Source organism: Hydra vulgaris, chromosome 06 (genome assembly GCF_038396675.1).
Source record: "Hydra vulgaris chromosome 06, alternate assembly HydraT2T_AEP".
Lineage (NCBI taxonomy): Eukaryota > Metazoa > Cnidaria > Hydrozoa > Anthoathecata > Hydridae > Hydra > Hydra vulgaris.
The window spans coordinates 1,246,430-1,390,608 of record NC_088925.1 but is presented as its reverse complement, the minus strand read 5'-3'; the positions used below and the strand labels follow the sequence as shown (position 1 = coordinate 1,390,608).

The 144,179-nt window shown below is 29.3% G+C and overlaps 6 protein-coding genes and 1 pseudogene across 7 annotated transcripts; 5 read left to right on the top strand and 2 right to left on the bottom strand.

Moving 5' to 3' along the window:
- Positions 1 to 6,213: 6,213 nt before the first annotated feature.
- LOC136082093 (uncharacterized) lies at positions 6,214 to 7,383 on the bottom strand. The gene has a single exon (XM_065800671.1). It carries the CDS (start codon positions 7,381 to 7,383, stop codon positions 6,214 to 6,216), a length of 1,170 nt encoding a protein of 389 aa, XP_065656743.1.
- Positions 7,384 to 27,700: 20,317 nt separating this feature from the next.
- On the top strand, positions 27,701 to 29,164 carry LOC136082092 (52 kDa repressor of the inhibitor of the protein kinase-like). The gene has a single exon (XM_065800670.1). The coding sequence runs from the start codon at positions 27,701 to 27,703 to the stop codon at positions 29,162 to 29,164; it is 1,464 nt and encodes a 487-aa protein (XP_065656742.1).
- A 33,170-nt stretch (positions 29,165 to 62,334) lies between these two features.
- On the top strand, positions 62,335 to 116,271 carry LOC100197067 (mucin-2). 2 transcript variants are annotated; one of them, XM_065798933.1, is made up of 25 exons: positions 62,335 to 62,630; positions 68,314 to 68,366; positions 71,614 to 71,790; positions 71,977 to 72,126; positions 72,459 to 72,497; positions 72,821 to 72,919; positions 73,089 to 73,193; positions 75,635 to 75,949; positions 76,115 to 76,282; positions 76,439 to 76,779; positions 88,371 to 88,890; positions 89,095 to 89,335; positions 89,470 to 90,374; positions 90,506 to 90,626; positions 91,821 to 91,967; positions 92,079 to 92,125; positions 92,522 to 92,744; positions 92,839 to 93,265; positions 93,511 to 93,808; positions 96,279 to 96,482; positions 97,802 to 103,260; positions 109,040 to 109,159; positions 109,766 to 113,201; positions 115,373 to 115,588; positions 115,749 to 116,271. In XM_065798933.1, exons 1-25 carry the CDS (start codon positions 62,560 to 62,562, stop codon positions 116,201 to 116,203), a joined length of 14,337 nt encoding a protein of 4,778 aa, XP_065655005.1. In that variant the 5' UTR covers positions 62,335 to 62,559; the 3' UTR covers positions 116,204 to 116,271. The 2 variants fall into 2 exon arrangements, with proteins under 2 accessions (XP_065655005.1, XP_065655006.1); XM_065798934.1 differs by lacking the exon at positions 62,335 to 62,630 and adding an exon at positions 68,103 to 68,154.
- LOC136082097 (U2 spliceosomal RNA) lies at positions 63,404 to 63,470 on the bottom strand (annotated as a pseudogene).
- Positions 116,272 to 125,903: 9,632 nt separating the features above from the next.
- On the top strand, positions 125,904 to 126,323 carry LOC136082091 (uncharacterized). Its single transcript, XM_065800669.1, has one exon. It carries the CDS (start codon positions 125,904 to 125,906, stop codon positions 126,321 to 126,323), a length of 420 nt encoding a protein of 139 aa, XP_065656741.1.
- A 92-nt stretch (positions 126,324 to 126,415) lies between these two features.
- On the top strand, positions 126,416 to 129,229 carry LOC136082090 (uncharacterized). Its single transcript, XM_065800668.1, has one exon. The coding sequence runs from the start codon at positions 126,416 to 126,418 to the stop codon at positions 129,227 to 129,229; it is 2,814 nt and encodes a 937-aa protein (XP_065656740.1).
- A 7,090-nt stretch (positions 129,230 to 136,319) lies between these two features.
- LOC136082089 (uncharacterized) lies at positions 136,320 to 141,930 on the top strand. Its single transcript, XM_065800667.1, has 3 exons — positions 136,320 to 136,586; positions 141,179 to 141,416; positions 141,515 to 141,930. Exons 1-3 carry the CDS (start codon positions 136,320 to 136,322, stop codon positions 141,928 to 141,930), a joined length of 921 nt encoding a protein of 306 aa, XP_065656739.1.
- The last annotated feature ends 2,249 nt before the right edge of the window (positions 141,931 to 144,179 follow it).

The following is a 144,179-nucleotide window of genomic DNA, read 5'->3' as shown; positions in this document are numbered from 1 at the left end:
TTTAAGTCAACAGGTTTTAAAATTCAAAGGTTATGATTCATGCTCAAAACTCTGAAGTGATTGGGGACGTGTTTTTTCTTTTCTTTGCGTGGATAAATTTTAGAAATTATAAATCTGCAAATTTATTTATTACTTATATATTTAAATATTAACATAAATAAAATGAGCAAATCAACTAAATATGTCTCCGTTGTAATGATGAGGGACTACTTAATAATCAAAAAGAAACCATAATGTCGTTTTTCAAAGAAATAGTCAAAGACTTTAATTTAAAAATTGAAACTCTGCAACATAATATTAACAGTTTAAGTAAGAAACTTCAAGAAATAAAAACTGGTATTAATTTTATTGGTGATTTGTGCGTTGAAAAAATAAAGACTCATGAAGAAAAGGTTAAACAAGTAAGCGATGAATTATCTAATATTAAAAAAATACAAGGAAAAATTTCCTCGGATAATAGTGAGTTAAAGCTAAAAAGTGTGGACATAGAGAACAGGAATAGAGGGTGTAATTTACGAACTGACGGTCTTAAAGAGAGTAGTGACGAAAAAGAGTGGGAGTTTACGAAAGAAAAAGTCAAAAAACTTTTTAATGAAAAATTTGGGATTGAACAGAATATTAAAATTGAACGTGCGCATAATAAATAAGAGTTGATCTTGCTAATAACGATCGTGCGCGAACAATTGTACTCAAACTACACGACTTTGAAGACAAAAAAATAATCTTGGATAAAGCTTCCTATCTTAAAGGTACCAACATTTATATTAATGAAGTCTTCAGCGAAACCACAAGGAAAATTCGAAAAGGACTTTTTGCTAAAGCAAAAATCCGTAGGCAAAAAGGATACTTCGCGAAAGTTATATACAGCAAGCTCGTAGTACACGAGTTTAATAAAAAGAACTCCTACGATGCTCAAAATTTAAAATCTGGATTGATTTGATCTAAATTTATATTTATATATATAAAGTAAAATTATTGAAGCTATTTGTTTAATCTAAATTCTTTATTTTCATAAATGGAAATAAAAACTCTAGAAATAGAGATTTTGAAAATATAAACTTTGACCCATTTCGGAAGGTTATTGTTAATAACTTATCTAATGAAAACATAAATATTTTTCAAGAAACTTAAAAAAACTTAATTGACGCACCGTATTTTAGTCCTTTCGACTTCAAAGTATTAAAATGGAAAAGAGAGGAATCCATTCCTCAAATGGAAATCAGCTGCTGAAGCCATTCAGTCGCTCTCAACATCTCACTAGTTCAACATTCTTTAACAAGGCCAGCTCTTCCATCAAATTATCTCATCTTTCGTGCTTCTACACCAATGCAACCTCCCTCAATCCAATCTAACTCATCGAACTGTCATTACTTGCAGAAAACAACTCTTTTGACATTATTTTTATCACCGAGACATGGTTCAATGACCAATCAACTCCCTCTCTTCAGAACGACAACCTCTATCGTTCAGACCGTCGCAACCAAATAGGAGGAGGTGTAGCTATATACATAAACAGTAAAATCATCTCAAACAAAATAGAGGAATCTCTACCACACAAAGATTTTATTCCTTACTATTCAGAACAATTATGGGTTGAACTAAAGCTTTTGAATGAAACTCTGCTCCTAGGCTGCATTTTTAGACCTCCATTATCCGGTATCGAACTCTTCTCAGAGATTTCAAGTGCTATTTTCCATGCCAAAACTTTAATATCGACTAAAAAATAGAACGGTATCATCAATGCTGGTGACTTCAATTTCCCAGAGATTACTTAAATTTCCAACTCAGTCTTTTCCTCTAGTAAAATTGGTCTCAGTTCTTCATTTGTCTCACTTTTTCAAGATTTTCATCTTCGCCAAATCGTCACTGTTCCTACTTTCAAACCTGCTAATCGCCCTATGACAAAGACTCTTGATCTCATCACATGTGACTCTTCATATCGTGCTAGCAAAATCAACATCGTTCCTCCACTCGGTTTGTCTGATCAATATCAATCTACTATCACCTGGCATTACAAACTGGCTTCCAGCATAAAATTATCACGTTTCAACAGCTCTAAATTTATATACAAGCATGGTAACTACGAAAAAATCAACAAAGAATTCAATAATGTTGACTGGTCGTCTATTTTTAAAGACTTAAATGTAGAACAATGTTACCAACTTTGGCTCAACAAATACAATGAATGTTGTCTTCAATTCATCCCTCGTATGCCAAACAAACCATCCCCAAAAAACAACCATGAATGACAAAAGAACTATTATCTCTTATTCGTCTTAAAAAATTGCTATGGGCTCGTAACGTCAGTTCAAAATGGAAAATCACATCACTGGTTGGGGAGTATAGGGAAACTAGAAAGTTTGTTAAAAAATTAAGTCATTCTTCTCTGAAATCTTTCGAAATTACCCTTACCAATGATAAGCGTAATCCTAAAAGACTGTTTTCATACATAAATAGTAAACGCTCTGTAATAAATCAGATCTCATCTATGCGAATCACCAGTTCCAGCGAGATCATTAGCTCTGACAAAACTACAATAGCCAGCTCACTTAACAATCAATTTCAATCAGTTTTCAGCAAAGAGCCATCCAATAACAATCTTTCCCGTTTTGATCGTAGAACTAACACAATCCTCAATAGCATATCTTTCGATACTCTGGCCACTCTAATAGAACTCTCAGCACTAGATATATCTAAATTACTTGGTGTAGATAATGTCAGTCCTCATGTTTTACGCTTTTATTCTACCTCAATGTCTTCTCCACTTACTCTCATCTTTCAAAAATCATTTGACAGTGGTGAAATTTCAAGCTCATGGTCCAAAGCAAATGTAACACCTTTATTTAAGAATGGCTCCAGAATTGATCCATCAAACTATAGACCAATATCCCTCACCTCGATTCCGTGTAAAATAATGGAAAAATTAGTTAAAAAGGCAATCATGCAGCATCTAAAATCAAACAATCTTTTATCAAACAGTCAACACGGATTTTTAGAGAAAAAAGCATGCATTACAATTCTCCTTGAAACAATGGACTTCTTAACTGGAAATATAGCCAGAAAGCTACCAGTTGACGTCGTATTTCTGGATTTTGCTAAAGCTTTTGACAAAGTCCCATATTAACGAATGCTTTACAAATTAAAAATGTACGGAATCGAAGGCAATCTTCTCAATTGGATAAAAGCTTTTCTACTCAATAGGTCTCAACGAGTCATCCTTAGCGACACTCAATCGAATTGGTTACCTGTGACAAGTGAAGTTCCGCAATGATCAATCTTAGGTCCAATTTTATTTGTCATTTTCATCAATGATCTGCCGGATGTAATAAGCAAAGAAAACAGTTGTAAGATCTACGCTGATGCCACTAAAATCCTAAGCATTGTCAACTCATTTGCTGCTCAACTTCAACTCCAATCAGATATTGACCAAATTGTCCTGTGGACTAAATCTTGGCTCATGGAGCTAAATGCAAAGAAATGCAAGGTCATGCACTTTGGCCAAAAAAAAATAACTCCTTTCAAGTACTCAATGGAGGAATTAGGTCCTTGTTCAATATCGACTCGAACTACATTTGAAGCAACCACCTCTGAGCGTGACTTGGCAATTCAAATTACCAATGATCTAAAAGTAGAAACCCAATGCATCATTGCCTCATGTAAAGCAAATCAAATGCTATGCATCCTAAAACACACTTTCCAACCTCGTGATGCTTCTTAATGGAAACAGCTCTACTCCACGTACATCCGTCCTTTACTTGAGTTTGCAATTACAGCTTGGAACCCTCATTTGGTGAAGGATGAACAAACTATTGAATCAATACAGCGCAGAGCCACAAAAATACCAGACAAACTGAAAAAGTTAGACTACAAGTCCAAACGTTTACAACTTGGCCTATCTTCTCTTGTTGAACGTCATAAACGAGGTGACCTCATCCAAAAATATAAAACTATTAATAACATCGACATAGTCAACTGGCACTTTCCTCTCATCACAATGCCACCAAGAGCAAATCACAGAGAAAGAATTCACCGTGAAAAGTACAGCAATAATTTAGCTCGTTTCCACTTTTTTAACAATCGCATTGCCAATGCATGGAACATGTTACCAGATAAAGTAATCGGTTCCCCAACTGTCAACAGTTTTAAAGCGAGCCTCGATAAGCTCTAATGTTACTACACCTCGCAGCTATCCTTAGTGAAAGTTGCAATATGAGCTTCACAAAAACTAACTATAATCTGACAATCTATGATTTGTATTTTGTCAATTATTTTTATTTTTGTCGTAACAAATATATACTACTACTAAAAAAAAAAGATCTTAATTCATTTTCTATATTACACGTAAACATTAAAAGCATGCAACAATATATTGAGAAGTTGAAAGAATTTTTAAGTATCTTATATTACGCGTTCGATGGTGCGTATTCAAGTATTTTAAATTACGCGTTAGTATTTAAGTATTTAAGTATTTTAAATTACGCGTTAGATCTTATAGAGACTTGGCATGATACAGAAAGTTCTGTTGAATTGAATTCTATCTATAGTTTGCAATCTTATAAATTAGTTAGCCGACCAAGCTCTTAAAATAGCTAAAATAATCCCAATTATTAAGTAGACATCATTATATTATTGATTACCATAAAGACAGGGTTGAAAAATGAGTTTAATATGGTTTTTAACAACACATTTAAAAACCTCATTTGTGCGTAATTATTAATAATACTATTAGTTAAAGATGCTGTTGATTGGGGATCATCCATAAAGGACGTCAAGCTAAGTTTAACTAATGTCATGAAGTATGAAAACGATGGCTCTCATGCGTAGAGGTTTTTAGAGGATTATAGCGCATTATGTGCAATAAAAATCTCCGCGGAAGAGAGCTAATGAACTTCTACTTCTGGTTAGTATTTAAATTCTGAATGACGTCCTTTATGGACGACCCCTTAAGTAATTATAATCGGTTTGGTGATAAAAGTAGTCGCCACTTTTTCAAATTTGGAAACCTTTTTACAACGCTTTTGTATAACATCACGTGGTATAATACCACGTAATACTTGTATTTAAATCAATTTAAAGTTATATTTTGTATTTTGTTTAATTTATACTTTCATGGATAACATTTTTTTAAACCGTTCTATTCATATGTTATAAAAATATAATTATTTAAAATTTCTGCTATTTATGCTATATTTCTTCTATATATGTTATTTTAGAAAAAAATTTATCTTTTTCTAAAATAACATACTAAAACAGGAGAATTTGGTATTTCAGCTACATAAATATTAATTTTTTAGATATACTCCCAAAAAATACAAAACTATAATTGTCAACTAAAATAAACTTAATAAATTCAAACTTCAGAAAAACAATGATCATCAATTTTTAATGACAAGTTTTTAATGACTTTATTATGTACGGATATTTAGGGCCTTGGCAATAAGACTATTTTATTTAGTATATCTTACAAAAGAAAAGTACTGAATTGTAGGGTAGGGTGGGGCAAGATGCCCCCCTAAACAAACTTTAGCGTATATAACAAATACTTTTGCATTTTCTAGTAGTTTTTCTTTTTAATATCAAAGTTTAATTATAAGAGAAGACATTGGTAAGATAAAATAACTACTTTATTACTGGTAATAAACTTTAAAGTTGAAAAAACTAATAATTGTGCAAGGAAACATCTTGCCCCAGCCGTGGGGTAAGATGCTCCAAGGAGTACATCTTGCCCCAGACTTTTAAAACAGTTGTTAAAAATAACTATCAGTTAAAATAAAAGATATTAACAGTTCTTTATAAAAACTCTTTACATTTTATTTAAATGACTGAAATATAAACACTGCAATTATACTATGCAATTGTTTTGAAGATAAATAACTTTTTTTAAATTTATATTACTAACATAAATGTTCAAATAACATATACATGATTATGATTCACTGTAGTAGCATAAGTCTGAATCATCTAGACCACATGAAAAGTGGTACTAAGATGTACATTTAGTTCATTGTGCCCAATCATCAAATGGTGGCACGTTGTATGGACAAGAGCATATGGTGCATAGAGTTGTATCAGTGATAAAACTTTCAGAGGCAGAAACCATATCTTTCTACCTTTTCATTTGTTTCTTTATTCCATTAGGTCTTTCTGTTTTCTGCTTTTTAAACTTCTTCACCTTTTTTGTATTCAAATTTATTGATTTCATTTTTTGCTTGATCACCTTATTAAGTGCAGCTTTTTCTTTACGCAATATGACTGCTTGTTGCTTTTTTCTAGTCGCTTCTTGAAAGGTGAAGAAGTAAGGTTTTCAGATGACTCAGTCTTTCTCTTTCGTTGTCTTAAAACAGGAATTTTGGGACGCGGAGAAATCTTTTCTGAAAGTTTTAAGGGAGAAATAAGGCCAAGATACTCATCAACAATTGGCAAAACTGCATCATCAACAGCCTTCAATTTTGCAGCAGTAGTTGTTGTGCTCACGACATTTGCCAACTGTATAGGTGCAACAAGAGCCAAATTAGGCAATTTACTAGTTTGTTGACAGATTTCCAAGGGCTCAGCTTCATTAGTCAGCAAAGCTGCGTCAAACGCTTCATCATTAAAAGTAAGGTCATTTATTGGGTATAAACCAGAGCATCTAAAATTATTGATTGCTTTGTTAATGTTTGCAGTAAAGTTGAAGGCAGTTGCAAAAATACCTGCCATGTTAAAAAATGAAATTCTACACCCCTGATGTGATAACATCCAGTTGCTTGCTGTATTGTAGCCAACTTTCAATGGTTTAAAAAACGTACAATCTAAAGGTTGCATCTTGTGTGTACAATGAGGTGGAAGAGTTATGAGATGGATCCCATTGTCACGACAAAAGTTAATGGCCTCAAGTGTTTTGTGACTGTGATGACCATCAAGAACAATTAATTGTTCATTAGTTTTAGATGCTTGAATCACAGCAACAAAATGTGTTAACCATTCAATGAATAAAGATGAATTAGTCCATCCACTGGAGCTAACTCTAATAATTGAGCCTGAAGGTACACCAACAGCCAGCCAATCACTCATTCGCTTACGGGGAAATATAAATGAGGGTGGGACATAAGCGGCACTTGTACTCATTGCACAAACAACTGTCACAGTAGCACCTCTTTCTCCACTAGTTATTTTTGAAACTTGTTGTTTGCCTTTCGTTGCAATTATTTTTCCTGGCTTATGGACATTTGTGATTCCAGTTTCATCCATATTCCAAAGCTGTTTGGCTGAAAACTTATGTTCCTCAAATAATGACTTGTATACTGAAAAAAACTGATTTACTTTTGGTTTATTAATAACAATGGCTCTGCTTATACTGGTGGCTTGTGGAGTTCGAATAGAAAGTTGTGGATAGCGAGACATGAATCCTCACAGCCAATCCACTCCTGCCATTTTTGACTCTTTATTAAAAGGATTATCAATTCCCATTTGTTTAGCAAAATCATATGCTAGGCGACGCACATCTATTGTTGTCAAGCCAAATAATGCTCTTTCCATAATCTGAATTTGTGTAACAATCTTTAATTCAAATTCTTTACTAAAAACAGGAAATACTCCACTCAGAGACAAACCACCATCTTTTTGTATCTAATGCTGACTTTATTCTATCATTTGTTGCACCTCTCTGTGTTTTTTGCACATAATTTCTCACCATTATTTGTAATATTTAAATATGTATCTAAAAAGAAATATTAAAACTAATTTCAACTATATGAACATACAAACACACACACAGCATTATATAATTATTCAATACATTTTAAAGTGTATTAAATAATTATTTAATACATCATTACTTTATAAATTACATAACATCTATAAATTAACTCTCTTTGAGTTAAATAAGAACTTACTAAAGTTACATGTACATACAAGATTAATAATAACAATACGATGTTGCAATTATTAATATGATGTTACATGCTAAACACAGCTCCTGTGTTTAGCATGTAATATGATGTTACATGCTAAACCAGCTCCTGTTAGTAAAAATTGTATTACGCGCATGTAATAATATATGAAGTTGTATTAATACAACTTCATTCTGCTGAATGCAATGCATATTTGTAAAAGTTTTACAAATATCCACTGAATTGCATCAATTGTATGTGATACAGCTTCATTTTACTTAGCATACACATTATAACATTTACTTAATATATAAAATTATTTTAAAAAGCTGCTTATAAATATGTATAATAGTTATCAACATATAAGCCAATATATAAACATTGTCAATAACCAAATAAGTAAACGTTTATATGTTCTAAACACACTTTAAAAATGGTAGAAATTTCGTAAAACCACGACGCAAGAAGCCCATTGAGGGCATCTTACCCCACGCAACCGAGGACATCTTGCCTCATCTGTAGTGAGTACAAGTTTAATACAAATAAAATTAATTTTATTGCTCAGTTATAAACTTTCTTTACTATATATTATTGTGGGATAAGTTCTCTATAAAACAACACATTTTTTACCTTAATCGCATAAGTATTGCCAATCCAATAAACATTCAAAATTAGAAGCAACTTACTAACAAAATACTTCAAAAAGTTATAAACCGATTTAAACCTCACCTAACAGCAATATTAAAAACAATTTTTATTCCACAATTTTGTTTTAACTTTATCAATAGTATAATAGAGGAATAAAGCATTACTATTCTATGATACTCTCACAAAAGCAAAAAGACTTCTTGCCCCACGGGTCATCTTGCCCCACCCTACCCTAACGGTAAATTTGAAAAAATTAAAACTTATAAAAATTAAAAATCAATCACTGCTTTAACGAATGTCTTTATGTAATAACGTCATAATAATATGCGTCATTTGATTTCGTATTCAAGAAAAAAGAGTTACGTTAACTTTCGCTCCGAACTTTTTTTGAATTTGATTGTCAGACGAACCCAGCAACATTTCCTGTAGATAAACACGGTTGTCAATTCCCTACCTATTTATTAAGCTTTCGTTTAAAAAATAAAGAAATAGTTCCTCGTGATTGGTTAGTTTGGAGCAAATCTAAAAATGCTTTGTTTTGTTTTCCTTGTCGTTTATTTTATAAATTTCATGAGCAAAGATCAATTTTTGCTACAGAAAATGGTCGGCAGGTTAATAGAGGGTACAAAAAATTATATGACAGAATACCTGACCATAAAAAATCAAGCAATCATAAATCTTGTTATATCCAGTGGCGAAATTTAGAAAAAAATATTAATAAACATACCACAATTGATTGCTATATAGTAAAACAAATACGAAATGAGACACAGAAATAAAAAGATTTATTAAAACGATTATTAGATGTAATTTTGTTTCTTGCTGAGCGCGGATTGGCCTTTAGAGGTGTTACTCATTTGATTGGAGATTTGAACAATGGAAATTTTCTAGAATTATTAGAACTTTTAAGTCATTACGATCCGCTTTTAGAAGAACATTTAAAAAACGTAAAACAGACACAAATCGAAAAGAAGAGATTGCAAGTACATTACTTATTGCCAGACATTCAAAATGAATTCATATTATGCTGTGCAGATTACTTGAGAACTTTTATTTTAAAGGAAAGAGAAACTATGAAGTATTATTGAAGTATTGTTGACGCAACACCCGATTCTGCGCATATAGAACAAACTACATTTATTTTACGGTACGTTACTATTAAGTCCAACGAATTCGAAATTATGGAAAGACTTCTTGCATTGTTGACTGCAATAAGAAGACTGGAGAAGATATTGCTAGTTTAATTTTTGAAACGCTACAAAGTTATAATATTCCTATAAGTGACTGTCGCGCACAAGGATATGATAACGGTTCTAACATGAGTGGATCATATAAAGGTGCACAAGCTTGTATTTTACAAATTAATCCATTGGCAATTTTTTCTCCTTGTGCATGTCATAGTTTAAATTTATGTGGTGTTCATGCAGCAGAATCTTGTATTCATGTTGTAAGATTTTTCGGCACTATACAAAAATTATACAATGTATATTTACTATTAGCCCACAAAGATGGGAAATATTAAAAAATAATACTGGATGTTCTTTGCACACTATGTCAAATGCACGGTGGTCTGCAAGAATTTAAAGTGTTAAGCCATTTGCTGAAAAAAAATAGCAATAAACGCTGAAATTAAAATAGCAATAAACGCTGTTTCGGAATTAAACTTTATGTCATAAACTCGATCAGATCTTATTAGAATAAAAAAATTTATGATCTTTTGAATGCTTAGTACTGGCAAAAATATGGCACAAAGTTCTTGCAGCTATAAACTACAGAAGTACTGTTTTACAAGCTCGCAATGCAACAATTGATGTAGAAATAACCAGTTTGTCGAGTCTTCTTGTTGAATTAAATACGATAAGAAATAGTTGTGATACTATTTCTAAATGAATGTAGATTGTTAGGCACATCTTTACAGATAAACATGTTCGGGGAAAAAATATATTAATAGAAAAAAAACAACACACGAGTTAATAAGGACACCGGCAGAAGAATTTAAAATTAATGTTTTCAATGTTTTCATGGATAGCATTATTGGAAATATGACAAGAAGATTTAATGCAGAAAAAGAAATAGATTCTTTATTCAATGTATTATGGTTGTTCCGTGACTTAAATGATCAAGAAATACAAAGTAGGGGAGACCGGGGCTAGTTGGCTCGGTTTTTACTCTATGAGCTCTGTACCCCTAACAGTACATTTTTTTTAAAATATTAAAGTGTAGTCTTAAAGATTATGGATTAGGGTATCTTATGAAATTTGCATTAATTTAAAAAAAAAATTCTTGGGGCCTTTCCGGACCCCCAAAAAAAAAAAAAAAATTTGCGCTAACTTACCCCACCACGGGGTAAGTTGGAGCAAACTATAAAAATGATTATTAATGCACTATTAAGTACAAAATTAATAGAAATTTTTTTAAAATTAATTTTTGCAACAATTTTATCCCAAAATTTAATATTACTTTTAGCTGGTACCAAATATTAGTCCGTATAAAAGCCAAACAGTAATCCACGTTTTATCTGTGGAAAAAAAAACTAAACAAAATTTTTTTTTTTGTAAGAATAAATATTTTCAATATTGTTAAAAATAAAAAAAATAAAAAAAAATAATTTTATAAAAATAAATATTTTTTTCCATAGTAAATGCTATGAGCCAACTTACCCCGTAAAAAATTTGTCAACTTACCCCGAAAGCTTTTTTTTTAATAAACAGCCTATAGATCCTGAAAAACGGCAGCTTTGAAAAAAAGTCTGACTGGATATAGTAAACCAATTGTGACTGGAACTTTTACAATAATTTTTTTTCATACGACTAAATATTTTCTTTGTAAAGTAAAAAGGAAGCGATGTTCTAAAAGTTACGTTTTTGTCCAAAAAACGCATAAATCTCAATATCTCCCATGCGCATGCGCGAATCCTGACAATACTACAGTGAATGATGAAATGGTCAATGAGGAAGTTTCTGAGTAATTTTTGTCACTTTCTGATGAAAGGCTCTAAAGATAAACGCAGTTCGTCAACTTACCCCTGCGGCCAACTAGCCCCGGTCTCCCCTAAGTGTGAAAAGTTGCAAAAAATGTATATATATATATATATATATATATATATATATATATATATATATATATATATATATATATATATATATATATATATATATACATATATACAGTATTGTGGAAAAGTTAAGAATCACTAAATAAAATAAAAAATTTTTCCAAATAATTTTCCAAAAAATTTTTATTATAAAGATAATAAAATAGTCTTTTTTTTCAAGCAAATTAAATAAAACTTGAGAAAAAGAAGATTTTTTTTTGAAAATTAACTAATAGAACCTATAAAAATAAGGATTAAATATTATGTGTTAATTTTTTTTTAATATTTTTTGTGTGAAAAAGTTAAGAACCACAAAGAATTTTTTGTGTTAATTGCAGCGGAAACCGGCGGAAATCTTTTTTTAATTTATTTTTACTTTTTTTGTTTAAATATTCTATTAATGACTTGAGTCATTACCAAAAAACCAATAAAAATATTTTAAAAGTACTTAATTTCAAACAAAGAAAATTTATTTGTTTTGAAAAAATGAGCAGAAACGTAAGACCGGAAGATAAATCCAGGAAGGTAAAACTGCTCGTGAAATTGGAAAAATAATAAAGCGATCACATAGTTCGGTGCTAACAATCATCAAAAGATTCAAAGGGACGAAATCTTACGTTGATCGCCATTGTTCTGGAAGACCGCGTTTGACAACACTCAATGATGATCGCCTTTAAATCAGCTTTTAAATGGACGTCAAGCATCGGCATCACTTGTGCGTTGGAAACTAATAGCTAACAATATGTTATAGAAAAAAGCTGTTCTCAAATGGCGACTTATTACCAAACAACATATAAAAAAGCGAAAAGAATTTTGCCAAAGTGTTAAAGAACGGTCAAAAGAAAAATGGATGGCAGTAATGTTCAGTGATGAGATGAATATCGAGGTTGATAACTGAAAAAACCGAATTATGATTCGTGGCAGCCTTCAGAAATTATAACCTCGATTGTATCGTTCAAAGAACAAACCAAGGTAGCGGGTCGGTTGGAATATGGTGCTGCATGACATATTATGGTCTCGGTATGTTTAAATTATTTGATGGTCGACTCAACTCTATTTAGTACGTCGATATTTTAAATAATAACTTGTTACCATCAATTGATGCTCTTGAGCAAAGCGTTCCGTTCATTTTTCAGCAAGACAATGCACCATATCTTTGAATGGTTTATTGTATCTGAATGGTTTGAAAGCAAAAATATTGAGCGTCTAACTTGGCCACCAAATAGCCCAGATCTAAATTGCATTGAAAATCTTTGGAGTTGACTTGATAAAGAGATTGCAAAGAAAGCACAAAGGAGCCTTGAGGAGTAACGCAATATTTTACCAACAATACTTGGAAATGTTCCCAAACATATTTTATTTAATAGACTCAATGCCAATAATATAATAGGCTCAATGCCAATAATATAATAGACTCAATGCCAATATAGAATTTAATAGACTCAATACCAAATCGTATAAATGAGTGCTTAAAAATGCATGGTAGAATTTCGCGGTATTAGGTAAAAATTACTATTTTTTGTTCTGTGGCTCTTAACTTTTTCGTAATTTTTTTTTAAATAAAAATTGCCTATAAAACTTTAAATACATTTTTTTTATTTTGTTTTAAAAGTTTTGTCGTTATTTTTTATTTTTTATTTTGCTTGTCTATTTTCTGAAATTTATTGTTATTATTTTTTTACCAGAAAAATATATTCGATAAAATAAAAATTTAAAAATAAAAATAAATTATGATTTGTTTTTTGGTGGTTCTTCAATTTTTTACAATACTGTATATATATATATATATATATATATATATATATATATATATATATATATATATATATATATATATATATATATATATATATATATATATATATATATATATATATATATATATAAAATTGATTTTTTGACAAGATTAAAAAAATAACTACATGATTTTTACTACTAAAAGTTTCATGCGTTTAGCAATCATCAGGTAAAAAATACATTGTTTTTTTCGTTAAAAAATATACTCAATAAACATCGTGGCGTTCAAAAACAATTATAAAACTATAACTATTTGCGAGCGTGGTTTGGTTTTTTAATCTTTGGGCTCGTGGTTGTCAAGCAAGAACTTGTTTTCGTGACGGCACTTAGAAATAATTTCTGTTTTTTTATTTAATAATTTTTGCGTACCTTTGTATGATATTATACAAAGTTTTTCATGAAGGCAAAGCAAGCATTTTTTTGTTACGTTGCTGTAGGCGGGGACTTGTTTAATTATTGACCAAGTTAATTTTGGCTTGTTGTGGCTTTTTATTATACTTTAGATATTTTTGGTGCAGCTGTAACTCAATTTGATGGTGTTTCGATTGAATAGTTTACTTGGGGGGTGGGATGTTGGAAAGTGTTTGTCGATTAAGTTTAGGAAGATATGTCCGACATTGGTAGAGACGCTTTTACTGTAAGGGGGGTTAAACCATATTATAGTTCCTTTTCTTGTCTTTTTTTCTCTTTTTTGAGGGTTTTACTTTAAATTAAAATTAGTGAAGCCATTTCTTCTTAGTTCATCTTCGTATTCTGGTATAGATAAATTAAATGTTTTTTCATTCGAGGAATTTTGTGATAATTTGTTGTTGATAGAGATGGGGATTTGCTTTATTATTTGCGGAGGGTGGTTGGATTCAGAGTGGATATAACGTAGATAATCATTTGGTTTTTTGAAAGGTTAATAAGAGCTTTTTTCTAAGTTAAAGGATACATCTAAGAAGTTGACTGCGGGTAGGTTTGTTTGGATCTCTATTTTAAAACCGATCGTTTTTATAACTTTAATTATGTTTTTTCGTATTCTATCAATTTGTGATCCAGTTTTTTTACGAAGTATCATCAGACCATCGTCACGATATAGTCCAACGTCTTCTTTATTTATTATTTTAGATAGTGACGGCACTTAGAAATAATTTCTGTTTTTTTATTTAATAATTTTTGCGTACCTTTGTATGATATTATACAAAGTTTTTCATGAAGGCAAAGCAAGCATTTTTTTGTTACGTTGCTGTAGGCGGGGACTTGTTTAATTATTGACCAAGTTAATTTTGGCTTGTTGTGGCTTTTTATTATACTTTAGATATTTTTGGTGCAGCTGTAACTCAATTTGATGGTGTTTCGATTGAATAGTTTACTTGGGGGGTGGGATGTTGGAAAGTGTTTGTCGATTAAGTTTAGGAAGATATGTCCGACATTGGTAGAGACGCTTTTACTGTAAGGGGGGTTAAACCATATTATAGTTCCTTTTCTTGTCTTTTTTTCTCTTTTTTGAGGGTTTTACTTTAAATTAAAATTAGTGAAGCCATTTCTTCTTAGTTCATCTTCGTATTCTGGTATAGATAAATTAAATGTTTTTTCATTCGAGGAATTTTGTGATAATTTGTTGTTGATAGAGATGGGGATTTGCTTTATTATTTGCGGAGGGTGGTTGGATTCAGAGTGGATATAACGTAGATAATCATTTGGTTTTTTGTTTTTCTTCCATGTTTCGTTTTTAAAAAATAGCAACGACTTTCTGCAATGTTTAATGACTCTGGTGTTCTCTTCGCTAATACTTGTGTGTTTTTTTGCAAACAGTATTGCGTTACTTAGTATTTCTGATGTAACAGTGGGGTAAAAATCGACAATATATATATATATATATATATATATATATATATATATATATATATATATATATATATATATATATATATATATATATATATATATATACATATTCATTATATTATACAAATATATGAATGCATAATTTTTTATTTCAGAGGTAACCAGTGGGTTATCAATTGCCAACGCAAAGATCTTGACAAAAAAAACTTCATTAGAACTAAATAAATTATATGCTATGCAGTGATCGATTTGAGCAAGCACAACATTACCCAACAAATATTGGAGGTAAAAAAGTATTTTCAACAGCAACTCCGACCCTTTTTAATGTAACGAATCCTTACCAATTTTCTTTTTAAAAAAAATTCCTTTACAAAAAATAAACCAATTACAAGTGAGCAGCCTGTAAAGTTGACAGTTTTTCTATTGCAGACACTGCCAACTAAGCCACTGTCCAAATTTTTTTTTCTGAACACATTGGCTCACTTTGGGATTTACGTGATACATATATATAATCACGGTTCCGAAAAATTTAGCTAATTTAGACTTGAGGTAATTTTGGGAAATCACTTCAAAGTTTTTGACTATTTGACTTTTTTCTCAAAAAAATTATAACCCTTTCTTTTTTTGAAAGACTCTTTTTTATTCGAGAGTGTTCACAAAAAGTTTTGGTTTTGATTTAATTTTGGTTAGTTTTATAAAAGCTAGAATTTTTATCTCTCGCCTTTGCTTTGCCCTGTGTATGGTTTATCTAATTTTTAGTTTTTATTTCTGCAATACAAAAACATTTTATTTTTCTCATATTGGAAGAAACAACAAACTGCATTTTAAAAAAATGTTTGTCATTTTCAATATATTTTTGTAACATAAAAGATGATAAAATTACTTTGAAGAAAGTATGCAATTGTCACATTTCTCTTGATTTCCATTTTGCTCTAGTTTTTAACCAGCATGGTTAAAAACTAGAGCAGCCTCTTCACCCTTTCATAAACGTTTTTTTAAGGATTCAGATAAAAATTTTATAGTTCTTTCCACCGATTGTGAGTTGTTTGACAGATCAGTGAGAGATATTTTTCTAGCAATTTTAATAGTTTGTTGTAACTTATATCAGGTAATAAAAAATGAAGTAGGACTCTTAAATTGTAATAAATCAACATCAACCTCAAGCAACATTAGCATCAACAAACTCTTAACTTCAGCTTTGAAATTCAACGGTATATCTGAACATTTTTTTTCCTTAAATGTAGCTTTTTCAAATCATCTTAAACACATTCTTACCAAGTTTTTCTGCCTTTACTTTTAGCTTTTTCTTCTGAAACTTCTAACTCTTTACATACTGATAGATAATCATCTGCATCTTTACGCTTTACATGCCCAAACCACCTAAATCTTTCTTGACGCACCCAATCAGATATACTCACAACACCTAATCTTTTTCTTAAATCATCCTTGATTTTATTGTTTTTTAAAATCACACCGCATGTCCTTCTAATCATCATCTTTACTGTTCTTTCCAAAAGCTGGACATCATCAACCGTCATTGCCCATGTTTTACTGCCATATATCATAACGATCTGGACATATTTAATGTAGAACTTTCCTTTTATCATAAATGAAGCACCCCTTGCTGTTAAAAGTGGAGATAATTCTTGAAACTTGGTCCAAGCAGACCTTACTCTTACCTAAGATGCTTCTTCTGCTCCAACAGCTGATCCAATTGCAACTCCAACATAACAAAATTTGCTAAAACACTCTATCTTTTATCCACTTTTTATTTCAACCTCTTTTTTAACTTCTTCTCTATACTCACCAAAAGTACATTTTCTACACTTAAAACCAACAATTTTTAGAGAACATCTTTTCTATATCTACAAACTATACTAAAGTACAAACTATGGAGTTACCTCTTACTCTCTTCCTACACACTCCACATGACCGCTTTCCAATATTTTCTACTTTCTCCTTCTTGACTTTACAATGCATAACTTTTGTCTTATTCATGCTTATCTAAAGTCCATTTGCTTCAACTTCATCTTTCCAAGTCTCAACTTTAATACTAATTCTTCTTGTGTTTCAGTAATCTCTGAGTAAAAATATAAATAACTATTTATATGGTTTAACTTTTTTCAAAAAAATTTTTAATAAAAACTTTCAATTTATATGGATATTATAAGGTACGCGGACAAAACGAAGGCCTGAGCTAGTAGTGGGAATCAAGCTAGTGAGGGGCTCTAAAAAGGCCGATCATATTATGTAATTTCTCAAACATCGTTTGATAATTTTCCACTCCTCAACAAAAAAACGTTTTTTGCCTAATGATTTATTTAATCTTTATATTGATGAAGTAGAAATAAAAAAAGATTCCGTTTTAAAATTCCTAGGTATTTATCTTGACGAAAATATGACATGGAAAATTCATATTGATTATATATCAACAAAAGTTGCAAAAAGTATTGGAATCCTCAATAAGGCCAGAAATTATTTAAATAAAAATAATTTAAAACAACTATACTACTCATTTATTCATTGCAACATAAACTATGTAAATATTGCCTGGGTAAGTACAGGTAAAAGTAAGTTGCAATGTCTTTACCGCCATCAGAAACATGCAATGCAAATAATATATTTTTTAAATCGTTTTTCAAATAAAAAACCTTTATTCAAAGATATGAATGTATTAAACGTTTATGAACTTAACTTGTATAATACTTTATGTTTAACGTTTTGTTACATGTTTTTAAGGATCTTTTTACCTTCAAAGTAAAAAATAAATATAGTTTGCGAAATAAAAACTATTTAAAAAAACCTTTTGTCAAACAAAGTTTAATCAATTTTGTATAGATTATCGAGAACCTTATCTATGGAATAAAATTGTCCAGTCTAATTTAGATTCATCTATCTCATTTTCTGTTTTTAAAAGCAAGTTAAAGAATATTGTTTTTTCAACGGATAATGTATTGAAATATTTTTGAGATACTATTTTAACCATTTATTATTTCAAATGTTTTAGATTGTTATTTTGTTATAATCTACTTGTATTATTTTATATTATATTTATATTGTAATTTTTATATGCTTCTGGCGACAAGATCGTTATGATCTTCTTCCAGATTCCAAGTTTATATGTTTATATTACATGTAAATAATACTTGTATTAGTAAATAATACTTGTATTACGTTTTAAAAATAAAATTTGTAAGATAAACAGAAAGCAACTTAGGGTCTTCACTTAGGACCTCCAGACTCTAAGGCTTGGGGCCTTTAACGCTAAGGGCCTCCGCTTGTTATGATTCGCCACTGATTGCATAAATAACATAGTTAAATGTAATTAATAAAGTTTTACATCCAATTAAAAACATGAGTAATTTAGTACAAAACTGCTGTATGGTAAAAATAAAGTTTTATCAAGATAACTAGTAAGGTAATTCATTTTTAAACCGATATTTTATACGAATCGGGTTTTAGGGGGGAGGGGTAAAAGGGAAGTAGCCTCCCTCCTTGGAACTTTTTTTCAGAAATATTCTTTGTAAATTGACTATTAAACCGACGAATGAAATTTAATATTATACGTAGTTATACGCATATGAAGTTGATTATTAAACTAAATTAAAAAAAATTAAAAAAGAAAGTTACTTGCAGATTTTTTTTTTTTTTTTTTAAGAGCTTTTTAGCCCCCTCCTTGGCGAGTGACGAAACCCGCCCCTGCACACATGGTTTGTTCTTAATTAAAGCATTTTAAAAATTCTACTCTCGAGTTCTTAAAACAAGGGGAGTTGGGAATTAAAATTGGGGGTAAGAGAGATAATTTTATTCCAGATTTAATAAACGGAGGGGTTTTAATAAAAGGGGAAGGGTGTTAATTTTTTTTTCTAAATTATATTTATTTCGGTCAGTTCGTGAAAACTCCCGATCTGACACCATGTTACTACATAAGTATTTTTTTTAAAAAAATTCACTTTCTTAATCTAAACCAATGTTATTTACAAAATACTTAAAACGATTTGATTCGGTCAAATGCGCATTTTGCACAACAGCTATTCTGTCGTAATTTCAAAAGAATTTAATATGCTTATATAAGTTTTATACTTTGATGAGAAATAAACCAAAAGTTCATTTCGACAAATCGAGATATACTGTTTTTAAAGCCTGAATAAGTAAATTAACTTAACGTTAAACATCTTTGTGGAAAGTCAGCAACAGTGAATGATTACCTCAACAGATGCTGGCGCACACTGGGCCAGTTGGTGGACAAAATGGGAAAAATTTTAGTTGTCTAATCTTAAAAACTTATACAGTTTTAGTATCTATATATACTACGAGAAATTTATCGATAATTTATTTTTAGTTTACCCTTAGTTACCAGAATTCTGAGCATTTAAATATTAAAATTTAAAAAAATATATGAATTAGTAATTTTGGTGACATCAAAATGATATTTCAATTACATCTAGTTTTTTAAAAGAAAAAATTAATACATTTTATTGTGAAGTATTTAGAGATAAGAAAAACCATTGTGTGAAATAATTTTGTCATAGGATGTTATCTCAGGTATACTTTGAAAATCACTGATTAAAAATAAAAATCTTTAAGAAATTTATTTTTCGCTGCGCTATAACTAATAATTACCACAATTTGTCAAGTTTTAAATTTATTTGAGCTAAATGATGCATCAATTGAGTTTCCATTAATTGCTCGTCCCCTCAAATCCCCGTTCAGATTTTATATATGTTTTAGCTTGGTCGCTATGGTAGTTAATTTTGCATAGCAACAATCCATCTTTATATTATCGTTGTTAATAGAGTATTATATTTGCGTTAAGTACACAATATTGGGGGTATGTATAAAAATAAGATTCACAATTCTTATGGGGTTAATTTTTTTGATTGCTATGGATACCTTACTTTGCATAGCATAGCAGCAACATATTTTTGGTAGTTGTTTGTTATTTAATTACTTTTAGTTTTAATTACAAACACTTGTAGTAACTTAATTACTAACAAGAATTTGTAGTCCACGCGGCATATATATTATAGTATTAAACTTTTAAATACAAAATATTTGTTAAAAGAATTATTTAGATATGGTTTTATTAAACTTCATAATTTTATTAAACTTCATAATTTTGACATTCATAATTTTCTCCAAAAGAACAATGAGAATATATTAAAATTTATTCAGCCAAAAATATGTGGTAACAACAATAAATAAAGATGGCTGATATATGAGCATATAAAATGATTACATGATCAAGATGAAAAAAAGTTCTAATCTATGAGAAAATGCCACTTATTCACAGTACCCCTCAATCCACTGTAACCCAACTTTCCTTACTTGAATCTCCTTCATCTTATGAATTATTTTTTGCTGCCAGTAAAAAATTAAGAGATGAATCTATTTTTATTGCTGCCAATAATGTTTTATATATTTCAAATACAGATAAAGCTAGTAAATATTCAGCAGATGAAGCATTGGCTTTAATAATTGATGCCATTCTGACAAAAGCTTCATATCAATTGATTAAAAGCAGAGCCTTGGAGAAAGAATATAACGTCTACCGCGCTTTTAATGATGTCAGGGATGCAAAATTGAAAAGTGATCCTGCAAATATAACAGTGGAGGCCATTCAGCTTCAGTTCTTTTAAAAGATTTAATGATTCATACTTTGCAAAGAATCTGTGCACTTCAGGAGCCTGTGCTGAGGCACTTGATATTGAACGACAATGCAATAAAAACAATGACACTCATGTGTAAGGCTAGTTTTGACGTTGCTACTGGCCAAAGCATTTAAAAAAACTTCAAAACTTTATATTCAGGTTTTACATTATCTTGGTAACACTCTCTTCAGGATATGAAACAGACTGATTATTGTTTTGACACTGTTAGACTATATGTGTCCCTTTGTCCATGGTATTACATGGCTCAATCAGTTCACAAAGCATTGATACATGGACATCACATAATTAAAAGCCTTACAATACCCATCGGACTTATGCCAGAGGAAGCTCCAGAGGCTGGAAATAAAGACTCCAAATCTTATTGCAAAAATTTTAGCCGAAAAACAGACAGAAGAGCAACAAATACAGGTCATATCAATAGACTCCTAGTTTCCAGTGATCTTTTTGTTTCATCACTGCTTTAATCAACATCACACCGAACAAATCATAAAACATTTCCTTCATATGTTTTACAATTATTCAAACAATCATCAAACGATATTATTTTTTTATAATTTTTATTGTAATTTTAAATTGACAATGTTTTCTTCCACTATTTTTTGTTTTATTATTGCTAAAACATTATTTACCTAAATAATTAATTGTTATTCAATACAGGTGGGTTGAAAATCTGATAAAATTTATTCAAAAATCAATTTACCCTTTGTAACTAAGGAAAGCACCTGGTAACTAAGCAATTTAAGTATCCATAGCTACTAAATAAACAAAATTTATCACTTTTATAAGAAGTGTGATCTCATATTGGTACTCTTGCCAAATTTAGTGAATATAGCACTTGTAAAATATCTGCAAATACCAAAAATAGGCTAATGCTAAGCAAAATAAATGTATCCATAGCAACGAAATAAAAAAATACTACCTTCATAAAAAGCGCAGATGTGATATTAGTACTCATGCTAATTTTAGTGAGAATAGCCCTAATATTAAATTAGTTATAAATTTTGTCCAGTAAAAGTGAATTCTGGCCCACTGTGTAGCGTGAGATAAGCTTTTATGTTTATAAGGTGTAAGCCTAGTGTTACCAGATGTCCGGCTTTTTCGTAGGAAAACACAGTAAAAAAAATTTATTTTTACAGGTTTGGCGCGGTATTCTCCTCCGTAAAAGCCGGACGTCTGGCAACCCTATGTAAGTCTTACAAAATATCGTTGATAAGAAAATTTTGTATTTTACTTTTAGGGAAAAAACAGCAGTTTAGTAAAAGAAAAATCTGTATTATCTAGTCTCGCGTTTTTATACTCACACTGCATGCTAAAAATTTGGAGAGTAACTAAATATAGTCAAAATAATAAATAGGTATTACATAATTTCATTAACAGGAACTCACTGCTTCTTATCGTTCACTAAAAGCCAAGACAACATTTTGCTATTAAATATTTATAAAAATAGCAAAATGTTACATTTGTTTATTACACGACTTTTTTTTTTATCTTTACTGGTGTGAAAAGGTTTGTACTTTAAAACATAATAGCTTTTTAATAAATATTTTAAAACAATTGCAAAAAGATCCCATCATAAAGTTTATCTGTTTTGTAATTTTTGGTATAAATTACTTTCAGTTTTGTTTTAATTAATTTTATTTACTAACGCATAATAGTAGCGACGCTATTAAGCACTGGCGTTACCGCATTGACGGTTAGCAGAAAAGCTATTTAATTCGATATGCGATAAAAGCGATAAAAAATTCCATTAAATCGGACTCAATTTTTTGATAAAAAGTAACTCACAATATAATGTTCAGTCAGTCACTTTATAAATATGACAGCATTGCGATTACCTAACTAAATACGCATTTGTAACTAAGTGCCCCCGATTTCTTGTCTAATAATCGCAATCGCCGAAATTAATCGAATTGCGGTAACGTCAGTGCTTAGACGCTATTGGCAATAACTATTGGTTTTAATTTTTTTAATGGAAACTGCTATTGTAACAGAAGCTGTGATTTCTTTAAAGTTGTAATCTCTTTAATGCTGTCTTACGCTATTTAGCAACACCAACAACTAATGGCCTCGCTGAGGTTGGTGTCACCCGGAGCGGTAAACTTTCTGTGTCACCCCACTAAAAATTATTTATCTAAATCTAAATTATTCAAATATCGCATGGGGTAGTGCTAAAAAAAGTCAATTAGATCCTCTTTATTGGCAACAGAAGCATCTAGCACGACTAATAAATTTTAAAGATCGTTTTACTCATGCAAAACCACTTTTATTCAAAATGAGTATTCTTAATATATACTAACTAAATGTTTTAAACACTCTTTGCTTTACATTTAAATGTAAGATAAACTTAGCTCAAATACCTTTTCAAAATTTATATGCAATAAACCCAAAAACAAATATGATCTAAGAAACGACAATTTTATTTATCAACATTATTCGTATGCAAATTTTGGAAGGTCTCTTATATCTTATCGCGGAGCTTATTTGTGGAACCAAATAGTTATAAAAAATTTTGATTTTTCCCAAAGTTGGAATTTTTCTACTTTCAAAAACAAACGAAAAAAGTTACTTTCTAAATAGAAAATATTTTCGAGTTCTTCTTATCTCGTTTCTCTTTTATAAGTGTTATCTAAATGTAATTTAAAATATTTGTTTTTATTTTTTATTATTTTGTTAATCGGTATTTTATTTGTATGAAGGTTTTCATAAAAACGGTATTTACTAATTTAAAATATTTGATTTTATTTTTTATTGTTTTGTTAAACGGTGTTTTATAATTGAGGTACCTTATTTTATTTGTATGAAGGTTTTCTTAAACGGTATTTACTTTTCATTTTATATTTCTTTTGAAATAATTGGTTTATAATTTTTGTATTGTTAAACGGTTCTCGGTGACAGGATCTTACAATCCTCTTCGAGTTTCCAAGTTCTTCATATATTATGCACCAACGACATTTTTACCAGAGAAAATTGTTAAATGAAAAAAACAAAAAAAAAAAAAAAAAAAAAAAAAAAATATATATATATATATAAAAATAAACATACATATATATATATATATATATATATATATATATATATATATATATATCAGGCGCGGATCCAAGGGGTGGCCATTGTGGCCATGGCCACATAGTTTAAAGTCAGAATAATTTCTTAGAAAATTTATTTAGTATCAATTAAATGTCTTTCAAAATTTTTGGTATAAGATATAGAAATATTTTAGCAATATATTAAGGAAAATATTATAAAGACGTGCAAAATATTTTTTCGTCTAAATAGTTTAAAATAAATTACGTCACGCTAAAGTTAAAATTTGAAACTTTGCGCAAATGATTTTACTTTCAAAACTCTGCGAACGAGAGCTACTTATTTGTTAAACCATTATTTAAACTCTGCGTGACGTACTTTACGTGTATAACCCTTAACAGTTTATTGCCATAGAGATTAAAGTTAACGGTAGCCAAGTTAGTTTTTGGTTGTTTTGTTGAAGAACTATCACTCAAAAATTTATTTGCGTCTGCCGTAATTTACGGAATTTGGCTATAGAATTCCTGCTGTGGCCACAACGGTCCCTATTATACGTTACCGAGGCATTATTCTATTATTAAAAGCTGTCAAATAAATATTAAAATATCGATCTTTCAACCGTGAAAATAAAACTTGGCCACATAGTTGGTTTTGACGTGTCCGATATGGAAAGATACTCTGTTAAATATATGATTACATATTAAGGTTTTTTGATCGCTACCGTGAGATTACCATTAATTCGTTTTCCTTATTTCTTCTGCAGAAACAAAGATAACGTGGCTTTAGTTATTTAATATTTTAAATATAATAAAATATGAATTCATATTTAACTGAAGAATTAGTTGCTTGTGCAATAGAAACAAAGCATAGGCCTAATGTATTAAATTACAAAAATAGACTCATTAAAGAGCTCTCAGAGATTAATTTAATGCAGCCAAGAATACCGGATTCTAACCAAGTTAATACAGATATGATGGATTTTGTACCCTTAATTAAAAGAAATCTTGGTTATACATCATTAAGGTATTGTTTTGTTTGTTTTGAGTTTTTTAAGTTTTTTATTTAATGAAAATAATATCATAATATGGACCTAAAATTCTGGATGTTAGGTCATCTAACATCTAACAAAATTAAATCAATATAGATTATAATCAAATAGATTAAAACTTTTGTTGTTGTTTCATTATTTGTTAAATCCTTTTACCAGATTTATGCAGATTTATACTCATTTTTACAATGAGTATAAATCTGTATAAATCTTGTATAATATTCATAAATCTGTATAAATCTTTGAAACACATTACCATGATTGTAATTTGTTTCAAAATGAATTATTTATTAACCAAACAAATGACCTATGTCATAAGTCATTTGTTTGGTTAATAAATAATTCATTTTGAAACAAATTACAATGAGTATAAATCTGTATAAATCTAAAAGGATTTAATAATTAGTTACAACAAAAAAAGTTGTTGTTGGATGTTAGATCATCTAACATACAGAAAGTTTTAGGCTATGATAGATTTATTTTATTTCTTAAAGAGTTAGAGTATATACTCTAATTCTTAAAGTGACCAACCGTCCTCCTTTAGGGAGGGCAGTCCTCCTTTTGTAGATTCTGTCCTCCCTCGATAAGTGTCCTCCTTTCTGTCCTCCTTTTCGATATTTTAAAACTAATCTGTTAATCTCTGAATTCAAAGATGCCGCGTCGAACTTTTTTTCACCCAATCATTTTCATAAGCTGTAAATATTGTATTTAAGATAGCAAATACAAAACAGTATCATAAATAATTGTATTTTTTTGTCAAAATACAAAAATAAAATATTTTCAAGACCCCACTGTGTCTGTCCAGGGTTAATTTTATTTATTCATAATGCGCTTGCATCTTTCGTGTAGCCCTATATTTTATTTTTAATTAAATTTTTTTATCTTAAATTTTTTTTCCTCCTTTTCATTGTAAAAAAAATGGTCACCTTATAATTCTTTATGAAAAAAAAACTTTTAGTTAAACTAAATCTTTATCTTTTTTTTTATCAATATTATTAATAATATTATATTAAATTTTAGTATTTTATACCTATTATTACATTTCAGTATATTTTACTATTTTTCTCAGATCTACTGAAGATGGAAATTGTCTTTATAGCTCAGTCTCTTTGCTTTTAAATGACAGTAAGCATACTTCAAAAATTCTAAGGTTACTGACATCAATTGAGTTATTCGAAAACATATATTTTTACACAAGGTATGATTATTTTTTGAGTTATTTTAATCAATGTAGCTCTGAATATTCTCAGCTTGCTAATTTATTTTTTATCGCTGTTTCATTTAAATGCTCTGACAGTTTTTCAATGATTAATGAAATATGATTTCTGAACTTCTTTTAAAAGAAGCATATTTAAATTGCTTTGATAAAACATTTTCATCTTTCATTTGCCTAATAGCATTATCTAGTGTTATAAAGCAACCTATTGAATCTATCTATCCTGAAATTGGTTTTAAAAAGTATCATTGTTTTTTTAATACAGTTGTAAAGCCTCGTATCCAAAAATTAAGTTGTCCGATAAACATTCTGTGGTGCAATTTAGATAAAATGAAAAACAAAAGTGTTTTATGTTTTAATCCAAATCATTTTGTACCACTGATTAAAGATATTTCAAAAAAACGACCAGCTGTTGTTTTGAGTGATGCGAGTTTACTTGATATCAAAAAAATAAAAATTTCTAAGTCTAGTTTTCCACCTACAAATAATAAAATACAAAAAGCAATCCAGTCTAAATTAGTTTTTCCTACTGTTTCTAAGAACTCTTTAGATTTAGATAAGTCTGGAGATTGTGATAAAACAGTTAAAACTGAATTGATTATCTCAAAAGACGCCAACAACAGTGATAAAAACACTTTTGACTTAAATATTCCACTTAATGAAAACATGGTTGTTGATGTTAGTTTATTAACTATAAATCAGGTAGCATCTTATTCAAACAATGATGTTTCTTCATATCATCTACAGGTTGAAAATTTAAAATCAGGATCAAATGATAGCAAACTGTTATCTCTAATTAATAATGTCTGGATTCCTGATAAATGTTTCCAATTTTCCCTAACAGGTAAAAGCAGAAAAAAATAATTCTTGCTAAAATGGTTAAGTGATTTTTCTTGGCTTTGTTATTCTAAAATTAAAGATGGAGCATATTGTCTTCTGTGTACTCTTTTTGGTGCAAGCTTACCAAACAAATATGCATTATGTAAATTATTCAAAGAACCATTTAATACCTGGCGTAATGCTATAAAAGTTTTCAATGATCATGAGAAAACTGTTGACGGATTGCACATCAAGTCCATGCATTGTTATAATATGCTTTTATCTAGAGTTAAAAATAACACTTTTCCTATTGAAGTTTCTCTAGATTTTTCTAGGAAGCAGCGTATAGAAGAAAACAAAAAAAAGCTTGCATCAATTGTCAAGACTATAATCTTTTTGGGTCGAAATGATATGTCTCTACGAGGTCATAGAGATGATAGAAAATATGAAGGAGAAATTGGAGAATCTTCAAAAATTTCAGGGCTGGGTAATTTTATTGAGCTTCTAAGTTTTAGAGATGATGCAGGTGATTCAATTCTAAAGGAGCATCTTCTCTCTGCCCCAAAAAATTCTACATATATTTCGAAGACCATTCAGAACGAGTTAATTGAGTGTTGTGGAAATGCGATTGAAGAGATATTAATAAATGATATTAAAAAAAGTAAGTACTTTTCTATTATGGCAGACGAGGCTTCAGACTGTGCAACGCTAGAACAACTTTCTATTGTCATACGTTATGTTGACTTGAACAGTAATATAAAGGAAGTTTTTTTACGCTTTTTCGAATGCAAAACAGGAACAAGTGGTTTAAACATAGCTACCAACATTCTTGAAACTTTTAAAGAATTCGGCCTAGATATACAAAGATGCAGAGGTCAATCTTATGATGGAGCTGCTTCAATGGCAGGTGAATACAAAGGTGTTTCATCTCTTATAAAAAATGTTAATTCTAAGGCATTATTTGTTCACTGTGCCTCACATAAACTTAGTTTAGTTGTTGGGAAAAGTTGTCAAATCCAGCAAGTAAAAAATTTGCTTGAGCAAGTTAAAGACATATCTTATTTTTTTAACTTATCTCCTAAAAGAAGCAATTGCTTAAAAAAATACCTTCTTCCTGCTCAAGCAAAACTTATTGACACATGTCGAACTCGGTGGGTACAAAAGCTTCGTGGACTTGATGTGTTTTTTGATAATTATTCTGCAGTTTTTTCTACTTTTGAAGAAATGGAAGACAATAATTTAAAAGAGTACAATAAAGAAACATCTTCAAAAGCGTCTTCTTTTATGAAGTTGTTGTCAAATTTTTCTTTTATAGTTTCTTTAGTTTTAACTAAACAGCTTATGGATTACTTTTACGGAATTACGATCACCCTTCAAACTAAATCTTTTGATATTTCCCAGCAAGTGGATGAAATACAAAATTTGACTAATCGTTTAAAAGAAATACAAAAAAATGCAGATGCTTACCATAACAAATGGTATAAAATTGCTCTTGCATTGGCAAAAACATTTGATATTGAGGAAAAAAAACCTAGAACTTTTGGTATTCAGAAGCATAGAGATAATCAAATATGTGATACTATATCTGATTATTTTAAAGTTTCTATTACACTGCTTCTTGTTAATCATCTTCTCAATGAACTAGAAAACAGGTTTGATGTTGAGAGTATGATTGTTTATAATGGTCTTAGTGCTCTTCCTGCTAGTTTAACAAAGCAATATATTAAATTTTGTCCATGGAAGGAAAAGTTCCTTAAGTTTTTAAATTTTTATAAATCTGATCTTCCTCATTTCTCATCAATTCATGCTGAATTAGAGTTATGGGAGGAATTTTGGAAAGAAAAGACAGAATTACCATCTACTATTTTAGATACATTAAAGTTCATGGATATGAGAGGCTTTCCAAACATTTTAGAGGCTTTTCATATACTTGCTACAATACCAATTACAACTTGTGAGTGTGAAAGGTCAATATCTACTCTTAGAAGAATAAAAACTTATACTAGGAGTACTATGTCAGAAAATAGATTGAATGGACTTGCCTTAATGTCTATTCATCAGGAAATAGTTCCTGATATTAACAGAGTTATTGAAATTTTTGCATCAAAAGGAGACAGAAAATTAGAATTGTTATTCAAATAAAAATTTAGTAAAAAGTAATTAGTAAAAAATTTAACTATCATTTAATAAGTGTCTTTTAAATAATCTGTAAATCGTTTCTTATTAATAATTTACTATTCATTGTTTTAAATATTTTTAATATAAACTACTAAAATAATATTTTCATTTTCTGCTTCTATTAATTCCTAATGTTGAAAGCATTTTCAGGTGAAATCTTTTTTAGTTATTATTTTATTTGTTGTATTATATTCTGTATATATTGTATTTTATATTATTATATTAAAATGTTTAAAAAGGAAAAAAAACTATAAAATGTTATCAAAAAATTTGTGCATAACTGCCTATAAAAAAAAAAGAATCCAGAAATGGAGGGCTAACCTTAGAAATGGAGGGCTAACCTTAGGCTACATTACTAGTATTTTACTTAAATTGCCTATCAAGAAAAGGAAAGAATCCAGAAATGGAGGGCTAACCTTAGGCAATACGACAGTTTACTGATGGAGTGCAAAGTCCTATGGCTTACCTTCTCGTTGGTGCACTTCGTTAAGTGAATTAGACAAGTATTATGTCTAATTTATGAACTAAATAGCCAAGGCAACATTTTAAATAATTTTTCAATAAATAAATAACTAAAAACCATGAAAAGTAACTTTTACCAAGATTTTTTTTTTACCTTATAATTTGAAATATTTTATCTGAAATGATTTTAAAATTTTTTTACGGTTGTTTACGGACTTGATTTCTAACAAAAGATATCAAAATTAACTTTGCTTATATTCCAGCAGAAAATTATTTCTACTGAGTAAGATTAAAATAAAATGATATTATTTTTGTCTTTTATAAGTAATTTATTGTATTTTGTAAATTTGAACATTATTACAATAAGTATAATAATTTTTACGCCTGTTATTCTTTCACGCCTGTCCTTATGTCGTTATATAAAAATTTGTCGGAAACGAATCATCTTAGAGAAATCAAATGTTTTTAGACACATTCTTGAAATTTGTTATACTTATTGTTTATTGCTCTGACAACTTTTTAAATCTAGGGTGGTAAGTAAAGAAGAAAACCAATAAATCAGTCTTCGCTGAACGACGTACTAAAACATAGCGACTAAATAATAATGATAAATGTCATTGTTGGTAGTCTTCAAAATTTGCGATTTTTAATGAGTGAAGAATTTACATCTTTTAATGGGTTGAACCGTAAATTTAGAAAGGATTTATTTCTAAAAAAAAAATTTAACGACGTATTAAAGAAATGATACATACGGCATCCGTAGAATTAATTTTTAACTTCCCATAGAAAAAACAAAATGAAAAGTATTTCCACTCCCGAATAGGGGTGGTGTCACCTCTTCTTTCCCACTTTCTATAATGGCATTGAATTCAGCAATTTTAAATACAGTTAGAAGATTTCGACATTTTGAAGTCTGGAAATTTAAAGAATTCGTCTAGTTGGCAAATGTCGGAAAAGTGCCCCCTCTTCCCCTCCCCCCTCCCCCTCTTTCAAAAAAAGCTCTTTGCGCTAGTCCCGAACCCAGATTTGGCCACACAGTTAAAAATTCCTGGATCCGCACCTGTATAGATATATATATATATATATATATATATATATATATATATATATATATATATATATATATATATATATATATATATATATATATATATAATGGTGAGAAATAAATGTTTATTAATTTTGGCTAATCAAAATTTTTTAAAAGTTGATGATTTTTAAAGCCTTATTACACTTAAAGGTTTTATTCTCATTAGTGACTGATATATATTTTTTTGATATTTAAGTTTTGTTATATTGTTTTTTGTTGATAACAAGTAAAAATTAATAACCGTCTCCCCCTTGCCACCCCTCCCCACCCCTCCACCCTTCTGTATTTAGCACATACCCAAGAGTTTCTATATTCAAACTCATATGCGAGGGGGAAGGGAGGGGAGGGATAGTTGTAATAAAGATATTAGCTTTAGGCGTCCAACCCCGGTGTCTAATTAAAGATATAGAGTCAATTTAATGCGGTAGTGGTGCAGTGGTAAAGCGCTCGCTTCATAAGCGAGAGGTTCCGAGTTCGATCCTCACCATGTCCCTGGTAGTACCGCGCTCAACTTGTTTCTCCGCGCAGCGGCATTGTTCGTCAAGGTTCGTGTTTCGGAGTTATAGAGTTGAGAGAGGGTTATAACCACTATTAAGTAGCCTCCTCTTCTGTAGTGGCTTTATCGGCCTTGAGGAGGTGAATAACAAAAAAAAAAAAACAAAAAAAAAAAATAATGTTATGAAGTGTTAACTGTTAACTCAAAGCCAAGATGAATTATCTTTTTTTGTTATAATTGAAATAAATAGACTAAATATATATAAAATGAAATATATAAATGTAAAACAGGCTTAACGTGACCCGTTATACGGGTCCAGTTAAGTTTGGCCAGTGTGACGGAATAGTGTCGCAAATTTTTTCAGCTAGTACTAAATAATTGTATATTCAAGGAAAAAGAAAACTAAAATAGTAAACCCAACAACATATTATATAAGCATGAAAAGAAAACAACTCATGCAAGTAGTTATTTTAAATTGTACATTGGACTATCGAAATGTTATGATATGTAATGTTCTACCAACTGCTGTAATAGAACCATCAAACTGCGATAGAAAAATCTCCAAACTTGAAGCTTTTTTTTTTTAATTTTCATACTTTTCTTTGATTTTAATACATTTTTATATTTTTGCTTTAAGAGCCTTTGCAATTATTACTCTTCAACTTTTTTCAGGAGTGTCCATCAATATTCTAGACTTTCCACATTTTCTCCCTCTGTTAGTTTGCTTACGCCCTGAAGCTTTGGGGAACGGGCAGATCATTTTTGGAGTTAGTGACTTTTAAATGTTTCTGTAATATTATTTTCACCTGATTGTAATGATTCTACTTTATCTTTTGTAACAGCATTGACAGGAGTTTTTTCTCCAACTATTGTTTTCGGACCAGGGTGATTTTTTACATATGCAGACTTTTTGGATGTTTCTGGAGTGTTATATACACCTGATTGTAATGATTCTACTCTATCTTTGTAACAACTTGTTTCTTCGCGCAGCTGCCTTGTTCGAAAAAGTTCGTATTTTGGAGTTATAGAGTTGAGAGAGGGCTATAACCACAATTAAGTAGCCTCCTCGTTTGAAGTGGCCTTCTCGACTTTGGTGAGGTGAATTAAATTAAAAATAAATTTAAAAAAAAAAAAGATTTAATGGGGGGTTTTTCTCCAACTATTGTTTTTAGATTAAGGCAATTTGTTACATATGCAGACTCAAAATCATTTTCAGAAATAATGATCTACAAAAAGGCCAATTACCAGTGTTTGCAAATGCTGATATCATATTTTTCTATAAAAATGTTCCTAAATATGCTGTGTTAATAAAAGCAGGCAAATTGTAAATGGTTATGGTTTTTACAAGATTACTTAGCATCCAATCGTTAAAAGCAATTTTTAATTTACCATTAAATAGCCCATATAGTCCTACATCAGTGACGGATTCAGGGAGGAAGGGAGTATATGCATCCCCTCCAACCAGAATCTGAAAGTCCTAAAATATCTTAGAAATGGAAGATCTTTTTTTTATTTTTTAGGAGACGCAAATGTGATACAAAATACAAAAATATTTCAACATCCTCCCCCACCAAAAATTCCTGGATCCGTCACTGTCCTACATCAAGAGGTTGCAGTCAATATGAAACTAACATTGGATTTTCTTTTGTACAGCTGATGTAATTCTGGATATGCTTTAAAACTTCAATGAAGCAAACTCTATTCATCATACCAGAAAGGTTTGCTAATCGTTTAGCTACCCTCTGGTGCACCATTTAAAAATTCTTTATTTAAACGAACTTGAGGAAATGTAAAAACCGGATGAAATTATGTCGCCAGTTGTTCTAATTATAGCACAAAATGTAATCATTTGCCTTCTCTCAGCAGATACAGCTTGTCCACCATGGTTTATTCCCTTTGGAGAAACTAAACAAGGAGTTTGCATAACAGTTGATACTACTGTTTCATCTAAATTAAAAATACAGTTAGGTAGAAGGTGTGGCGGAATAGTGTCGCAAAATTTTGTGCGTCGCAAATTTTTGTCGCAAATTTGATTGTCGAAAACGTAAAAAAGGAAAAGCGTCGCAAATTTTCGCATTATTGATTGTCGAATAACAGAATATGGAATAATGTCACCACTGTAAGGAATATTTTCGACGCTATTCATTAAAATGAATTTAATGAATAGTGTTGAAAATAAAAAAAGGAATAATGTCGTTTTTTTTGTTTTCGGCACTATTTATTAAACTCCTCAGCGACATTTTATTTTTTGAATAGTGTCGCAAAGGAGTTTAATAAATAGTGTCGAAAATAGAAAAAATGAATAATGTTCTAAAGGAGTTTAATGAATAGTAACAAATTTAAAAAAATTATAATATTAATTATAAATGTGTGTTTAGATAACATGTTTGATGTCATACTGAAAAAGCCTGCTGCCAAGTACTTCTGTACATACACCAACTATCTTAAAACCTGCTTCCGCAAAGGAGTGCCGCTACACCGACTGAGGGTTTGGAGTTTGGTAGCAATCTTTTCTTTCATTATTTGTTTTTTTTTCCTTCTTCTTTTTCTGTAAAAGCCGTATGCTATAAAGATAAGCAAAACGAGTAAGCAATTGCTGAAATTAACTATTTGTGACACTATTCCGTTTTTAATATTTGCGACACTATTCCTTTTATTTGCGACGTTAGGCCTTTTTAAAATATTTGACACTATTCTGAAGTTCATTTTTCGACACTATTCCTGTCGTCCAGGTATTTTTATGTTTTTAGGCAATTTTATGTTTACGCAATACTTTTTTATAATTTGAATCTCACGCCTAAATCAAAAACTGAGATTAGAGGTGGAATATAATATAAGCTAAATTTCCAATCCACAAAAAAGTGAAGCGCAAAGGTGATGAATTATCAATGAATCAACAGAAACAAAACCAGGAGAGTCAACATTTTGGAAAATGTTTTTTATCACATTTTTGATTTTGTGGCTGGTAGATTTCACTGACTGCAAATTTAACAGCATTTCAAGAAATCTTTTTTTTTAGCATTTCAAGAAATCTTTGTTATATTCTATAGTTAAGTTATAGTTAAATTTTTTTTGTAAATAAAACTTTTTTTTAAATATTTTGTTTTGTTATTATGTATAAATAAATAGTTATCCAACCAGTTAATGCATGTGGTGTATTTTTTCCTTTTTTTTAATTCGATTAATTTTTTTAGATTAATCCGATGACGTGTTTGTTTAATCTAGTCATGCAATTGAAAACTATTGAAAATTGTTATGTTTTGTTTATTTGATTATAAATATGTAAATAAAAATATCTTTTATTTTACAAACCGATTAGGCATTTTAACTATTTGAACGAAAGTCTATGCAAATATCTAACATGTGAACTTCAAGTTTTATAGATTATATAAAATTTTACAGATTTACTTTTACTTGAAAATTTCATTTCGGCAATGTCTCCTTAATTTTGATTTATAGAATTTATATGCCGTTTTATAAAATTCAATAAGATTTTGGTTTATTAAGCAGTTTTAAAAGATGATAAAGCATGCTAAAGTGGTTAAAGTGCATAGTGTGGGTTCAAATCATTTCCATACGCACTTAATTATTTTTTATTTAATGTTTTTTAATTCTCTAGAATACTAAGTAAAACAATTTTAAAGGCCTGCGGATATAATATACATAAAATATGTAAAGATATTACATACGATAACAAACGAAAGGGTGAGAATTTTTTAAAAAGGTTTTTAAAATTTCTATAAACATGAAAACACCGTCAAAAGTTTTTTGCGCTTATGTTATGAAATTTTTTGCGCATATGTAGTGATGCGTATAAGTCACAATACTTACATATATATATATATATATATATATATATATATATATATATATATATATATATATATATATATATATATATATATATATATATATATATAAATATATATATATATATATATATATATATATACTATATTGGACAAAACATTTGCAACCAACATCGAACAATGCTAAAAAGTGTTCCTAATTTTACATTTCTTAAAAACGAAACGAACTATACTACCACAGCAAACAGTTCAGGAGTCTGGAGTCATAGCATGCCATGACATGAGCAATCAGCTGACAGGTGACAGCACACAGGCAGAATTTCGTTAACAAGTGCCATTTTGCAGCGGACAAAACAAGTGCAACTTTTTTGGTTTGTTTCATTTTCTTAAGTCTGGTCCGTGTCAACGTCACGGAAGTTTTTTAATAATTAAAGGAAGTATCTAGAAGTTTCCAGAAGTTTCAGAAGCATGTAGAAGCTTCCAGAAGTTTCAAGAAGAAGCATCTGAAAGCATCTAGTAGCATCCAGAAGTATTCAGAAACATTCAGAAGCATCCAGACGCATCCAGAAGCTTCCAGAAGCATCGAAAAGAAAAATCTAGAATCTTCCAGAACAGGTTCACACAGGTTCATTTTACTATATAAGAGACATGTAAATCGACATGTAATTCAGTCAGTATATGGAAGTCAATCAGTCAGTATTATCAAGACAGTTTATCGAAGTGAGTTTTATCAAAGTGTTTTATCGAAGAACATCAATACAAGAAGTTAAAAACAATAAGTGTTTCATTGCATCAATACAGCCAACACCCAACTAAGACGTTGTGTTCCACAGAGCATTATTGTATCATCACAAGGTAAATGGAACACGGTAAGCCTTGAGAAGCGTGATTATTTATTTTTATTATTTTTATGACTTCAAGTGCAAAAATGGCTCCTGACAGTCTTGGATTGGAACTAAGAAAGAAAATTATTGACGATTACGTAAGTGGAATGTCACAAAAAAGTATTTGTGATAAATATCGCGTGAAAAAATGGACCGTATCAAGACTATGTTTCAAATATCGTTCTATGGGGAAGTTGGCAGCAGATAACAAAGGTGGAAGACCGCGTTCCACCACTTCTAGAGAGGATTCTATGATCGTCAGATCCGTCAAGAAGGATCCCTGGATATCATCAGTTGAGATACAAAAGCAATTAGAGCTGCCTGTATCGGACCGAACAATCAGACGACGTGCTGTTGAAGCCGGATTGTTTCTCGACACCCTGCAAAGAAACCGCTGATTTCACTAAAAAACCAGAAGAAAAGACTCCTGCTTGCTACATCTCATATTGACTGGGATGTGCAGAAATGGCGAACTGTACTGTTCAGTAATGAATCGAATTTTAACATCATTGGGAGCGATGGCATTCGCCGTGTATGTCGACCGGCCGGAAAACGCCTCGATTTACGTTACTGCCAGAAGACCGTAAAGCATGGTGGAGGCAATGTAATGGTCTGAGGGTGTTTTTCTGCTAACGGTCTAGGTCCAATACATCGAAACGATGGAATATTAGACCGTTTCATGTATAAAAATATCCTGAAAGATGTTATGTTACCTCATGCTGAATGGAATATGCCAACAAAATGAGTTTTTCAGCAAGAAAACGATCCGAAACACACTGCAAAAGTAGTTAAGCAGTGGTTTCAAGACAACCACCTATTGGTGATGGATTGGCCGCCTCAATCTCCGGATCTCAACCCTATCGAGAACCTGTGGGAGATTGTCAACCGCAGAATTAATTGTGGAGGTGTTCGTAATAAGGATCAACTGTTTGAACAAATCCAAAAGGCCTCGGGAGCGATTCCATAAAGTTTCATTGATCACCTGATCGAATCTATGCCTCGAAGATGCAAGGCTGTGATCGACAACAAAAGATTCGTCACTAAATATTGATAGCGAAATACAGCTTGGTCAACATTTTGTCGAGTTGCACTTGTTTTGTCCAGAAGGAAATCAACTTTTTTAAATACTTTCGATTAATTTATTAATTTTCGTGTACAAATAATGAACTTTGTGATGAATAAAACTTGAAGAACTTTGTCTCTAAACATTTACATAGTTATTTCTCTAAATTGAAAAAATGCAGCACTTTTATATAAAGAAACTAAATTAGCATTATTTGGTTGCAGTCGTTTTGTCCGATACTATATATATATATATATTTATATATATATATATATATATATATATATATATATATATATATATATATATATATATATATATATATATATATATATATATATATATATATATGTATATATATATATATATATATATATATATATATATATATATATATATATATATATTACGTATTAATTCCGATACCGCATATTAAAAAAACAAACAGAATTTGACTTAATTTTATAGTGAAAATCTACATAAACGTGCATATGATCAGTTTTTCTAAGAAAATGTAGTAATAGAACCGAAGATTTAAAGCACATATATGTTTTTTTGTTCATGAGATATGCAGCCTAATAAATTAATGGAAAATATTAAAAAATATGCTAGCTTGCGTGATTTTATTAGACTAAAAGTGAAGCCGCTTTTTTTGTTTACAAACTGAATCCGCCATTTGTAATAAGGGCAAAAGCTATATACGACGTGCGAAATAAAAGTAAAAAATATTCAGAGCATCTAAACTTACCAATAAGTTAAAATCATTCGAAAACTCGTTTTAATAATTACTAAGATAAGTTTTTTATTAGCCTAGGTTCTTTATAAAATATCATAACTCATAGAAATGCTCTTAAAGCGTTTGTCCCAAGTTGAATAACTTGGAGCTTTTTTATTTAAATCTTTAATCCCTACCTTATCAGAAAAGAATTTAGGAAACATTAATCAAACATTCTCGTATGTTTTTTTTAAATTTAATAAACATTTTTACAAACCTTTAAACAAAAGGAGTTTATTTGTTTGTTGTCTTAGCCCAAGTGTAGACTTTTTTAAACTTTCGGTGTACACCTGTGCATACCGAGAAAATCTCATATTAAAATAAATGCTACATACTTTTTTAATAAGTTGGGTAGAGTGAAAATCTTCAAATATAATGGAGGTTTCAACATCGTGTTCATTCAAGGATTTAAATGGAGCTAATGATACTAGAGTTTTATTTTAAATAGTTAAAATATTTTATGTGTTTAAAAATATGGTCTTTAAACTCTAAAAAAAAAAAAAGCCCTGAAAGTTAATTTAATTATGAGGTTATATTCAGTAATTTCACAAAACAATTTATTAAATAAGTGTAATATTTTCTTTTAAATAAACAAACATCAAAAATAAAACAAAAAAAGTCCAAAAATAGGCCATCTCATAAATAAAATAACTGAATTAAAATACCAATGTTTTCACATTATTCCACACTATTACACAATTCTGGCACTGAGAAGATCCCTCTTTTGCTCAAAATTTTAAGAGGGCTAATTCCTCCAATTATTGTATCCCACGTATAAAAAAAAGCTTTTTTTTTTCAGCGGCCATTTCCAATTATATGAAGATTTTACCATGATACTTACTGTTGCTCCATTCTCGTCAAAACATTTTATGATTCCAGGAAAATATTCATTTTTACAATTTATTACAATTACAAATGCATCAATCTGCTTGTTAATTGGTTTCACCAAGTCATAAAACAAATGGTTATCAAGAAGCTGGGTAGCTAATGATTCTGTTTTACTGGAACCATCTAGTTCCATATCAAGTAACTCTAAATGAGAAAGACTTTTTCCTGCTGGTATGTTAACTAATTTCTTTTTTGCTAACTTTGGTGTTGTCAAAATTGAAGTTCTTGTCAATTTGAGAGCATCCAAAAATGACAAAACTAATGGCTGACGCCTCAATTTTTTTATTAGAAATTCTATCAAGCAGTGGTTGCACATTACAAGGGTAAATTCCACACTTTTGAAAACCACTTTAAAGATTTTTATGATATTTGGTTCTAGAAAATCAAGGACTTGTTTTAGTAGCGACGGAAAGTACTGCTTAGGTAAGACACCAAAACATAAATCTTCTGGAGTTCCTTTCCACTCTAACAAAATTTTTCTCCATGCTATTTTGATTGGCCTAAGAAAAGCAACATCTAAGATACTAGATTGATGCTATCATTTTTAGTGTTGTTTTTTAATATTTATGAAGCCATTTTTTTTTACCGATTTTTTCCTCCTTTAAAAGTGGCGTGTTTCTACATAAGAACTTAATCAACTTAAGCAAAGTTTAGTTTTTTTATGCGAAAAAACTATCAGTAGTTTAAATTATGCAAAAAAAAAAAAAATTAAATTAGAATATTATTTATGAAAGTGCTGTTTAAAGTAGTTTGTGTGTCATGTTTTAACCAAAAACTTTGCACCAGCCAAGAAAGTGGTGAAAAGCAACCTCAGAATATATATATTTAAGCATTTTATGGTTTTAAATCTTGCTAACAGATACAAATTGTTTTGAAGGATAGTAAGGTATTACAAGAGGAAGATAGGAGCTCTTAGTTACAAAAATTATTCAACTGAAACACTAAAACTATGTTTGGATTTAATAAAAAATGGAACACTAAGTCAACGTATAGCTGCTAAACAATTTAATATACCAAGAAAGACAATAATTAATAAGTTAAACCATAAAAATTTGATGAGACCAGTTAAACAGCCTACATTTTCAAGATTTGAAGAAGAGTTTTGCTGCAAATATCAAATCCTGCAGAGCTGCAGTAAACGAGGAAACAATACGAGCATATATTGAAAATTTGAAGGAGATTGTGAAAAACTTACCTGCAGAAAACATATGGAACCTAGACGAAACTAACTTAACTGATGATCCTGGAATAAGAAGAGTGATATGTCGTCGTGGCATTAAGTATCCAGAGAAACTTTGTAGTTTTTCAAAGTCCAGCACTTTCTTAATGATGTGTGGTAGTGCAGCTGGTGAATTGCTTCCACCATTGGTTTTGTACAAAGCCACTAAAATTTGCAATACATGGACAGAGGGAGGGCCAAAATATTGTCGCTTTCAAAGTACTAAATCATGTTGGTTTGATTCATTTGCTTTAAATAATTGGTTCGAAAGTCTTATGCTGCAAAAGCTAAAAAAGTTAATTGGTAAAAAGGTTCTCATTGCTGACAACGTATCTATTCACCTTAATGTTACTGTAATATCCGTGTTCGGCATAATACACATATGCCTTGTGTTATGGGATTACTTGAAATAAATATATGGTGGTATGCACGCTTTAAACCTTATGTTGTATTTAATTCTTAATCTAGCATTATCCTTAGAATATTACATGGTACCAGAAGTAAACCTGTATTTAATTCAAAATGGAACAACTTAGACCATTAGAGGCCATGAATTTAAATGGCAATGTTTCAGAAAACTGGCGAAAATGGAAGCAGAGATGGAATCTTTATAAAATAGCTTCTGGAGTCAATGATAAAAATAAAGATATTCAATGTGCCATTTTCCTTCATATGATTGGCGAAGACGCTTTAAGAGTATATGATTCATTCATTTTCACAATCGAAGAAAACGATAAATTAACACCTTTAGTTCAAAATTTTGAATGTTATTTCAGCTCAAAAAGCATAATTTATGAACGTTATTTATTCAATACATGTGTGCAAAACAGCAGACTATTTACTGACTTCTTGATTGATTTACGAAATAAAGCTAAAACATGCGAGTTTGGAACCCTCGAAGAAAGTCTAATACGTGACAGAATAGTCTGAGGTATCTACTCTAAAGCTGCCGGAGAACGACTACTTCGAGACACTGAGCTCACTCTAGAAAAAACAATAAATTTTATGAGAGCATATGAAACATCAAAAACACAACTAAAAGCACTCGAAAATACAATCCAGGCAGATTCTGTAAACAAACATGGAAACAAAACTAAATTCAACTACCTAAAGATTGATAGAAATTTACAAAAACCTTGCTATTACTGTGGATCACAACATACTACCTCATCTTGCCCGGCATATGGCCTAAAGTGCACAGCATGTGGAAAACTAAACCATTTTGCTAGAGTGTGCCGATCCAAAACTAATCGCTTTAATGCTAATCGTATAGACCAAATTGATCAAAAGGAAGTCAACCTCAACGTTGCAGAGTTATATATTCATCATGTTGCAGCACCGATGGAATGTACTGACAATTTATTAACAAATACTACAGTCAACAACAAAAATATAACATTTAAATTAGATACTGGAGTCCGATGTAACGTCATTCCATACAACGTCTACAACTCTATTCCTGGAAGGCCTCCTCTCAAAAAAATAATGACTAGACTAAAATCATATGGTGGAAACAATATTCCTGTACTAGGAACTTGGAATCTGACTGTTAAAAAGAAAACCATTTCACGAGTGTGCCAATTTTTTGTTGTATCTCTTTCTGATGTTAAACCACTTCTTGGTCTAAGTTCCTGCAAATTTCTTGAAATACTAAACATTAACGATGTTGAAATTGATAAAGCTAACTTTTTAAAACATTATGGTGACGTTTTTACCGGCCTTGGTTTAGTTAAAGGAAACTATCATATCACAGTTGCTAAAAATGCAATCCCAGTCATTCATGCACCAAGGAAAGTACCAATGACCGTCCTTCCTAAACTTAAAAGCACACTTGACCGTCTTGTAAAAGCCACAGTTATCTAAAAAATTTCTAAACCGACACCTTGGGTACATTCAATGGTCATCATAGAAAAAAAAGATGGATCCTTAAGATTATGTATTGATCCGAAAGAACTAAACAAGTCTGTTTTAAGAAAATACAAAACCACTCCATCTACAGAAGAAATCTCTAGCAAACTTTGTGGCAACAAAGTTTACTAGAGATTTACTGTCATAGACATGGCTGACATAGACTGTCATAGACATGTCATAGACATTACTAGAGATTTACTGTCATAGACATGGCTGATTGCTATTGGCATATAAAACTAGATGAACCTTCTTCAGAGTTATGCACATTTAACACTCCTTATGGCCGATAAAAATTCAACCGCATGCCATTCGCCATATCATGCGCATCGGATGCTGCACAGGAGATGATTGAACGTAACTTTGGTGATATCCCTAATGTTCTGGCTATCCACAATGACTTGATCATTGCAGCTAAAACAGATGCAGAGCATGATACAATTTTCAAACAAATTTTACAACGAGCTTGTGATAAAAACATCAAATTCAACCTAAAAAAAATTCAATTTCGAGTATCTGAAGTCAAGTATCTCGGGAATATAATCAGCCATGAAGACATAAGAATTGATCCTGATAAAACTAAAGCCATATCTGCATACCCATTGCGTGCATGTCAAGCAGATTTGCAACGGCTCTTAGGAATGGTCAACTATCTGCGACAATTCATCCCAAATATGTCAGAGTTAACAGCTCCCCTCCGCCAGCTGCTTAAAAAAGACATACTCTGGTCATGGAACCATGAACATACCAGTGTTGTGGAAAAAATTAAACAGGTTCTTTCATCTTCTCCTGTACTCTCATTCTTCGACACATCAAAATATGTCCAGATTCAGGTAGATGCATCTTCACATGGATTAGGAGCCTGTATTATGCAAGACGGTCCCCCGTTCAGCTACACATCTCGTAGTTTAACTGTAGCAGAGCAGAGATTTTCCCAGATAGAGAAAGAACTTTTAGCAATCGTTTTTGCTTGTGAACGTTTCAACCAATATACCTATGGGTGACAGGTCTCCATCGAAAGTGATCATAAACCTCTTGAATACATTTTGCACAAACCGCTGTCAGAAGCACCACCTCTTATACAAAGACTTTTGATAAGACTCCAAAAATATCAAGTTGTAGTAAAGTATGTTCCAGGAAAAGATCTACACATTGCTGACTCTCTATCACGTGCCCACCTCAACAATTTTGACGAGGATGATAGCCTAAATGAGGACTGCAACGTTATGGTCCACACTTTAGTTCAAAATCTGCCAATATCAACAAATAGACTAAAGCAAATGCAGCACGACACAAAACTTGACTCTGTGCTCTCTCAAATAACAAACTATATAACTTATGGTTGGCCCCAAAACCGACAAATACTTTGCAGTGAAAAAAATGAATATTGGCCCATCAAAAACAACATACACCTAGCAGAGGGAATAATTCTAAAAGAAAATAAAATAGTCATACCAACTGCTATGAGACCCCTCATATTAAGACAGCTTCATTTATCACACTTTGGCACCGAAAAGACGAAAGCTAGAGCTCGAAACACTGTTTACTGGCTTACAAGCGATATTGATAAACTAATACTTAATTGCCAAGAATGCCTTAAATACCGTAATAACAACAAAAAGGAAAAAATCATTCAACACGACAATCCTGACTTACCGTGGAGTAAAGTAGGATCAGACATATATGAGTTGCATGAAAAAATATATGTAATTGTTGTAGACTATTTTTCTAAATTTATTGAGAACAGTGTCATTCCTGACAAAACAGCATTCTCTGTAATCAAATTCATGAAAACCGTTTTTACTCGCCACGGAATACCTTCAACTCTCATTGCCAATAACAACCCCTACATCAATGCAGAGTTCCTTAACATCTCAAAAGAATATGGGGTTCAACTTCACTCCATCAAGTCCTAACTACCCCCAATCAAATGGTCTCAGTGAAACGGGCGTAAAAATTATGAAGAAAATACTTAAAAAATGCGACAACTCTGAACTTGGTCTTCTAGAATACCTCAATAATATGCCTCTCACAGGTATGGACTACTCTTCATCCCAACTTCTCATGAACAGAAGAACGCGAACAACCCTACCAGTCCAACATGATTTACTTATACTGGCAGTTCCTTTAAATGCTTATAGTCAGATCACCAAGTCCAGAAATCATCAAAAACAATATTATGATCGGAACGCATCTGAACTCCCAAATCTCGTAGCAAATGACACCGCCCGGATGAGAAAAGATGGAACATGGAAGAAAGTGACAGTTAAAGAAAAACTAACATTACCCAGATCATACAACGTGGTAGATAAGTACGGAAGAGTATATCGGCGTAATAGTAAACATCTGATTAAAACCAATGAGCAACCACTTGCATATCAGCATGAGCAACTTGATTTACCATACGAATTACCGGCAGCTATCACACCTCCTACATCAAATGAGGAAACAGCAAACAATGAAATCGAAGAAGCTACAAGTATTCATGAAACTCCATCGACTGAACTACAGCCTGACGTTCGAAGGTCGTCGAGGACTAAAAACAGACCTGCCTACTTGAGGGACTTCATTTAACTATATAATATGAACACATTTTTTTTTTTTTTTTTTTTTAATTTATGGAAGGAAGATGTAAAATATGTGTATTAATCCGTGTTCGGCATAATACACATATGCCTCGTGTTATGAGATTACTTGAAATAAATATGGCGGTATGCACACTTTAAACCTTATGTTGTATTTAATTCTTAATCTAGCATTATCCTTAGAATATTACAGTTACTATATTTCAAAAGTGCAGAAAAGAAAATATTTCATTTGTATGTTTGCCTCCTAACAGTACGCATCTTACACAACCCTTAGATGTTGCTTTTCTTAGGCCAATGAAAATAGCATGGAGAAAAATTTTGTTAGAGTGGAAAGGAACTCCAGAAGGTTTATGTTTTGGTGTCTTACCTAAGCAGTACTTTCCGTCGCTACTAAAACAAGTCCTTGATTTTCTAATGGCACATTGAATATCTTTATTTTTATCATTGACTCCAGAAGCTATTTTATAAAGATTCCATCTCTGCTTCCATTTTCGCCAGTTTTCTGAAACATTGCCATTTAAATTCATGGCCTCTAATGGTCTAAGTTGTTCCATTTTGAATTAAATACAGGTTTACTTCTGGTACCATGTAATATTCTAAGGATAATGCTAGATTAAGAATTAAATACAACATAAGGTTTAAAGCGTGCATACCACCATATATTTATTTCAAGTAATCCCATAACACAAGGCATATGTGTATTATGCCGAACACGGATATTACAGTAACATTAAGGTGAATAGATACGTTGTCAGCAATGAGAACCTTTTTACCAATTAACTTTTTTAGCTTTTGCAGCATAAGACTTTCGAACCAATTATTTAAAGCAAATGAATCAAACCAACATGATTTAGTACTTTGAAAGCGACAATATTTTGGCCCTCCCTCTGTCCATGTATTGCAAATTTTAGTGGCTTTGTACAAAACCAATGGTGGAAGCAATTCACCAGCTGCACTACCACACATCATTAAGAAAGTGCTGGACTTTGAAAAACTACAAAGTTTCTCTGGATACTTAATGCCACGACGACATATCACTCTTCTTATTCCAGGATCATCAGTTAAGTTAGTTTCGTCTAGGTTCCATATGTTTTCTGCAGGTAAGTTTTTCACAATCTCCTTCAAATTTTCAATATATGCTCGTATTGTTTCCTCGTTTACTGCAGCTCTGCAGGATTTGATATTTGCAGCAAAACTCTTCTTCAAATCTTGAAAATGTAGGCTGTTTAACTGGTCTCATCAAATTTTTATGGTTTAACTTATTAATTATTGTCTTTCTTGGTATATTAAATTGTTTAGCAGCTATACGTTGACTTAGTGTTCCATTTTTTATTAAATCCAAACATAGTTTTAGTGTTTCAGTTGAATAATTTTTGTAACTAAGAGCTCCTATCTTCCTCTTGTAATACCTTACTATCCTTCAAAACAATTTGTATCTGTTAGCAAGATTTAAAACCATAAAATGCTTAAATATATATATTCTGAGGTTGCTTTTCACCACTTTCTTGGCTGGTGCAAAGTTTTTGGTTAAAACATGACACACAAACTACTTTAAACAGCACTTTCATAAATAATATTCTAATTTAATTTTTTTTTTTTTTGCATAATTTAAACTACTGATAGTTTTTTCGCATAAAAAAACTAAACTTTGCTTAAGTTGATTAAGTTCTTATGTAGAAACACGCCACTTTTAAAGGAGGAAAAAATCGGTAAAAAAAAATGGCTTCATAAATATTAAAAAACAACACTAAAAATGATAGCATCAATCTAGTATCTTAGATGTTGCTTTTCTTAGGCCAATCAAAATAGCATGGAGAAAAATTTTGTTAGAGTGGAAAGGAACTCCAGAAGATTTATGTTTTGGTGTCTTACCTAAGCAGTACTTTCCGTCGCTACTAAAACAAGTCCTTGATTTTCTAGAACCAAATATCATAAAAATCTTTAAAGTGGTTTTCAAAAGTGTGGAATTTACCCTTGTAATGTGCAACCACTGCTTGATAGAATTTCTAATAAAAAAATTGAGGCGTCAGCCATTAGTTTTGTCATTTTTGGATGCTCTCAAATTGACAAGAACTTCAATTTTGACAACACCAAAGTTAGCAAAAAAGAAATTAGTTAACATACCAGCAGGAAAAAGTCTTTCTCATTTAGAGTTACTTGATATGGAACTAGATGGTTCCAGTAAAACAGAATCATTAGCTACCCAGCTTCTTGATAACCATTTGTTTTATGACTTGGTGAAACCAATTAACAAGCAGATTGATGCATTTGTAATTGTAATAAATTGTAAAAATGAATATTTTCCTGGAATCATAAAATGTTTTGACGAGAATGGAGCAACAGTAAGTATCATGGTAAAATCTTCATATAATTGGAAATGGCCGCTGAAAAAAAAAAGCTTTTTTTTATACGTGGGATACAATAATTGGAGGAATTAGCCCTCTTAAAATTTTGAGCAAAAGAGGGATCTTCTCAGTGCCAGAATTGTGTAATAGTGTGGAATAATGTGAAAACATTGGTATTTTAATTCAGTTATTTTATTTATGAGATGGCCTATTTTTGGACTTTTTTTGTTTTATTTTTGATGTTTGTTTATTTAAAAGAAAATATTACACTTATTTAATAAATTGTTTTGTGAAATTACTGAATATAACCTCATAATTAAATTAACTTTCAGGGCTTTTTTTTTTTTTAGAGTTTAAAGACCATATTTTTAAACACATAAAATATTTTAACTATTTAAAATAAAACTCTAGTATCATTAGCTCCATTTAAATCCTTGAATGAACACGATGTTGAAACCTCCATTATATTTGAAGATTTTCACTCTACCCAACTTATTAAAAAAGTATGTAGCATTTATTTTAATATGAGATTTTCTCGGTATGCACAGGTGTACACCGAAAGTTTAAAAAAGTCTACACTTGGGCTAAGACAACAAACAAATAAACTCCTTTTGTTTAAAGGTTTGTAAAAATGTTTATTAAATTTAAAAAAAACATACGAGAATGTTTGATTAATGTTTCCTAAATTCTTTTCTGATAAGGTAGGGATTAAAGATTTAAATAAAAAAGCTCCAAGTTATTCAACTTGGGACAAACGCTTTAAGAGCATTTCTATGAGTTATGATATTTTATAAAGAACCTAGGCTAATAAAAAACTTATCTTAGTAATTATTAAAACGAGTTTTCGAATGATTTTAACTTATTGGTAAGTTTAGATGCTCTGAATATTTTTTACTTTTATTTCGCACGTCGTATATAGCTTTTGCCCTTATTACAAATGGCGGATTCAGTTTGTAAACAAAAAAAGCGGCTTCACTTTTAGTCTAATAAAATCACGCAAGCTAGACATCTATTATATATAATATATCATTGTTTAATGCGCATTAAAGAGACAACTTTCTTTCTTATAGAAAAAAGATTTTACATGCAAACTTAAACTGTTTTTAAAATTAACGGGGCAAGAGTCTTAAATAGCCGTGAATGATCTGAAAAAAAAAAAAAAATAGAAACTTATTAAAGAAAAAAAGGTTCCTCCTTTTTTTTTTTTTTTTTTTTTTTTTTTGTTCTATTTTTTATAGAAGTAATAAAGTATTGAACATAAATTGTTAACTCGAAACTAAGATTTTTATATTTTGCTCTTTTTTAAAATTTATTGAAATACAGCGAAAATATTAAAATGGTCACAGTGGAATAGACTTATCATGACCAGTATACGGATCATGGTAAGTCCATTATTCCACATAATTAAGTCATCTCATTTTTCTTGAAATTTTTGAAACCAATGGTCAAGCGGGTATTCTCAATATTATTTAGACAGGTACTAATATCCAATCCGTTGATAAATAGCGATTCGCACAACGGCTACCAAAACGTTTAAAGCTTTTTAAAGTTAATATTTTTTCCATAGTTTTAAAAAGTAAAAAATAAGTAAAGTTTTTTTATATGTATATAGTTATTTTTCTGCCGCCTACTAAAAAATATTCAAGTAACGAGTAAATATAGAAAATTTCGGTGTGGAATAGATTTACCAAGACCCGCATTTTACGGGTCTGGACATCTAGTTATCTATTAATAGATAATAATCGACATAACTTGATTGTTTTTGAATGCATAAGAGTCAAGGTTGAGAATGCATTTTTATATTACGAACTTTAATTTTAAAAGAACGTAAAATAGATGCATTAAAAAAAAAATTAAAGTTTAATTGACAAGAATTTAATTAAACTAATTATTATCAGGGGTTTATATCTTTCATAAAGTATATAGCATAAATAAATAAATTTAACTAATTAAATTTTCAAAATCTGAAATAGGTTATGCGGGGCTGTGCACAGGATTTGGGGCTCCGAGCATTCTTCAATTCGCCCCCCAAAAACATGAATTCATGTTTTTTCTTTTTTTTTTCCGATCACAGTGTTAAAAACGAAAGTTAAAATGAACATAATAAATAAAATAAATGATATTAAGGACAAATGAACTCTCAAAGTTATAATTTAAAGCTTTATATAAACAAGCTGTGGAAATCTAATATGTCGTTTATATATTCTAATGTAGTTTTTAGCACTGATTTCAAATCTGAAAACCTTTTTTTGTATTATGTGAGGTTTTTGATATATTCGTAAAATTGTATTTTTTATGTTTCTACTAAGCATAGAAATATGTATTTCTATTTTTTGTTATATTTTATTTACTTTTTTAATTTATTCTAAAAAGGTTTACATAGTTTTATCATTATTTAAATTTAAATTAAATTGTAAGTTATTATCATGGCTTTCAGAGGCTGCATTAATTCAAAAAATATGTTTTGTTATGTCTGCGGCTATCTAACAGAGAAATCTCATCGGAAAACGTTTGCACCATTTCTAAAAAAAGCGTATAAATTATATTTTGACTCAAAAGTACATTTGGATAAGGCTTGGCCACCAAGTTTTATATGTTCAGCATGTGCATGCCACTTGCGTGATTGGATAAGAAAAGCAAAAAAAGAACAATCATTTTTCGTTTGGTGTTCCAATGATATGGCGGGAGTCTACCAACCATACTACGGATTGTTATTTCTGTTCTGTAAATATTGCTGGGTTTTCATATAAAACTCGATTGTCTGTTAAATATCCTGAAGTGGCATCAGCTTCAAAGCCAATACATCATAATCTTGCCACTTTGCCAATACCTACTGCACCTACTGAATATAATATAGATGTAGAAATGTCAGACAAATTTCAAATTACGTCTTCTGTCAGTAGCTCAGACTCTGATTACAACGAGCATGACGAAAGTGTCCATTTAGTTAATAAAGTGTAACTTTGCGACTTTGTGCGAGACAGGCGCTGACAAAAGGCCAAGCTGAATTACTTGGATCTCGACTTCAAGAATTTAATTTATTGGCACCAGGTACAACAATTTCTAAATTTCGAAAACGTCACAAAGAATTGGTAACGTTTTTTTAAGTTAATGAGAATATATATTATTGCACGGATATTGAGAATCTCATGAAAAACCTTGGCACTGAACTTAATATAGAATCATGGAGATTATTTATTGATTCATCAAAGAGTTGTTTAAAAGCAGTATTGCTTCACAACGGAAATATATATGCGTCTGTACCGATTGCATATTCTGCCAATCTAAAAGAATCATACGATTCAATGTCGCTGCTGTTAAATAAAGTTGATTATGGTAAATATAACTGGAAAGTATATGGTAATTTAAAAGTAATTACAATTTTCATAGGAATGCAAACAGGCTACACAAAGTATTGTTGCTTTATATGTGAATGGGACAGTAGAGATAGAAAGCAACACTATATAAAAAAGGATTGGCCAATCAGAAATAGAATGCAGCCAGGAAATAAAAATGTCCTTCGATTACCATTAGATGAACGTGATAAAATAATTATGCCACCACTTCATATAAAATAAGAACTTATGAAAAATTTTGTTAAGGAGCTACACAATGACTCAGAGTTGTTTATGTACTTACGTAACAAATTTTGTTAAGGCGCTACGCAATTACTCAGAGTTGTTTACGTAACAAATTTCCTGAATTGAGGTATATTTATAGCTCCTCAAATAAAAAAGATTTTTACTCATCCACTTTGAAAATTTACTTAGTGGAATTGAAAAAAATGCATGGCTGGCATTTTAATCCGTCGTTGCTAATTTTCTTGGAAATAACAAGTCTGTAAATTTTCAAGATGTGGTTAAAAATTGTATAAATGTCTATAGAGATATGGGATGCAACATATCCCTCAAAGTTCATCTCCTAAACTCGCATCTGAATTTCTTTCTAGAAAACCTTGGTTCTGTAAGCGACAAACACGGTGAACGTATTAATCAAGATATAATAGCAATGGAGTCGCGTTATCAAGGTCGTTAGAATGCAATAGTTTTTTTTTTTTTTTTTTTTTTTTTTGCCGTTTAATAATATATACAGTTTCGAAGTATAAAAATAAAAATAAATATTGGCGATGCAAGAAGAAGACTTATTTAGCCTTATCACCGAGCCCCGTTCTCACGTATTTACAAAAACTGTGATATTTATATATCTATAGTTAACAAACTATTTGTTAAAAAAAATATAAAAGTAAAATAGATAACAATTCGTTGTCTTTTAAAGAAAAATTTAAAGAATCAAAATTTAAGGAAAGAGTAAGATCAAGTGAATAAGAAAAAATAAATAAGATATTATCATTTGCTTAAAACTTAAAAATTTAAATTAAGATATAAAAATATAAAGTAAATAAATTATTATACACCATAGAAATAACATAAATAATTTAGTATACTTCATAGAAATAACGTAAATAAACTAGCAAACGCTACAGAGGTAAAACCATAATTAAGGTAATAAAAAAAAAATGTTGATACACTCAGTGACATAATTTTTACAATAATTGTTTTTTCATATTTGAGTTTTAATTAAAAAAAACATTTAGAATTGGATATATTAAAATCCATAAGTAAGAATGCCTGTTTTGAATCATTTTTAAACTGCTCTATACTATATATGTTTTATAGATGAACATTAAAACATGGTGTAAGTTGATTTTATATATATTTAATGCTCCAAGTATACGCAAAAATTATTCTGCACGCGTGTTTTTGTTTACAGTACAATTTTTTTAATTTTGTATGGTTTGTACTTGCCTATGCAATATTGCAATAAATTAAATAACAATGAATAAAAGAGAAATATAAACTTTTACTATTGTTCAAAAATGGTTTAGTCCTATACATCATTGCTAAATTTTTTGATATTTTATTTTCAATACTTTTTATATGTAAACTTCAACGTGTTCATCTTAGATTTCGCCTTGAAAGTTTCCTGAGTTTTCTCTTTTAATATTAGTTTTATTGATTAGTCATTGTTATTGATTATTTTAATGTTAGTGTTATTGATTAGGCAATTTGATGGGAATATTTTTTGATTTATTCACTTTGTGGAACAAAATAAAGTTAGTTTTATCCACATTTAGAGAAAGTTTATTACTTTTAAACCACTCATTAGGGCTGTCCAGAAATTATTACACAACCCAGAACATAGCCTAGTGAAGTTTTTCCCATTATACCATCAATGCTTTATTGAAAAACATTTTTTACAGATTTATTTAAAGTCTTCTAGAGGTTGCTCAAAGCTCTTGAACATTTTAAGTAAATTTTAACAGAAAATGTACAAAAACGCTATGTTATTTTTAGTATAACTGTCGAAAAATGTTGAAATTGATCAATTTAAGTTATTGATTAATTAAGTTATGGATGCCAATTGATAAGTTGATGATTATTTAAGTTATTGTGAGTATTTTTTTTTAAATTTTACACAATTTTGACCCAATTTTGACCCAATTTTGACCCAAATTTGACCCAAATCAAAAAAATTGTATGTCATTTTCTAAAACACATAGGAAATAATGTTTTTGTTATAATAGTTATTTATTTTACCTGCATGCTATGATTGGGTACATACAATTTTGCATTTTTGTTTAGAAAAAATAGAAAATGTTGACTAGGAGTGGAAAAGAATTAAAAGTGACAAACCCAATTATACCGTCTTCGCCATTACCTTCGAGTGTTCCCGCAACTCCGTCATCTTCAAAACCTACCACTAGAACTAGTACAAATTTTTGGTTGATTGGTCAGCCATGTTCATCAATTACAGGAGCAAAGTTACCTACACGCAGACAGGTGATGAAGTATGTTTTATATCTGAGACATGATGCTGATAGCGTTGGTAACAGTGTTAAGAATGAAGAAATTTCTTACATCGTTGCAGACAGTGTTGCAGATTTTTGGCACATGGCTCGCATCAAAACCAAAGTAAGACAAAACTGTATGTTTGATGTTCTTGGATTATGGAATGAATGGACCAGTTTAAAAAAAAATAGAAGTCGTGCCACCGACCCTGGTAACACTTCATCTCAGAAAACGAGAAAACTTCATCTCAGAGCTTGATATGCTTTTCGACATTGGTGCTCCAGATGCAATTGATGACATAAGAAAATCTAGACTTCTATCTCAGAAACACAAAGATGATGACATTGCGTTTTATCTTGATCAGAAACATGAAAGAAAGTCTAGTATGAATGGCCAGGATAAAATTTTTGAAGCAAAGGCTTTACAGTTTCTGACCAGAATTGAACAGCAGCAACAACGACAAGAAAAAGAAACAGAAAGACTAGAGAAAAGAGCAGCTGCAGAGCTAGAAGGAAATGAATTTTTGGAAGAGTCCGAGGATGATACACAAGTTGGTTGTACGGAAATTGATCCGGATTTTGAGCCAGATCACATTATTGAAAAAATAGAGTTTCAAGAATTTGTTACACTTCAAGTTCCCAGAAAAATTATGGAATGTGACGAGTTAACGACAGCAGCCGATCGGTTAAAGTTGTCCGACAATCAAACTACAATGATAGTTTCAGCTATAATAAAAGCAGAGGGTGGCAATCTAGACGACTTCGATGTATCCCGTTCAACTACGCGTCGAAAGCGAATGTCAAACAGACAGCACATTGCAGAAAACATAATGGAGAAAATAAAGGAAAAACCACCTCAATTTGGAGCCATGCACTGGATTGGAAAGTTACTGCAGGACTCTCTTGGTGATAAGTTTGAACGTCTAGCAATTCTTCTGTCAGGTTCACCAGAATTTTCATCGGGAAAATTGCTGGGTGTGCCACAACTAGGAAATTCTAAAGGACAAACTCAAGCTGATGCCTCATATGATCTCTTAGAAGCATGGGGATTAAAAGAATCAGTTGTCGCTTTGGTATTTGATACTACAGCAAGCAACAGTGGGGTCCATAAGGGTGCAGCTAAACTTATCGAAGAACTTGTTGATAAAAAGCTATTTTATCTTGCTTGTCGTCACCATATCCTTGAACTTGTAGCTAGCGCTGTTTGGAAATCACTGTTTGGTGAAATCAGAGGACCAGAAAACAAAATGTTTGCTACCTTCAAAGAGGCATGGTCAGGTCTCGATAAGCAATCACCTATCCAGTTGCTGAAAATTGAAAATCCATGGTTGTTGGAAGTTAAAGAACGAGTCATTGAAAATTTTAAAATGCTGCTCAATAGCAAGGAATCATCTGTGTTTCCTCGGGATGACTACCGAGAGTGCGCAGAAAATAATCTTATTGTTCTGGGTGAAACACCACCTCGTGGTACCCATTTCCTCAAACCTGGAGCCATACATCAGGCTCGTTGGATGGCTTGCAACATATATGCTGGGAAGATGTTCATGTTTTCAAAAGCAATGAAATACGACAAGGAAACTGTGATTAAACTGGAACGTATAAACAGATTCTTGGCTCTTTTTTACACCTCAGCATGGATGCAAGCCAGTATTGGAGCCAATGCTCCCGTAAACGATCTAGAACTCATTCATGACATGATGGATTTCCGCAATGTAGACAGAGAAATTGCAGATGTTGTGGTAGCCAAACTAAACAACCATCGATGGTACCTCACTGAAGAAGTTGTTCCTTTTGCTTTATTTAGTCATCATCCTAAAATGAGTGACCATGTTAAGCAAGAAATAGCAAACAAATTGTGGACAATAGCAGTGCCTGAAAACTTCCGAATGGGTAAACCAATCTTCAGACAAATCAAACGCAACACAACATTGAAGAGTCTGTTAGGACCGGAGTCACATCTGTTGTTCCAGAATCTCAACATCAGAAGAGATTGGCTTGCTAAACCAGTGAATCAATGGGCAGCAGATGAAGACTTCCAAGTTGCTGAAAAGTTTGTTCGAACAGTAAAAGTTGTCAACGATGCTGCCGAACGAGGCGTCAAACTAATCTCAGATTTTGCAACAATAATAACAACAGATGAACAACAGAGAGCATGGCTATTGCAAGGTGTGGAACAACATCGGAAGCTGTTTCCAAGTTTTGACAAAAAAACACTAAACATTTGAAACTAATAACTTGAACTTACTAACTTAAAGTGACAATTTCGACATTTTTCCTCATTTTGGACCTTAAAAACTATGAAAATATTGAATTATTTTCCAGAAATATATGTAGAACGTAAACAAACATGCACAAGTTGTGCATCATATTACTACTATATAAAAAATAACAATTTCCATAATTACTTTAATAAATTTAATTGAGTAAGACAAAGTAAGAACAAAAGTAAGATAGCGTTTTGATACATTTTCTGTTATATTTTAGTTAAAATGTTCAAGAGCTTTGAGCAACCCAAGAAGACTTAAAATAAATCTATAAAAAATGTTTTTCAATAAAGCATTGATAGTATAATGGGAAAAACTTCACTAGGCTATGTTCTGGGTTGTGTAATAATTTCTGGACAGCCCTAACCACTCATGTTCGTTTGTTGTTTCAAATAGTGTATTAATATCTCTGTGGGAATAAAAAAGATTGGAGTCATCTGCAAAAAGAATACAATTTAATAGGTCTGTTGCTAAATTTAAATCATTAATGTACACTAGGAACAACAGTGGTCCTAAAATAGAGCCCTGGGAAACCCCACAAGTTACGGCAGTCGGGAATGTTTGTTTTTGTTCATACATTTTAATTGTTTTCTATCGGTCAAATAACTTCCCAGCGGGCACACGATGTTGGAATAACGTTGAAATAACGTTGATTGACGTTGATTGACGTTGATCGACGTTGATCGACGTTGATCAACGTTATTCAACGATATTCCAACGTCGTGTGCCCGCTGGGTTTTGAACCAAAGTGAATTGTTATTTTTTACTCCATAGTGTCCAAGTTTTTTTATTAGTATATTGTGATTGTTGAAGTTGTGTTTTTATCAATTGTTATTTTTTTTGGCAGAATGTTTCTCGTCAAAAAAAAAAATTGATAAAAATTTAAAAAAACATGGAGTGTAATTTCTTTAATTACACTCCATGTTTTTTTTAGTGTTTACGGTGGCTTTAATTTAATAGCTTTGCATAGTAAAATTTGAGTTCCTTTTTGTTTTTTCAAATAAATTTTTATAATTTTTATATGTCATTTCGTTTTTATAAGTTTTTTTTTTCAATTACTTATCGTATAACTTTTGTTTTCTTTTTGAAGATTTTAGTAACCCGTTAGACATCCATGGAGTTAAAACAGTTTTGGTTTTTACAAAAAAATTTTTTTAGGAAATGCTTGATCATATTGCTTGCAGAATTGATTTAAAAATAGATCATATGCGTTGTTAACGTCATGTGACTGCAATACCAGATTCCAATCAACTTTGTCTCTTAAAAGATTTTGAAATTCTTTTACCGGGTTTTCAATGATCATTTTCCTAAATAAAATGGATTGAGAAGGAATACTGTTAAATAATATATTGTTATTAACTAGGAATGTTGGGAAATAATCCGATAAGTCAGTTTTGATTATGTCTGTGTAAAGACGGTTACACAGATTACTTATAAAAAACAAAATATAATATTAAAATAATGATATATTAATAACTTAAATTGCTAAAAATTATATTAAATAATACATGTAAATCATTATAGTAATATGTCTCTATAAAGATTTCTATGTATTATATTAAATTAAAATTGACTTTATATGCATTAATGCGTTATGTCCTATATCTCAAAAACTGAGAGTGATAGAAAGAAATGGTTTCCATATTTAAAATCAGCATATTTAATTTGTCTTAAAAAACCACCTAACAAGATTTCCACAAAAATTTTTTATTTGTTTATCAGTGTAACGTTTCAATACTTAAAAAAATACTTTTTAATTAATTTTTGAAAGCAGTTATTTTTTTTTTATAAACGTTATATAACTAATTTTTGCTAAAGTTTTATTTCAGATATGAGGACCACAATATTTTAAATTATTTATGTTTTGTTTCGCATAATGATTTAATAAAGGAGCCTTTTGTACGCAAAGTATATTTAAAGTCAGGGGCGCCAAAATCATTTTTTGGTCTTTCAGATAGCTAACTTTCAGACATAAAGCAAACTCCAAACGTTTATATGTTTATACATATGTCAAATAAGGATGCTTTGCAAAAAATTGCGATGATTGGAGCTTGGGAACAAAAAAACCTCAAAATTTTGACCCTCCTGTCCCAAACTGAGAACAACAAGTTGATGAAATATTTTTTGTGCTATTTTCAACTAGACTTATATTCGTTGATAAATTTTAAGTTTCATGGTATTATTTCTCAGCGTTCAAAAATTATGACAGTGTAAAACTTGCAACCCCCTCAAATTGAGGGGGGTTAAACTTTATATGGTCATAATTTTTGAACACTAAAATATTTTACTATGAAATTTTAAATTTATCGATGAATATATGTCTAGTTGAAAATAGCACAAAAAACATTTTATCAACTTGTTGCTCTCACGTTTGGGGCAGGGGGGGCCAAAAATTTTGGGGCTTTTTTATTCCCAAGCTCCAATCATCGCAATTTTTCGCAAAGCATCCTTATTTAAAATAATTATAAACATATTAATGTTTGGAGGTTGCTCCATATCTGGAACTCAAAGACCAAAAAATGCTTTTGGCGCCCCTGTTTTAAAGTTATGTATTATTTCATAGAGATCATGAAAAATTAAAAAAAAAGACATTCATGAAATTTAGTTTTTTTCACGAGACATAAAGTATTCTATATGTTTAGCTCATGTAATGTACAAAATTGTATGAAATTGCTACATCCAACCATTTAAAACTTTGAAAAATGACAACGTTTTATGAAACTTCAAACCGCAATAACTATTGAACTGTTTTGAAGTCTTAAATTTGTAGGTCTTTATTATGAAAAGATATACCTGTATAATTTAAGAAAATTTAAGATTATTTCAAATTGCCTCATTCTTGTAAAAACCGAATCTTAAATTTCACACAATAATCCCTTAGTGCTCAGAAATTATGACCTTATAAAATTTGAAACCTCCTAAACTTGAGGAAATAATCACCATATTATTGTTTTGCTAACTTTTTAGCGATTGTTACTTTTTTATTATACCTCAACGCAAAAATAATTCGTTAAGTATTCAATACCCAAAAATGGTTCTCGGCACCTTGGTAGTAATTACTTGACAAGTGATCCGTATTGTACAAGTTACGATACCGTGATGTATACCAGTAAAGTACTTTGTACTTATTACACCAAGGTACATATTTTGAAACCCAAGAAATAACAAAGATAAGACTGAAAGTCTTATCCTTGGAATGAAGTATTAAGAATGAAAATTGTAATGCTTTCCAGACTTTGCCTTTTATGACAGAAAATCTAAAATAATTTTTTTTTTTAATGAATAGAATAGTTATACACTTTACTTTTATTTATTATTCTGACTCGCTGATTTTGAAATTTTTGTTAAAATCTAATGTCAAAAATTAAAAACAAATGTCAAAAATTAATTTATTTAATAACAAATGTGGAATTGAATAATATAAAAAAAATAAGAACAAAAAAAATTTTCTATAGAATTTTACACAAAATATACATCTTAAAAAGTAAAGATATATAAGATGCACAAATATATAAGCAAACCTAAAATGAATGCTTACGCTTGGTACGCTTAGTACCGATTCAATCTATCATATTTCTCTTTGTTCTTTATTATTATCCTTCTTCCCATGACCGCACTCTTTTAGATGTAATTTTTGATTAAATTAACCATACCCTCTTTACCCCTCTGCCAATATTGTTAGTATTGATGACTTTAATGCTCATCACACTGAATGGCTTGGTTCTAACGCCACTGACCCTGTTGACACTTAAACCTATAATTTCTGCATTTCTCAATCTCTTATTCAGGTAGTCAACTTTGTGACTCGTTTTCCTGACAAATCATTTACCTTCACTCCTTGATTTATGTCAGGGGTCTGATCATAACTTGTGTTCAGTCTCTCCTTTTTCTCCTCTAGGTGGTTCTGACCATGCATAGATCTCTTTAAAATCTTTCATCTCATACTTCCTTTTCTAACTCTCCCTATCTTCATTAAGGGTAGCACTTACTGCTACCCTAAAGCTGACTGGGATTCTTTTTGTGGTTTTCTTTGTAACGATCCTTGGGCCGATGTCTTTTCCCTCTCAACTGAAAAATGCGTCTCCTACGTAACCTCCTGGATTCAGGCAGGAATGGAAGTTTTATTTCCTTATCTTCAGTTTCAAGTCAAGCCTCATTCTACTCCATGATTTTCACCGTCTTGTGCAGCTGCTATATCTAATCGTAATCATTTTTTTCATATTTTTCAAAAGAACAACTCTTGAGAATAAACGGATAGTTATGATTGTAAGAAATCAATGCAAAAAGGTGCTGTCAGATGCTAAACTCTATTATTCTCAGTTCACTAATTTTGTATCTTATCTTAGAAACTAGGCTCTAGAGACTTTGGGAAAATCATTAACATCGTCGTCAACAAAGGTAGGTCTAACATTCCATTTCTCATTCATGGGACTAATTTTATTACCTCTCCCAAGGATAAGGCAGAACTACATGCAAAGAAAATTTCTTCTAATTCGACTCTTGAATCTTATGGTCATTTTCTTCATTCCATTTCAATGAAACAGGTTAACCTATTGTTAGACATTCAAATCACTCTAGCTTCCTTTTCTAAAGTCATATCTCGGTTAAACTCTCCTACGGCTTATGGTCCAGACAACACTCCTGTCACAGTCTAGCAAAATTATTCTTCAGAACTCTCTTCAGTTCTCTCTAAACTATTGAATAAGTGCCTGACTGAGTCTTATTTTCCTGCCTGCTGGAAAATGGTATCTTTTGTTCCAATTTTCAAAAACTCCGGTAAACATTATGACCCCTCCAATTATTGTCCGATCAGTCTTCTTTCTGTTATAAGCAAGGTCTTTGAGTCTTTAATAAACAAATTTCTTACATCCCATCTTGAGTCAAATAACTTACTGTCAGACAATCAATACGGTTTAAAAATCTTACTGTCACTGTCAATTATTTACTTTCAGACAATCAATACGGCTTAAAAATTGCGATGATTGGAGGCTGGTAACGAAAAAATCCTTTGACTTCATCAAAGGATTTTTTCGTTACCAGCCTCCAATCCCCCCCCTAGACGTGAGGGGCAACAAGTTGATAAAAAATTTTTGTACTATTCTCAATTAGATTTATATTCATCAATAAAATTTAAGTTTCTTAGTATTATCTCTCACCAGTGAAAAAAAAAGCATTTTTTCACTGGTGAGAGATAATACTAAGAACACTTATAAAGCTCTCACTTTATTGACAAAACGCTTAATAAAAGCTTCTTAAATAACAAATCTTCCTATGCGGCCAACTGCTGCTGATATCAGCTACTATACGTAGGCCTATATCATTTTCTAATAACATCAGCAGATTGTGATGTTTGTATCAATCAAAATGTGCTGTGAGAACAATTCAGAGCCATCTGAGAGGGGAAACTGCAACCACAGCTATAAAAATAGCTGCATGACAAATGATTATTTGTTGAATGGGGAAAATATAATGTATTGCAAAAGTTGTAATGTAACATAACTCAAAATCCTGACGTGTTAGAAGTATTCTGATTACATATTTGAAATCAGCAGCATTATTATATATAAAATCACCTAATATCTTATAAGCTGCAGAAATGTTGCACAGTGTTATTTCTCTTTTCAAATAATCATAGAAGTAATTAATTTTTTAAGAATAAAATCTAATGTGTTATATGATATAGTTTATTAGTTTTTAAATTAATAATTATAATTGAAACTACGCAATGTTTTAATGTAGGTCTATCATAAAAGCAAGTACAAAAAAAAAAATACGTCAGTGACTACCGACAACTTAAATTAACTACATGACGTCAAAAATAATCTTAATTTTTTTTTTCAAAAAAAGGTTATTTTTAACGTCATTTTGTTAATTTAAGTTGTCATTTGTCGTCGACGTGCGGATTGGTTGAGTAATGAACGAGCGAATGAATTTAAGACACTCCAGTCATCATTTATAGCTCTAGTGTTTGTCAAAAGACGGTATATCAGATTGCGTCTGTGTTACGTACAGGCAATGTAAATCTTGACAAATAGCCAACCCTAGCCTATTGGACTTTGAACTTTTTCACAATTTCCGGTTTCGAACAACAGTGCACTGTTGGCATTCAAGATACTCTGGAAGGTTTGTGTTCCCATATTGTGACTCAACGGCCTAGTGCATATATTAGAATTAAAAAAATGATGGCTCTTAATGTTTGAAGCATATTTAGTTTTCTTGTTTTGTATATAAAAAATCGAAAGACTTGAAATAAAGTTGTCTTCTAAATGAAAAACTTTGTTGGTTTCAAGACTTTGCTTCTATTGGCAGAAAATGATATTAATTATATTATTTTAATGAATAGTATAGTTATTTACATTTATTTTAGGTGAATTACTTAGGTCTTCAAGAATAAAGTTTGGCTATTCAGTAAATAGAGGTTAAGAGAAGTAGTATTCTTTGCAGGGAAATACTTTTTAAGTAGCACTATAAATAGGTGATGAATAACGTCCGGTGTGCAAGTGGATATTTCTAAAATCACTAGATTTAAAAGTGCAACTAGCGTTATCTTGGGAGTATAAAAAGAAGCTCATATATATATATATATATATATACATATATATATATATATATATATATATATATATATATATATATATATATATATATATATATATATATACATATATATATATATATATATATATATATATATATATATATATATATATATATATATATATATATATATATATATATATATATATATATATATATATATATATAAGGAGAGAGAAACACAGATTGTTAAAAAAAAATCTTGTCGCCTATTGAGGCCACCAATAGGCTCGTATGTGAACAGCACTATCTACTGATCCGTATTAAGTTTTGCATACTCTGATGCAAAATCTGCTTTCACATAATGTGAATTTGATATCTAGTATAACCTATATACTTTAAATTGTCATTTGGTATGTCCTCTAAACTAATTGTTTTTCAAACGCTTTTTTATTATATCCATGTATCACACTACATTTTCATTTTATTTGCTTGATTTGTTTCAGATATGTTCAAGTTTGTTTGATTTGTTTCAGATATGTTCAAGTCTGTTTGATTTGTTCCAAATAGAAAAATATTTCAGACAAGTTTACGAGAGATCATTATGATATATAGTATGTCGATATATATGGATAAATTGAAGTGATACATTAAACTTTAAAACTTTATCTAAAACAAAATTTGCCTAAATTTTGTTTTAGATAAAGTGTTTTTAGCTAAAATAGTTTCTTAAACTTTTTGAAGATATTAATTTTTTCTCATTTAGTATTAACTGAGGTAGTCTACCAATTGTAACCCACTCAAATTTTTCAGACATTCAGTGTTAATTGAGGTAGTCTACCAATTGTAACTCAAATTTCTCAGACATATTTACACATTTTTTTGTTTTTATTTATTGTTTGTCATAGTAACTTTATTGTCGCATAACAGTTATAACGAAGAACCTATTTTCATGTTTACAGTTACTCTTCTGAAACTTTGCGTTACCAAGATATATTACAACAACTTTTTGTTGCTACGATACATTATCATATTAAGCAAAGCATTTTTTAATTAAAAATATATTTACATTTATAATACTCCTAAAAAAATAAAATAGTATCTGATATAAATTCAAAGAGACAGGTTCTTTTTGTTTTTATAATAAAAAATTTTAAATTAATAACAACGTTGAAACGGGCAAATGTATCTCTTCGGAAATATTTGGTTATTTGTTTTTTTAACGCAGAAATGGAAAACAATTGAGGGAACTAAGTAAGTTTCAATTTTTTAAGTAATTGTGTTAATAGCTGTTATAATTTAATAAACTTGAAAAATCAAAGGTTGAGTTTTTTTTTCTTTTCGTTTTTTTATTTTAATGTTGCAAATCGGCGATCGCAAATTTAAAAACTTCGAGTTTTACACTTGCGACGTAACACGTATTTGCAACAGAGCACAAGTTCTGGGGAGCGCCTTATTAACCACAATAAAAAAATAAATAAAAATAATGTTGCATTGTATTTTAGAATATGTCAAAGCATTTTTATGTCAAACTATAACTGTTTTTCTGAAAACAATCTCATCAAAAACCAGCTTATTAAATTATTAAACTATTTTATTGACTTGACTAAACTTTCTCTAACAACCAATTTACTGATTCTTTTTTTTTTTTTTTTTTTTTACCAACCAACTAGAGTGACCTGCAGCTGAAACCAGGCTTACACAGGGCCCTAGAAGGCGGTGTTATTTAGGAGCCGAGACTCCATATTTTGTCCCATTTAAGAGTTTTTTAGCCCATTTAAGGGTTGTTTGGCCCATTTAAGGGTTTGTTTATGCCCATTTAAGGGTTTAGTTGCCACTCAGCCGAAACTGAGCAGCGCCAACTTAATGGTTTATCTCCATTTAACGTCCGGAGTGGACGGAACGCTTTGAGATTTCCGGACGTAGAAGGAGACACCGAAAAGCGACTACGCCAAGAACCTCTATCGACTGTCACGGTTTCGATCTTGTGCTGTTTCTGCTTTCTAACAACACCGAAACCAATTGAGAGATGGTCCGGAGCCGAAATAAGAACAGATACTACACTTGATCTTAGCCATTAGGCCCAGAAGCGAATTTACTGATTCTTACAACCTGATTGTTGAAGTTTTGTTAGACACAAAGACTCCGAAGAGTTTCGGTTCTATATAGTAAACCATGCTACAAAATTACTTGTGGTGCAACAATTTTCTCTGATTGAGCGCAACTATTTGGCAGCCAGTAAATTGCGTCATCTCTCTTTAAATTTACATCATTTACCCGTCTTTTTAAACTTCTTTTAATTGTCTTTTTATAAAAAGTAAAAGATTAAAAGAATTTTTTACGGCAATCTAAATACTTTAAAGTTATTTTGTAAAAAACTTAATGTTATTCTTGTAAACAATACTCAACATAAGACTTTAAAAATAAACAACTCTTAAAGCATCAAACTACAACTATAATATAGATTTTTTAATAAATTACAGGAGAAAACTTATTCAGTTTTGTGCCAAGAGTCCCAGAACTATATTTGGTAACTTACATACGAAAAAAGTAGAGGTGAGCAAAACAGGATACATTAAAACAAATTAAAAATTTCTAATTTAACCATAGAAAATTTTTATAAAACAAAGAAAGTAATAAATAAGTAACAACTGCATTAATGTGAATGTGTGAATAAAAAGTCTAAAATATGTAAAACCTACTTTTGAAATATGGAATAAAATTTTTTTAAGTTTTGATTTTTTAAGTATTGAATTATTAGATCGCAATGCAGATATACACTTTCCTTTTTCAATAAGTTGTTATAATTGCTTTACATTTTACAGCCCAGAGTTTCTTGATAAATGTGCTTCGCAAGTTTGGTTTTATATCTTAAACACCGCCGCTTTTTCTTAACATTTTAATGGTTCCGATCAATCTGCATCCTGGATCATGCATAAGAATTTAAAGCTTGAGTATCTTCTCTTCTTTTTTCCTTTTTCTTCTTGCTTCATATTCAACAATTGTAGGAACAAGTGAATAATTATTTTGTTTTTCAGAACGTTAGCCTCGTTAACAAATTGCTCATAGAAAAAAGATTCATAATGGTGAAATTTCAGTCGATGAGTTTTTAATTTCATAAACTTATTGATTAGTTTTTTTACTCTGTATTTGTGTTTGCATTTTCTTTCAAATATTTTAAATGTTTTGATTAAGTTTGATCAATTTGAGTGATAATTGAACATATCTTTAAGATGGGATTTAAACATAATTCAACCTTTCAAGTGTTTAATTAAGCGTTATACTTTTATATAACGCCTAATTATATTTTAAGGAGTGGAGTTAAACATTATATAATATTTTAAGAGTGGATATTTTGAAAGGTTATGGAAGATTTCCTAAAAGTTTTGTTACAGCAGAAGTGAAAAGATAAAACATCTTTTTAAAAAGATATTGCTTTAAAAAAATAAGAATAACCAAAGTATAATTTAAAATGTTTTGAAATTAGCGATAATTACAACTGAATTATCTTCAAGTTAAAAAGCTTTTTTTTGGCAAAAAAAACTTTTTAACTTGAAGATAACAAAAATTTAGAGGTAATCATCAATATGCTAATTAAATGATCAGAATAGGCAAAGACCACATAACAACATTTGCAACTTTGAGAAAAATTTGTGGGTATTTATTTATTTTGTGGTTGTTAAGGTGCTCCAAGAAAGTCTTACAGCCTTTATCACAAAGCAACGCAAAAGAACATTTATCTAGGAAGTTCATGAACAAAATATGTAGTTATCGAAGTGGTATTAAAAGATTGAGAAAGGAAAACCTTCTGAAAAAAAAAAGACACAGACGCAAAATTTCGCGTCACTCATCAGATAAAATTTGGTTGAGACGTTTCAAAACAATTAAATGGCGTTCAGCATCATGTGAATCACATTAGACTTCGAAACAATACTCAACTGTTATGCCTTATTCATGACGTTAAAATTCAGGCATTACAAAGTTGAGATTTTCTGCAATTTTAAAATAATAAATTTAAAATATACAACTATAAGGATAATAAATAAAAATAAGGTTAAGGATAATAAAAATTTAAATTTTATTCGCCTTTAAAGGAGGTCAAAATTTTACATTTCTTCAATAGTATGAATACCTTGTACTCAAAAGAAGCGAAATTTTATAAAAGTTTTATTGTAAAATAGTAATCATAATTTTTAAAAACTTGTCTTAAAAAATAATAACAAAAAAAAACAACGCAAAAAACTAACCTTTTTTTAAAAATGTTAAAAAACAATAGTTCTTCTGCAATAAAATCTAAAACAACTATGATTGTATTTGAAATGATTAATACTTTTAAAAATTTTATGTTTTCGGCTAATATTTAAATATTAATGTTTATTTATATATATAATGGGAATATTTTTCCGTTAAATAATCAAGTTAAATATTCCGTTAAATATTCAAGTTAAATATTCCGTTAAATATTCCATTACAAAAAGCATCATTTCAATCTTTACAAAACTAATAGAATATCAAATTTTAATAATCTGTCCAAAGATTATAGTTGAATAACCCGTTAAATATGCACGGGTCGGTTAGAATCTCTAAAAGTGTATATTATTCATTATTTTTTTAAATCCAGCGTTATTCTATTATATGGATCAGATCTACGGGTGCAACAGGAGAAATTTTTAAACATTAGTTTCAACCCACCCTACACTGTGGCGTAGATTTGAAAATTCTCTATTCTCTTACTATTCTCATCCACTCTATACTTTACAATTTACTACGCAGAATATTTTTAAGATTGAGGTTGTTTATTATTTTTCGTTATTAACGAAATTTAATAAACGTTCCGGGTGATATTGTTCTACAATATTGTACTAAATATTGGGAGTTATTAATATTGCCTTAATACTAAAAAAGAAAAAGTCATTGAATTTTGGGAATTTTAAACCATTAAGGCAAAGCTACAGTTAAGCGGTCTAAAAGAATTTTTTTTTCGTCAAAAAATACAAAAAACTTAAAAATATTCATCATAATATATCAACCAAAACTAATGATAATATATCATAATATATCAACCAAATCTAATGAATAATGCATATCTGTTCAATCTCTTGAAAGTTCAAACTTTGCAGATCGAATATAGTGCGACTACATTCACAATGTAGTTGGACTACAATCTTTTTAATTGGAGTGTTATCCAGACGAGTAGCTTTAATTGATTTAAGTTAGAAATAACTTTAGCAATGGTAGTAGGAGTGATTTGGATGTCTAACAGTGAATTAACCTGTTTCTTTTTGATGACAGAAAGGGTATTATCACGAGATTCAAAAGATAAATTTTAGAAAAGATTTTGTGCAAATAGTTGTTCCCTTTCCTTGGGAGATATAATAAGAATAGACCCATGTTTGAGGGATGGAATGTTAGAATTGTCTTTATTAATGACAAAAGTCTCTAGTCTAACTCAGATAAAGTAAAAGATTAAGTAATCTGATATTCTATTTGACTATAGCATTAGACCTTTTTGCATAAATTTCTGGCAATGATAAAAAGACCTTTTTTCTTAAATAAAATTATAAATTTAAGTATTTATATATTTATTAAAAATATATATACATATATATATATATATATATATATATATATATATATATATATATATATATATATATATATATATATATATATATATATATATATATATATATATATATATATATATGTATGTATATATATATATATATATTTATATATATATGTATATATATATATATATATATATATATATATATATATATATATATATATGTATATATATATATATATATATATATATATATATATATATATATATATATATATATATATATATATATATATATATATATATATATATATATATATATATATATATAAGTCACCAATAACATAAGTGGTTTTTGTTTTATAATTTAAAGTACTTTATTCAATGTTTTAAATTGATATAAGTTTTGACTCAAAATAGGTAGTGACACCTTTAGCAATCAACTCAATAGTGATTCTATAGTAATAGATTACGCAGTTGCCTCAATCTTGTTAATCAAATCACAGTCATAAAAAGGGCTCCTTATGTGGCCTTGACAATTCACATTAAAAATTACACAAACTTTTTTTATGGGCAACATGGTGCTGTTGATACTCTGATATTTCATAGTTGTTAATAGAATCAGCCATTCTGAGAACAACCACAGAGCTATAGAAAATTTACTGCTAACCTCAGTGCCATTTAAATTTTAGAGCTGTACTCAGTTTAGGAAGATTATAAGAGTTGCGTATAATTAAAGAGAAACGTGTTGTTCTAAATTACATGTTACCAATTGCAAGATGATTATAACGATCCTAATCTTATTGAACAAGACCAATTAAATATTGATCATATAACTGGAACAAGCTACTGGAACATGTTATATGTAATAAAACAATATGTTTTAGTAAATAATTTATTGTTAAAACAAATAAATGCAACATGTTACTTTTTTAACCACAATAAAAAGAAAAATCCATATCATTCAGAGAAATCCAAATCATTCAGAAAAATCCATATCATTTAGAGAAATCCAAATCATTCAGAAAAATCCAGATCATTCAGAGAAATCCAAATCATTCAGAGAAATCCAAATCATTCAGAGAAATCCAAATCATTCAGAGAAAAAATATGAATAATAAGCATTTTTCAATTTAAAATATTTGTGATTGATTTTTAGTGAGCAGTAATTAATGAATGGGTGTTTTTCAGATGGTCTAGATGTTTCTGGTATGTACGAGAATTTTGCAAATGAAACAAAATGAAATTTATATTTTGCTCTCTTTTCACAGATAGTCATCAGTTTAAATCATTTGCTTCATTTTTGTGTAAGCATCCATATAAAGAGAATCATATTCGTAATGGTTAAATTGAAATTTTTTTTTACAGAATCCTGCATCCTCTGGAAAGCTTTGAGTCATCTACAGAGTTTTTATTGGATGGTAAGTTTCTTATTTGTTTTTTTATTATATATTGTGTACTTAACCATGATTTTAATTATTTATATCCTACATATATATATATATATATATATATATATATATATATATATATATATATATATATATATATATATTTATATATATATATGTATATATATATATATATATATATATATATATATATATATGTATATATATATATATATGTATATATATGTATATATATATATATATATTTATATATATATATATATTTATATATATATATGTATATATATGTATATATATATATATTTATATATATATATATATATTTATATATATATATATATATATATATATATGTATATATATATATATATATATATATATATATATATATATATATATATATATATATATATATATATATATATATATATATATATATATATATATATATATATATATATATATATATATATATATATGGGGTTACTTTACACAGTTTTTTCACCTTTTATTCTATTGACAAGGTTATTATTTATTATCCATTCAACTTTAGCACAAATGTTACCTAATGGTATGAGGATTATGATAAGTACCCAATGTTTTTTTAAACCTCAAAGGGAGACTTTATACATGTCACTTAAACAGAAACTTTTATCATTCCATTTACTATCTACTTTGATCAACAATTTTTCTTGTTTTTGTGTAAAAGCTGTCTGACCACCTTATGGCTTCTTCTTTTTATATAAATACTGTCTAACCACCATATGGCAAAAGTTGTTTCTTTTCATGCTTTTCTCCATAATGTCACAGAGAAAGTCTTGCTTGCAACCATTTATAGCAGCAATAAGAATGTTGTTACTATTAACATGGTATTTCCAGGACCTTGATTCTCTTTGATATTTTTGCAGCATGTCTGCAGTCTAATCTAGTCTGAAATATTAAAAATATATGAAACTAAGAACTAGGTAGGAATATAAAGTCAGAATATATAATTATTTTAATGACAGCAGACATACATGACAATATATCAAAACATAAAGTGGATAATAATTTTTATATTGCTGTGAGAAGTCACTCTGACCATCCCGATTAAAAAGTTTAAAAGGAACTTGAAAAACAAGAGCAAACTGTAACTTAATTTTTTATGAATCCTTAAATCCAAGATGAAAGACAATAAAAGTGACTCAATGTTGATTAAAAAAATAGTCATCTAATATAATAGCAATTAAGAAGTTTCCACCCATATTGAGAAATTTTGTAGAAGTTTTGATTACTTATAAAGTGGTGTTTATACTTTAAAACAACTTATCTATGCTTATTTATTGTAGACTAATTATTAATGTAGGCTTATTTATTTAAATAACAATATTATTATTACTTATTTATTGTATTCATAAATTGAAATGTACCAAGAAATTGTAAAAAGAAATAATCAGGAAAATAGTAAATACAGTTTTGCTGCAATGCATCAATGTATATAGTCTTTAAGTATAAAGTCAACCCATTTTACGACATATATATATATATATATATATATATATATATATATATATATATATATTATATATATATATATATATATATATATATATATATATATATATATATATATATATATATATATATATATACTATACATATATATATTATATATATATATTATATATATATATTATATATATATATATATCCATATATACATATATATATACATATATATATATATATATATATATATATATATATATATATATATATATATATATATATATATATATATATATATATATATATATATATATATATATATATATATATATATATATATATTTAAACAACTTTAAAAAGTATTCTACACAATAGAGTACTCAATGTTCTTAAAAGAACAGAGCAATTATATTTTAGTAGAAAATCACTTAACTAAATTTTTTTCCAATGAAACACAGTGTCAAATGGAAAAAAATTTAGTTAAGTGATTTTCTACTAATATATATATATATATATATATATATATATATATATATATATATATATATATATATATATATATATATATATATATATATATATATATATATATATATATATATATATATATATATATATATATATATATATATATATATATGTATGTATATATATACGGCGGTAGTGGTGTAGTGGTAGAGCGCTCGCTTCATAAGCGAGAAGTTCCGAGTTCGATCCCCACCACGTCCCTGGTAGAACTGCGTTCAACTTGTTACTCCGCGCAGCGGCTTTGTTCGTCAAGGTTCGTGTTTCGGAGTTATAGAGTTGAGAAAGGGTTATAACCACAATAAAGTAGCCTCCTTATCTGTAGTGGCCTTCTGGGCCTTGGGGAGATGAAATAACAAAAAATATATATATATATATATAAATATATATATATATATATATATATATATATATATATATATGTATATATATATATATATATATATATATATGTATATATATATATATATATATATATATATATATATAACAACATATATATATATATATATATATATATATATATATAAATATATATATATATATATATATATATATATATGTTGTTCTACTTATTTTGTATACATTTGACTTAATTTTTTATATTATCTCATACTAAAAATAATTTTGAAAGTTTGAAACTTATAGATCTTATGATCTTAATCTTTTTAAAAACAAGAATTTTTATTTATTATTATCTTATTTTCATACATATATAACATGTTATTTTTGTTTATATATTGTTATGTGTGTCACTATTTGTTACATAATAATTTTTAATTTACTGTTAGATGCTGATTTCAAGCATAGCACGTCTGATCATAAGTTGATTAACCAAAAAAATTTTATTTGTAGTGATTTGTGATAAAGTGTTGTGAGATGGGTGTAATGGTATAGTGTTGAGCAATGGGTTTAGTGATATAGTGTTTTTCTCATCTTGAATGCTTGTATTATAATGTATTGTATATAATGCTTGAAATTAAAGTATAAATATAATAGAAGTATATATAGAATAATATATAATAAAAATATAATTTAATAATATAATATATTAAAAAAAATAAAATTTTTTAAAAAAGCTAACTAATCATTTTATAATTTTTGCACATTTTCTTTTATTTAAAAAAAGAAAAAAAAAAAAAAATATTTTATACAAAAGCTTTGATAAATCTTTGCAGAAGTATAGAAAATCTTAAAATTAATGAATGTTTATTATTTATTAACTTTTGGTTTGTTTGTATAGGCTGTTTAACTCCATTTAATAGTGGTCTGTGCCAAGCCAAGTTGGTTGAAACATTGAATTTAGACTATATAGGAAAAAATTGTAAGAAGTATCTAAATAAAATCCATACCAGGCTCTGCCACCAAAAGTCACCTACAAATGATCATCAAGCTTATTGTGAATTAAATTGTGATAGAGGTGATTTAAGTTTTATTATCTGGAATAATAATAATAATAATAGATAATGGGGTGAAGAGTAGTGAATAGTTATTGTATATAAACATATTCTAGTGTGTGCGGGTGGTGGTGGCAGTTGGGTAGCTACTTATTTAGTAATATAGTAAATAATATTTCATAGTTAAGTATCATCAATTTATATTTTAGAACTATGCAACTCAATCTTTGATCAGTCAAAATGTAACAATCAAAGTTCTGCTTATTACTATCAAAATGGAGCATGTAAACATGGAATTCAATTAGACTGTGGCTCTCATCATTTTTCTTCTTTAGAGGAGTGTAAAAAAAACTGCATTAGTAAGTGAAAACATTTGATAAAAAGTAAATTTTGCATAATTTTCAGTTTTTATGGAGTAACCATGCAGACTTAATTAACAAATTCAGGGAAAAAAAAAGATATTTTTGGAATATCTATAAGGAAATAAAGTTATTAAAAATATTATAAAAGACAAATAGTGATGATGATAATTATCACGATAAATATCATCATTATAATAGTGATCATCGTCACTATTATAATGCTTATAATTATTGTGGCGACTTTATAAGTGAAAGTATAATTGAGTTATGGTTTTGAAAAATTTTTAAAGATTTAAGATTTTTTTTATATAGAGTTATTTTTTTTTAAGGTTTAGAAAGTCATAAAATAAAGAGAAGGGATATTCAGGGTAAGTTTGCTTTACTAAGTAAAACAAAACTATATACAAGTCATTAACGTATAAATAATTGATTTTTAAATTGAAACAAATTAAATAAACAATAGAAGCCAAACAATAGAAGTCAAACCACAACCGTTTTTGACTTATTTTTAATGAGTCACAGCTTTACCACTATTGTACTTTTATTGAATTTTAATTATTTTGTTGTTAGGCTCTTTTAAAAAAGTCAAAGTTCTTATGTTGTCTTCTTTTTCATTTATTTTATTTATACTAGTAATTTACTTTTTATTATTTCTTTTGATTTTTTTTACAGAAATATTGTTTAACTTTAGATTTATCTTGTAACTGTGAAAATGGTGGTAAATGTGTTGATCCTATTGCAGGAAAATGTGTGTGTCCAGCTGGCTACATGGGAAATAAGTGTGATAAATGTAAAAGTTCATTTTTTTTTTTTTGTTTTTTTTTTTTATATTTGTATTTACAATATTAGTATATAGTTGTATAATTCATAATTATGATTATTCGAAAATATGATTGATGATAATGATGATTAATGAAACTGTAATAAATATTATTAATAAAATTGAAATTTTGTTTCAGTTTACTGCGATGATTTTTGTGAAAATGGCGGAGTATGTGCTGGTCCCCTTACATGCAAGTGTCCAACAGCATATTCAAGCAAAATTAATCCATTTTGTAAGCAAGGTAAAATATTTTAAATAATAAAATATTGTTATAATATTAAACTTTTGATATTATTGCAAAGTTTTATTACATATAAAAATATATTATTATTTTATTTTTATGTATTGTATTTATTTTTATATATTGGTATATACATAGATAATATAATAATATATGTAATATAATAATAATAATAACAATAATAACAATATTAATAATAATAATAATAATAATAATAATAATAATAATAATAATAATAATAATAATATCAAGGCAAGAAAAAAGTTACACTTTAATTTAAAGCAAAATAATACTAAAAAATACTAAAAGAATATGAAAGAATGCAAAAGAATACTAAAAACACACTAATGGGTGATGCAGAAGCATTGATATATAATATTGAAAGAAAACACCATGCAGATAATTTTTTTAAGTTTTATAAATATATATATACAGGGTGCGGAAAAAGTACCTGTACTTTTGTACAGGAACTTTTTCACATATGTATATATACATATACATATACATATATATATATATATAATATATATATATATATATATATATATATATATATATATATATATATATATATATATATATATATATATATATATATATATATATATATATATATATATTATGTATATTATGTTAGTGTATTCAACAAATAAAGTCGATGTTCAAATGAACAGAAAAATAAATTTCTAAATTTCTGCTACAGTCTGTTTTGCCTTTTGTAGGTTTATTAGAAAGCATTATAAACATACAGTAGGTGAAACAGACTATAGAAAAATTTAGATTAGTGCTTTTACTAATGATTGAAATTCTGTTTTGGTATTGGTTAGTTTTGTTTTGGTATTGGTTGGTTTTGTTTCGGTATTGGTTTCATCAGAAATTTAAATTGAAACTAATACTTAAATTTCGGTTAAGGTACTTTTTATAAATTTGGTAAAATCAAAATTTGGTTGAAGAGCTAACCAAAAATTGCAAATTTCGTTTGATTTTAAAATTTTATTTAATTTAAAAAAATGGTTATTTTTGGCAATTTTTACAATACATTTTATCATTTCATATATGAACTTAAAAGTTCATATATGAAATGATAAAATGAACCCATTGTTCACAAATTACTAACTTTTTAGTTAGTAGTGTAAATTAAGGTATTATGAGCACCTTAAGCAAAAGTTAAAGTATTTAAAAAAATACTTATGCTGGATGTAAAACTTTTGCGAATAAACAATTTTTAGCACCAAAATTTTTTCTTAAAAACACAAAGATTTTAAAAATATAGTGAAAGTGCTCATATTACCCAGACCACTTGATAATATAACTACTTTAAATTAGCTTTAAAAAATAACATAAGTTAGAAATATCTGACTAACATTGATTAGAAATACCTGATTTGTTATTAAAAAAACTGATTATTAAATAATCAAATTTTAAGCCAATTTTTATTGAAACAATGCTACTTTGTTTTTTGGCAACATTGGGGGTAATTTAAGCATGCTCAAATTACACAAAAATAGAATCTTTAAATGAAGTCAATAATGTTTCTATGCATTATTTTCCAAACAAAAATGGAACAGATTTCTAGCTGACAATTTTTTTTTAATTAAAAAGTAAATATTTATATTTCAACATCAAAATTTTACGCCTCAGATTTTTTTATGTGTAATGATAATATTTTAACAAAACAAAAATTGAGTAGTGTTTTAATTAGATGAGACTGGTTAATTACTGCACATAAATTAATGCTAATTTTACTGCTTTCTATTATCACCACATAAAATCAAATCAAAAATTACAAGGATACTTGAACTTTACTATTCACATCCTAGAAATCTTTCAGCTCATATTATCTAATACTTATATTACCCGAATCTACCCTGAATATCTACCCTAAATAGTGTGTATCCTTCTGCTTCTAAAAAGTCAAAAATCAAAATGCAAATTATTGAACAATTGCAGTGTGCATAAAATTTTGAATCTTGCACTGATAGTGTTTTGTTTAAAGAAAAAAAATTTGGCTTAAGTATTTTAAATTAAAATTGAACAAGGATAATATTTTGTGGATGTAACCTTTTTGTTATTTTTATAGATTTTTCAATGAGTAATTTTATTTTTCTTATTATTTATTTATGGCTATTAATTTATTATTATTAAATAAGATTGAAAGAAATTGTCAAAAAATTTAACAACAAATCTTAAAAAAAAAAAACCATCACTATATAATAACAATATTTTTAATTTAAATTAAACTGATATATGCATCAAATGTATTTTTTACTAATATATGTATTAACAAAATATATATATATATATTTTTTTACTGATATATGTATTAACTGTTATATGTATTAAATATTATTATTTTTTTTAATTTTTTTAGATAATATAATTTTAATTATAATAAAAATGTTTATTTTTAAATTAATAATTTTTAAATAATTAAATTTTAGCTATCTGTGAACTAAATTGTGGCCCTGGAGGTTATTGTGGGTTTTCTAATGATGGCCAAGCTTTGTGTATATGTCAAAAAGGTTACAGTGGTGCCAAATGTGATGAAAAGGTTATTAGCAAACTACCTGTTGAAAGTGGTGTCTGTAAAACTTACATTGATGATATTATCAACGATACAGACAATTACATAAATATATTTGCTTCAGTAAAAGAGAAATCCTATTGCTTAAATTACATTAATGATATTTCACTTAATTGTTATTCAGATAAAGTACTACCTAGATATACATTAGAAAATTGTTATCATTTTTGTGGTATGGTTTATATTTGATTTTGATTGACTTTTTTTGTTGTTATTTTGTTTCTATGGGTAAATCTTTTATTTGTTTGAGCACACACACATATTCCCACATAAACGCATACACACACTCGCGCATATGGATATATATATATAATAATGATAATAATATTATATTTAGATATTAATCAAACTGGGAATGTTTGTGGTTTGGTATTTAGTGACTCTTGTCCATCTTCTAAAAAATTTGCTTATGACGAGTCTTTGATGCGTTGTGTTGAATTTAAGTACAAAGGATGTTTAGGGAACAAAAATAGCTATGATTCTTATGAAAAATGTGCAGAGCGGTGTATGTTATTTCATTTTTACTTATTTTTGTATTTATTAAATTTATAAATTATATTTATTTATTAAAATCAAAATTTGATTTTAATATAAATGTTTATAAAATTAAAAGAAAAAATCTAAAGAAAATTAAACAAAATTTAAACTATTTTTTATATAGATTCAATTTCTGGATTAATGTATTCAATGAGTACAGCTGTTATGAAAACATGTTATGTTCATGATAAAATGCAGTACAGTACATTTGATGGTCTAAAGTACCAACTAAGCACTGGTTGTTCTTATCTTTTGGTCCATGACACTGACTCACAAAATAATTTTGATATAATTATCAACAATGACCCTAAAATGAATTATAATACCACAGTCAAAAGAACACTTGATATTAAAGCAGATAACAAAGCCATACATTTAGGGCAAAAAATTGGTGATTTGTTTATAGTTCGGGTTGATGGAAATTTAGTTAGTTTGCCATATGATGGTACTCCAAAAATTAAGCAGGTAAAAATTTCAAATATTTATTTTATATGCTTTAATAGCTAAAACTACTTTCTTCAGTGTATTTATTGAAGTATTAAAAAAAAAACTATCAATAAGCAAATTAAACTGTTATTAATGCAACTCTGCATTTATTCAATTCCATCAAACAGTTATAATATATATCCAAATTTCCTTTTTAGTGCAAAATAATATAAAATAATTAAGAAATAAGACTTTCAAACATTTTTTTAAACATTAAAACTGTATTTTACATAAACAGTTTTGACAAATTTTTTTGATGGCTTCTTCTATTCTTCTTTAATTGGGTTAAAAGAAAATTATTTAATTTATTGTATTTTACAACCCTAATTAAAATTGTCATTTATGACAGAATAAGCAATAGTATAAAAAATAGTAACAAAGGCATTAAAAATTGAACACAAAGAATGATAAATGATTTAATGAAGTTCTATCATAGTTATGAGTTTAAGCTCAAATTTATTAGAGGCAGAACTCAATATCGAAAAAGCAAGTTTTATTATAATTGACAAAATAATTATTGTTGGCATGGAGATGTTTGTAGATGTATGAGTTATTGTCTTTTTTGTCCAGTGATTTGTATATAGCACATACAAATTTGTAATTAATTAATGATATTTTACCTATGTAAGTCGGAAATAATTTTTCTTGACAAAAATGAAACCTTAAAGTGAAAATCAAGTTTATGATTAATAAATTTAGAATTTCTTTAAGTTCTGAAATAAATTAATTAAACGAAGATTATTTTTATTTTTAAATTATTTTTCTCGCTTTAATTACTATTAGTAAATTATGGTGCAATAATCATTATCATCATCTTGTTTTAATGTTTTCAAAGTGCAATGGAAAATAGTTAAACAATATCAAAAATGTTGAAAATTGATCGTATGATCCACAAGAGAGCATACAATTTAAACATATATTAGGCCACTGTCTAAACATACTTTTTTTTTCTGAACACATTGGCTCACTTTGGGATTTACGTGATACATATATATAATCACGGTTCCAAAAAATTTAGCTAATTTAGACTTGAAGTAATTTTGGGAAATCGCTTCAAAGTTTTTGACTATTTGTCTTTTTTCTCAAAAAAATTATAACTCTTTCTTTTTTTGAAAGACTCTTTTTTATTTGAGAGTGTTCACAAAAAGTTCTGGTTTTGATTTAATTTAGGTTAGTTTTATAAAAGCTAGAATTTTTATCTCTTGCCTTTAAGCCCTGTGTATGGTTTATCTAATTTTTAGTTTTTATTTCTGCAATATAAAAACATTTCATTTTTCTCATATTGGAAGAAACAACAAGCTGTATTTAAAATTTTTTTTTGTCATTTTCAATATATTTTTGTAACATAAAAGATGATAAAATTACTTTGAAGAAAGTATGCAATTGTCACATTTCTCTTGGTTTCCATTTTGCTCTAGTTTTCAGCATGGTTAAAAACTAGAGCAGTCTCTTCATCCTTTCATCAACGTTTTTTTAAGGATTCAGATGAAAGTTTTATAATTCTTTCCACAGATAGTGAGTTGTTTGACAGATCAGTGAGAGATATTTTTCTAGCAGTTTGAATAGTTTGTTGTAACTTATATCAGGTAATAAAAAATAAAGTAGGATTCTTAAATTGTAATAAATCAACATCAAGCAACATTAACATCAACAAACTCTAAACTTCAACTTCAAAGTTCAACGGTATAAATGAACATTTTCTTTCGTTAAATGTAGCTTTTTCAAATCATCTTAAACACATTCTTACCAAGTTTTTCTGCTTTTACCTTAAGGTTTTTTTTCTGAAACTTCCAACTCTTTACATGCTGTCAGCCAGTCGTCTGCATCTTTATGCTTTACATGCCCAAACCACCTAAATCTTCTTTGACGCACCCAATCAGATATACTCACAATGCCTAATCTTTTTCTTAAATCATCACTGCTTTTATTGTCTTTTAAAATCACACTGCATGTCCTACTAATCATCATCTTTACTGTTCTTTCCAAAAGCTGGACATCATCAACCGTCATTGCCCATGTTTCACTGCCATACATCATAATGATCTGGACATATGTGCTGTTGAACTTACCTTTTATTATTAATGAAGTACCACTTGCTGTTAAAAGTGAAGATAATTCTTGAAACTTGGTCCAAACAGACCTTACTCTTGCCCAGGATGCTTCTTCTGCTCCAACTGTAACTCCAATTGCAACTCCAACATAACAAAATTTACTAAAACACTCTATCTTTTATCCACTTTTTATTTCAATCTCTTTTTTAACTTCTCTATACTCACCGAAAGTACATTTTCTACACTCAAAACCAACAATCTTTAGAGAATATCTTTTCAATATCTACAAACTATAGTAAAGTACAAACTATAAAGTTAGCTCTAACTCTCTTCCTACACACACCAAACGGCCGCTTTCCAGTATTTTCTGCTTTCTCATTCTTGACAATGCATAACTTTTGTCTTATTTATGTTTATCTAAAGCCCTTTTGCTTCAATTTCATATTTCCAAGTCTCAACTTTAATACTAATTCTTCTTGTGTTTCGGTAATCTCTGAGTAAAAATGCAACTATTTATATGGTTTAACTTTTTTCAAAAAAATTTTCAATAAAAATTTTTAATTTATATGGTATATTATAAGGTACGCAGACTAAGCAAAGGCAGTAGGCCTGAGCTAATGGGGGGAACCAAGCTAGTGAGTGACTCCAAAAAGAGTCGATCATGTTATGTAATTTCTCAAACATTGTTTGATAATACTTGTATTACATTTTAAAAATAAAGTTTATAAGATAAACTGAAAGCAACTTAGGGCCTTTACTTAGGACCTCCAGACTCTTAGGCTTAGGGCCTTTAACACTAAGGGGCTCTACTTGTTATGATTCGCCACTGATTGCATAAATAACATAATTAAATGTAATTAATAAAGTTATACATCCAATTAAAAACATGGGTATGTAATTTAATACAAAACAGCTGTATGGTAAAAATAAAATTATATCAAGATAACTAGTAAGGTAATTCATTTTTAAATCAATATTTTATATGAATCCAAATAAAAACAAATTAATTTACACATTAACTTGGTAAATAGTTTTTGTATATTGCTTTATTAATAACTGTTTACTGGCTTAAAAGTTTAGTTTTGTTCTCAAACGTTAGGAGAATTTACTCTTAAATTTGCCTGTTTTTCTAAATCTTTATCAAAAAATGCAGTTTTTTTTGCTTTTTTTGTGTGGCAAATAGCTTCTATATATTGAACACATAAATCCCATGCTGAGCTAAGAGCTATCTAATACATGACAGTGACATCATACAACGTCATCATGATTTGTTGTTAATTAAGGCAATTTAGGAATAATTTTAAATTAAATAGCATCAGATTCTTTATGATACTGAAATAGTTGGTAAAAATTCCTATTGCTCAATACTTGTGACTCCATATGATAAATGAAAATTAAAGTATAAAAAAATAGTTACATAATGTTTACTATTAAGAGTTTCTATTAAAAGTTTCATAAATTATAAAAAGTTTTTTGTGGATGAAAAGTAAAAATTTTTTTGACATTACCTTTTTAATTATCCGATTAAGTCAGGTGTTATTTTGATGTTTTCTTTTATCTGCCATATATATTTAGAAAGAGCAGTTGAATTTTGCAGTTTTTTAATTAGTGAAAGAGTGTTTATGGTTAGCCTGTTGTTTCTTCCATTTGTATTCTGATAGTCCAACTTATACTTTTTCTGGAGCATTAGGGTGTTATACTATTCAGCACTCTTGCTAAAGGCAAAAAAATTTATTTAATAATAGTTAAAATTTAATTTTATATATATATATATATATATATATATATATATATATAAATATATATATATATATATATATATATATATATATATATATATATATATATATATAAATTAGTAAAAAACACTTATCTAACTTTTATCTTCTACTTGAAGTTTCACCATTGCTGGATCATCATGAAGAGTTCTTCCTGATGATCCAGAAATGGTGAAACTTCAAGTAGAAGATAAAAGTTAGATAAGTGTTTTTTACTAATTTATTATTGCTCTGTTCATTTTAGAACATTGAGCACTCTATTTGTAAAATACACTAACATAATTTACATATATAAATATATATATATATATATATATATATATATATATATATATATATATATATATATATATATATATATATATATATATATATATATATATATATATTTTTATATATATATGTATATATATATATGTATATATATATATATAAATATATATGTATATGTATGTATATATATATATATATTTATACATCCATATACATATATACATATATATAAATATATACATTTATATATATATATATATATATTTATGTATGTATATATATATATATATATACAGGGCTTGTGATGAAGAAAATCGTCAAGCGTGTTATATTGCGCTCGTAAAATTAGAATATGTTTTCATCGAGCGTGATTATGTGCGCTCGAGATAACGTCGGCGAGCGCGATCATGAAAATTGCTGAAGGCGATGCTCATAAAAAGCTTTTTATTTTTTATATCTTTTTGTATTTGTTACATAATTCTTTCGTCAAAAAATGTTTGAATTAGTATCACACTCATGAAACTACTTCAACGAAATAGATTTCTATACTTCCAAACTTCTTATCAATACCACAATATCTTCTTCGCGATATTGTCAGATCGCGATTTTATTTTTAACTATTTATGTTATAAAAAAACAATATCAAACAAAAACGCAACTTCTTATTGATTTAGTATTGAAGCATAATTTAGTGACTTAGTTTTGCTTCGTTGTTTTGATATATGTATTTTAAAATGTTACTCTGTAAACTTAATTAACGGTTAATGGTTTTTATATTTCTTAATATTTTTTATTCAAATTATTTAATTTTTTTCTAAAATTTCTTTTTAAAATTACGTTTTTTTTATCTTAAAAAATAACACAAGAATAATTTGAAAATTTTCTTTTTTAAAAACTATTCATTATAAGTTAAATACCAGATTTTCGCCTCAACTGTTGTCAACGGTGTTTCCTCTTCTACATCGTCGAAACTGAATGCAGCTACTTCATCGGTCATGTCTTCATCAGCACTGTCTATTTCATCATTGTCATCAAAAATTTGATTTGTAATCAATGTTGTTGCTGTTGTCATATAGTCAACTGGATAATCATCAACTTGAACCACTCGTCTCTTATTCAAACAAATTTCTTTTGCTCGCTTTTTAATCAGGATTATTTCTTCTTTTCATCAGCTTCCATGGTTTCCTAATATCATAATGCTATCATTTAGAGTGTCGTGATTCATAGATAAACGTTGATCTGATAATATGCTAGTTACTGTGCTAAACATTCGCTCCACGCTTGAGTTTGATCCAGAAATTGCGAAAATAATCGATATAACTTTTAATTAATTAGGAAACTTTGACTTTTTGTACAAGAACGTCGACCTCCAAATTTCTCTTGTCTGGCGATTGCATACCAATGCTTCAAGATTAGTTCTTGAATGAATCAAAAATAGTTTCCATTTTTGGAAAACTAACTTTTCATTAAAATTGGAATGTTCTATTGGTGTTTAAAAATGCGTGGACAAATACTTTATTTCTTCCAAGCCAAACTCTTTGTTATCAGTCCAGTTCTGCGGGTCGATGAGCCGCATGGCGTGATAAATCTCAGACTCTTTCTTTATGCTTTTGAATCTGCTGTTTAATGTGTTTTTAAGTCTGGGTATAACCTTTCTCCTAATATTTCTGACTAAGCATAATGCTTGATCTACGTCGACCAAAGTCATATCTAAGTTTACTATTATATACTTTCTATTACTGGGGTGTTTTCGTTTGTCGCCAGCTTTACTAAACTGACCAGACAGTGTTTCAGGTAAGTTATGTTTGCCCTCAATAACCATGTAACGTGATACATAGCTATCTAAAAATTCTAAATCTGTATCGATTTCTTGGAGCTTCAATTCCAGTTCTAAATTTGTTCGGTTGATTGTAGCTAGAATATCAAGCGGCAACAGTTCATTTGCTTCAAATACTTTCGATGCTGGCACAATGAGCTCTAGCAAATCATGATAAACAGCAACGGTGCAAAGAAAGTTATATGATTTGAATTTCTTTAGTAACCCTTGAACCTTTGCTCTTGAAGTTATAGGGTTTTTCCGTTCATTTACGTAGTTCTCGTAGGCCACTATATAAGCTGGCCAGCACTCCAATAAATTCTTAAAAGCTCTTATATGATGGCCAACAAACCTCATTCCTGTTAGTTTCGGTAGAGTCTTATGCGTAGTACCTAAAATATCTAATCTAGTTTAATATTTAAAAATTGAATAGTTTACATTTATCTTAGAAAAATCCCAGACAATGTAAGAAAGGTAATCTTGTAATGTGTTTTCACTATGAGCCAAGTTCTTGGAAAATAAAATGATAAACTAAAATATAAACCATGGTTTTAAGCCACAACGTTTTACCACAAACTTTGCGGTAAACTTTACCTAAAGCTGCAGATGCATTTATTACTTCTTGTTTTATTTTCCCCGAGTTTCGAAACAGATAAAAATTTGTATTGTAAAATTCATCAACTTTTTTTAATTTAGAGATCTCGGAAAAAAACTTCTTTAACTGCCAGTTCGACTCTGGTTGACATAATGAACTGGAAGTAGCCATATCCTATCTGCCTTTATTTGCGCTATGACACCGCAATAATTTCTAAAGTTTACACTTGCACCATCGGATGTTTTACTGACTAATTTATTTTTGTTAATCATGGGAGTCTAGTTTAAATTCCCCGGTTTCAAAAATGTTATTGATTCCCTTGACAATGGGGTCTGCTTCTCCTCCGACAAACCTATCAATATCAACTAGATCCAGAACAATATAAAAAGGAGAACCACATCTTTCAATTCTTGCCAAAACTAACTCTTTTTCTTACTTTGTTTTTCGAGCTTGGCTAGCATTGCACAAAATTGAGAAGAATTGAGCTTCTTTCAGGATATTGGCACATTTTTCACGCACAGCCATCGCAATGCATTTTACGAATTCACGCTCGCTAACGCCATTTTCGTTACGTTTGATTATTTTAACACCAGTGATCTTACAGCTGTTTACCTAAACATTTTTTGTAAATGATGTTTTATATTTTTCCATTTAAAGTTAAATTTACAATAGATTAGTAAAATTTACAAAGTTGGAAACATTTGAACCAACTATTTTTATGTGAACCAACTATTCAATACTTTATCTAATATATTTAAAATAGTCAACATATCGATACTTACAATAACAGTAAAGTTTTTGTGCGGCATAGTTGGCAGAAGGGCCAGTTCATAGGCACAGTTTACAAGTCTTATATACGCGTCATCCGTTAAAACTTTTAACGAAGACGATATTGACGCTTGTATCTAAGAAACAAAAGAATATCACAATTACAAAAAAACACTGTTTCCTCAAGCTTTTACTTTATGCAGTACCAATCTTAATTGAATCATAGTTTAAAACTTTTTCTATAATATATTTTATAAACATCGATTTCATTTAGTTTTTTTAAAGGAAAAAACGTTCGAGATTTTTAACTAATGTTAAGTACACGTTTTTTTTTAATAAGAAACCAATCAAACGGTTAGTACTAAAAAATTTCTTATTTTAAGGATACTTTTTTCTAAATCTAGTACTAAAAGTTTCCTTAAAGTTTCTTTAATTTCAAGTTTTTATTTTTTATTTGTAATCAAATTGAATTCTATTTGATTGCGCGTGCAAATTAAATTCTCATTTAAACTGTTGTCACCGTTGTAGATAATCTTAACTTCGAGTAATGTTGATGAGATATTTAAGTGAAAAATGAGGAAATACTCATCAAATAAATTTCTCATTGAAAAGTTGCTTAGTACTAAAAGTTTCTTAAGATTTTGAGGCTCCTAGTACTAGTTTATTATAAACTGGTTTCTTATAAAAAAAAATGTGAAATCGTTTTTGACTTTTTTTAATGTTACGTTGATTGAATAATAAAAAAGAGTTAGCGAACTTTAATTAATTCAACGTAAGAGTCATTATCAAGTATTTTTAGGTTTAATTTTTTTCTTTTGTTGAGAAATTATTTTCGGTTATTATTTTTTTCAACTTTCTCTTAGTGTAGTTTAATTTTTTCAGCGCGTTTTAGAAATAATTAAATATCAAAATTTAACATAAACATCATCAAGCATTTACAAATGTGTAAATGCTTAATGGCCAAATCATCAAAGCAAAATATATTGATGGTGTACGATCTTCCTGATCAAGCCTGCAATAAACGACGCCTTAGCACAGTTCAAAATTAAGATATTAGAATCGGGTAAATAAGAATAAAAAATCTTTATTTCAAAGGTAATAATTTATTAATTACCTTTGAGGATTTTGTATTTTGTATTCCATCGGTTGACGTAACACATCGCAACACAGAGCGAGAAACCCTCAAATGAGCGCATTTGAGGGTTTTTCGCTCTCACACCTTATTGCAGTAAGGTGAGAAGATGTTTCAAAATGTCTTTGAATTGTGTGGATCGACACAAACTTCGTCCAATCGACAAACCGTAAAGCACATTGTCGTATTATACCTTTACAACCTTGTAACCTTATTAAACCTTTACAACCGCTTCTCTATTTCTTGTACAAACTTTGCAGTAAATTTTAATAACGTATGTAGTTCCGTTGGTAATTTCAGTTCTAAAGCCTATTACCTCTTCAACTTTCCATTTAGTAAATGTTGACATCATTACTTTGTTTCCTTTTCGAATCTCCTTGATTGCGAACATTCTAAACAACAGAATCGTTTTAAATTTGAGTTAAAATAAATAATAGCTAATAAAAAACCTATACTATGAACAAAAACTAATTTTAAAAATTACTCTAATATTAATATTTATTTTTATTATAAACGATGTGTGAAATATTACAAACAATAAATCAAATAAATATTACTTGATATTTTCACAAGATTAAAAATACTCTGCAGTTTCAATTTTCTTATAATGGTTTTCTAATTTTCTATTCTTATTTTATTTGCGCATTTTTGTATTTACATTGTGTTTCCACGTTCACATTCCATTATTGAAATTAGTAACTATTAACGACTTCAAACTGCTCGTTCGTTACGTTACTGCAAAAGAGAACGACGAAGTGCTTTTTATATTTTATATCAGTGCTTTGATAATAGAATATTTTTAATAAAAAAATCTTTTTTAAATATTTTATGAAAATAAAAAAATAATCCCGAACTATTGGACGAGCGTTATTTTATACCCTCGTTATAAGCTGAACGAGCATTGTTTGTCGCGCCTAGAACGTTTGAAAATACCGTTTACGGGCGCGTTTTACGAGCGGAGCGCGATCGCGCTCGCTTCATCACAAGCCCTGATATATATATATATATATATATATATATATATATATATATATATATATATATATTACACCAAAAGTAAAAATAGTTGACAAAATGTTTTTTAATTGAATGTTTTCTACTTTTCATCTGAAACTGTTGATTTTGTGCAGGATAAAGATAAACAGATTTTATCTGGATATCAACACTTCACAAATATTATTTAGACTACCTGTCTGAACCGAAACCCTTAGCAAATCTATGTAAACTTCACTTCGCCTAACTTTATTAAGTCAGTTGATTGTTGGATACTCTACTGTGTGCCGTCCATATATATATATATATATATATATATATATATATATATATATATATATATATATATATATATATATATATATATATATATATATATATATATATATATAAATATATATATACACACACATATAGGTATATATATATATACACACACATATAGGTATATATATGTACACACATATAGGTATATATATATACATATAGGTATGTATGTATATATATGTACATATATATACATACATGCCTATATGTATATATATATACCTATATATATATATATATATATATATATATATATATATATATATATATATATATACACAGGCTTTAGCAGGAAGGGCGGGCTATAGCCCGCACCCGCCTTAACACCTGTGCAAATCAGTTCACTTGGGCAAAATAAAGCCCGTGCAAGATATAAATTTTTGGAAAAAATAAAGTTAAATATTTTTATGTTTTTATTTAGTTATTCTTTTAAAAACTTCTCAAATGATGAGATTTTGTAAAACTGTTTGTTTTACTAGTTGAAAATGAAACTATTTCATTCAGGATATGCTTAAAAAACTATGAAAAAAATAATTTTTGAACATTCTGATATAAAAATAAAAAATTAAAGTCAAACAAGTTATTTCAAATAGCTATAACTGTTCCATGCAATTATGCGTTATGTTAAAAGATAAATAATTAGTATGTTAAAAAGCATGCAAAATATGCATGTTGCAAAAGAACTTAACATAATAGTCCAGGTTTTCAGAATTCTTTGAAAATTTGTAAACTTATACAATAAGAACTGTTAGATAATGAAGACAATTTCTTTTTTGTATAATCACACATTTTGCTTAATTGATTGATTAACTAGTTTGTCATAATTGAAAGTTGTTTAAAGTAGTGCATATTTCCTTGTATGCCTCCATGCTAACTTCCTGCTTTTTTTTGAAGAAGGCGGCTGTTTTTTTACGAACTTTTTTTAAGAACTTTTATAATTATATAATTAAGATCATTTGTTTTTATAAAACAACAACGTGATGTATAACAGTTTTTTATATTTTGTTGTTTTATCAGAACAATTGATTATATTTTAACATTTAAATATTGTTTTTTATTTACTATTTAATTAATTACTAAATTATTAAATAAAAATTATTTAAAAAAACATTAGGTTTTTTCTTTTTTTTGCAAATTGTTTTTCTGTCTTTTTATCACTAAAAAAACATTTATTATTACAATTAAAAACATTTATTATTACAATTAAAAACATTTATTATTACAATTAAAAACATTTATTATTACAATTAAAAACATTTATTATTACAATTAAAAACATTTATTATTACAATTAAAAACATTTATTATTACAATTAAAAACATTTATTATTACAATTAAAAACATTTATTATTACAATTAAAAACATTTACTATACCTGCCGTGAATCAACAAATAAAATTACAGAATAAAAAAAAACTTCATCAAAACATAATAATTTTAATTTTTCAAAAAAGCCAGGGCAAGACTATCTAGGCAACCCACAAACCCCACAAAGACTGGCTATTTACAGCTCGTGCACTCATTTACCAAAAACCTATATATATATATATATATATATATATATATATATATATATATATATATATATATATATATATATATATATATATATATATATATATATATATATATATATATATATATATATATATGTATATATATATATATTTATATATATATATATATATATATATATATATATATGTATATATGTGTATATATATGCATACATATATATATATATTTATATATATGTATACATGTATGTATGTATACATATATAAATATACATATTTAAAAAATTGCATTTCGTAAAATGTAACTTTAAATTTTCAGGCTGGGCGTTACATAATGGTTATAACTTCTGATCAAGTGATAGTTACATTTGATGGAAGAGAAGTTGTTGAAATAACTGTTCCTGAATCTTATCGAGCTACCAAGAAAAAAAATAGTTTAGTTGGTTTATGTGGTAATTTTGATGGTGATCATCGAAATGATTTTGTTGATTTTAGTGGAATTCAACGTTCAAATGTTAAAGACTTTGCAAGCGTATTTCAAACCAACAAGGGTTTATGTTCTGAAAATTTTACTCCAATACCTTTTTATAATCCTACTGGAAGTGATATCTTTGTCTATGAAAATGCTGAAAGAATTTGCTCTATTATTGAAACAGAAGCTTTTCAACCATGCCATGATGTGTTGGACCCAGAAGTTTACAAGTTAATATGTATGCAAGAAGTTTTGCATTGCAATTATGACCTGAGAAGTGACTGTATCTGTGGAGCTCTTTCACAGTATTCAAGAGTTTGTTTAAAACTAGGGAAAGAAATCAAATGGAGAACCCCTGCTTTATGTCGTAAGATATTTTACTATTTACAGAACACATAATTATTCAAACAAATATAACAAAAGTTAAATTTCAATCTAAATTGAAAAAAAAAGACAAAATATAAAAAATAAAATATATTATATAAATGTTTTTATATAATGTATTTACATAATTTTTTTAAAAGTATTCTTTAAAGTTCAAGTGATTTATAATAATTCATTTTGCCTTCAGCTGTAACATGCAAAGGTGATATGCAATATTATGATTGTGGTAGTGCTTGCCCAAAAATGTGTGATAATCTAATGAGTAGTACCAAGTGTATAGCAGATTGTGTTGATGGTTGTCATTGTCCACCAGATCTTTATTTTGACACTGCAACTGACCGTTGCATACCTCGCAGTCAGTGTTCGTGCTATAAAGATGGTGTTAGGTATCCACATGGAAGTGTACGCAATGGCCAATGTGAAGATTGGTTAGTTCTTTTTATAGAAATAATTGAATTAAATAATTTTTTTTAGTTATTTAAAAGATATCAGTACAGTACTCTAAAATATTTTTTATTAGTTTATAAAATAGTTTAAATTTTTTGTAATTAAAAAAATTTAGTACATGCAATGGTGGGGCATGGTCATGCTCTAAAAAACCATGTGCTGCATCTTGTCATATCTATGGGGATCCTCATATTAAAACATTTGATGGTAAACAATATGACATGTATGGTCAATGTAGCTATGTATTAGTGGACCACTGCCATTATGGTACCGGTAAAAAGGAATTTGAGATTATTGTAAAAAATTCAAAATGTAGCGATAACACATTATATACCTCCTGTGTCAGATCATTGCTGGTAAACCTTACTTCAATAAATACCAGAATAAACTTTGATTCAATTTCTGATGGAAGCCAAAATTCAAGGAAATACCCATTAGTTACTGTAAATGGAGTTGAAACCTCATTTGTTATTACTGATCAATACCAGATTGCAATTATTGGAGATGAAAATGTTGTTTTTCAGTATCAGAAAACAAAGTTTATGATTCATTGGACAAATGAGAACATTTACATTACAGTAGGCCATGAGTTTGAAAATCAAACATGTGGTTTATGTGGGACTTACAATCAAAATAAGCAAGATGATTTTCACACTCGGTCTGACTCAGTTGAAACAAGTGTGACAGCATTCACACAAGCTTGGATATATAGTGATAATGATGTGAACCAAGATCCATTAAAATGCCATTCATCTCTTTGGGAAACCAGTGAAAAACCTTGTCAGATTTATTCAACTAATTTACCCTATGCAAAAGATAGTTGTAGCATTATAAACAATTTATCTGGGCCTTTTGCTGCATGTCATAATGTTGTTCCGCCATCTTTTCACTATGAAAGTTGTTTGCAAGATGCATGCAAATGTCAAAACTGCTATTGTAGTGTAGTTTCTCAATACGCAAAGCTATGCATGGATAAAGGGATTTTAGTTCATGGATGGAGAGATGAAACAAAAGAATGCTGTAAGAATTTTATATACTTATGTTTTTAATCTTTATGCAATAATGTTTTTTTTAAAACATGATTTATTTTAAAGTTCCTTAAACTTCGAAGGTAAATTTTTGATTTTTTAAAAAATTTTCATTTTTTTAAGCTATGAATTGTCCTGCACCAAAAATTAATAGACAATGCAATACAGATGTAAGCGGGTTAACATTAAAGTGTCCAGCTACATGTCTGGATATTTCAACTAATGATACAGATGCTTGTTCAATGTAAGTTGTATATTTTTTTAGTATTTTAAAACATTTTGGTTAAAATATAGAAATCTATGCATAAGTGGTAAAGAGACTTTGTAAATGAGAAGAACTTTTTCTTTTAAAAATTTTAAATATTATAAAAGAAAACTTTAATAATGGTGTCAACTTTAGTTCAAATGTTTTTAGTATAAATGCTTATTAACGGACATGATTTCTTTTTTTCTTTTTTTTTTGACTCTCTTGACAATTTTTTCGAAAGAAATATTTATAAAAAATTGTTATCCAAAACAGAGTATTTTAATAATGCCAGTTGAATGTTCATTAAGCTCAGTCAAAAACTTTTTAAGTGTTGTGAGGGTATCCTGAATGTGTGTAATGGTGTGTGGCGTGAGAGTATCTTGAGTGTGTATTATAGTACATAATGTAAGAGTATCTTAGATGTGTGTAATGGTGTGCAATGTGAGAGTCTTGATAGGGTATTATAGTGCATGGTGTGAGAATGTCTTGAGTGTGTGTAATGGTATATGGTCTAAGAGTATCTGGAGTGTGTGTAATGGTAATTGGTTTGAAGGTATCTGAAGTTTGTGTTATAGTGCATAGAATGAGAGTTTCTTGATATTGATATTGTGAGTGTCCTAAATTCTTGATAATATATTATGTATAATGATTTTTTTTTTATGTTAAAGCAAAAAGAGCTTTCTATATACCAGATTAAAAAATTGATTGATTTAATATCCAAAAATAAAAATAATTTTTTTTTTTCAGTTTTTTACTTAGTAAAGAACTATTATTTTTTCATGTTGTAAGATAATTTAACAAATGTTATAAAGTATTTCAAGATTAAATAATATTAACTTTAAACACTAACTGAAGAAACTAATTAATTAAATCAAAATTTAGAATTAAAAATAAATATATGCAAAATTACATGTTTTAAAGTCACATGTATTTTTGACAGGCTAGTTTATAGTTTATTATTATCTATTTTTATTAATGTTCATTAAGAATATTTTAATTATAGTTTTCTTACTAGGTTGGACTAAAAATTTTTCTTTTTTACTTAATGCTATAAAACTTTGATTTTAATAGTGTACATGTTAAAATTGTTGCTTATTTTAATTTGTAATTTTTTTTGTAAAGTTTGTAAAAGTTGGTATATAAGGACATTTTTGTAGATTGTCAAAACAAATTTAAATTTCTTACTTGTAGTCGAGGCTGTGTTGAAGGATGCTTCTGTCCAGAAGGTTATTTTGAAGATAACAATCAAGAATGTGTGAAAAAAGAAAAATGTCCATGTTTTCATAACAATCTTATTTATCAATTTGGTGAAACAAGACAAGACCGCTGTAATAACTGGTATTTATTTATTTTATTATTTAAACGTTTTTGTTTTTTCCATTTCAAAAATATTAATTCAAATTACACTTGTGTTTTTTAAATAAAATATTTGGTAAAATATTTTTTTAGTACATGTGTTGGAGGAAAATTTGAATGTACAAATATAAACTGTGAAGGTTAGATTTTATTATGCATGCTAAAGTTACTTCTAACAATGACTTTTATAAAGATCTTTTTCTCTTTAAAAAAACTTGTGTTGGTTAAAAGTTATTTTTGGGCTCTGAGCCCTTACTGCATTATCAGGCTTAAGCCTTTTCAATAAATCTTTCATGTTCCTAAACAATTTCCTAATGTGTTGCATAGGAAATTTTGTTTTTGCAAAATTTTAGAAGCACATTAAAAAGAGAAAAGAATCTTCTCTCTTAATAATTTGCTGGAATTTTAGAGGCCATTAACATTTTTCAATGATTTTTTGTATTGGCATAATATATACATTATAAATTTGTATTCCGTGTGTGTAAAATTGTAACTAAAAACATTTCTTTACCATTACTTGTTAAATTATTTTTTAGGTCATTGTGAAGAAAAAGGTCTTCAATATTCTGATTGTGGCTTGACTTGTTCAAACTTTAAACTTAGTAAACAAGATTTGCGATGTCAATCAGGCTGTTTTTGTCGAGATGGAAAAGTTATGCATGAAAATGGATCATGTGTTGAGCCAAACACTCAGTGTCAGTGCAAAGAGGCTGACCAATTTTACAATATGGGTGATACTTCTCCTTCAGATTGTGCTAAGTAAAAATATTTTTACTATTTAATGTTAGAAGAACTTTTGTGTAGAATATTATTTTTCAAATTTTTATTCTGCATGAATAATATTTTTTGTCAGGGTATGCAATGGTGATCGAACTTGGAAACAGCTTTCTGGTGTAGATGCTAAGCCTCAGTATGATTGTGCAGCATTTGGTCAAATGCATTATCGTACATTTGATGGGAAAATGTATAAGTTTGATGGTGGAAAATGCCAATATATAATGATGTCTGATTGTAAAAAAAATGGTCCAAGTCAGTTCTGTGACCTACTTCAAGCAAACTTTAATGTACGAGTTCGCAATACAAAATGCATCGATAGTTATGAGCAATATATGTGCAAAGAAGTAACAATTGAGATGCGAATGAATGATGGAAGTATGGCAGAAATTGTTTTGCTACAAGAAAATGTTGATGTTTATCATCATGAAAAAAAACTTTCTTTTAAAAAAGGAAATTATCCTCAGCCATTAAAAAATGTTATTGATGGACTTGAAATTTTTAAGGTATTTTCTACAAGTTTTTTTTTTAATGGTTAAAAAAAATCTTTATATAAATTAATAACAGTAACAATAATTTTATAAATAATATAGAATATTACTATTACTGTTAATATTAATAATAATAATAATAATAATAATAATAATAATAGTAATAACAACAATAATAATAAAATGATTAACATTTTGATATTGATTAGTTTTATAACATTTTTGCATCAATAGTTTTATAACATTTTTATTAACATTAGTCTGGATTGTTCATTATTGTACGTGCGTATCAGCTGGATTATACAGTTAAATATGATCAACACAATCGTGTCTATGTTATACCTGGTGTTAAACATAAATGGAGTGGAAATTTTGCTGGTCTTTGCGGAAATTTTAATGGTAAAGATGAAGATGATTTTCAAAAACTTGATAATTTGCCAGCTGATAATGCTTTGCAGTTTGCAAAGTCTTGGACTGATGAAGCATCTAGTTGTTCACCACCAATAGACTTAGATACATGTACTGCTAATCCAGAATATCTTCCTTGGGCACAGAAAGGTAATTATAAAAATATTAGTATATACACACATGCACATATATATATATATATATATATATATATATATATATATATATATATATATATATATATATATATATATATATATATATATATATTACACAAATATATATATTACACAAATATATATATTACACAAATATATATATTACATATATAAATATATATGTATATATTTATTTATATATCATATTTATGACACATATATATTACATATATATATATAAATGTATCTATTACATATATGTTAATATATATACATATATATATATGTCGATGTAGCAACACTCCGCGCTTGATTTACAGTAAAAAAACAAAAATAAAAACATTTTATTAAATTAAATAAAAATAAAAACATTGTTTATATTGTTAAAAACATTCAGAATGTTTTTAAAAACATTCTGGTCAATTAAATTTGCATTTTTGCGGTTTTTTAAAAAAACGATTAATTTGTAATTAAATTAATGGTTTTGACTTTCGTCCAACACGCAAATGTTGGACGAAAGTCAAAAGTAATTAAAAGTGACATATTTGTTGGCGTAAGAATCATTTTTTTCCTTCCGTGCTTCCCAAATGCAACAATCTATAGAACTATATATGTATATATATATATATGTATATATATATATATATATATATATATATATATATATATAATATAATATATAAGTATATAGTTAGTGTATTCAACAAATAGAGCGCTCAATGTTCTTAAAGAACAGAGTGATAATAAATTAGTAAAAACACTTATCTAATTTTTTCTTCAACAACTTATTTCTCCATCAGTAGGTTCATCAGGGGGAATGCCTAAGCATCAAAAAATTTAAATTATAACAAAAATATTTCACAGGAAGTTGGGAATCGTAATAATTAATTATGTATTAACTGTAGTTATTTTTTAGTTATTGCATCAACTACATTAAAACTAAAAAGTTAAATATGAAAAAGAGTTCTTTAGAATTAAGATAATTTTAGTCTGGTCATTTGTTTTTATAATTTTTTAAGAGGTACTTATTTTCATGTCTGCATTTAGAAATTAATTCAGATTTTTTGTTTAGTAAACTTTCTTGATCCACGTGAGTAATTTCAAATTTTTCTTGTATACTATGTTAACAAAATTTTTGTTTTAAAAAATTAATATTGTAATTATCAAATCACATTTAAAGGCCTGAAAATTTATTTTTAGAGTTTATTTTTGATTTTTGTCTATTGTTTTTTTAATTATTCTTACAATAATTTTTTAGTAAGTACAAAACATCAATAATTATCTAAGCTTTTTTTAAATTAACTTTTAAGCTACTTTTAAATTTGCTTAGAAAACAAGAACAAACAAGAACAAACAAGAACAAACAAGAACAAACAAGAACACATAGTAAAAGTGTTTATTAGTGTTAAAATTAAGAGTAGATTTTGTTGAATTAAAAATTTCATTACTTCTTTATTTTTTCATCACAAGAACTGAACTATAGCTTTTTTACGGTTCTTTTTTTTTTTCAGGGCTTTCAGAATCAATTTCAATATTTTTAATTTTTTGAGATGAGTTTTGAATTAGTTTAAAATTTAGGAATAAAATGAATTTTTAGAGCAAAATGGCTATTAAATTTTATTTGGGTAAGACTAGGAGGAGTTCATAAACCTCAGATGGTATTCCTCTTTGTAGTATTATCACAATAAAAACACTCCTGATTTGCAAATCAGGTTATAGTAGGAAAAAATGTCATTATGTTAAAAAAATGTCATTATGGGAACCCATCTAAAACCATGCAAGTGCAGAGCGATGGGTGTTAAGCTTAAAAAAAAGTAAGGAAAAAATAATTGTGTAGCTTCCATCAATTGTTAAAATGTGTACATCAAAATAGTGGATTGTATTTAGCAGTTTTATTTACTTAGCACTCTAATTTATGTTCCTAAATAGGATCATTCTTTTTCTTGTTTGAAATTTAATTTTTAAAGTGAATGATATCTTGAGTGCAGCACTTAAGCTAAATATGGTACACTTTTCAACTACATTAAAAGAATATATGTTAAATTTAAAAATTTTGGGAAACAGGTTACAGAGTATTCAGAATTCTGACAAAAATGGCAGGAGTCTGGGTCAGACTATGATTCCATGACTTATCCAAGATGAGCAAGAGGATGAAGAATATAAGAGAAAGAGAAAGGACAAATGATATGATTATAAAATTGTTATAATATTTATGTTAATAAATTCATTTATTTCTTACAGTTATTGCACTGAAATACTTGTCATTTTTTAATTTATTATAAAAACCAATGAAACATTTTGCAAAAGTATGCTAGAAAATATGATTTTTCCTACATAAATATTAATTTTGGTCAACAAATTTTGTCAGTGTGCAACAAAGTGATGTTGGCAATATAATATAATGTTTGATGAAATATTGTCTTTAGGATTTTATCTAAAAGGAAGATTTTAACTTTTTTTAGGATGTAACATCATTAAAACAGGAAATTTCACTACTTGTCATAAAGCTGTTAATCCAGAACCTTTTGTCGAATCTTGCATGCAAGAAACTTGCTTGTGCAAGTCTGGGGGTGATTGTGCTTGCTTTTGCTCTGCAGTATCAGCATATGTTCAGGAATGTAACAGGCATGGTGTCCCAATATATTGGAGAAGAGAAGGACTTTGCAGTAAGTACATTAGCTATTCTAAGAAGGATGTTAGGTAGACTTATTATTACTTTCAAGTACAAATGAAATGTCATTAATGACATCACACTGATATAGCCATAGATAAGTGTAGCCATAGAGATGTTTTTACAATAAAATTATTTTTTTTAATTCTTCTCTTTTACTTTTATTTTTGAAAAAGCACTGGAGTAAAAATTGTATACATAAGATATAAAGGTTCACATAATAGTAAAGTCGTTAATCAGGAATTATCTTTTCCAGATATTTCCAAAATTCCAGATATTTTTCTCAACTTGTAGTTTTTCCTGATATTCAAAACATTTTCCATACATACAAATTTAGGTTTATTTTTTTGTAATATATTTGTTTGTTAAGCTTTTTCATTTGCCATAGAAAAATTAAGAAAAGTTTAGAAAACTATTGGAAACAACTCAGCTAAAAGCAAAATTCAAATTCATTTGAAATGTTTTGGGTTGTAGATGCAAGTAGAAATGTTGAAAAAAAAGCAACATTTCTACTTGCATCTACAACCCTTGATCATTATGGCTTTTAAAAAGAGAAAAATCTTTCTATACTGTTAATAAATTTAATCCTGCTACATGAAAAAAACTTAAGTATTTCTAATTATTGTTAGGTTTATTTGTAAATAATGCTACTAAGATTCTCTGGTAATTTTAATATATGATATGGAGCAGCCGTAGCGCAGTGGTTACCGTGCTTGCTTCAAAAGCTAACAATCCTTGTTCAACGTCACCTCGAGGTAAGTTTTATAAAGAAAGGAGGCATGAACTTCCTTTCAAATGCTCTTCCGTGGTGCTTTGTGATTAAACCATTAGGACTTCTTGGCGCAACTAAAATAAATAAAATTAAAAAAAAAAAAGAAAAAATAAAATAAGTGAAATTTTATTCCAGATTTTTTTTTATATTTTACCTAAAAAATTTTCCAAATTTAAATATATGACCTGGATGATCTATGTTAATACACATCAATAAATATGTGGGTTGTTAATTGGATTAGTACTAATTAGTATGAGGATTATTAAATGGAAAGAACTAGTTTAGACAGTACTAATATTTTCTTTAAACTTTTTTTTATTTTTTTTTTGCCAAATTAATTTTATATATATTTCTATAAAAACATACTGAAGCCTCAATCTACTCTATAAAACAATATATTTATATATATTTAAATTATAGAGATTTATATAAAAATATACATATATATATAAATATATATGTCTATATATATAAATATATATATACATATATAAAAGTTTAAATAATTACATTAATGCAACATTTTGATGATATAACTTTAGAATTGGATTGTTGTGATCCCTGTGGACATTCATATGGATATTATGCAGATAACAAAATCCCACAAACTTGTAATAAAGAGGAAAAACAATGTGATCCAAAAGAGCGATGCTGTAAGGGTGCTATTGTTGAGGGATGTGGCTGTCCTGAAGGAACATATGATGATGGCCATCATTGTCAAAATATTACTGAAAAAGATAATATATTGTGTTCTTCATCTGTTATTCAAAAATCATCCAGTACAATGGTGCCATCTATTTTTTCCTCATATTTAATTTCTTCTACTCCACAAACAACAAAAACTCCATTATTAGGTAGTACTGCTGAGATACTAAGTTCTTCAGCAATGCTAAATAGCATAGTTTCATCGCAAATCCGATCATCAGAGTCAATACATTTAATGAGTACAAATATATTACCTCCATCTGTGGAAACGGAAACACTAAAAGTTCAAACTACATTACAATCAGCATTCAGTACCACAGTTGAACCATCATTTTCAACATTGATAATATCATATATTAAATCGTCAGAAAGCATAGAAAGTACCGGTGTTACTGAAAGTCAGAAAGTTGCGACATCGTTTGTAACAGAACCAGCAACAACAGTGTTTGTAACTTCAATTACTCCACCAGTGACTACATTTGTTGCAAGTACTACTGTGCCATCACCAGTTTCTTCTGTGGAAACAGTTGTTTTAGAGACATCAGCCGAGGTTTACAAAACTTCATCTTATTTGGTTTCAGTATCCAGTGAAAGCACTGAACTCCCTCCATCAACATCTTATATTGAAACATCTTACTCTACTGCATTTGTTCATCCTACAACGTCAGTTGAGGTTCCCGAAACTAGTTCTAGTGAATATACTGAGTCGGTTTCCACTAGCGTTTTACCTGAGACTTCCTTTATATCTATTACATCAACATACTCCATTATTGAACCATCAACATCTGTTGTGGAGATTTCTAGTAGCACTGAGTTTGTTTTACCAACTAGCACTCTTGAACAGACAATCGTTGTAGAATCAAGCACTGGTGTTACTGAAAGTCAGAAAGTTAAGACATCGTTTGTAACAGAACCAGCAACAACAGTGTTTGTAACTTCAATTACTCCACCAGTGACTACATTTGTTGCAAGTACTGCTGTGCCATCACCAGTTTCTTCTGTGGAAACAGTTGTTTTAGAGACATCAGCCGAGGTTTACAAAACTTCATCTTATTTGGTTTCAGTATCCAGTGAAAGCACTGAACTCCCTCCATCAACATCTTATATTGAAACATCTTACTCTACTGCATTTGTTCATCCTACTACGTCAGTTGAGGTTCCCGAAACTAGTTCTAGTGAATATACTGAGTCGGTTTCCACTAGCGTTTTACCTGAGACTTCCTTTATATCTATTACATCAACATACTCCATTATTGAACCATCAACATCTGTTGTGGAGATTTCTAGTAGCACTGAGTTTATTTTACCAACTAGCACTCTTGAACAGACAATCGTTGTAGAATCAAGCACTGGTGTTACTGAAAGTCAGAAAGTTGCGACATCGTTTGTAACAGAACCAACTACAACAGTGTTTGTAACTTCAATTACTCCACCAGTGACTACATTTGTTGCAAGTACTACTGTGCCACCACCAGTTTCTTCTGTGGAAACAGTTGTTTTAGAGACATCAGCCGAGGTTTACAAAACTTCATCTTATTTGGTTTCAGTATCCAGTGAAAGCACTGAACTCCCTCCATCAACATCTGATATTGAAACATCTTACTCTACTGCATTTGTTCATCCTACTACGTCAGTTGAGGTTCCCGAAACTAGTTCTAGTGAATATACTGAGTCGGTTTCCACTAGCGTTTTACCTGAGACTTCCTTTATATCTATAACATCAATATACTCCATTATTGAACCATCAACATCTGTTGTGGAGATTTCTAGTAGCACTGAGTTTGTTTTACCAACTAGCACTCTTGAACAGACAATCGTTGTAGAATCAAGCACTGGTGTTACTGAAAGTCAGAGAGTTAAGACATCGTTTGTAACAGAACCAACTACAACAGTGTTTGTAACTTCAATTACTCCACCAGTGACTACATTTGTTGCAAGTACTACTGTGCCACCACCAGTTTCTTCTGTGGAAACAGTTGTTTTAGAGACATCAGCCGAGGTTTACAAAACTTCATCTTATTTGGTTTCAGTATCCAGTGAAAGCACTGAACTCCCTCCATCAACATCTTATATTGAAACATCTTACTCTACTGCATTTGTTCATCCTACTACGTCAGTTGAGGTTCCCGAAACTAGTTCTAGTGAATATACTGAGTCGGTTTCCACTAGCGTTTTACCTGAGACTTCCTTTATATCTATTACATCAACATACTCCATTATTGAACCATCAACATCTGTTGTGGAGATTTCTAGTAGCACTGAGTTTGTTTTACCAACAAGCACTCTTGAACAGACAATCGTTGTAGAATCAAGCACTGGTGTTACTGAAAGTCAGAAAGTTAAGACATCGTTTGTAACAGAACCAACTACAACAGTGTTTGTAACTTCAATTACTCCACCAGTGACTACATTTGTTGCAAGTACTACTGTGCCACCACCAGTTTCTTCTGTGGAAACAGTTGTTTTAGAGACATCAGCCGAGGTTTACAAAACTTCATCTTATTTGGTTTCAGTATCCAGTGAAAGCACTGAACTTCCTCCATCAACATCTTATATTGAAACATCTTACTCTACTGCATTTGTTCATCCTACTACGTCAGTTGAGGTTCCCGAAACTAGTTCTAGTGAATATACTGAGTCGGTTTCCACTAGCGTTTTACCTGAGACTTCCTTTATATCTATTACATCAACATACTCCATTATTGAACCATCAACATCTGTTGTGGAGATTTCTAGTAGCACTGAGTTTGTTTTACCAACTAGCACTCTTGAACAGACAATCGTTGTAGAATCAAGCACTGGTGTTACTGAAAGTCAGAAAGTTAAGACATCGTTTGTAACAGAACCAACTACAACAGTGTTTGTAACTTCAATTACTCCACCAGTGACTACATTTGTTGCAAGTACTACTGTGCCACCACCAGTTTCTTCTGTGGAAACAGTTGTTTTAGAGACATCAGCCGAGGTTTACAAAACTTCATCTTATTTGGTTTCAGTATCCAGTGAAAGCACTGAACTTCCTCCATCAACATCTTATATTGAAACATCTTACTCTACTGCATTTGTTCATCCTACTACGTCAGTTGAGGTTCCCGAAACTAGTTCTAGTGAATATACTGAGTCGGTTTCCACTAGCGTTTTACCTGAGACTTCCTTTATATCTATTACATCAACATACTCCATTATTGAACCATCAACATCTGTTGTGGAGATTTCTAGTAGCACTGAGTTTGTTTTACCAACTAGCACTCTTGAACAGACAATCTTTGTAGAATCAAGCACTGGTGTTACTGAAAGTCAGAAAGTTAAGACATCGTTTGTAACAGAACCAACTACAACAGTGTTTGTAACTTCAATTACTCCACCAGTGACTACATTTGTTGCAAGTACTACTGTGCCACCACCAGTTTCTTCTGTGGAAACAGTTGTTTTAGAGACATCAGCCGAGGTTTACAAAACTTCATCTTATTTGGTTTCAGTATCCAGTGAAAGCACTGAACTCCCTCCATCAACATCTTATATTGAAACATCTTACTCTACTGCATTTGTTCATCCTACTACGTCAGTTGAGGTTCCCGAAACTAGTTCTAGTGAATATACTGAGTCGGTTTCCACTAGCGTTTTACCTGAGACTTCCTTTATATCTATTACATCAACATACTCCATTATTGAACCATCAACATCTGTTGTGGAGATTTCTAGTAGCACTGAGTTTGTTTTACCAACTAGCACTCTTGAACAGACAATCGTTGTAGAATCAAGCACTGGTGTTACTGAAAGTCAGAAAGTTAAGACATCGTTTGTAACAGAACCAACTACAACAGTGTTTGTAACTTCAATTACTCCACCAGTGACTACATTTGTTGCAAGTACTACTGTGCCACCACCAGTTTCTTCTGTGGAAACAGTTGTTTTAGAGACATCAGCCGAGGTTTACAAAACTTCATCTTATTTGGTTTCAGTATCCAGTGAAAGCACTGAACTCCCTCCATCAACATCTTATATTGAAACATCTTACTCAACTGCATTTGTTCATCCTACTACGTCAGTTGAGGTTCCCGAAACTAGTTCTAGTGAATATACTGAGTCGGTTTCCACTAGCGTTTTACCTGAGACTTCCTTTATATCTATTACATCAACATACTCCATTATTGAACCATCAACATCTGTTGTGGAGATTTCTAGTAGCACTGAGTTTGTTTTACCAACTAGCACTCTTGAACAGACAATCGTTGTAGAATCAAGCACTGGTGTTACTGAAAGTCAGAAAGTTAAGACGTCGTTTGTAACAGAACCAACTACAACAGTGTTTGTAACTTCAATTACTCCACCAGTGACTACATTTGTTGCAAGTACTACTGTGCCACCACCAGTTTCTTCTGTGGAAACAGTTGTTTTAGAGACATCAGCCGAGGTTTACAAAACTTCATCTTATTTGGTTTCAGTATCCAGTGAAAGCACTGTACTCCCTCCATCAACATCTTATATTGAAACATCTTACTCTACTGCATTTGTTCATCCTACTACGTCAGTTGAGGTTCCCGAAACTAGTTCTAGTGAATATACTGAGTCGATTTCCACTAGCGTTTTACCTGAGACTTCCTTTATATCTATTACATCAACATACTCCATTATTGAACCATCAACATCTGTTGTGGAGATTTCTAGTAGCACTGAGTTTGTTTTACCAACTAGCACTCTTGAACAGACAATCATTGTAGAATCAAGCACTGGTGTTACTGAAAGTCAGAAAGTTAAGACATCGTTTGTAACAGAACCAACTACAACAGTGTTTGTAACTTCAATTACTCCACCAGTGACTACATTTGTTGCAAGTACTACTGTGCCACCACCAGTTTCTTCTGTGGAAACAGTTGTTTTAGAGACATCAGCCGAGGTTTACAAAACTTCATCTTATTTGGTTTCAGTATCCAGTGAAAGCACTGAACTCCCTCCATCAACATCTTATATTGAAACATCTTACTCTACTGCATTTGTTCATCCTACTACGTCAGTTGAGGTTCCCGAAACTAGTTCTAGTGAATATACTGAGTCGGTTTCCACTAGCGTTTTACCTGAGACTTCCTTTATATCTATTACATCAACATACTCCATTATTGAACCATCAACATCTGTTGTGGAGATTTCTAGTAGCACTGAGTTTGTTTTACCAACTAGCACTCTTGAGCATACTTCGGATTTATCATATTTTTCTACAAATTTTTTAACTTTTTTTCCTTCATCGACATTTGTTTTGCCATCTCCAACAAGTACTTTTATTTTTCCCTCAGATTTCGTAAGTATTTCTTTTTTCTCTTTTAATTTTTGTTTTTTTTAACAAATAATTAGGTTTTTCAAAATATACTTTTTAGTTTCAAGGTAAAAGTTTTTAAATTTTGTTTTTAACTTGTTCATTGTTATATTAATATGTTTTAACTTGTTATATAAATTACATTATAGTAAATAATATAATAAATTTTTTGTTTTGTATGTTAATATATATATTAATTTTAATAATAAATTTTTGATTTTTTTTGTATTTGTGTATTAAAGTTAAGTGTTTATTAATTTATATTATGCAAGTTTGTTATATCGTGTCTGCATTTGATTTTTCATTTTCTTTCCAGTTTTGTATTAGTCGGAAGTTTTTAATGATTCTAAGGTAAAGTGATATTTTCTTATTAGCAAGTTATTGGAAACTGTTGCAGCCTCATTTATTTTCACATTTAAAATACACTTAAAATAAAGTTTCAATCATAAAGATGATATGTTGAAGTTATATAGATGCTTTAGTTTCCTTTGCTTTTTTATGAAAGTCATGGCTTACTGACATAACACTCGTTACTGATGTAACACTCTAACTCTAATTTAGTCTACTTTCTTTTTTTTTGTTGATATTATTTATTGCTGATAAAATTGGTAAATACTATTATTTTTTAAAAATAAAATAAATTTATTCCAGTAAATCATTGGGCGTTGCATATGGTTGCCAAATTGAAAATGCTCTAAAGTTTCAAAGATTTTTATTCAAGTTTGAAATTAAAATTCTTATTAAAAATTGTTAAATGTTACTTTAACTCTTTAAAATTAGCTATAAACTTGCTTGGTTGCTCAGAGACTAAATAAACTTGTTAGGTTTCATTATTTGTTTAGTTTGGCTTTGAGACCAAAAGCCATGAAGAGTTGTCCTATTGATATAGCTTCTATGACTAGATATAGCTACACCAAATTGCGAAAAAAAAATTCAAAAATTTTTTATTACCTCTCCACACTTTTTACTATAAAATAATTTTATTATAATAATTATATTAATTAAGTATAGTTATCATCATTATAAATAAATTAATATCCATATTTTCTCCTGCCTGTACAAATTTTGATGTTGTCATTGCTTTAATATTTTGATGTTGTCGTTACTTTAATATTTTGATGTTGTCATTACTCCAATTTTTAGAATCATAAAAATCTTTTAACAAATTCTTTTCGTCAACAATGGATTTGCTATGCTTGAGTGGATTTGCTATGCTTGGGTGCAAAAAAAAGCCTAATTAAATATATTTTTATTTTTATTTATCTATTTGTGTTGTTTTTGCAACATTTGCGACTCAATTTTGTGCTTATTTTTGAACTGATGTGTTGTATTATTATTATAAGTTTTTGTGTGGATTCTGGCAGTTGCTCTAAAATTGCATCCATAAAAAGAATCATGATTTCTTTTAAAAGCTTCTAATGGTCTGATGCAATTGTAAGTGACTGCAAGTAACATCGGCGATACAGTTGAAGTGAAGATTAAAATAGGAGTCTAGCTGTACTAAACAGTTCATTTTGTCTAATGCATTTAAAGTTCTCTGCAAAATCAATTGACACCTTTGTTAAAATTTTATTTCTTTTTTTATCTCTATACTTCATTTGACTTTCACAATTTTTCTTATTTCTTGTTTTTCTTTGTTCATCATTGAGCAAACTTTTAAATTTTTAACTTTTTAAATAAACTGCATAAAGAGCTCTGTTTTGCTGTGGATTATGTTTCTTCCATTTCACAGTATTTCAATTTGGTGTCTTACTATATGATAGAAAACAAAATTATAAGTTTTATTTATGTACTACTTGAGCATCTTTAATAATAAAATTAAAGATAAATTTCTGGCATGGTACTTTAACCTTTTATAAATGAATTTGCTAGTATAATTTAGTTGGACAAAAATGTTGGACAAAAATGTTGGACAAAAATTTTTCTATAATCTGTTGAGATAAAAAAAATTAAAAAAAAAAAAAAACAAGAAAAAAATATTCTCTTTAATAAGAAAGTTGTTTGCCCTAGCCAAAAACCTGAGTTGATATACCGGCACTTCTTGCATGTTCAATTTTTTTAGTCAATGAATTTTACACTCCTTGTGTGTTCTTCCTGTTTCATTCAATGTATGTACACTCTTTGGATGTTTTATCTATTTCAGTTGATGTATGTACACTTTACTGTGCCAACCATTAAATAAATTAGTCAATAAAACAAAGAAATAAAATAAAACATAAAATAAAAATAAAAACACATTCTGCAATAAAAAAAAAAGATTTAAAAAAAAAGTCAATTAAGTTTTTATTTTTGTAGTAACTTAAAAACATTTCATTCAACTTTAACGGTTCAAATTTTGTTGTCAAAAGCATCATTTTTACTTAATTTTCATTTTCCTTTTTTGCAATATTTTTTCCTTTTTCGTTTTTTTAAAAATAATCATATGGATTTTGGTCGGCAATTGCATATTTATATATGCTATGTTGTGTGTGTGTGTCTAATATATATATATATATATATATATATTATATATATATATATATATATATATATATATATATATATATATATATATATATATATATATATATATATATATATATTAATATATATATGCATATATATATGTATAAGTTTTGATATGAGCAGTCATGGTGTAGTAGTTATAACTCTAGCTTCAGAATGCGGTATTTATGCGGTAGTGGTGTAGTGGTAGAGTGCTCGCTTCATAAGCAAGAGGTTCCGAGTTCCATTCCCACCATGTCCCTGGTAGTACCGCACTCAACTTGTTTCTCCACGCAGCAGCCTTGTTCGTCAAGGCTCGTGTTTTAGAGTTATAGAGTTGGGAGAGGGTTATAACCACAAATAGCCTCCTCATCTGTAGTGGCCCTCTTTGCCTTGGGGAGGTGAATTACAAAAAAAAAAAAAAAAAGAATCAAGAGATCTGAGGTTTGATGCCAGCTCTGACCACATTTGCAACAATAGTAATTGGAAGGCTTTAACTTTATAGTTAAATAATCTTTTGCAGTGCTCTGTGATAAGATTGTAAGGATATCTTAAAACACTTTATAACCTTCTTCCTTCCCCCCTCCCCCCCTCTCATCCTCCTCCTAACACACAGTGTTGGGTTTTATAAAATAATGGAATCTGTTTTATTTGCTTATAACATTTAAACACATTATCTCAAAGTGCAAGGCACGGGGTTTTAACAGTTTTTAGGTAAAAATTTTATTAACTTTTCATTGCCCTTCACCTACTAGGGTTAACTCTTACTTCTGATCTTTCTTGGATCACCATACATCAAGTTGATTGCATCTGCTATCGACTTGATGTATGGTGATCCAAGATATAAGATACAAATTAACATCTGCTGAGGTTGTATCTCTTTATTGTGCTCGTCACTTTCTTACTCAAGATACTAATCTTCATCTCTATAAATCTCAAATTTTTCCTTGTTTGAAATACTGTTGACATATCTGGGGCGGATTTTCCAATGATGCTCTTTCTCTTTTAGACAAGGTGCAAAAACATATTGTAAATGTATTTGGACCTGCTCTTGCAGTCAACCTTCAACCATTATCATATAGTCATAATGTTGCTTTTCTTTCTCTTTTCTATAAATATTGTAATGGGCACTGCTCTAAAGAGCTAGCATCTCTTGTGCCATCTACTAAAATCCTTTCTCTTGTTACTTGTCATTCAATTAAGTGTAATCATTTTACTATGACTGTTCCTAAGTGCTCCAAAAACTTTTATTTGTCTGGCTTTTTTCCTCAAACAAATCCTTTGGAATTGGCTTTCTTCATCTTATTTTCCTGATTCATTTAATTTGCTATCTTCTAAGTTATCTGTTAATCATTATCTTGCTCTATAAATTTCATTCTTTCTCTTCCAGTAACTTCTAATTCAATAGTGGTTGCTTGTAGCTTTGTTGGAAGTGAAGATATTAAAAAAAAAATTAATTAAAAAATTTAACTTATTGTATATTTAGTTAATATTTATATTTTTTATTTTTAGAATTTTTTAATACAAGTGGTTTAATTTTTTTAGTACAATTGATTTGAATTAATATAACAGTCAAATTTTAGATTTTAGATTTTATAATTTTGATTTTGTAACTACTTGAAAAATAATTTGATCTTGACTATTTGACAAGAAGGAATTAAAAAACAATAAAAATAAACATTGTAAAAGTAATAAATACAGATAAAATAATATATAGACATTGTAAAAATAATATATAGAGACCATCTTAACATTTTTGTGTTAACATTAAATTTCTATTAAAAAGTAATAAACCAAATGTTTCATTATTAGAAATTTTATGAAATAAAAATAAATTCATAATTTATTCAAATTGATAGTTTATATTTTTATATGTTAAAGCCTATAAAGAAAGACCTGAAAAAAAAAGAACATCTAAAGATGTCCTTTAAATAATAATAATAATAATAATAATGTTGTAAAAGTATTGTAAACATAGCCGTTAAACGAAAAAAAGTTTTTATAAATTATAGTTAAAAGGTATTTTATGGATGTCAATCAAATTTTGTTGACTTGATTGTCAGTCAAGTTAGTGCATGAGATGCTTTTTTTCTTTTTGCTTTCTTGTATTCACATCCAAAAGGGGTGTAATAAAAAAAAAGTTGGCTTCCTCAATTACAGTTGGGGAGGCCACTTTTTATTGCCCTTTTACACAATCATGTACTTAAATATATTATATTTAAGTATGTATTGTATTTACACCAGGCCTATTATAATATTAATTTCAATAAGTGCCTGAATATACACAAATGATAGTATAAACACAATATAAATATACACAAATGGCAGTATTTTAAAGGTTTCTAAGATTCCATTTCAAGATTTATTTGTAGATTTATTTCAAAACTATTCTGATATTATAGTCAAAATTTTTCTGTTTTTCATAAAAATGTTATGATTTCACGCACAAATGTGTGAATTCTGATGATGTATGGAACACAATGATCAAGTTTTAATCATGATCAACACTAATGATGTATGGAACATAACGATCAAGTTTTAATCATGAACAATGTGATAAGGACTTTTTGGGGCACCTGAAAAAAAAAAAAAACTGATCATAAAACTTTTCATAATTAAATAAATTTTGAATTAGTTTTTAATAAACAAAATAAAGTAAATTGAAATTAAAAGAAATTTGTTCCAAATATTTTCAAAACAAGTTCAAAATATTACAACAAAAGTAATTGCAAATAAATAATATGAATAAAATAATAAATAAAATAATGACTTAAAAAAATGTAAGGACATTATATATTATGATATATACCATAAAATAATCAACTGAAAACTTTAAATGCTTACAAAATATATGTGAATGAAGAACATGGGATGATCTTATCCAAATTGAAGAACATGAAATGATCTTATTGTAATATACAAATTTATCAGTCTAATTCCATTCATACAAAAAAATGTATTAAAAAATAGCCTGATAACTAATTAATTATTAATGATTACTTAAGTAATAATGACTCATTTTTGAAAATTTAAAAATAAATTCATTAATTTCAAACTAAAAAAAATAAATCATTACAAAAAATTACCTGCACATCTTGAAAAAATATTTATCATTAATTTCCTTTTGTTAAGCTCAAATGAACCATTAGACCACTTAAGCTTATTCTTTTGTTCTTTTGTTTTTATTTTTTGTTCTTTTTTTTTGTTTATAGTTATAGTTGATAAATTGTAAGGTTTTTTTTTGTATACATTTTTATAAGTAATTTTTATTTTTTTTAAGCCGTTTTCAACACTTCCTCGATCACTTTTAACAAATAATATAGTGACTCTATCAACTACTTTGAGTAGCAGTTCATTAGAAGTATTTAAAAAGTCTTCAAGTCAAAAAACCTTGGTTTTTGTAAGTATATTTCGTAATGATTTTCATAATTAGAATTTTTTATAAGTAATTCAAATTTTGTTAATAAAAAATTTAACTTCACATGTTTATATTTATTACTATTAAATTTTTATATTTATTTTTTGATATATTCCTGAACAGAATTTATAGTTTAGCTTCTTTTTTCCTATCTTTTTCCTAGTAAAATAAACTGTTATATAGCTATATAATTTTGGTGTCCAAGCCTGATGATTTTGGTGTGCAGGCCTAATGATTTTGGTGTCCAGGCCTAATTTTATTAAATTATCTTAATTTTAGAGGATTGCCCTGATTCTTGTGTCCAAAAACCTTGGGTTTCTGGACACAAGAATCAGGACTCAAAAAATGTTATAAAATCTTTATAGGTTGACCTAAAACCATTGAAATAAATTATAACATAATTGGCTTCATTCTTCGCCTATTACGTTATCATTTATTTCAATGGTAAATATATACTTTTTTTATAAAAAAACTGTGCAAGTTATAATTTTTTATTTTTAACAATAGTTTAAAGTAAATAAATATATATTTTTTAATATTAGTAACAAATTTTGTAATTTTTATGTTTTATTGATTTTTGTTTTCTAGCCAACGAAAAGCATACAAACCAAAACAACAAGGTTGCTTCAATCATCAGTTTTATATATAAGTTCAGCTCCACCAGTGACTACAGTTGTTGCAAGTACTGCTGTACCACCACCAGTTTCTTCTGTTGAAACAGTTGTTTTAGAGACATCAGCCGAGGTTTACAAAACTTCATCTTATTTGGTTTCAGTATCCAGTGAAAGCACTGAACTCCCTCCATCAACATCTTATATTGAAACATCTTACTCTACTGCATTTGTTCATCCTACTACGTCAGTTGAGGTTCCCGAAACTAGTTCTAGTGAATATACTGAGTCAGTTTCCACTAGCGTTTTACCTGAGACTTCCTTTATATCTATTACATCAACATATTCCATTATTGAACCATCAACATCTGTTGTGGAGATTTCTAGTAGCACTGAGTTTGTTTTACCAACAAGCACTCTTGAACAGACAATCGTTGTAGAATCAAGCACTGGTGTTACTGAAAGTCAGAAAGTTAAGACATCGTTTGTAACAGAACCAACTACAACAGTGTTTGTAACTTCAATTACTCCACCAGTGACTACATTTGTTGCAAGTACTACTGTGCCACCACCAGTTTCTTCTGTGGAAACAGTTGTTTTAGAGACATCAGCCGAGGTTTACAAAACTTCATCTTATTTGGTTTCAGTATCCAGTGAAAGCACTGAACTCCCTCCATCAACATCTTATATTGAAACATCTTACTCTACTGCATTTGTTCATCCTACTACGTCAGTTGAGGTTCCCGAAACTAGTTCTAGTGAATATACTGAGTCGATTTCCACTAGCGTTTTACCTGAGACTTCCTTTATATCTATTACATCAACATACTCCATTATTGAACCATCAACATCTGTTGTGGAGATTTCTAGTAGCACTGAGTTTGTTTTACCAACTAGCACTCTTGAACAGACAATCGTTGTAGAATCAAGCACTGGTGTTTCTGAAAGTCAGAAAGTTAAGACATCGTTTGTAACAGAACCAACTACAACAGTGTTTGTAACTTCAATTACTCCACCAGTGACTACATTTGTTGCAAGTACTACTGTGCCATCACCAGTTTCTTCTGTGGAAACAGTTGTTTTAGAGACATCAGCCGAGGTTTACAAAACTTCATCTTATTTGGTTTCAGTATCCAGTGAAAGCACTGAACTCCCTCCATCAACATCTTATATTGAAACATCTTACTCTACTGCATTTGTTCATCCTACTACGTCAGTTGAGGTTCCCGAAACTAGTTCTAGTGAATATACTGAGTCGGTTTCCACTAGCGTTTTACCTGAGACTTCCTTTATATCTATTACATCAACATACTCCATTATTGAACCATCAACATCTGTTGTGGAGATTTCTAGTAGCACTGAGTTTGTTTTACCAACAAGCACTCTTGAACAGACAATCGTTGTAGAATCAAGCACTGGTGTTACTGAAAGTCAGAAAGTTAAGACATCGTTTGTAACAGAACCAACTACAACAGTGTTTGTAACTTCAATTACTCCACCAGTGACTACATTTGTTGCAAGTACTACTGTGCCACCACCAGTTTCTTCTGTGGAAACAGTTGTTTTAGAGACATCAGCCGAGGTTTACAAAACTTCATCTTATTTGGTTTCAGTATCCAGTGAAAGCACTGAACTCCCTCCATCAACATCTTATATTGAAACATCTTACTCTACTGCATTTGTTCATCCTACTACGTCAGTTGAGGTTCCCGAAACTAGTTCTAGTGAATATACTGAGTCGGTTTCCACTAGCGTTTTACCTGAGACTTCCTTTATATCTATAACATCAATATACTCCATTATTGAACCATCAACATCTGTTGTGGAGATTTCTAGTAGCACTGAGTTTGTTTTACCAACAAGCACTCTTGAACAGACAATCGTTGTAGAATCAAGCACTGGTGTTACTGAAAGTCAGAAAGTTAAGACATCGTTTGTAACAGAACCAACTACAACAGTGTTTGTAACTTCAATTACTCCACCAGTGACTACATTTGTTGCAAGTACTACTGTGCCACCACCAGTTTCTTCTGTGGAAACAGTTGTTTTAGAGACATCAGCCGAGGTTTACAAAACTTCATCTTATTTGGTTTCAGTATCCAGTGAAAGCACTGAACTCCCTCCATCAACATCTTATATTGAAACATCTTACTCTACTGCATTTGTTCATCCTACTACGTCAGTTGAGGTTCCCGAAACTAGTTCTAGTGAATATACTGAGTCGGTTTCCACTAGCGTTTTACCTGAGACTTCCTTTATATCTATTACATCAACATACTCCATTATTGAACCATCAACATCTGTTGTGGAGATTTCTAGTAGCACTGAGTTTGTTTTACCAACAAGCACTCTTGAACAGACAATCGTTGTAGAATCAAGCACTGGTGTTACTGAAAGTCAGAAAGTTAAGACATCGTTTGTAACAGAACCAACTACAACAGTGTTTGTAACTTCAATTACTCCACCAGTGACTACATTTGTTGCAAGTACTACTGTGCCACCACCAGTTTCTTCTGTGGAAACAGTTGTTTTAGAGACATCAGCCGAGGTTTACAAAACTTCATCTTATTTGGTTTCAGTATCCAGTGAAAGCACTGAACTCCCTCCATCAACATCTTATATTGAAACATCTTACTCTACTGCATTTGTTCATCCTACTACGTCAGTTGAGGTTCCCGAAACTAGTTCTAGTGAATATACTGAGTCGGTTTCCACTAGCGTTTTACCTGAGACTTCCTTTATATCTATAACATCAACATACTCCATTATTGAACTATCAACATCTGTTGTGGAGATTTCTAGTAGCACTGAGTTTGTTTTACCAACTAGCACTCTTGAACAGACAATCGTTGTAGAATCAAGCACTGGTGTTACTGAAAGTCAGAAAGTTAAGACATCGTTTGTAACAGAACCAACTACAACAGTGTTTGTAACTTCAATTACTCCACCAGTGACTACTTTTGTTGCAAGTACTGCTGTGCCACCACCAGTTTCTTCTGTTGAAACAGTTGTTTTAGAGACATCAGTTGAAGTTTACAAAACTTCATCTTATTTGGTTTCAGTATCCAGTGAAAGCACTGAACTTCCTCCATCAACATCTTATATTGAAACATCTTACTCTACTGCATTTGTTCATCCTACTACATCAGTTGAGGTTCCCGAAACTAGTTCTAGTAAATTTACAACATTGTTTGTAACTTCCGAATCAACTAGTACTATTACTCTCGAGACTTCTTATATTTCTAAAGTGGTAAATTCAGAAGCTATTTCAAGCAATCTTGGTCCACGTTCTACTTCAATGTTGTTTTCTGTTTCAACATTTTCATCTCATCCTGCTACTTTTTCATCAACATTAAAATATTCAATTTTACCATCTATTTCTTCTATATCTATTGTTCCAACATCTTCAGTTTGTAAGTTTTTTTTATTTTTTCTTATAAATATCGTTAAATTTATTATTAATAGGCATCACTAAATCTTTATTATTTTTTAAATAAATCTTCGATGGAATTGTTATTAAATAAATTAGTTTCGTTGAAAAGTATTTTGGCCACAAAGTATTTTTTTTTTCAAACATTAAAATAAAATCTGTTCAAAAATGTTTTTCGATAATGTTTTTGGTAAAAGTTCTATGTACAGTATTGGACAAAACATTTGCAACCAACATCGAACAATGCTAAAAAGTGTTCCTAATTTTACATGTCTTAAAAATGAAACATACTATACTACCACAGCAAACAGTTCAGGAGTCTGGAGTCATAGCATGCCATGACATAAACAATCAGCTGACAGGTGACAGCACACAGGCAGAATTTCATTGACAAGTGCCATTTTGCAGTGGGCAAAACAAGTGCAACTTTTTTGGTTTGTTTCATTTTCTTAAGTCTGGTTCGTTTCAGCGTCACGGAAGTTTTTTAATGATTAAAGGAAGTATCCAGAAGCATGCAGAAGCTTCCAGAAGTTTCCAGAAGAAGCATCTGGAAGCATCCAGAAATATCCAGAAACATTCAGAAGCATCCAGAGGCATCCAGAAGCTTCCATAAGCATCAAAAAGAAGCATCTAGAATCTTCCAGAACAGGTTTATTTTACTATATAAGAGACATGTAAATCGACATGTATTTCAGTCAGTATATGGAAGTCAATCAGTCAGTATTACCAAGACAGTTTATCGAAGTGAGTTTTATCAAAGTGATTTATCGAAGAACATCAATACAAGAAGTGAAATACAACAAGTGTTTCATTACATCAATACAGTCCACATCCAACCAAGATGTTGTATTCCACAGAGCGTTATTGTATCATCACAAGGTAAATGGAACACGGTAAGCCTTGAGAAGCGTGATTATTTATTTTTATTTTTTTTATGACTTCAAGTGCAAAAATGGCTCCCAACAGTCTTGGATTGGAACTAAGAAAGAAAATTATTGGCGATTACGTAAGTGGAATGTCACAAGAAAGTATTTGTGATAAACATCGCGTGAAAAAATGGACCGTATCAAGACTATGTTCCAAATATCGTTCTACGGGGAAGTTTGCAGCAGATAACAAAGGTGGAAGACCGCGTTCCACCACCTTTAAAGAGGATTTAGAGCTGCCTGTATCAGACCACACAATCAGACGACGTGCTGTTGATGCCGGATTGTTTTCTCTACGCCCTGCAAAGAAACTGCTGATTTCACTAAAAAACCAGAAGAAAAGACTCCTGTTTGCTGCATCTCATATTGACTGGAATGTGCAGAAATGGCGAACTGTTCTGTTCAGTGATGAATCGAACATCATTGGGAGCGATGGCATTTGCCGTGTACGTCAACTGTCGGGAAAACGCCTCGATTTACATTACTGCCATAAGACTGTTGAGCATAGTGGAGGCAATGTAATGGTCTGGGGTTGTTTTTCTGCTAACGGTCTAGGTCTAATACATCGAAACGATGGAATAATGGACCGTTTCATGTATAAAAATATCCTGAAAGATGTTATGTTACCTCATGCTGAATGGAATATGCCAATAAAATGGGTTTTTCAGCAAGACAACGATCCGAAACACACTGCAAAACTAGTCAAGCAGTGGTTTCAAGACAACCACCTATCGGTGATGGATTGGCCGCCTCAATCTCCAGATCTCAAGCCTATCGAGAACCTGTGGGAGATCGTCAACCGCAGAACTAATCGTGAAGGTATTCGTGATAAGGATCAACTGTTTGAACAAATCCAAAAGGCCTGGGCAGCAATTCCACAAAGTTTCATTGATCACCTGATCGAATCTATGCCTCGAAGATGCAAGGCTGTGACTGACAACAAAGGATTCGCCACGAAATATTGATAGCGAAATACAGCTTGGTCCACATTTGAGTTGCACTTGTTTTGTCCAGAAGGAAATCAACTTTTTTTAATACTTTTGATTAATTTATTAATTTTCGTGTACAAATAATGAACTTTGTGATGAATAAAACTTGTAGAACTTTGTCTCTAAACAGTTACATAGTTATTTCTCTAAATTGAAAAAATGCAACACTTTTATATAAAGAAACTATTTGGTTGCACTCGTTTTGTCCGATACTCTATGTTTATTTCAATTTTTTTTAGTTTGCCCTGCTTGTTTTTATGAAGGAAGCTTGTATGGGGTTGGTGAAAGTTGGCAAGATGCTCGTAAATGTACCAACTTTACCTGTACACTTGTTTCTAATCCTTGCTATCCGTCTAATACCAGCGCTCAGATAGAAGCAAAGTCAGAAGTGTGTCAATCATGTCCTTCTGGATATATATCAGTTACTCGTCCAAATCAGTGTTGTCCAAATTGCAGTAAGTTTTTTTAATGAATTTAAAATCTTTCAAAACTATTTTGAGATTGTTCTATGAGACCTTGTTTTATTCTCTTTTTATTTCTTATTAGTTTACAATTGTTTTTTGTTACAAATTTGTTTTGTTATTAATTTTCATAGAATAATTGCTCGTTTTTTAGTACCTTCCGAAAAACCATTTTGTGACCGAAAAGTATATGGTATGGAAAAATTAGTTGAAGAAGATTCTGAGCTAGGAAGATGCGAATCAACTAAGAAATATTTGATTACAGGATGCGGTGGTTTTTGTGATTCGACAATAAAAGCTGCAGTTGGTAAGAAAGTGTTTGCACCAAGCTGTTCCTGTTGTCAACCTTTACGTGTTGTTTCCTTTAATGTGTCGATGGTGTGTGAAGATGGTTATAGGTATACTACCATATTCCATGATATACAATCATGTAGCTGTAGTTCAAGTTGTCATAAAAAGCCAAATCAGATTGAGTTGATAGATACGAATGAAGAAAAGAGATCAATCAGTTTTCAAAAAATTGCAAAACTTAGGAAGGATGGAATGCAACAACATCAAAAAAATGTCTTAGACCATGCTTTTGTGCATTTAAAAAAAAGAAGTCATTAGAACAATTTAAACATTTTGATATTAAAACATTTTAAAATATGTTAAGCATGAAAATAAAAATTCTAAAATATTTCTTTGTGTTTTTTTAATTCCATTTTAATTTAATTATCGATTTAAGTTCATCACTTACGTCGCACAAAATATACTAATGCATTTGTGCAGTTAGTATTACCATAACTGCATTAGTGCATACTAAATCAGTTGTGGTAATACTAACATTAACTCGATGTGTGTTGTTGTAGTGGTGTAAACGACAATAAAACAATCATTTCACTAAATGATTAAACTAAGGATAAATACTATAATTAAAATAAGGATGTAAACTAACTAGTGATGTTTAAGCTTTCTACTGAGCATTTTTTATATTGAAGAAATTATTTAACTTTTTTTAGCTTTTTTTATTTGTTTTTTCAATCTTTTCAATCTTGCCGCTTTTTTAAATACAAAGCAAAACAGCTGAAGCAAAAAATAATTTGTTAAAAAATTTCCAAAAGTTATCTTATATTACTACTACTACTACTACTACTACTACTACTACTACTACTACTACTACTACTACTACTACTACTACTTTTATTGGATAACTTACGGTTATTTGCAAAAATTCAAAACGTGTTTAAACTCTCGTCCCACTTAAATTCTTAAAGACCTTTATATTTTTTTTTTGTTAAATTATTTTATTAATGCGATTTTTTTTTTTTTTTTTTTGATGGGGTCTCATTCTCACTATATTTGTGAAACGTCGAAGGGTGAAAAATTTTCGCATCAAGCAACCTTGAATCTCGTCTTTCATAACAAATTCATAATTTCCTGATTATTTACTTATTATTTGCGCTTACTTTTAAATAGTTAAAAGTGTACAAAAAATGTTTCATAAGGATTTAAATCTTGAAGAAACACTTTTTGACATTTAGAAATTAATAATGAACTATAGTTATACACTTTAGCATTAACTCAATTTCTATACCTTATATGAAATGTTTAAACTTTAAAAATCCAAAGACAGTGTTGCATGCCCATGTTGTCTTTAATTATTTAGTTTTTTTATTTTTTTCTCTTTAGTTTACTTCCAACCAAGGCAGCTAACGAACTTTGTAAACAATTTTTTTTAAACCTAAACTTTTTTGAAGTTTACAGTCAAAATGACATCACAACTAGTTGCGATGTCATTTTATTTAGTAGTACCTAAGGAAATGTTCTATATATATAAGTACCTAAGGAAATGTTCTATATATATATATATATATATATATATATATATATATATATATATATATATATATATATATATATATATATATATATATATATAATCCCTAAACTGTTAAAGTCCTGGGTATATGACTTTATTTGGGTATATGAAGTTATTAGTATCAAACACAGCTTTAATGCAACTCAAAAGCTGGCTGGAAAAGATTGGAGCGGTAATTTTATTGCTATTATATATCAGTGGAAGAAACTCCGTCAACTCCTGCGATATAGTAAAAAAAATTTACTAAGAACCACTTATAAAACTTCAAGTCGGAAAAGCTATAGTAAAAGGTTTTCCGACTTGAATGTTATAAGTTTCTTTAAAAAAAGGTAAAATAATACACATCCTCTGTGAAAACTATGCTTTGCAGGAGCTGCTAATTAAAAAAAAACAATTTTACTGGTTCTTGACTATGTAATGTTGCAATCTGGATTCATTTTCAGGGTTTGCATCACATCAAAAAGTGTATCGGTTCTTCACTTCCAAAAGCGGCTATCAAATTTTCCTAACTCTTGTCGTTAGCGTTTTTAATCATGGCTTGTAATATTATAGTATATCAAAATATAATGGCGAAGATATTGAAAAATTTTAGAAAATTTTCAAAACAATTATGTGATCTAAATAATCTAAATATACTATACGAAAGCTTGTCAGAACAATTCTTATAATATATAATATAATAGCGCTGTACACTTCAAAAGTGATGAGTACAAACTGCGTAGAGTTTGTACTTAAACAGCTGTAATACACAAAAATAATAAAAAATTAGTATTCAAAATGTCCATCCAATTTGTTTTTGAATTTGTTGATACTAACTGCATCTATTGTTTCTTGTTTAAGATTGTTCCAGTCATTTACCACTCTATTGGTGAAAAAATGTCGTTTAATATTTCCCTTATATTTTTTTCTTAGTTTACAATTGTGGCCTCTAGTTTTATGGTCTTTGTCTAGCATTTTGAGTTTTATGTGAAAGTTTACGATATCTTATCCTTTCAAATATTTAAACATTTGTATCATATCACCTCTTCTTCTATTCTCCAGCGATAATAAACCCAACTTTTTTAATCTCTCTTCATAGCTATATCCTCTTAAACTTTCTATTCTAGTAGCTCTCTGTTGAACACTCTCTAGTTTATCTTTATCATACTGTCAATAAGGATTCCAGATAGGAGCTACATATTCTAAATGTGGACGAACGAAGGCTATAAACAAGAGTTTTGCTGTTTTTTCATCCAAGAATTTAAAAGTGTGTTTGATCTGACCTAGCTTTTGATTTACTTTATTTACTGTTTTATTTACATGGTGTTTCCATCCTAAATTGTCAGAAACGTACACACCTAAATCTTTTTACATACTTGAGTACACTAAAGCTGTTCATTGAAAATTTGTGTTGCTTATTTCCAATAATCTTACATTTTTGCTGGTTGAACTTCATCAACCACTCATTAGACCATTCCATTAATACGTCTATATCTTGTTGAAGTTCAATTATATCATTATCACTTTTTATTGCTCAAAGGGTTTTCGTGTCATCAGCAAAGAGTTTACAACTTTATTTTATTTTATTGGAGATACCATTAACATAGGTTACAAATAATAGCGGTCCTAGCACTGATCCTTGCGGTACTCCACTCACAACTTCTTCCTATTTAGATGTATTATCTCCTATCACCACTCTTTGAAATCTGTTTTTTAAAAATCCTTGGCATTAATCCAATAATTTTGATTTAAAATCAAGAGCATCCAGTTTTAACAATAATCTTTCATGATCAATCGAATCAAACGCTTTGGCAAAATCTAAAAACAAAACGATCACATCCCAACCATTGTCTATTGAATTTGTGATGAAATCTGGAGACTCCAATAGGTTCGTCACACAACTTTTTTTATTAACAAATCCATGTTGGTTTTTATTGATTAGCTTGTTATCTACTAAATATTTCATTATTTTATCCTTAATTATCCTTTCCATGACTTTACAAACAACAGATGTTAAAGATACAGGTCTATAGTTGCTAGGGTCTAATTTGTTACCGTTTACAGCATTACCGTTGTTACCGTTACAGCGTTACAAGTTGTTACCGTTTCAGCGGAATGATATTAGCACATGACCATAACTTTGGGAGTTTACAGTGTGCTGAAAAAATTCGGAAACTTTTTTTGCTTTAAAATTTTTATTGAGTAAAATAATGTTTTATTAATATTTTTATATTGTTGAATTTCTTATTTAATTCTCTCTTGAATGATGTGTTAAACGTTCTTAAATGTTTTATTTTCAGATGTCTATCGAACGTGAAAACATTCGTACGTCTATAATTTCCCTGCATCAGCAAAATAAACGTCAAACCAAAATTGTGCGTTTACTCAATGTCAGTAAATCTGTGGTGTCTTAAGCAATTAAACGTTTCAAGGAGTTGGACCACACTAAGGACCGTCCTCGTAGTAGAAGACCACGCACTGCCAATCGCAAACTGATCCGAGACCGAATTCGACAAAATTTCCGCCCTTCAATGAGACAAATGGCCAGAGAAATGACATTGATGTGCACAGTGTCCGTCATATTGTCAAAAAGAACTTAAACTTAAGTCTTTAAAGCTTCAAAAAGCCCAGCATCAAGATGACAACAAATGCGAAACAAGAAAACAAAGATGTCAAAGGTTGTTACGGGAACGCGGTGCTCAATTTCAACGAAAAGTTCTTTTTTCAGACGAAAAATTCTTCAGCGTTGAGAAAGCTCATAATGTCCAAAATGATCGTGTACTTGCTAAAGGGTCTTCTGAAGCTAACAAAAAAGGTCGCATCACTTTACCATCCCAAAAGCCAGCTAGGGTAATGGTTTGGGCTAGAGTGTCATTTTTGGGCAAAACAGAACTTATTTTTGTCAAAAATGGAATCAAAATCAACGCCAACAACTATGTCATCAACATTCTTCAAGCCGTAGTGTTGCCTTGGACCCAACAAACCTATCCGAACTAAAATTAGATCTTTCAACAAGATTCTGCGCCAGCACATCGAGCAAGAACGACGCAAGAATTTTGTAAAAACATTTTCCCGGGATTTTGGTCGCCTCAGCAATGGCGGCCGTATTCGTCCGACTTGAACCCACTCGACTACGCCATCTGGGGGATTCTAGAAGCAAAGGTTTGTTCTAAACCACACAAGTTGTTGGAGTCGTTGAAGCGTGATTTGGTGAAAGAGTGAAACAAAATCGACGAAAAAATGGTGCGCGCTGCAATTGATCAGTTCCCACGGCGTCTCAGAACTTGTATCAGAGCAAATGGAGGTATTTTTAAAAATGAACTTTTGCAATTAAAATTGTATATATTTTTTGATGTTCTTAGGTTATTATATTTTTTTCGAATAATAAAATTGTAATATAATCCTTTATTAAAAAGTCTCCGAACTTTTCCCGCACCCTGTACTTGTTTCAAAGGATTTATTAAACATCAATGATAGGGGTTTGGCTAAAGCGGATTTGCACTCCTTTAGAATTTTTGGGTGAAATTTGTCCATTCCAGTTGCTTTATTAGTATCCAATTTGCTTAAATAGTCCTCTACAACAGAGACATTAAAATCTGGATTTCTACAGAAAGTTTGTGTTTCTATATCTATAATTGGAACAAATGTATCTTGCGGCTTGATTAAATACTGATGCAAAATACCCATTAATGTATTTACCTTCAAATCTGTTACAATACTACCGTTTTTTAGTTAGATCGCTCTTATATTCTCTTTGACATTAGTTTTATAATTTATATATGCCTAAACTTTCTAGGGTTTAGATTTCGAATTTAAAGCGAGATCATATTATAATTTGATTCTCTGATTCAACTTTTTTTTTAATGTCTTGTTTATCTCTTTGTATTTTGTAAGTAAATGAATGTCTCTGAATTTCTTCCCTCTACATTTGAATCAAATTTTTCTTTTTTCTTTCAACAACGCTTTCAATTCTTTATTTATCTAGAGAGGTTTTGTGTTGGTTTGAATATTTCCCACTTTAATGATCAGAATAAAAAGCTTACATATTTTTATATGCCTCGATTTTATTTAATTCTCTAGCAACACTTAAAACTTGTTTCTGATGAACGAGTTCACTAACTAGTGGTTTATCTCTACTGTTCAACCTGAAATGTGTAACAATATTCAATTTTTCTAATTGAACATTTCACCAATATTTTATTATTAATTTTTATAAATAACATCTTCTTTGATTTGATCCTTGCTTTTTTGGCTCGATTCCTTTTATCCAAATCTTTTTGTTCAGCTGAGATTGGATTAATTATTCTCGTTTTTGGTTCATTTATAAGAGGTGCCCTTTCGCTTGTTTTCTTAATAAGACTAGTAAATAGCAGTTTGCTGTTATTCTGTATTACTATTTTTAATTGTTTTTTTAAACTTTCATTTTGAGTATTTAATCTTTCATTTTCCTTTTCCAATTTAAATAACACGCCCGAGTAATTCCTTCTTAAGTACTTCAATAGCAGTTTTAATTGTTTGAGTTGTATCTTTTGAAACTACCATTATTAAAACTTTTTTTAAATATGTGCTTAAGAGCCATTGTCTGAGAAATCTCGGCAAAATAAGCAAATTCAAGATGTGATGTTATCAAATTGTCCTCATTTTCAGATATTTTGTATAAGACAATTAAAGTAGGCCACTGGTAAATTTTTTTTCGAAAATTTCTATTTATTTCGGAGATATTGGGTTCCAAAAATTAGCCCATTTTGAGAAAATTTTGCGCATGGAATGTAATTGCTACTTTGAGGAGTAAAGTTTTACTTTTACTGTAGAAATCTACTATCTTGGTAGATTTCTACAGTAAAAGTAAAAATTCAACATGGTTACATTTTTGGTTGTCTAGAAATCATGGTCCGAAACCATAAAATTTGAAATTTTACCCTAACTTTGAGCTCTTATATCTCTTAAGGCCAATACTTGCACGTAGTTTTCTTAGGTGTTTTTGAATGACATTAAGACATAGATTAATGTTATGGAATAAAAGTGATGTGAATACAAGGACCTGGGAAGGAGTAACCTGCCAAAAATCACTTTTGCGTTCATTGCGCTTTAATAGATTACCCATAACAACCGTGGCCTTTTTTTCAAACTTTAGATTGTAATTTGTAATTATTGTAATTTTTATCTTTTGTTTTGTTTATTAATCTTATAGTTCCACGTATAACTGCTTGTTAACTCTTATTAAAACAACATCAACATAAAGAATTGAGATTAACTGAAATATAATTATTTGTAAATTGAACCAGCTAAAATTACATTTTTTAGTTTATAATTTCTTACTTTACTAACCAATTCTTAAATTTAACTCTTTAAATTACTATATATTTTGAAAGTTTGAAAGCTAAATATTGTAAAACATTTTATATTTTATTTATTTTTTGCATTTTCTTGGAAAATGTTATTTTATAGTAATGCATTTTTCGGGGCTTAATGATAAGACTAATTTTGTCTTCTTCTAGCCCCACTGATGTAAATTTTTTTTTTAGTAATTACGATTGTAAAATTTTTTTTTACTAACTGGCAAATACATAACATTATTATACTGCACCATCAGTTTCCAAAAAAAAACGTGTTGATAGAAGTGTTAACACTCTTAAGTTTTGTACACAAATTGGTTGTGCTGAATTATATTATGATACTGAAATACTCGCAGAACACATGCTTTAAGAAAACTACACTTCTTGATCTGTGGCAAAATCTATGGTACTATGAGACTTTTCTATGTCAACAAAATGAACCTATTCAAGCCTTAATTCTTCTGATCACCAGCTATTATTCCATTCTATCATTAAATAAGGGATTGAAAACTTTACAAACAGCACTGGATGGCCATTACCAAAAAAAAAGTATTTACATATTCTTCAAAAGCAAAAAACATTGCTAATGCAGATGTTTATGGCTGGAGAAGAACGTGGGAAGAAAATAAATCCAGAGTAAGTTCAACAGCAGCTGAGGATAATTTTAAAGCCTAGTGAATATGTGACAACTCAACAAATTCAATCATTTTTCTGTAGGTAAGTAAATTAATTTGCATATTTACAAATACCCAAAGTATGTATGATAATGTGACTTTTTCTTTTCTTGGGACTTGAGATAAATATTAAGCTATTTCCTTTATCTTTCAAGTGTAATTTTTTAGGTGGAATAAACAAAATAAAAACAGGAAGGTTGGTAACCAATTTTTGTGAAGAGTTTACTTAACTGACAATGTGATTGATGAAACTGTTGATGTGAAAGATGTACCTGAAAACGAAGAAGATGATTTAAACAACAATATTCAGTTGATTGCAAAAGAGTTAGCAGCTGATTTTCAAATTGGTGATTGGGTTGTTGTTCCATACTTTATGCGATGGCATCCTGCAATAATTCAAAATGTAAGAAGTTATAACACTATAATATTGTATTTTTGTGTATTGAAATCTATTACAATATTATTGGTTTATAAACCATATTAACTAATTGCAAGGAATATTTAGGAAGCAGAAATGATTCGACGTTACTTTATCTTTACCTCAACTATTAGGTCAATGATGATAATATTTATGTTTCTTGTATGGAATAGTCTGCTGCACCCGGAGAGAACTGCTTCAAGAGGCCAACCAAAGAAAATATTCTCCAATATTCGTCTCTTGATGTTGTTTGTAAGATTGATGCACCAACACCAACTAATCAAAGAGAAAATTATTCACTCTCAAAAGACGATATTGAAAACGCGGAAATTCAGATTGGCCATTAATAAACTTCTTATATATTTTTTGTTATTCTTTGAAAACTGTATTTCCCATCAATTTTAAACGGAGAAAACGTTGGTCATGAAGTTTAATGGTTCTTTCATTGATAAAGTTGAAAAACTAGTTTTTATCAAGTACTCTTGTACAGTTCCGTTATAAAAAATTATTATATTTAAATTTTTAATTGCAGTAGTAATTATTAAGGCTATAAAGTAGCTGTTGCTAAGCATATCTATACCGTTGCTAGAGTATTTTTTAGTTAAAAAATTGGCAAAATAAAGCTACTTCTAGGATTTCTGTAGCCTTTTTATCACCAAAGCACATGGATTTTTTTCAGATATTTGAAGATGCATGTTTAAGGAAACTAAATAACTTAAACTGTTCATGGCAGACCTAAGGCCACGGTTGTTATGGGTAATCTATCAAAGTACGTTGAACGCAAAAAGTGATTTTTGAAAGATTACTCCTTCCCAGATCCTTGTATTCACGTGATTTTTTTTCCATAACATCAATGTATGTCTTAGTGTCTTTCAAAAACGCCTGAGAAAACTACGTATAAGTATTGGCCTTAAGAGATATAAGAGCTCAAAGTTAGGGTAAAATTTCAAATTTTATGGTTTCAGACCATGATTTCTAGACATTCAAAAATGTAACCATGTTAAACTTCTTGGAGATCTAATAATTCTATTTCAAATTAAGATGTTTCTTCAAGTATATTTTCTGGTATTGGACAACAATCACTAATAATATCAATTAAAAAAGGGTTTATTAAAAATGCTGATGATGATTTAAGAGCATACAAACCTTCAAACCTGTTTTGAAAGTCTTTGAAAAATTTATGTAGTTTTTCCCGGTAAGATTCAATCTTATGATCATCGTACTGAACTTTAGGATTAGGATTATGAATCATCTTCTTCATTTAAGGAAAATGATTAAAAGTTTTTAAGGTAAGATCATTCTGAAATAGAACAATTTTTTTTTGAAAACTAAATACAGTCTGAGCAAGATCAGATATATTTTTTTCTTTTCCCTGAAGCGACAAATTCAGATTTTGTAAATGTTGCATTTAGTTAAAAATAAAAAATCTTGCAAAAAATTCACATGGTCAAAGATGTCAAATGTCTTCTGCTTTTCAAGCAAAAAACATTGTGATAATAGCTGATCGTTATAAAACTTTATTGTTACGTGTATAAAATTCTTGTCATAATATTATCAAAGTTAATTGATGTAATTTATTAGTCAAGTCATAAGCTATTTTTGTATATAATTACGCCCTCGAGAATTTTTGTTTCTGTATAAAAATTGTAAATAGAATTTAATAAACAGAGTCGAAAAATAAAAGTATAATAAAGTTGTCGTATTAACAAGCTATTTCGGCAGTATGGCATCTATGGCGAAAATGATTGGAAAATTTGATGGATCTGGAGATGTTGTAGTGTGGCTGAAAAAAATCAAACTGGTGGGAGAGCTGCAAAATATGGGCGATCTTTCATTGATCATTCCGCTGTTTCTTGAAGGCAGTGCGTTTGCATTATATGAGCAACTTGGGGAGAGCCAAAAAACCGCCGCTGCGGACATTGAAAAAGCTCTACTAGATGCATTTGCAGTCGATGGTTTTCAAGCTTACGAGCAGTTCAGAGATCGGAGATAAAATGACAGTGAATCTGTTGATGTGTATTTGGCCAGTTTACGTCAACTTATGGGTTTGGCCAACGTTGAAAGCGAAGAATTATTGCTAAGAGCGTTCATAACTGGATTGCCGGGTGAAATTTCAAAGCAGCTACGAGCACAAGTGAAAATATTTGGGATCAGTTTACAGGATGCATTAAACCATGCACGAGTACTCATGACGGAAAAAACAAAAGAAGAGTATGTTTCAACAACAATCTCTGGTTTCGATAAACATGTTAAAAAACCATCCGCTACTGATTTTAACTGCTACAAGTGTGGCAAGCCTGGACATGTTGCCCGAATCTGTTTTTCGAAGAAACAAATTGTTAATGATGGAATAAAATGCTTTAGATGTGGAGAATCTGGACACATTGCAAGATTTTGTTCGTTGCATCAGGGAAACTTAAATGGGGAATCGCGAGCGCCAGCTGTTTCCCTAAACAACTAACGGCGCTCCCAATATGCACTGTGCAAGTGAACACCTTTGCTGGAAAAGCACTGGTTGACAGCGGATGTACTCGAACTATTATTTCAAACAATATGGCTCAGAAAGCCGGTGTTCGTATCAGAAGAAATGAACTAATGGTGTTGGCTGTTAATGGAGAATTTGTGAAAACGGAGGGAGAAGCTACAGTAACATTGATAATTGAAGGAAAAAAGCTCAAAATATCAGTAATGATTCTGAAAAGTGTTGTCAACGGTATTGATGCTATTATTGGTATGGATGTCATTAATCGCTATGGAGGAGTGCATTTGTACAATGGAAAAATTGAATTTAGTTTTGTTTCAATTCATGCAGAGAAACAAGCTGTTGGTATAAAGGACAAGGATTTTGATGCTTATTTTGATGGTACAAAGTGGACTGCTAAATATAAATGGAAACAAGGTCAACCACAACTGAGAAATTCTGTCGCGCAGTACAAGGTGAAACCCCAGTTGTTACATCAATTTAATGACGAGATGGACGTATGGGTAAAAAATGGCTGGTTGAAACCATGCAACAAAGAAGAAAAAAGTACAATAGGGATTGTCCCGTTAATGGCTGTTGAGCAGGAAAATAAAGGAAAGATACAACCTGTCCTGGATTTTCGCGAATTGAATCAGTATGTTAATTCACATAATGCCTCAAGTGATGCATGTGATGAAAAAGTTAGAAAATGGAGAACTGTTGGTGACAAATTTGCAACGCTTGATCTTAGATGCACCTATATGCAAATACATATTGATCCGAGTTTGTGGGAGCATCAGAAGGTAGTCTACAAAGAAGAAAAATACTATCTTACACGTCTTGGTTTTGGGTTAAATTCTGCCCCAAAAATAATGTCTTCAGTCTTAGGCAGTGTGTTGAATCTTAATGCTGGTATTAGTGAAGCAACAGACCACTACATTGATGACATAATTGTCAATTTGGAAAAGACATCAGTTGAAAAGGTCGTAAATCATTTAGCGTGTTATGGATTGGTAACAAAAGAGCCGGTGCAATGTGATACTGCACAAGTGTTGGGTTTGCAACTGTTTAGAAATGAAAAAAAGGAGCTATGTTGGAAACGTGGAAACATCATTCCAAAGTCACAAAATATCAAAACTGAAAAAGTAACACGACGGGAACTTTTTTCAATATGTGGACACTTATTAGGTCACTATCCTGTTGGAGGGTGGCTTAGAAGTGCCTGCAGTTTTATAAAACGTCATAGTCAAGGAAATACTTGGGATGATCTAATCGGAGATCAAGCTCAGTCATGGTTAATCGAAATATTGTGTCGATTAGAAGTTTGTGATTCTGTGAGAGGGAAATGGAATGCTAAAGGGATTCAAAATGGAGCAACATTGTGGTGTGATGCTAGCAGCATGGCAATAGGGGTTGCTATAGAATACGATGGCGTAATAATTGAGGATGCAGCCTGGCTTCGAAGTATAAATGATGTTATGCATATTAATATTGCTGAATTAGATGCTGTGGTGAGTGGGATAAACCTAGCTGCTAAGTGGGATATAAAGAATTTGTCGGTGTTCACTGATTCAGTAACAGTTCATGGATGGCTAAAAAGTATGCTGACTGAAAGTCATAGGATTCGATCAAATGCATTATCAGAAATGCTTATTAAAAGAAGACTTTCTCTATTGCAAGACCTAATAAAAGAATATAATATAAACATCACGTTAAAATGGGTTCCGTCCTCCAAAAACAAAGCTGACGTGTTGACAAGAGTTCCAAAGACTTGGTTAAATGAGCTTTCACGAAGAAGTGCTAAAGAGCTATGTGGAGTAAGTATTGCTGAAGAAATTCGTAATTGTCACTCAAAGCATCATTTTGGCGTTAATCGGACAATGTTTACAGTGCAACGAAGACTTCCGCACGTATTAAGAAAAGATGTCGAAGAATGTGTTCGCAAATGTTGTCAATGTAATTCAATTGATCCAGCGCCAATAAAACGGGAAAATGGAGTGCTAGATGTACCAGACACATGGTACCGAGTTGCTTGTGATGTGACTCACTATAAAGGGTCGCCATATTTAACAATGATTGACTGTGGACCAAGTCGGTTTGCAATTTGGAGAAAGTTGCCTCGCGAAGATACCAAAAATGTAGTAAGTCAATTGGAATCCGTATTTAGGGAGCATGGCCCGCCGCAAGAACTGTTAATGGATAATGGAGCGGTGTTTAAATCTAGTGAATTTTCAAATATATGTGAAAAATGGTGTGTTAAAAAGAAGTATAGATGTGCATATAGACCATCAGGAAACGGGATTGTGGAGCGTAACCACCGCACAGTAAAACGAACAGCTGCGAGGGCACAAATATGTCCTTTATTAGCGGTATTTTGGTACAATGCAACACCAACGGTGGGAACAAACGAGGAATCTGCACCTGCTTCTCAAAAAAATAAGTACGTTTGGCGTCTGCCAATTCAAGAGGAGAAAAACACTGAAACTCAGGAAAGTTCACGGCAAGTTATGAAAACTTATAGAATTGGAGAAAAAGTTTATGTTCGCCCCGCTGATGCAAAGTGCACTTCAGTTTGGAAAATTGGTACTGTAACTGACATACTCACAAACACAAATATTGAAATTGATGGTGTACCAAGACATGTGCGAGACGTGAGAATAGCTCCTGCCTCAAATTCTTCAAACGCTTCAAGTAAAATTGTTATCAGTGAAGAGGTTGACAGTGATGAAAGTGATTTAGAAGATTTAGACATTTTTGCTGCACGAGAGGAAGGAACTGAAGAAACAGTTGTTGACGCTGAGGAGGAAGCTGACGGCAGAGAAATCGTTGATAATTTATTACCAGCGATCAGACGATCAACCAGAGAAAGGAAAAAGCCGACATATTTAAATGACTATGTTACTTAAGAACTTCAGTTCTTGGGGTGATGTGATAATAGCTGATCGTTATAAAACTTTATTGTTACGTGTATAAAATTCTTGTCATAATATTATCAAAGTTAATTGATGTAATTTATTAGTCAAGTCATAAGCTATTTTTGTATATAATTACGCCCTCGAGAATTTTTGTTTCTGTATAAAAATTGTAAATAGAATTTAATAAACAGAGTCGAAAAATAAAAGTATAATAAAGTTGTCGTATTAACAAACATTTAATTGGTTCTAATAGTTCTACAAACCTATAAAGAATGTCACGACTTGAAAGCCACCTTACAGCACAGTAAAACAACAAGTCACTTGGTTTGTCAGCAAGATCCAACTTAAATATCAAACTATTCTCGTTATTGTCTACCGGCCTGACTTATGAACGTACATCTGCCAAACTAAATCTGGCAAATAATATCTACAATATTATTGCTATTTACCGATCAAATCCAATCATTCCAACAAGTATTTTCTTTTTCGAATTATCTGATCTCCTAGAAGAACTTCAAACATTATCTGGAGAAATACTTCTGTGTGGTGAATTTAACTGCCCAGGTACTACTCCATCAACCTGCAATCCAAGAATTGCTGAGATTCTAGAGACCTACAACATGATACAATCTCCAACCCGCATATCATCTATTACCGGTATAGCCAACTTGCTTGATCTAGTAATAAATCGACATGATGACATTTCACTCAACAATATTCAAGTAACTGATGAGGGTATTTCAAATCACTATATGATTCGGGTTGCACTTTATTATCAACCTTCAAATAGTAAAACTGTTTGGTTTACAAAACGAAACTTTAGAAACCTAAACTTGCCATGCTTTATAAAAGAAATGCAAGTAATGCCATGTTGCTTATCACCTAAAAATAATGTGGATGATTATGCTGAACAAATAAGAGCAAATATAACAACTATTCTCAATCATTTAGCACCCATTCGGAAATATTCAATGCGACCTAGTAAACATGATGATAAATGATTATCTTCAGATGCCAAGAATAAAAAAATCAGACTTCGTAAACTGGAGCGTTGTTATAAAAAAACTGGAAACTTATCAGATAAAAAACTATATTAAATCGCATGCCGTGAGTCACAGATGTAATCACTATAAGGAAAAACTAAATTAAGCATATGGTAATCAGAAAGAAACATGGAATATTGCAAAAAATTACTACATTCAAGCAGTTCTAAAACTAAAAACACAATACCAGAAGCAAAATGCAATATAATAAGTCAATATTTCATACACAAACTTGAAAGTATAAAAAATACTATCCAGGAAAGGCTTGCAAAAAACCCAAAATCTAAATTCATCTCAGAGTTGCATTCCCCGTTAAATATTTTAACAACATCACACCTACAGATGTGTCAAAAATAATCAAAGCTCTCAAACCTAAGACATCGCCACTTGATATTATTCCAACATACATCCTTAAATCTTGTTCAGAACTTTTCAGTCCAATTATAGCTCACCTTGCTAACCTCTCATTCAAATCTGGAATTTTCCCAGCCTCATATAAAGTTGCTCAAATAACACCAATTCCCAAAAAATCAGGACTAGCAGAATTTGACTTATCAAATCTACGCCCAATATCAAATCTCAATACAATTTCCAAAATTCTTGAAAAGCTTGCATTATCTCGTCTTCTTCCACACGTAACTTCATCTATTAACTTCAATCCTTTACAATCTGGTTTTAGATCAAATCACGCAACCGAAACAGCACTATTAAAGATATGTAATGACATCCTGCTAAACATTGATGATTCTTTGAACACTGTTCTCCTATCTCTTGACATATCTTTAGCATTTGATACAATTGATCACAGCCTGCTGATTTCCCGTATTAAAGATGAATTTGGTGTCACAGATATTGCACTAAAACGGCTGACATCATACTTGCACTCTCTAAAATCTTTTGTTTCTATTAGATCAACAAAATCTAGACTAATAGCAAGTTCAACAGGAGTACCACAGGATAGTGTATTAGGCCCATTTCTATTTTCCATGTTTGTTTCACCTATATATCGTATTATAGCCAAACTTGGTACCAATCATCATCAATATGCTGATGATACCCAACTTTTTACTGTCATTGACCCAGGCATAAATAGCATTAATAAAATCAATGTGCGTGCTGATGCAGTAACAAAATGGTTTCTAGAAAATGGACTTCTGCTCAAACCAAATAAAACAGAAGCTGTTTTATTTGGACTAGAAAACAAATTTGCATGCATAAAATGATTCAAAAATTGTTATTTCTGGAACAACACTAACTACGATAAATTCCGTAAAAATCCTTGGTGTCACCCTAGATTCATCGCTCTCTATGGACAAACACATAAACAAAACTATTAAATCCTGCAATTACCATATTCGTGCACTTCGCCACATCCGTCCACGTCTGACTAAAGAAGCTGCAAATACAATTGCATGTGGCATTGTTAACACTCAGCTTGACTATTTTAACAGTCTTTTATCTGGTACTTATCAAAAAAATATTAAAAAACTCCAACGAATTCAAAATAGCTTATCTTGAATCGTTTTCCATTCTCCTATTCATTTAAATTCAGAAATATTGCTGAAATCACTTCATTGGTTACCAATAAATCAAAGAATAATCTATAAGGTATCAGTTATCACATATAAAATTTTATTATCTAAATCTCCTGCATATTTATTTGAACTCCTAGAAGTCCGAACTTCAAAACAAAATACTTGATCATTAGGCAGTTGTCAACTTACACGTCATCAACAAAAAACTTCTCTGGGCTCAAATTCTTTTTGTATGACTGCACCTCGAAATTGGAATGATTTTTCTATGAACACGCGAAACTCAACCTCTTTAAAAACATTTAAAAAAAGACTAAAATATGAACTTTTTATAAACGCTTTTTCAAACTCATAGCCAACTTGTTTTAGTGCTCTTGTATTGCTTCATCACTATTGTGATTGTTGTAAATAATGGCACTTTAATCTCTAATTATTATTGTTAATATTATTTTATATATATATATATATATATATATATATATATATATATATATATATATATATATATATATATATATATATATATATATAGATAGATAGATAGATAGATAGATAGATAGATAGATAGATAGATAGATATATGTATATATATGTGTATATATATATATATGTATATATATGTGTATATATATATATATATATATATATATATATATATATATATATATATATATATATATATATATATATATATATATATATATATATATATATATATATATATATATATATATATATATATATATCTATAGAGAGAGAGAGAGAGAGAGAGAGAGAGAGAGAGAGAGAGAGAGAGAGAGAGAGAGAGAGAGAGAGAGAGAGAGAGAGAGAGAAATATAATAGTTTTATTTAAAAAATAAAATAATTTTATTCAACACTAACTGAAGATATATAATTAAAAAATACATTAAAATAAACTACATACGCAATTTTGTAGAACTAATTATAAGCTAAATAATTTAAAACGCGTAGTAAAAAGGGATAATTTATTACAATGGGGGTTTCCAATTCGCCATATTTTAAAACAATTTAACCCCCGGGATTAATTTATTTCGAAATAGATTAACCGGGGTGCTTATTTTGAAACCCTATACAGAAAAATGAGCAATCTGATTCGCTGATTTTGAAAGAGAGGCAAGTGCGATTTTGCTGAAGAATATAATTAAAATCAAAACAAACAGATTTTTGAAATAAATTTCAAAGTAATGATATACTAAGTTTATCAATACAAGAAAAAACCTACAAATGTGTTTCTCTTAAAATATGCTCTTGTCCTTAAAGCATTCTCAAATACATAGTTTATATAAGTATGTTGTACGAGACTAATAGTGAAGCACTTTTGCATACAAAGTTTATATGCAGTTTTACGTGACTACTGGTGAAGAACTTTATTTATAAACTGATTTACATGTCTATTATAAAGAGTTGAAAATTAGAGTTTTTTAAAAAAGAAAATTTGTACTAATTGCAAAAAATAGCTTACATGTTCCATGTCAATATATGAGCTCTGAGGAGATTTTGTTTTCATGCTTTGTTTCAACCATAGTTTGGAGGAGGCTGATATATTTTTTTATTTACTTTAATAAAACATCGTGTTAAACCATTAAAAACTTTTTTACAATTTAAAAATTTTTTGGCAGGCTACATTAAGTTATAAAATATATTGAAAATTTAACAAAAGAAGTGATATTTATGTTTGTCTACAGAACAGTAATTTTTGCACAGTTACATATAAACACTGACATTAAAAGCAAGAAAAAGTATTGAAGTCAAATAAGTTAACCAAATAAAAGTGGATTATGGCATAAATAAAAGTGGATTATGGCAAATGATTGTGGCATTTTTTGTATTGTATTAATTGAAAAAAAAAAGATTTAAAAAACTAAACTAAGTGGTTGAAATCAAACGTTTTAATGAAAAAAGAGTTAAAAAAAAAGAAAAGAAAATTATCAAATAAAAGAACAAAATAAGTTGTCATGCTATGAATATTTTTGCTATTATAAAATGTGTTTTGTATCTATAAACTCTTGAAATATTTCACTTGAATTTGCATGTGAGCAATTTCTAAATGTGTTTCTCATCAAATATAATGTCTGTGTTCTATAAAGTATGCTCAATACAAAGTTTGTATGCAATTGCACCAGACTACTGGTAAAGTACTTAAAATATGCAAAGTATAAATTTCAAGATGAGGCAGAGGTTGTTCTAAGCTTGTTACTGCATCTTTATACCAACTTGTTAATTATAAACAGTTTAACATTTAAAATTTTGGAAAAAGAAAATTTTTTCAGATGTTTTGCCAAACTACCTTACATGTTCCGTATAAATCTATGAACCCTGAAGAAGTTACTGTTCAACCTAAATTTTGAGAATGCTGATAAGGCGTACATCAATATTTTTCTTTATATATATTATATAGGATGAAAATTGGATATTAATCTAATGGAAATGATTTGAATAATAAATTGGATAATAATCTATTGGAAAATTTAACAAAAAAAGTGATATTTGTTTTTTCACTGAACATTAAAACTTTAGAGTGTTAAATTCAAAAAATTTAATCAAATAAAGATGAATTATGGCAATTTTTGTAATAAAAATAACTTCATCAAAATTAGCTTTTACAGTAGACATATTTTCTTTTTCATCTGGAGTATATAATGTAAAATAAATTATTAGCATTATAAATATATAAAATTTATCAAATTTTGCTGCTTTATTTAATATTATTTACCATCAGTTGCTATTAAAGGATACACATTTTATATTAATTATAGAATACAATAACGAGTATTTTGTTCAGGTTAAAAGCTATATATCAACAAACATGTATTGAGTTTTGAAATTGAAATAAACAACAACATGAACTTGCACGTTTGCAATCTTTCTTGTTTTTACCTTTTTACACTTAGTTTTTCATAAAGGTGTGGTAAGTTGAGAGTTATTGATTTTGGTAATCAGTTTACTATATCAAAACACACTTGTGGACATCAGGTTATAGATTTTTCTAATAGCTTATTATGTTTCAATGCTTTGTGATCTTTTATTACTATACATTACCAAAGGATATCTAAATTCGCTCTTGCTTACAATTGCTTTTAATTTAAGAGTGTTGCAAATCATCTGGGCTAGCTATAACAACCAATAAGCAATATTCTCAAACTTTTTTAGTGTTGTATATAATTTATATATGGGAGTAATACGTGTAAAGTTCTAAAAAGAAATTAGGCTATTTTTTCAAAATACTTTTCTTGCTAAATGATTGGATAAATGGGAACTTAGTTTGAAAAAAGTTATACCAAGTTAATAATAGTCCATTGATATTAGCAGGTAAATTTTAAAACTGTTTTAAAAAATCTATCGTGTGAGAATCACAGCATAGTCAAGTTTTATTATCTGGTTTATAGTTTGTTACAATGGTTTTCTTTTTTATATCTTAGTCTAAGATATTAGAAAGACTAGAATCTAAGTTCTAAGATTTAGAATTATAAAAACTTCTAAGACTTTGAATTATAAAAACAATTAGAAAAACAAACTAATTTTTCTAAATCTTTATTTTTAAGATATGATGATTTATTTTTAATGATAAGATGAATTTTGTCTTCTTCAAGCCCCAGTCATGTAAATATTTGTTTTTATAAATTACGAGTGTAAATTATTTTCAATCGGCAAATACAATACTAAAAAAAAAATAAAAAAATAAAAAAAAATAAAAAAAAAAAAAAAAAAGAAAAAATTCTGAAAATCACGGATGTTTTGAATTGTGATGGTCTGTATAAGTATTTGTATTATATTGCACAAAATTGGATAGAAAAATCATAATTTTTTTTGCTATTATTATTTGGTTTTTTATGAAATTACTCAAATTCACTTTTATTATTCAATATACGTTTTTTGACATTTGTTTTGATTTAAACATACGCGCAAAAGTCTCTCTTTCAAAATCAGCGAATCAGATTGCGCATATCTCTGCCTATTCTGAGTCTGTATAGGGTTTCAAAATATGCAACCGGGGTGTTAAAATGTTTTAACTGGGAGTTAACTTTTCGGGGAGTTACTTCATTTCGCATTTCAAGTTTTTATTATCAGTAAATCAATAAAACTTTTGAAAAGAGCCGCATGCGGTTCGCGAGCCGCAATGACATTTTAAGAGCTGCTATTTGGTCATCCGTGGTCTAAAAATTACGCAGCGCTAAAAAACAGATGTAGGAGATCTTAAACTCTTTTACGCGGCAATTTTGTTTAAACTTAATACGCTATTTTAATTTTTCATAATACTTAAGGCTCTGCGTAGAAAAACTTATGATCTCTTTTGGTTGGTAACTAAAAATGCTGCATCCACCCATTTATATATATATATATATATATATATATATATATATATATATATATATATATATATATATATATATATATATATATATATATATATATATATATATATATATATACAAAACTTCAATCGCTGAAAACTTCAATAGCTTTTTTGCAAACATAGGCCCTAATATGGCTTCAAAAATTCAATGCCCTGATATCTCCTTCGAAACCTATATCACAAACCAACATTTCTGTTTAAATATTTTCTCTGAACTAAACCATGAAGAACTAGAAATTGCAAAAAACTCGCTTAAGACGAATAAGGCCCCTGGGATAGACGACATTTGTAGCTATATAGGTGTAAATGTGTTTCCGGAGATAAAACAACCAATCTATGAAATTTTTAAATCTTTAATTGTTACAGGATCCGTACCGAATAAATTAAAAATAACTAAGGTAATACCAATATTAAAAACCGGTGATGCATTTACACTAAATAACTACAGACCTATCTCAGTGCTACCTGTATTTTCAAAACTTTTGGAGAGAGTAATATACAATAAACTGTATAAATATCTAACAAATAACAAAATCCTAAATGAAAAACAGTTTGGCTTCCAAAAGCAACATTCAACCGAACACGCAATTCTTGATCTTATAAAAATATAAATGACTCCTTTGAAAACAAAAATACGTCCTTGGAGTCTTTGTTGATTTATCTTAGGCATTTTACACGGTAGATCACGCTATCTTAATTAGGAAAATGGAAAAATATGGGATAAAAGGTGTTGCACTAAACTGGTTCAAAAGTTTTTTACTAGACAGAAAACAATGCGTTATTGCTCATGGAAAAAAATTTTCAAAATTACTCAAAAAAAAATGCACCTTCTTTTGTTTTTAATATACATAAACGATCTTTCTAAAGCCTCAAGTAAATTAGATTTCATAATGTTCGCGGACGACACCAATTTATTTTATGCACCCTCATCAATTACAGAACTTTATGAAACTACAAATACTGAACTTGAAAAAATAAACAGTTGGTTAAAATCTAACAAATTATCGTTAAACACAGAAAAAACCAAATACATTCTTTTTCATTCTAACCTTAAAAAAATACCACCCGATTTACCTTCGCTAAATATAGATACTAAAGAAATAGAGAGAACCCAAGCAACTAAATTTCTTGGGATACTTATTGATGAGAACATCTTATGGAAATCACATATAGATATATTAAATACCAAAATATCAAAAACATTTGTATCCTCTACAAAGCTAGTTCTATACTGTCTCCTGATAATTTAAAGTTTCTATACTTCTCGTTTATACAAAGCTACTACATATACGCTAATGTTGCATGGGCGAGCACCCATAGATCCAAACTAACCACACTATATCGAAAACAAAAACATGCTGCAAGAATAGTTTTTAATAAGGATAGACTCTCGCATGCTGAGCCACTTTTAAAAAATTTGAAAGCATTAAATGTATATCAAATCAATATATTCCAAAATTTGTTATTTATGCTCAAATATAAACTTGGACTTGTTCCTTCTTACTTTTCAAAGAACTTTTTCCAAAATAGCAAAAATAGATACTATACCAGAGGAACGGGAAACTTCAACGTACCTTTTAAAAAAACAAATCTTTCGCACTTTTTCATTTCGTACCGTGGTCCATATCTATATAATAAATTACTCAAAAAATACTCAACTGGAAAAATCGAATAACTTAAATACTCTGAAAACATTATTAAAAGATCTCATTTTAAACACTAACAACTTTATGAACTTTTATTAACCCAAAAACATTTAAAACTATGTATAAAACTAACATTGTTCCGAAACTAATGTAAACTCTTATAACTCAAAAAACTCTAAATAACCCAAAAAACTCTAAATAACTTAAAAACGACAGCAATAACAAAAACACAAAAGCAAATAATAGCCTTATTTATCAACACTCGAACGAATATATATTACCTCTTTAGCAAATCGTGTACCTACTTATATTAATGTGTATTGAAATAAAATTAAAAAATTAAAAACTTCTTTTTGTCTGCATTCTTTGTCTTTTGCATTTTGGATTAATATTCTCATTCTGCCGAAAACCGATAACACTTTTTCGTTTTTTTTAAAAAAAAAAAAAATGTAAACTTATTTTAAATAAAAGCATCCAAAAATATTAGTAACGGGTAGCGGTTTCTTGATGACAAGACCGTCGGTCTTCTGCAAGTTTTCCGCGTTCTTCGAAGTAATTTCTAATACTTTAAAGTTTTACTTTATATATTTTTTTGTATAATGTAACTTTGTAATTTTTTTTTATTTCTTTTATAAATATTACTTACTCCGTAAAGATTATATTATATTTTACGAATTTGTAAAGATTAAAGAACAAAAAAAATTGAATAAAAATATATATATATATATATATATATATATATATATATATATATATATATATATATATATATATATATATATATATATATATAATTATAATTAAAAACGATAAAGAAAAAACTTTTATTATGGAACTTTAAGTTTCATGCATAACGGCAATCATCAGCCATATATTACAAAATTAAAAATTAAACATTAAATTACAATTAGAATTACGGTGGCGTGAGTTCTAATGACTCCATGGAAACAAAGTTTTAACGTAATATAAATTTAGTATAACGTGACGTAAACGTGACGTAACCCAACCAGGATCAGTCTTCGGTATCAAAAGAGGAGATAAGGAACTTATTTCTGTGATGAAATAAATAAAATTATTCAAAAAAAATTAAATTTGCAACAGTGGAAAAATACCACTGACGTTATAAATTGGTTTTCTAGAATAAGTAATATAAATCAATGCACATTTATATAATTTGATATTAACGATTTTACCCCTCAATTACAGCCGAAATTTTTGATAAAACAATTGAATTTGGAAAAATCCACACTGAAATTGCAGACGACACTATTCACATAATTAAACATTGCAGGAAAAACTTACTCTATTTTAATAACGAGACGTTGAAGAAAAATACCACGCACGAGTGCTTTGATATAACAATGGGAAGTTAGGACGGAGCAGAAATTTGCGAATTTGTAGGCTTATATATTTTAAATTCCCTAGCTAAAATAGTGCATTTTAATCAATTAGGCTTGTATCGCGATGATGGCTTAATTATAATGCAATAAAAATCAGGGCCTCAACTTGACAAAATCAGAAGAAATATTATACAAATTTTCAAAAACATTGGCTTCCAAATTAAAATTAACATTAATTTAAAAATTGTGAATTTTCTTGATGTCACATTTAACCTCTCGGAAAATTCTTATGGGCCTTATAAAAAACCTAATGATGAATTATCTTATATTAATATAAATTCAAATCATCCCCCTCAAATCTTAAAACAAATTCCTATTTCAATTAACAATAGACCAAATCAAAACTCTTCTATTGAAAATATTTTTAACTCTTCCAAACGCGTGTATGAAGATGCTCTTAAAAAAAGCGGATTTAAAAATTTCGAGCTAATATTTGAAACAAAAATTGTAAAAAAGCGAAATAGAAATATAATTTGGTTCAATCCTCCGTACAGCAAAAATATTTAAACAAGTATTGGAAAAGCGTTTTTAAAATTAGTTAACATACATTCTCCTCCCTCTAATAAATTGCACAAAATTTTTACCAGAAACACTATTAAGGTAAGCTATAGCTGTACAAAAATTATTGAAAGAATTATAAAAGACCATAATTTTTGCATGGAATAATAAAAATGAGTTTCCCCCAAAAAAAATACTGAAAATTGTAACTGCAAGCCAAAAATTGGCTGCCCTATGAATGACAATTGCTTATTAAAAAATATTATTAACAAATGCATTGTTTCCTTGCAAAACAACCCTGATAAACAATGCATTGGCTTAATCGAGGGCAAATAGAAAAATCGTTATGCCAACCACAAACAATCTTTTAAACATAAAAAATACTCAAAAGAGACTATGCTATCAAAATATATTTGGCTGCTGAAAGAAAAAAATATTAATTTTAAATTAAACTGGTCTATTCTAAAAACTGCGCCTGACTATAATAACATTTCCAAAAAATGTTTACTATGTTTACAAGAAAAATTTAAAATTATTACTCAATTAGATCAAGAAAATTTACTAAATAAAAAATCTGAATTAATTTTTAAATGCAGTCATGAAAATAAGTTTCTTTTAAAAAAATTATAAAAATAAATGACCAGTCTAAATTTATCCTAATTCTAAAGAATTCTTTTCATGATTTTTTAATTATCTAATGTAGTTAATACAACTTCTTGGTTGCAAAACACTAGAGTTATTACATAATTAATTATAACAATTCCCAATTTCATCTGAAACAATTTTTTTATAATTTGAACTTTTTGATGTTTAGACATTCTTCCTGATAAACCTACTGATGGAGAAAGAAGCTGTCGAAGAAAAATAAAAATTAGATAAGTGTTTTTACTAATTTATTATTGCTCTGTTCTTTAAGAACATTGACATATATATATATATATATATATATATATATATATATATATATATATATATATATATATATATATATATATATATATATATATATATTTATATATATGAACATATTTTAAAGAAAAACACAACATTTTTTAATCTTGACATGTTTCGTAGTTAACCTACTACATTTTCAAAAGATAAAATTGCAATTTAAAACTCTGGATATAAATATAATTAGAAATTACAAATAGAATTGTTATAAACCAATAAAAATTATAATACAAATTATAATACCGTAAATAGCAAAAATATAAAAATAAAATTTTAAGTAAATTAAAAAAAGAAAAAAAAACAAAAACTAGATAGACAAATTTATATTATAATGAACTGTTTGTTTATTTAAAGATGGGTTTTCCCATTTAATATGGAGTGCTTCTTTAATTTTCAATTTGTTTTTGTGCGAAGCAGTATCCAAAATTTTAAAACAATTATAGTTACTTAGATTTTTACAACTAACAGATGAAATTAAATGCTTATAAACATTAGATTGTTTGTCATGGGACATATAATTATAAACTTGCCAAATATCTTTCTGATTTATTGTCTCCTTATATACCTAAATTTTTTCCCACCTGTGAGTCTTTTTCATTTGTTGAGGAATTAAAACAAGTTGATATAACTAACAAATATATAGTTTCCTATGATGTTGAAAGCTTATTTACTAATATTCCACTTGATGAAACTATAGATAAAGCTACTGATTTATACTTTGAAGATGATACGTGTTTAAAATATTTTTCTAAAGTTCAGTTTAAAATAAACTTCAAATTTCAACATCCGGTTCTCATTTCTTATTTAACGGGAAATATTATGATCAATTAGATTGCGTTGCCATAGGTTCTCTTTTAGTGCCAATATTAGCTAATATTTTTATTGGGTTTCACGAACAAAAATGGGTTAGTAATTGCTCTTCCTCCATACCGATTTTTCATAAACGTTATGTGGATGATATTATCGCTATTTTAAATTCAGAGTTTGAAGCTCAGGAATTTTTTACACATCTTAATAAACAGCCTAAAAATTTAAAATTTACGACGGAAAAAGAACAAGATAATCAAATTGCATTTTTAGATGTTTTTATCAATAAGTCTGTTTCGCTTTCCACATCAGTTTATCACAAAAAAACATCTACTGGTCTTTTACAAAAATTTTCCAGTTTTGTTCTCTGTCATGAAATTCGTCTTATACGTTGTGTAATTGATAGAACGTATAAAATCAACAACACATGGCTAGGATGATATAAAGACATAAAAAATCTATCTAATGTTTTAAGAAATAACCAATATCCTCCTAATAATTAACACTGAAATTAAATTATTTGTTGATAAAAATTTAAATCCATGCGTGATAAATAGTATTGATAACCATAATATAATATATCATGGCCTACTTTATTTATACGGCCGGATATTTTGCATTTTGAAGAAAAAAATAGAAGGCCAGTTTTTGAAATCGTTATGTTTCAAAAACGTAATAAGTTTTGAACATTTTCAAAATTATTTTACTTTCTAAATTTAAAAAGTCCACTAAAGTTGTATATATTCATAATTCTAGATATTAAACGAACATTTATTAAGAAATAAATAAATAAAAAGAGTCTTTATTTTAAAATTTAGAATTAGTAAAAAAACAATGTAAGAAACAAGAACAGTTATAAAAAATATTAAAATATTTTTCTTTTTTCATTAAATAATAAAATAATTATATTATAAATAATTTATTAAACTTTATCAAATTTCTTCTTTTTAAAAGATTTTACTTGATGAACAGCTACTTCGCTGGTAGAGATAATTCTTTTATTATTAAGAAAAATGTTGATAACAGTTCATCCAGCAAGTTTTATCCCAATTTTCTCATGCATGGGACAAGAAAAAGTTTGAAAAGAGTCATAAAAGTGGTTTTAAAAATATTCTAAAGCTTGTCGTGCATGTAAATTAAATTTCTTTATTTTGTTATAAGAGTAGTCAATCATAGCAAAGGATGTGCAAACATAATCCAAAAGTGATGGTAATGGAATAGAGACCACCCCTAGAAATAATTGTTAAATAAGTATGATGAGGATTGCTTTCATCAATATTGACACAACATAAAGATTCTTTACAACATGTACTAAAACGTTTTTTAAGTTTCTTTGCTATATATCCAGCAATATGAGCACCTACTTCCCTACTTTCTGGTGCAAGTATCATGATTTCTGGGGTACACTGAGCTTAATCAATATCAAGAAGAAAGTTTTTTAAATCTGTTAAATTATTTTCTGACTCAAGAGGCATTTTTAAACTATCATCAAAGTTAATACTTTCTTTAACTAAACTTTTGATTTTTAATATTTTTTCAGAAATAGTGACATCTTTTAAACCCACCAAAAATCTTCCACCGCTCATTTGTTTATATTGTCCAAATCTCCTTTCTAATGGGTCACTTTGAAATCTCGCAGTAAAAACAAAGTGATATCCATTATTAAGTAAGTCCTCGATCAATGAGGCATGACTATTAAGTGCTCTTATTAGTGCTGCAGCTGTCTAAACACTTAAAGCAAACCTCTCACAGTTTGGTATCTTTTGTGATTGCCAAGCTTCAATCCAATGGGCCATTTCCCTAGGAAATTCAGGTTTTTTATCACCAGAAACGTCTGCATTACATAAAATATTACATGTTTAACATTGACATTTAGAATTTGATAAAACCCACCACTTGTTAAATAGTGTAAATATAATGTTAAATAATGTATATTTTTCCATGCTTTATATAAGGTTACTTTCTATATATAAATAAATATATATATATATATATATATATATATATATATATATATATATATATATATATATATATATATATATATATATATATATATATATATATATATATATATATATATATATATATATATATGTTTGTGTGCCACAAAATTTGAAATCAATTTTTGAAAGCTTTTTTCTCAACCAATTTTGATCAAATTTTGCACACTTAATCATTTTCGATGACAATACCAGGAACTGAAAGAGTTTGACCAAAAAAAGTTAATTAAGTTAACAAAAATTTAATTTGTATTTTCCCATAAATTTTATTTATTTGATATGAATTGCGTATTACGTCACAAAAATCATTGATTTGCAAATTATTTTTTTTTCTAAGAATCAGGCAAATTCCTGAAACTGTGGAAGTGACCTCCTCCAAATTGCTTGAATTTTTTATATATTGATCAGAATATAGAGAAAACCTGTTGGGGAAAAAAAAAATTTTCAAAAATGTTTCGTTCACTCGGAATCTGGGCTTAAATTTTTGAGATTTTTTTAAAAATTTTTAGAAATTTAGTTTTTGCCACCTTTGAACCCATTTTTTTGGCAAGGCAAAAAGTTGCACATAGCTTTTGTAGTTAATATCAAACGTAACCCAAAAGCTCTCTCCAAAAAATATAAAAAAGTTGCGTGACACTGTGCGGTTGGCTAATTATCATAGTTCAAAAGTACAAAATCAATCAGTT

Bases quoted from the DNA above. Each gene is read 5' to 3' on its own strand.
- LOC136082093 (XM_065800671.1), bottom strand. From the start codon at position 7,383: ATGTCTCGCTATCCACAACTTTCTATTCGAACTCCACAAGCCACCAGT.
- LOC136082092 (XM_065800670.1), top strand. From the start codon at position 27,701: ATGGCAGACGAGGCTTCAGACTGTGCAACGCTAGAACAACTTTCTATT.
- LOC100197067 (XM_065798933.1), top strand. From the start codon at position 62,560: ATGTATCTCTTCGGAAATATTTGGTTATTTGTTTTTTTAACGCAGAAA. The intron at 76,283-76,438 runs GTATGTTATTTC...TTTTTTATATAG, and splicing joins TGAAAAATGTGCAGAGCGGT to ATTCAATTTCTGGATTAATG. The intron at 92,745-92,838 runs GTAAAAATATTT...ATTTTTTGTCAG, and splicing joins TCTCCTTCAGATTGTGCTAA to GGTATGCAATGGTGATCGAA.
- LOC136082091 (XM_065800669.1), top strand. From the start codon at position 125,904: ATGGGTTTGGCCAACGTTGAAAGCGAAGAATTATTGCTAAGAGCGTTC.
- LOC136082090 (XM_065800668.1), top strand. From the start codon at position 126,416: ATGGCTCAGAAAGCCGGTGTTCGTATCAGAAGAAATGAACTAATGGTG.
- LOC136082089 (XM_065800667.1), top strand. From the start codon at position 136,320: ATGGCTTCAAAAATTCAATGCCCTGATATCTCCTTCGAAACCTATATC. The intron at 136,587-141,178 runs GTAATACCAATA...TATAAACATTAG, and splicing joins ATAAATTAAAAATAACTAAG to ATTGTTTGTCATGGGACATA. The intron at 141,417-141,514 runs GTTTAAAATATT...ATGATCAATTAG, and splicing joins ATACTTTGAAGATGATACGT to ATTGCGTTGCCATAGGTTCT.